This window comes from Lacerta agilis, chromosome 2 (genome assembly GCF_009819535.1).
Source record: "Lacerta agilis isolate rLacAgi1 chromosome 2, rLacAgi1.pri, whole genome shotgun sequence".
NCBI lineage: Eukaryota > Metazoa > Chordata > Lepidosauria > Squamata > Lacertidae > Lacerta > Lacerta agilis.
In genome coordinates this window covers 13,069,838-13,198,649 of record NC_046313.1, presented here as the reverse complement: position 1 = coordinate 13,198,649, position 128,812 = coordinate 13,069,838, and the positions used below count along the sequence as shown (strand labels likewise).

The window sequence follows — 128,812 nt, the reverse complement described above, 5'->3', positions numbered from 1 at the left end:
GATGTGTGCATGTGTGTGCATAAGAGGGGACAGCCCCCCAAAGTTGATGAGCACTGCCATTCAAATGGTGTGCGTGCACTGTGTCTTGTGATTATGTGGGGCACGGCTTACCTGTCGTCGTCCCCCCCAATATTTTATTCAAGCTGGCACCCGTGTGTGTGTTATCAAAGTATACACCTAAAAATGTGAAATGTGCAAACAAGTTTTGATAATTATGTCTATTGTGCAGATATGACCACCAAGGACTGATTAGCTGTAGGCTACTGTGCCCTGTGTGTCTTCTTCTTCTTTTCTTCTTCTCCTTCTCCTCCTTCTTTGGCAATTACTCGTAGCCAAGTAAGATTGTCTTCCATAAAGACGGTTTTAACAATGAGTCTGTAAGTGACTGTGGAGGTCAATTCTGGATCCACATGTCCTTCCACAGTGGGGACATTGGTTTCTGAGCGGGAGTTGATCACGATGTGGATTTGCCAAGCATGCCTTCCTCTTAGCACATTTCTCCCTTGCATCCTGAATTCGAGTGTCTTCAGAGCCCATGGCACCTTTGGTAAAGGCTGTTCTCCAATTGGAGCACTCACAGGCCAATGTTTCCCAGTTGTTGAGTGAGTGTGCCCTATGTAAAATGGCATTGACTCCTTAATCCTTATGCTTGGAATCTGCTGACGTGCTTCGATCCAGGTGTGAGTGAGGGCTCCAGTGCTCACTGAGATTTCTGCATCCGGTTCACATGCATAAAGAAAAGCAGGTTTGCTTTCTCCATAGAAATGAATGGGGCAACCTGTGAGCATGTAAACTGCAAGTGCAGCCTGGAACACAAGTGGGGCTCAAGACTGGGGGGACCTCCAAGCGTAACCAAATATTTAGAGGGTGGGAATAGTGTTGCTAAATTAAGGGGCTCGCTCCTGCAGGATGGCCACTAACTTTGATGGGTCCCAAAGAGGACTAGACAAATTCATGGGCGATAAGGCCATCAATGGCTACTAGCTATGATGGCTATGTTCTGCCTCTATGGTCAGTCAGTAATGCTTCTGAATACCCCAGCTGCCCAGTCCATCGGGGGACCCAACACTTGCCCCGTCCCGGGCACTGGCAACCCACGCTACGCCACTGGAAAAGAGCCTTGCCTGTCAAAAGTGGTACATTCAATCCACAGCATATCAGAAAGAGACCTGCCTACCACTCTGGAGAGCTGCTGCCAACTCCCATCAGCCCCAGCCAGCATGGTCAGAGATGATGGGAGTTGTAGTCCAGCAACATTTAGAGGGCAACACACCGTAGGGTAAAATACTGAACTCCGCAGTCTCTCATGCAGAGCACTGGCCTGACTCTGTATAAAACAGCTTCCTATGTTCCTAAGAGCTCAAAGAGCTACAAAAGTTTGCAATCAGCAATCCGTTAGCTATCAAGGCTGCATGTGCATCCAAAATATTATGGCTGGCTCCACAATTTATCTGCCTAAGAAGTTCTGAGTTCCCTGTGGTTCTGGCTGGATGCTTTTATCAAGTGGTGGGTGAACAAATATTTGCACATTAAGGCTCCTGCTCCTACTCCAGCTCCAAAAGTGGAGGTTAAGCTGAGCCGCAAGATAGTAAACTGATAAACCTAAGGAAATTTGGATGGTATGCCATGGTGCAGCTTCTTCTCCCAAGCGTTCATCCCATTCTAGTTGCTAGCAAAGAGATGCACCCCCCCCAGCAATACCCCATCAGTACAAGAGCTCTGCTGCATATTTATTTTAATCAGAAGCATGCAGATGCACATCAATAATGTGAGTGTAATAAAGCTGGTGGCGCTGTGGTCTAAACCACTAAGCCTCTTGAGCTTGCTGATCGGAAGGTTGGCGGTTCGAATCCCCGCAACAGGGTGAGCTCCCATTGCTCTGTCCCAGCTCCTGCCAACCTAGCAGTTCGAAAGCATGCCAGTGCAAGTAGATAAATAGGCACCACTGTGGCGGGAAGGTAAACGGCATTTCCGTGCACTCTGGCTTCCGTCAAGGTGTCCCGTTGCGCCAGAAACGGTTTAGTCATGCTGGCCACATGACCCGGAAAGCTGTCTGTGGACAAACGCCGGCTCCCTCAACCTGAAGTGAGATGAGCACCCCAACCCCATAGTCGCTTTTGACTGCACTCAAACTTCCAGGGGTCCTTTACCTTCCCCCCCCCTCACCTTTATCCAAAATTGTTCTGGTTGGGGGAAAGTAAATATAAATAAATCTATGTGCTGGAAAAGAGCCCTTCCGTGGAAACTGTAAATTCAGGGAGAAATCTGAGACTCAGCTATATGTGGATAGGAAACCTCTTGTATCCATATCTACTGGTGCCCATACCACCAGAAGGGTGCTAAATTGTGGCTTACATCAGATCAGCAAAAGCAGTAACAGTCCCTGCTGTCTTATTAGATCAGGGACTCAGCTATACAGCTGCAAATAAAATGTTTTAAGTGTGCCGTGAAGTGCATTATACAAATGTGACACTAGATGGTGGTGGTGAGCTATGGCAAATTCAATATATTTTTCACTTTTTTTTAAAGCATTTTCACAACGTTTTTAAATATATGTCTAGATTCCACCTGAGTTGCCCCAGCCGCTCTGGGTAGTTTCCAACATATGTATATTGAAAACATAATAAAACATTAAACATTTTTTAAAAAAAACTTCCCTATACAGGGCTGCCTTTAGATGTCTTCTAAAAGTTGTATAGTTAATTATCTCCTTGGCTCAGGGGTCATGTAACTTCATACCCTCCCAATATTTCTACAATGAAAATAGGGACACCCTAAGGAAAAGTAGGACGTTGTAGGATCAAATCAAGAAACTGTGATGGCTTCTGTAAATCCGATTCTAATGATTCCTGGACCCAAGTTGTTCAAAAATTTGTATATCATTGCAAGTGCCTTGAACCTAGCTTAGTAGCATATAGGCAGGCAGTGTAGATGTTTGAACAGAGAGACTGCATATTGTCAGCCATTGGTTCCCATAAACAGTATAGCTGCTGTGTTCTGTACTAGCTACAGTTTCCAAACCAAACTCAAGGGAAGCCCCATGCAGAGTGCATTGCAGCAATCCAGATTTGAGGTTACTAATGCATGGACTACAGTGGCCAAATTATCCTCATGCAGATTTCTGAGAATCTCAGCTTTTGTTTTTTTTAAAAAAATGAAGCAGAAACAGCCAGTTTTCTATGCCAACGGCTGCACAAATAAACTTGGAATCACCTACTGGTAAGTAATGACAAAGCCGCTTCTGGCGAACCAGAGCAGCGCACGGAAATGCCGTTTACCTTCCTGCCTGAGCGGTCCCTATTTATCTACTTGCACTTTGATGTGCTTTCGAACTGTTAGGTGGGCAGGAGCTGGGACCGAGCAACGGGAGCTCACCCCGTCACAGGGATTCGAACCGCCGACTTTCTGATCGGCAAGCCCTAGACTCTGTGGTTTAACCCGCAGCGCCACCTGGGTCCCTCCCTTTCCCCATACTACAGTCAGTTACCGTCACACCTGAGATCCAATGGAGACATGGCTGGACAGGTTGCATGTGCAGCCAATCTATGCAGACAGAAGGACTGAGCTCCTTGCTTATTAGCTGGTGGGCGGGGGGTTTAATCCTGCTTAGTCTCTGTGCATCCATTCCCCCCCCCCCCCTGCTCACAGCCATGCATAGCTGTCAAGTTTCGGATTTGAAAATAAGGGATCAGCAGTCTCACCTATCCCGGGGACAGTCACATGTCAGTGGTGGGCGGAGCCAGAAGCAAAAGTGGGCGGAGCAGCAATGTAAACTCCAAGCGGGCTCGGGCTCGGAGAGGAGCAAAGAGGAGGGCAGCCAGCAAAGAGGAAGGCAGCCATGTGCTCCGCGCGATGGAGCCCCATCGTCTTCTTGTCTGATCCCATCAAAACAGGACAGGAAGCAGCAGCTGCTCAAAGGCAGCCTGGCTCCGCCCACCAGCTAACCCTATTGGCTGGCTGAGGGGCTCGGCAGCAACGGATAGGGGCTGGTGCAGGGGGAGGAATACACCCCCCTGTAAGCATGGGAAACGGCTCCCACTTGCTTTGAGGGCTGAGGCTTTTCTCTCCAAGTAGGTGAGGTCTTCCCACCCAGTCCCTGGCCAGCAGGGGAGGAGCTGCTTCCATTAAAAACGGAAAATTTAAGGGAAATAAAAAATAAGGGAGAGCAGCGGGAAACTGCTTAAAATAAGGGAGAATCCCGGGGAAAACGGGATACTTGACAGCACTGGCCATGTGCAATTTTTGACAGGTGGGTGGGGAAACACACCTGTCCAACCCCTAACTTTTTTTAACATTCCCTCCCCCCCCCCCCCCCCGGTATAGAGCTTCAAATGTACGCTCATCACATTTGCAGCCACTGGAAATGCCAAGGCCATTGTTTGAATCAGAACAGCCCATGAACTCGTATGCCCTGCATCACCCTGGCGCTTATCAGCCAATTCACTTCTTCTAGAATCTAGGAGTTTCCGGCTGATAACAGAAGCAAACATAGCCAAAAGAAGAAAGGGGGGGGAGCAGATGGAGACGAAAGAATAAGTTAGGCCAAAAATTTTGTTGAAATGACTCCTTGGTTTGATTTTCTGATAAAAGTCCAGATGGTGCAATGACATTTCCTGGAATATGTGATTTCTTCCCCCCCCCCCCGTCACTGATTCCAGTAATGTTGCAAAACATTAAGAAGTACACAAAATGGAAGTGACCTATTAGGTATTCAAACCCTTCCCATAAGCCAAACTTTAAAAACAGAGTTGGAAAACATATTTTTTACCTTTATAAAAAAAATTTTTTGGAGGGGAGGAGTAAAACACAACTAAACCTACAGTTCCTTCTGGAATAGACTTGTATCTCCCCTCTCAACCTCAACACAGGTCTCCTAACTTGGAAAATCCAATATATATGATCCAATGAAAGCATGCAAAGGGTTTTGTTGTGTATTAAAAATTTGGGAGGGGCTGTCGTATCTTCTTTCAAGACAGCTTGTTACTTTGAGAGAAGGCAGCTATCTCACACAGAAAATGAGGACACTGAAAGGGAGCTGCTAGGCTAGGATAGAGGACTATGAAGTCTTACTAGCATGTTTGAGGTAACTCAGTGCCCATGGTGGGAAGGGCCCAGAGGCAAAAGTGAGTGGAATACAGGTGAAACTCGAAAAATTAGAATATCGTGGAAAAGTCCATTTATGTAAGCAACTGTTTTCATTAGCTACTGGAGTTTAATATATGAGATAGACTCATGACATGCAAAGCGAGATATGTCAAGCCTTTGTTTGTTATAATTGTGATGATTATGGGGCACAGCTGATGAAAACCCCAAAGTTGAAACTGTTAATTTGTGGTTCTCATCAGCTGTATGCCATAATCATCACGATTATAACAAATAAAGGCTTGGCATAGCTTGCTTTGCATGTCATGAGTCTATCTCATATATTAGTTTCACCTTTTAAGTTGAATTACTGAAAGAAACTAACCTTTCCACGATATTCTAATTTTTCGAGTTTCACCTGTAACAACTGCTATTTTTTATTTTTATCTCTGCTAGTTTCTACACACAATTGCACATCCGTCTCTCTACTCCATGCAGGCAAGTAAGAGCGTAGCTTCAAGGACACTCAGGGTGCAAAATAGGGCCAGTGAGGGGGTGTGGCCTGGGGGAACTTCCAAGGGCCAGGCAGAGTCCTGGAGGGCCACATTCAGCCCACTGGGCCGAGGTTCCCCCACCACCACTGTAAAGCAGCAGGGTGGCTGTACGGGAGTCTCCCCACTTAACACACGCTTGACTAGTGCACAACCGCACAGTGCCGAAAAATTATTAAATCAATCTATCTAAATGGCAAAAAGGCGCAAAACAGCAAAAAAGAAAAAACAGCCTGAAAAGAGCAGGAAAAGTGCAAAAATGGTGCAGAAAGAGCAGTAAAATGCCAGGAGCCTTTGCAACTGCAATCCCATCAGCCTTTGCACCAACCGTTGATGCCTGTGGAGAACTGGAGTTTGCGAACAGTGGTTTGGAGGGAGCGACTGCGGTGAATTTTTGTGGATTTGGGGTGGAGTTTTTGGTGTTCCCCACTATAGGTAGGTATATGTGCGGTACTCAGGAAAGTAACCCCCAAGTAAGCAAGGAGACGCCTGTAGTTCCATAGGCTTGTTAAGGAGAAGGGCCTGCATGAATGGAACATAAAGCAAAGAAGGTACACATTATGTTTCCCTAAACCCTGTTGATACCAGGGTCCTGTGCAGGAGCAATAATGCCTCCCATCAATGGTATTCCCCTCCTTGCGCCTGCTGCATGTACAACTGTCCCCCATCACTCCGGCTGCCTCAACATTTCATATCCCCTCCTCCATAAAATGTCCTAGTGGTCAAACTTCTAACATAGCATCTTCAGTGTGGTCATAATCAGCCTCCTGCTAGACTTATCTCCTCTTTGATTATATGCTGAGCCAGCAAAGCATTGTGGCTACGGACAATTGTGTGTGTGTGACAACAGTGGAGGGACAGGGAACAAATTCATTTCGATGAAGTATTGCCAACTTCGCTCTGAAACGCTTTCTCCTCTATTCATTCCAGGGAGATTTCTCATTTTCCAGCGATCCCTTATTTGCACTCTTTATGCATCTCTTGGCAAAGCTGCCGGACACAATCTCTGCTCCTTAAGCTCCGGAGAGGCCTGGTGTAACTCTTGTGCAGGAACACAGGCAGACGAGGAATTCCACAAGTGAATCATGAGCTGAGCCTTCAGAGAGAATTTAAGATGGGGATTTTCTTTTAAGTCTGGAATGCAACTGCCCCAATAGTACACACGCTCCCCAAGGGACCAGAAGCACAGTGTGTGCCTGTACCGTAACTGGAAAAAGGGAGGAATGGCGCTTTGACTTTCTGTTGCAACCAGACACATTTTAATTCGAATCCTATACTACCAGCATGAAGAAAATGGGCTTAGGATCCCACTCTTCTACTGTCCCTGCATTTAGCAGGATCTCATGACTGGTTTCAATGCTGGGGTCTGAAAATAGTACATTAACACTTAGGCTATCCAGTGTCATTATGCTTGCATTTCATACAGAGCTAAAAACACATATTGCTCTAGGATTAATAAAAAGATTCCTCCACATGTGTGAATACTCACCCCTCTGTACGTGGCCGCTTCCTTGAAATACAACCCTTTTCAAGGCAGCACAATCTAATGCTTAAAAAGCATATTTACACCCATTCTAAGATATAGACAATACAATTAAGATGTGCCATGGAGGAGGAGGAAGAAGAAGAAGAGTTTGGATTTGATATCCCGCTTTTCACTACCCGAAGGAGTCTCAAAGCGGCTAACATTCTCCTTCCCCTTCCTTCCCCACAACTGTCGGGGTTTGGGTGCTGGAGCTCCTCGTGCACGGCCTTGGACTGGTTATGCACGAGGTACCAGTTGCGGGGAAAGCGGCCAGCGTTCCGCGTGCTTTTGAGCACGGTCGCCGGCCAAGCCTCACAGTCTGAAGGATGATGAGTAAGCCAATTGAAGACTCTGGTGGTGTGTGAGTTCCTAATTGCCTTCTTTAATGAAAAGTTGCCTCGTGAAATAAAATATATACCCTGACTCTGAATAGGCGGACCAAATTAAAGAAATTAAAAATTTTACTTTACTCCCCCCTTTAACCCCAAAGGAAGACAGACACCGGTTGTATCTTTAGTGGCTTCGGCAGAACCCGCATAGGCTCGTCCCCTAAGCTAAGTTCCCCTAAGCTTAAAGACCCTGCGCGCCCAATCTTCCGCGAGGCTAACTAAATAAACTAAAACCGAAATATCTTCCGCGGGCCTAACCCTAGGCTAACCTAAAAGAAAACCTAACTAAAACTAAAACCGAATGATCTTCCGCGATCTAACTCTAACTAAAGAAAAACCCATCCAACCCATCCAGCCCGCTCCTAGTCCCTTAAACTAAACTTGACTTCAACTAAAACCCAACTAAAAGAACATGAACGAAATCCTCTGCCTAAGCGGGGTGCCTCTGCCTTTTATTAGGGAACAAACGTGACATCATCATTAGTACTTTAACCAATAAAATCACTGTTGCTGCCCTCCAAAAAGGCGGGAAGCAAGTTTAACGCTCATTAACAACTTTGAACATAACCGGATCTATAAAATAAAGGCGGATTAATCTCATAAGTGAACCACACTATTCATTCATGCTTTCACTTTCGCTTTTACACGCAATTATACCAAAAGTAGACCTTGAAAAACTTATAAAATAATCAAATAAATGTGAATCCATGGCGGATCCGTGAAACGTATTCCGACATATCATCTTTCTTTTTTTGTTTTAAATTAAATTAATTTTGATTTAGTTATATAAAAAAAGAATAGAGATATCATAAGCATTTATCTGACATAAACATTACCATTTGTTTTGATATAGAACTCGACATGAAAGGGCAGAGCATCAACAGTGCCAACAGTGTCCACATCAAAACTGTGATATAAACACTAGCAACACCATCAACATCCATCCCTTTCATCGGAGGAAATACTTGTACAATAATGTAGCAATAAAGTCATGAAAATAACAAACCACTAGCCGAACATAAAAAGTGATCGATCCGATACACTGTAAACCTTTTAGGCATATATAAATACTTCAATATGTAGTGTAATACAACAAATCACCTTATAAGCATGTATACTTTCGCGTGCAGCGTAAAACAACAAATTACTCCCCAAACACAAGAGAGGACCTGATGCAGGTCCAAAATTAAAAATAACGGATAACGACTGCTCAAACATAAGAGAGGTCCCGATCCGGGACCCAAAATTAAAATATAACTAGAGCTGGGGCTATATAGCCTACCCAGACCCCTCCCCCATTTTTTTTAATTTTTATTTGGAAACTAAGGAAAATGGATAAGGAAACATAAAAGGTGTGTGGCACTGAGGCTACAGAATCGAGGGAACTTTAGATTCTGGACTTACCACAGCGACCACAGGTAACGGGGATTTAAGCTACCTATATAAAGGTGTCCCAGCCAGGATGAGGATTTAAACCATCTACGCAAGGGTTTCCAGCGAAACGAGATGGGAATTAAACCAACTACATAAAGGTCTCCCATGAACAGCAGGAAACAAGGTGAAGGGAAAAGCTGGGAACCTGGTTTACTGCCAAAGGTAGCATATAGAGGGGAATTTTTTCAAAGAAAAGGGGTACCAAAAGGGTAGGATACCACCAGACTTGACATATATATCTTGAACAAATCCGAGAATGAACAATACTTTGACCAAAGGAAATCATTTCAAATAAAGTATATAAATGTTACCACATTTTGAATTACAACTTTTGCAAGCACAACGAGGAGATTTAGGATCATTGAAATAAAACATATATGCATGAATATGTCTATGACTAGAACTGCACAAAGACAATGTTTTTAACCTTACATAAACATTTCCATATCATCAAAATTGTGACGCTCTAAATGGAAACCATTTCAGAAAAGCTTTGCATATATAAACATCCATATCATTAATTATCAAGCTATAAGGAAAACACATGTAACATGCGAGGCGGATATTTCAAGAAGCATACAAAGGTAAATATGCAATTTTTACAAGTACAATATAAAGTACAAGACAGGTTTAGAACTGCAAAATGGTGTTGGAGAGGAGGATGAAGACGATGAATGAGTTGCCGGTCGTCTTCTTCTCCGACTACACACGACCATGTAGAAGAAATAGTCCTGGAACTCAGGAAAAGTTCGTGGAGCTCAGGAAAGTACTGAAACATTGAGTTCTGAAGAACCAACAATACCTGTAGAAGAAAGGAGGTTAAGCAAGCAAATCAAGGTGATCTGCTAGTGAATGCAGGTAAGAGAATAACTGGAACAAATCCAGGCAGCCAGGAACCAAAGGCCGCCCAGAGGCAAACAAAAGGCATAGGTTGAGGATTTTTGAAGAGTTGCTGCATTTGACAGGAAATTGAGAAGTTAGCGAGTAGCTAACAACCAGAGTTAGACATCACAGCTTGCAATGAAAAGGGAGCATCGGATTTCACGCAAAGTTTGTCCAGCGTGTCTTCTAGAGAGGAATGAATGTTGAACGCACAAACAGGCGTGAGAGGTAAGGGTTTTTTTTCCACAGAAGCAAGGACAGTCCTCCGCCGAGAGGATTAAGCAACAAGGGGCTGTCGTTGAAAATGCAGGCTGGCAAGTACCACGCAGGGCTACATGACTTGACTTTCAGGTGAAGAGTTCCTTGCGGAAGACCGTACTTCTGAGCACAAGGAGGAACCGTCTGAAGAGCCTGTAGTAGAGTTCTTGGTTGATGCAGGAAAAGATACTCCAAAAGAATACCTGGGGAGGTGCGGAGCATATTTGCAATCAGGTAGAGAGCAACAGAAAGCAGGTGAAAAGGGTTTGCGGTTTTGGTTGGAAACAGGTATGCTGCAAGAAGTGATGGCAGCGATCCGTAGACACGGTGAGTACCATTCAGAATCAGCCAACAGAATGCCCATGCGAAAGACAGCACGGAACATAGCAAGGAACGTCCCATGGTTGGCGATTGGATCACTAAGACAAGGGAAAGTTTCAGCGGCGTGAGAGTGCTTGAAGATGCTGCTGAACAGAACTTGTAGACAGGAGAATTCACCTTACCAAGCAGTGAAACTTTCCAGGAGAACTTTGCAATAGGCTTACTGCAAAGGACAGTGCTGAGACTATCAAGGGAACGCTCCAAGGTCAATGACTGTGGAGCTTTATCCATGAGGTACTGACGGAGAGTAAAGGGTTGCATGCGATTCTGGTGTAGCAGCTCTTTGATTAGGGCCTCTGCTGCAGCGAGCTTTTCTGACGTCAGCGCCCATTGGTCGACCCATACAGGGGGTCCTTCCTTCCATGTGAGTGGAAGAGCATGTACTGGCGCTGATGCAAAGGCCCACATCAAAAATGCGTATGGATAACAGTTCTTGCTTTAGACAATAAGTCTCTACCCCAAAGGGTGATAGGCACATCCATAACAAGTGGACGGAGCTGCACCATGGAGCCTGAGTCTGACTGGAAGGTAATCGGATGCACGCTCTGGTGGGCGGGTTCGAAACCTCCGACTCCGAAGACTTCCTGGGTGACAGTCGTTGCCCACTGGTCAGGCCAATCTTTTCTGGCGATCACTGTAACATCTGCGCCTGTATCAAGAAGACCCTTGATCTTTCGTCCACCCATTTCTAAGACGAGATGAGGGCGTTCTTCTGTAATCTTGATTAGCGCCATTGCTGCCTGAGGAGGCAAAGAGTCTACAGGAGCTGTAGGCGTAGAAGTAAGCAAATAAAGTCTGGCAATTTCTAAACCTTTTGTTAGGACACAAGGAACAGTTGAAAATCCTGGAATCAGCAATTGCGATGAATCTGTGATTCGAACTAGGCCTGCAGTCAGTGTGACTGTGGCAGGGAGGCGATCCATCCTAGGCAGGATAAGGCAAATTGAAGTGTCTGGGAATGGACCACGAATGGATGTTGGCAATTGCTGAGCAAACCATGGATTTGAAAAGTAACAGTCCTCTGTTAAGAAGAGTGGTATACCTGGGACAGAAGATTCTTCCTGTTCTTCGTTGGCAGTGTTTGAAGACATCTTTTTGGCTTCGGGTTTTTTGCACTGCTGAAGTTGGCAACTCTGAAGCTGCTTGGCGTTGAGTTGGCAAACCTGAGGTTCTTCCGTTGGTAAGAGTTGCTGATGTTGTTGAACCTGCTGGCATTCAGTCAGTTGTGCATCAAACTGGCAGGATGGAACTTCTTCTTTGACACAAGGCAATCGAAGTTGTTGTTCATGATAATTGTTTGATTGTGGCTGGCTGAGCTTAAAAGCTGGAGGTGACACAAAGGTGTGGACATTGTTAACTGGAGTGATGTTTAAGCTTCCACAAGAGGGAGCTGTCTCACTCACTTGCATTCTTTGGCCACATGGAAAGTGATCATCAGCTGGGCTGCTACCTGGATATTGCTGTTTCATCAAGGGCAAATGTCCTTCAATGACAGATTGACCTTGACTCAAAGGTGAGTAAAGCTCAGGTGCTGCGAGGTTGACCTCAGTAGGATGTTTTCTCAACGTTGAAGGCAATTCTGCGATCAAAGACTTGACTGTGATTGCTTGTTGTGAAGCAGGGGTTACATCAGCAGGAACTGAAGGGCGGTCAGCAGAAGGTGAACTGAATGCTGTGTTCTCTACTGGAACCCTTTGAATAGGTAAGGCAGATGATGAAACCTCTGGAACCTGAATGTTTGATGAGGTCACATCTTTTCTCTGGACATCTGAAGAGTAGATATCTCTCTGGATCACTCTTTTTTCCTGATGACCTGGATAAGGAGTAGCGTCGTTCACCTTTCTGGGACGATTGACCTTCATGATGTTCTTGAACTTGCACCCTATTGTTTTACCGGGGCCGGGGCGTGGCCCGCAGAACCGTTTCCCTGAACTGGAGATGAGGTAGGTGATGTATTTTGTGGATTCAAACGACAATCGTTCGCCCAATGAAATCCTTTCTGACAGATGGGACATCTCTCTGGCGGCTTGGCAGAAGGCCTTGGCGTTGTTGTGCACTGCGACCGGAAATGCCCATCGCCTCCACACCCATAGCACTTCTTGACTGGCGTAGAGCTGTCTTGACGTGGCATCTGTACCGCAGCTGCCAAGAGCTGTGCTTTGTAGGAGTGGGTACCGACATTCTGGCAGACGCGTAGCATCTCAGTCAATGTGGCATCTGGACGAGCTGCAACTGCTGTTAGGGCATTCTTGCAGTCATCATTGGCATTTTCAAAGGCAAGTTGTTTTGTCAGCATGTTTCTGGCATGACGATCTTCTATCTGGCGTTCCACTGCAACAATCAGGCGATCCACGAAGTCCCCATAAGGCTCTTTTGGACCTTGCCTAACTGCAGCGAATCCTGATACTGAGCTAGCATCTGTGCGATTGGGTAGTCTGCGCCAAGCTTTGACCACGATGTCTGCTATGGTGACGAGTGCAGCATCAGGTATGGCTAGCTGTTGATTGAGATTGGAGTAATGTCCTGATCCTGTGAGCATATCTTCTGTGGCAAGTGGCGTTGCACGTCTGGCTGCTACTTCTTTCCACTCTTGCAGGCACAGAAGAGCATCTGTAGGCGACAGGAAGGTGCGAAGTATCAACTTCCAATCAGATGGCAGAAGTCTACTAGTGGACAGTCCTTCAAGTAAACTTCTAGTATAAGGAGCTTGAAGTCCATTTTCGCGTATGGCTTTTCGCAGTTCACGTAGTGTTTCAAAAGGAATGGCTTGATATCTTGCAGGTTGTCCTCCATTAGCACGAATCACTGGAAAGATGTACATTGGATCAGCACTAAAGTCTATTTGTCCCAAAGCTGCTTCTAAAGCTTGAGTTCTGCAGATGGGTTGCATTGCTGTAGGATCTGTAGGTGGCATCAGTGAGTTTAAATCTTCTTGATGCTTTCCAAATGATGAGCCACTAGATGGCGCTAAAGAGTCTTTGACATCTGGATGCCTTGAAGATGGCTGACTATGAAGACAAGATGGCTGACTTGAAGTTGGATGAAGACAAGATGGCTGACTTGGAGTTGGATGAAGACAAGATGGCTGACTTGGAGTTGGATGAAGACAAGATGGCTGACTTGGAGTTGGAGCATAAGGTTGTTGGCTCTGTACTGCAAGTCCTGGCATCTGGATCATCATTGTTTGGCTTTGCTCTTGTCTTGGAATCTGCATTGGCATTGGAGGTGCTGAAGGGTTGGTAAATTGCTGTTGTGCTGCTTGCATTGAAGCTTGGATTGCTGTTGATTGGAAATCAGCTTGCTGCAAAACTGGAGCTGCTGGCTTGAGCGCGGCCTGCAGGGCAGCAGGGTTTGCTGGCAAAAAGGCTGCTTGCTGCTGCTGCTGCTGGATCGCTGGCAAAAGCGCGGCTTGCGATGGAGGAAGCGGGACCGTTGCTTGGAGCGAGGTCCGCGGCTGCTGCTGACTTGAAATCGCTGGCTGGTAAAAGGCCTGCGATGACTGCTGAGCGACTGGCGGTGGGGCAGTCCGCGGCGGGGCTTGAAAGGCCGACGGCGTCTGCTGCACCGGCACAGGCGGCAATGAATCTGGCAACGACAAATTGGACAAGGGCGAGTGCGTGTACGACAACGGGGCCTGAACTGGCTGCTGCGAGGGGGCCGAAAATGGCACAACCGCAAGCGGCAGCACAGGGGCACTATTAAAAGCAGTATTTCCCAAATTCACTGTTCCATTAAGCAAAACATTTCTTGGAGCGATTTGTTGAAAGCAGTTTCTTACTTTGCTCCATACTAATTGTACAGGAATTCCGATTTTCGGGTTGGCCATAAATTCTAACCCGATCCTTTCCCATGAGGCTAAATCTTTCGTTCCCTCCTTAGGGACCCAGGGACAAATTTCCCCAATGGTTTTAACTAAAAGCTCTACTTCTGATTCAGAGACAGGGTGACCATTTCTTTTCAAAAGGTACAATAAATCTTCACAAAATTTTACTTGAGCAGTTGAGAGTGAGGAGCCCATTTTTTAAACACTTTTCCAAAACTTTTCCTCCCCCACCCGTAGGCTTCTACTAGGGGACACCGGTTCTACCCGTAGGCTTTAACCGAAAAACCTGGCACCCGTAGGCTTTAGCCAGAAAACCTTCGCCCCCACCCGTGGGCTTCTACTAGGGGCTACCGGCCCTACCCGTAGGCTTTGACCGAAAAACCTGGCACCCGTAGGCTTTAGCCAGAAAACCTTTCCCTCCCACCCGTAGGCTTTTTCGGGAGACACCGGCCCTACCCGTAGGCTTTGACCGAAAACCCTGGCACCCGTAGGCTTTTGCCAGACCCTGGCACCCGTAGGCTTTTGCCAGAACCCTTCCCACCCGTAGGCTTTAGGGAAGACCTTATCCTGCCCGTAGGCTTACACTAAACTCCTTGCCGCTCTACCCGGGGACCCCTTGGGGCAAAAATACACGCGCGCAATTTCTATTTACAGTACTTTGGGCAAGCGGTGGATTCGCGCTACTGCAGCGAAATCCTGGATAAACCGGGCCGTTATACCTCACCTCTCAATGTCTGTTTCCGAGCCACTTCCGATATGTTGCCTTCAACCGGAGTCTTCGTGGAAGCGATTTTTGACTACGCTTTGCCTCACACGGGGCACCACTTGTCGGGGTTTGGGTGCTGGAGCTCCTCGTGCACGGCCTTGGACTGGTTATGCACGAGGTACCAGTTGCGGGGAAAGCGGCCAGCGTTCCGCGTGCTTTTGAGCACGGTCGCCAGCCAAGCCTCACAGTCTGAAGGATGATGAGTAAGCCAATTGAAGACTCTGGTGGTGTGTGAGTTCCTAATTGCCTTCTTTAATGAAAAGTTGCCTCGTGAAATAAAATATATACCCTGACTCTGAATAGGCGGACCAAATTAAAGAAATTAAAAATTTTACTTTACTCCCCCCTTTAACCCCAAAGGAAGACAGACACCGGTTGTATCTTTAGTGGCTTCGGCAGAACCCGCATAGGCTCGTCCCCTAAGCTAAGTTCCCCTAAGCTTAAAGACCCTGCGCGCCCAATCTTCCGCGAGGCTAACTAAATAAACTAAAACCGAAATATCTTCCGCGGGCCTAACCCTAGGCTAACCTAAAAGAAAACCTAACTAAAACTAAAACCGAATGATCTTCCGCGATCTAACTCTAACTAAAGAAAAACCCATCCAACCCATCCAGCCCGCTCCTAGTCCCTTAAACTAAACTTGACTTCAACTAAAACCCAACTAAAAGAACATGAACGAAATCCTCTGCCTAAGCGGGGTGCCTCTGCCTTTTATTAGGGAACAAACGTGACATCATCATTAGTACTTTAACCAATAAAATCACTGTTGCTGCCCTCCAAAAAGGCGGGAAGCAAGTTTAACGCTCATTAACAACTTTGAACATAACCGGATCTATAAAATAAAGGCGGATTAATCTCATAAGTGAACCACACTATTCATTCATGCTTTCACTTTCGCTTTTACGCGCAATTATACCAAAAGTAGACCTTGAAAAACTTATAAAATAATCAAATAAATGTGAATCCATGGCGGATCCGTGAAACGTATTCCGACACACAACAAACACTCTATGAGGTGAGTGGGGCTGAGAGACTTCAAAGAAGTGTGACTAGCCCAAGGTCACCCAGCAGCTGCATGTGGAGGAGTGGAGACGCGAACCCGGTTCCCCAGATTACGAGTCTGCCGCTCTTAACCACTACACCACACTGGCATGTGGGAAGTTGTCTCCTAAATGCAGAAGACATGCAACCTTATTGCACCTTAGCAACCTTGCGCATGATACAAATCTCACACTGTGCTTCTATAAGCAAACTTCTCATTCATCTGTTTTGCTCTGCTCAGCGTTCAGACACATGACAAAACAGCACTATCCAGCTGGTACAAGAAGAGAAATGTGTATGTACGCTGGGAAATAAGTGAAAACTGGCTTGCTAAACAGGAAGGCCAGGTTCACACGCATGCATGTGCATCACTTGATTTCCCTACACTTGACTGATGTCCACACTGGCCTTGTTCACACATGCACGCTCATCACCTGCTCACATATGATCATCACCGATGTACCAAGTGGGGGCTTGCAGGTATGAAATGCCACAGACAAATGCCACAGGCAAAGTTCCCATGCCACCTTGCACACCTTTTTTTAAAAAATGAAGGCAAGTTGCACATTCAAAAATAATCAAGTATAAAGACATCCAGCGATGTGTGAATCAAGCCTTGCGGATTGGAAATTGAATGTGGGAACCGAGGCCGTTAAGAAACTCTGTGCTCGAGGCAATATGAACATTATTCCTGCGGTGTTACATAGACGGCTAATTCCCACATGCGAGCAAGTACCGCAGGTATCCACCGCCTGCCTGCCACCTTCCGTGTGAGCAAATTCTCTCATTGCCCCCTGCACGTGCACATCCCTTGCACGGACCCTATGCCCATTTGCACGTAAGGGCACACTCATCAAGGCCATACTACCTTGATGATGCCCAATCTCGGACTCTAAATCAGGATCAGGCCTGGTCAGTACTTGGATGGGAGAACACCTGGGGAAGACCAGCCGCCTCTGCCTCCCCCCCCCCTCCCCACTTGCACCTTCAGACACACCAAAACCCTGCCTTTCTCGGTCCCCTCACACAAACACACATGCGCATAGGAGCCAACTCCTAGGAGCTGAGGTACCTTCAACCCCCCCCCCCAACAAAAAAACAGTATTTGAGGCAGTGCCTTCGCTATGGAGACTAGCTGGGTTTTTTGCCCTGGGTGAAGCCTCCAGAGGGGCACCACTGAAGCTCCCAGCCTCTGTGTGCAAATGCATTAGGGGGGGGGAATGCCAAACTGGATCTTTGTGTTACACACACACTTTTTTTATAAACTGATTTTCCAAATCATTGCCAATCAGTCCGAATTGTTTAAATGTAATACAATTTCTTCAAATAATCAGGTTTACATTATACTAATGTAAATATCTATACACAAAGCCTTAAAAAATGCATTAACACCCCCCCCCCTTTTTTAAAATTCACAGTCTCTTTCTTAAACTAGGCTTTATCTCAACCCAGGTCAAAATTTATGGGCATTGCCATTCAAATAGTGTGCGCGCACGGCAAAATCATGTGATCGATTATACGGGGTGGGGCTTACCTGGTCTGGCCCCCCCTCCCCAATATTTTATTCAAGCTGGCACTCCTGCACACAAACACATTCGCTCCCCTTTGTCTCCCTCCGCTTTTCCCGTCGGCGGACACTTTCCCTCCCCGACTTCCCTCTCCTTTAACAAGTGCCGCTTCCCCTTTAAGCCCCTCGCTGCCTCTCTCGCTCTCGCTCTCTCTCCACGCATGCGCACACCCCGCCCTCCCCTCGCTCCTGGAGGCGCCTCTGCTGCTGCTGCCGCTCTGGTTGTCTGCCTCGTCTCGCGCCGCCGCCGCCGCCGCCGCCTCTCTCGCCCCGCGCGAGTTGAGGGCGAAAGCGAGGCTGTCGCCGGTTGCGCCGCCGCCGCCTCAGCTCCTGTCGCGAGGCCGTCGCCATGGCGGGCGGTCCGTCTCGCCGCCCGCTCCCGCTGCCCGTGGGGCCCAAGGCGCTGCTGGTGCTGCTGCTGGTGCTCGGGGGCCACCGCGGGGCCCAAGGTGAGAAGGGGAGGAAGAAGAAGAAGAAGCAGCAGCAAGGGACCTCATCCAACATGGCGGCTGCTGCTTCAGCTCGGGGTGGGGCGTGTAAATATTGGGGAGAGGGGCGAAAGAGGGGAGACGGAAGGCGTCGCGGGGTTGGGGAGGAAGGGTCTCTTGTGTGAAGAGGCGGGGTCCCCATCCCTGAGGGGTGGGGGGATCTGTCTATGTGTGTCTGTGTGTGTGAAATCCACCGAGAAATCCACTCGAGCTGTCAGTGAGATTATAGGGAGGGAGTCGGCGGACCCTCCATAGAAACCCTGCCTTTGATCCTCCACTCCCAACAGCCGTGGGGCGCGAGGGTGGTGGGGCTGCTTGCTAAGGAGCTGCCGTGCCTTAGCAGAGGTGGTGTGTGTGTGTGTGTGTTTGGGTTGCGAGGTGCAGGCAGGGGATTGGGGGGTGGGTTGTGTGATGGGGTGGGAGGTCTGAAAGCGCTTTTTAAAAAATAATAATAATTGTGATACATCTAGGGCAGGGCTGTCCAACTTACAAGAGACTGCGATCTACAACCGCCATAAAAACACTGGCAGTGATCTACCCAGCCCTGATCTAGGGGAACGGGTGGCTGGCATCGAAATCTGGAGCCCGATTCGTCAAGAGAGACAATGGCCAACTGGAGGAGCACCTGATTTCCTCGAGGGGTGGAGGGAGGGTTGTGTTTCTCTTTAGGGGCCTTGCAGATCTGTGGTGCCTTTCGTGTGTGTGTGTGTGTGTGTGTGTGTGAGTGTTGGGGGGGGTGATGGAGGTCACATGAACCCAATGCCTGTTAAGGCTCCTTGCTTCTGCCAACCCCTCTGCAGATCGGACTTGGTGAGGAATGATTTTTTAAAGCATGTTTTTAATCAGTAGACTGGCATGATGGTCTTCAATTGTGTCAACAAGTATGTAAAACTCCAGAATTTTAACTTTTAAAAAAGGAGGCATGGTATGAGACTTAAAGCCCCACTATCAGCCCACAGTGGAGTTCCTGTTCACCCCAAATAGCCTGCCTCTGAGAATGTTTTGGTTTCACCATGAAGTGTCCTCAGGCCTGATGACTCGTGAGTCCCCCTTGCTGTCTTAACAAAGACATCATCAAATAAAGAGCCAGTCAAAAACCAGTTCCTTATTTGCAGACCTGTTTGTTAATGTACAGTATTGCAAAAGGAGGTATGGGGCATTAGCCTCGAGAAGGTCTTGTTCCTTAACAAAGCTTTTGATCAGGTAGGGCTAAGCATTGTGTGCCACTAGACAACTAGTCTGTTTATATATTGATGCATCTCAGGACAACCCAGAGTTTTGTTCAAGAATAATGGTTGATCAGCATTTGACCCTGAAAAACCAATTCTACTTTGAAACGTTGGAATGCGGTGTGAGTGATTTTTGCCAAATGGCTAACTAGTTAAAGGTGATGTGGCCACATGTAGAACCAATCAGCTTGTAATAAGTTGGCCAGTTCTCAATCATTTCTTGTTATGGATCTCTTTGGTGACCTGGATATCCCAGGTCATGAACTGAGGGTACCTGATGCAGGTCTGGGTCAGTGCCCGGATGGGAGAGCTTCTGGGAATCGTGTGTGTGCTGCTGTCTTGGATTCTGTGATGGGGGGAAAAAAACCAGGATATAAATGTACTAAATAAATCATCAAGCTACTCAGTCAATTTACTATATGGCAAAGTTAGCTTAGATATATTTGCCCTTCCCCTTGGGCTCTTCCAGAAAGTCTTCTGGGTACAAGAATTTTGTTGTGAATAAGGAACACATGTATCCAGATGGTTTCTTCTGCCAGGTAGTTGATGTGGCAAGATATTTTATAAAGGCTCTCCGTTTCTTGGAAGAGGGAGAATAGAGTCTGGCAATGCCTCATTCAGCTAATTGGAAATTTTGAATTTGGAGAACACTGGTAGCAAGATTATTCCCCAGGACATTTGCAGATCTGGGCTTATTCTGGTACAAAGATATACAGTGGTACCTCAGGTTACAACGCTTTGGGTTACAAATGCTTCAGGTTACAGACTCCGCTAACCCGGAAGTAGTACCTCGGGTTAAGAACTTTACTTCAGGATGAGAACAGAAATTGGGCGGCGGTGTGGCAGCAGCGGGAGGCCCCATTAGCTAAAGTGGTACCTTGGGTTAAGAACAGTTTCAGGTTAAGAACGGACCTCCGGAACAAATTAAGTTCTTAACCAGAGGCACCACTGTAAAATGGGTGCTCCAAAGGAGGATGTAAAAAAGATCAACATATAGGGATGGGTGGCAGCATGTTATCTCTGAAGTATGAGTTTACAGAGGCAGAAATATTATCTTACCATGTTCCTGAATGATGATGTCCAAGGCTGTGTGGCTTAATCTGGTTTTTTTTTTAAGGGGTGTATTGCCATGGTTTCTGAAGGTTGTTGTTTGCTGTTGGAAAGAACACAGCTTTAAAGGGATTCTGCTATCAGGTGTTCCCATCAGTTTTATCTAAAGCCCTGCTCCCTTTTCTGATTAATTAACATTTGCTTTTTAGCATTGAATTCTGTGAACTCGCTTTCCCTTAAAGTTTTTTGAAAAGTATATGCTACTAGGTTCACATTACAGCCCAGTGTAGAGGAGAGCCGCAATTCTATAACAATTCCATTATTAGAACTTAACAAACGAGCAATTTTTTGCTAACAAATAAGCCACTAACAATAAAAAAACAAAAATAGAAAATCCAAAAATGTCTGAACCAGACAGTAAGAACAGTAGAAAACGGCAGCATCAAAAATAACAACAACAGGAGATAATCAATCAATCAATCAATCAATAGCATGCTTAATTTCACCCTAATGCTGCTGTCCTATGCACAGCTAAGCAGATAGTAGCTTCACTTAGGCCAGTCCTAAGTAAACATGCCTAAGATGGGGCTGCAAATCACATTTGCTTCTTTCCAATAATTTTATTTAGCTAAGTTTTGTTTGTTGAGAAAAACTTAAAATTTATGAGAACATATAAAGTATGGGTGCTTGGATGTTCTGACTACATGATACAGGAACTAACAAATGAGAATCCAATGAAATTGACAGTACAGTGGTACCTCGGGTTAGGAACTTAATTAGTTCTGGAGGTCCGTTCTTAACCTGAAACTGTTCTTAACCTGAAGCACCACTTTAGCTAATGGGGCCTGCCGCCGCGTTGCCAGAGCACGATTTCTGTTCTTATCCTGAAGCAAAGTTCTTAACCTGAAGTGTTATTTCTGGGTTAGTGGAGTCTGTAACCTGAAGCGTATGTAACCTGAGGTACCACTGTAATAATATTGCTTCATAGCATTGTTGTGATATTTTGGCCTTTTTAATCCTCCATCTCTTAGTTTAGTTCTCAATTTATTTATTCCAGCTTTGGGTTGTTCAAACCAATTTTTAAAAATATCCAAATTGCCAGCATAAGGTGAAACTGGATTTCAGAAGAGCTAGCGGGTGCTTACCATATCTAACTGTTAAATGCGAAATCATTAGGGAGCAGATTAACTTTGTATGTGAAGCCCTTGAAGACTGAGCCTCTCCATTCATGTCACACTCCACTCTGCTCTGAAAAGTTCTTATTGATTTCCTTCAAATTCATGCCTGTTGAAAAAATAAACAGGAATGGGGAAATTGACTTCCTTAGTCTTTGATGCTTTGTTTTGGTTGACAGCAATTGTTTCCAGCAAGTGCTGCAATGTATGTTTTTACTAATAGTATTCCTCAAGTGTGGTGTGTATGCAGCATGGTTTTATGGGCAAGGAAAAAATGTGCAAATAAAAACTGATGTTTGTGAATAGGTGTGTGCAAGGAACCAATTTTGCCAAGTTGCAAGAGAAAGGTGTGGGTGGGTGAAAGCCAATTTTAAAGAGATAATAAGTAAACAGCATGAACTGCTTGAAGCTTAACTGTGGTAATTGGTGTCTCTTTAAGCAACCATAACATGCTTTCTGTGCCTTGCTAATAAGGTTCATTTCCAGTAGCTTTCACTTGTGCTGTATATGTATTTTTACATAAGAATAAAATAGCCTCCTAATTACTTTGTACGAAAACATAATTCAGCTTGCTGTTTCCGTAGCTTCTGAGCATGCGGTGTCCTGTACGATTAATAAAGCTGCATGTTTAGAAGCTTGGCTGTTACTTGAAAGTAAAAAGTTGTGGATTCCTTTGCTGATATTTCTCAGAACAAGGATTTATTTAGTTCAGAATAGAACATAATTTATATTTTATTTACTTTCCAAGAAAGATACCACTTAATTGGAAATTGGGTGCACTGTCCAAAAAAACCCGTCCTTGAACTCCTTTTCAGTCTTGGCCAGAATGCTGAGTTTTTCCTCTCACTTTTTGGCCATCTGGATTGATATCCCAATCTGCATGCTGTTGTGGAAACTGCACTTGTAAATGGCCTCAAGTAAAACTTTAGCCCTGTGGTCAAATAAGCAGTTTAAAGGGTGTCCACAAGTAAGATTATTTCCTCTTACACTATTATCCAGAGTGCTTCTCTGCAGCTGCATTCCAGAAGTGCAGACCATAAGGAGATAATTTCTCTTAAGGCGAGCTTTCACTTAATAGTGAGGGCATAACATAAACAAATTAAAGTGGAGATTTAGCAGCTCAAGGCCCCTCTGCTAAGCCTTTAAAGCAATATTGTATATATAATGTAAGTATTTGAATCAAAGCCTCAAAACCAATCTTAGTTGCTGGACGTGTTCTTACCGAATTGACCATTTATGAATAAACCCAGAGTACTATGGAGCCAATGTGAATTTGCTCAATACTCAAATTGAAATGAGGTTTTAAAAAGGTGTTTAATTCTTGAAGAAAGAATAGCTCATAAATCACTCTCTCTGTGTTAGTGTATTCCTATACAGTGGTACCTCTGGCTACGTACTTAATTCGTTCCGGAGGTCTGTTCTTAACCTGAAACTGTTCTTAACCTGAAGCACCACTTTAGCTAATGGGACCTCCCGCTGCCGCTGCGCCACCAGAACACGATTTCTGTTCTTATCCTGAAGCAAAGTTCTTAACCTGAAGCGTTATTTCTGGGTTAGCGGAGTATGTAACCTGAAGCGTATGTAACCCGAGGTACCACTGTAGTGTTATTTTAAACACAGTAAAGTGAAATAACTTGCCTGTTCATAAGCTACCGTACTGTCTTACCCAGTGCCAATTTCTGCTGCATTCATTGGATAGAATTTCCCCCGAATCCCTTTGACCTTTTACTCCATACAGATATTTGTTTGTCTAGGAAATATCTCCCTTAATGATTCCAATAATAACTACTTCTAAAAAAAAATGTTTGGGGCAGCTTAACATTATCTTAAGTGTGTACACATTTTAAAATTGTGTCATTTAGCAGGACTTAGGAAGCAGCAGCAAGAGATGCTGCAGATTTGTTGGTAGTTGAGATAAAGCATTGGGGCAACCTACATGTTGCATAATTTTCCTCTGCAATTGTAAGCAACAGAAAGATGGGTGGGAAAGAGAGGTTTAAGCCTTTCCACTCTTAAAAGACTGTTCTCCACTTGCTACTTCCTTCTCCCAACTGGGGGAGATATACAAAGACCTGCCTTCTCTATTCACCCTTTCTCATCTTCTGAACCAGTGGCTGTTTTCATTTAGAAAAATAAAGTGAAGAGAAAGTTACATTCATAAACTAGAATGCATTTGATTTCCAAAAGAAAAGAAAAGAAACATTTTAAAATTATGATGTTGATAAGGGGTGAATATGGTTTAAAGGTAAAGGTACCCCTGACAGTTAAGTCCAGTCGCGGACGACTGGGGTTTTGGCGCTCATCTCACTCTATAGGCCTGTGGGAGTGATGCTTAAAGCATGGGGCAAGTTTTAGTTGTGCACTGGACTCTGTCTTGTTTTTTTTGGGGGGGGGAGTGGCATAGTTTTGTTTCTTGCATTAATTACTTCACAGTAACAGGTCAAGCATTACCTAAATATTTCCAGACAAGTATATAGAAGTATTTGTCTGTAACACACTAACTACAAAAACATGAAACAAACTAATATTTCATTAACAGAAGTTGTATGAAACTATTAATAAAAATGTTATACTGTAGCAGTGGGGAGTTATAGCACATCATGAAGATCTGTGCTCCCCCCCAGTGTAGAAAATCTGGTCACTGAAGGCTTATTGGAAGAAGGAAGAACATTGAGGTTCTGTGGAGAGGGGGCAGACAGTGGTACCCAATCTTAAAATATGTGTCTGTTTCTCTGTGTAGTTTGACTCCTACAAGGCTCAGAGCAAAGAGTCCTAATTCTTTGGCTATCAGATGGCACACTGGTGCAATAAAAAATAGGCCACACATAAACAAGCATTCTTGGTCTGGGATGCTGAATGAGGAGTGGATTCTTAGCTTCTTGGGAAAATTGACCTTAGTTGATTGATGTGATAAACCAATCTTATAGGATCTATTCCGTCGGGGGGACGGGACACTAAGCATTGCAGTTATTGTAAATTCTCACAGTTTCTACCCTAAATTCCTATTTTTGTGATTGCTGCCAAGCAATCAAGAAATATTGCATTAGATCAGGTGTGTTAGTTACCAGTGAGTTCACAGACCCAGTTTGGAGTGTTGTTTACCTTTAAAGTCATAAATAGTTTGGGACCAAGTTACTTGAAGGACGGCTTTCAGTCATATCAGACCTCTCTCACATTGAGACCTGCTTTTGAGGCCCTGCTTGTAGGCCCACCTCTTGAGAGTAATCAAGTTGGCAAGCATGCGGGAGAAGGCTTTCTTGGTGGCCCTGCATTTGTGGAACTCTGTTCCAACCTGAAGATCAGATAAGTCCCATTCCTAGCAGTTTTAAAGCAGACTTTGAAAACATGCAGAAATTCATGGTGCTGATTTATTCTGATGATACTATATTTATGGTCTTACTGGACTGTTTGTGTTTCATTGTGCTGGCCACTTTATTATTAATAGTTGCATTAAAGTTTTAAATTCTGTTTTTAAGTTTATATATGTATGTTTGTGCATTGTGAAGAAAAGTTATCTTCACTCTTAGCAGTCCTGCCAACAAAAAGAAAGGAGCCACTGCTTCCTAAATTTGAAGATGCCCCAAGGTGAAATTCAGTGCAGTGCTAAGTGGGATATGTGTACTGTTGCGCTGGTGGACTTGGTTCCACGCACGCAAAAACTTGGTTGAATCCCACCTTTTATTTGTTCTACAGCTTGCCTTCTGTCCCTCACTGAACTTGTGTCTTCACAAGATACATGTTAGGTCTCTGATGAAATCAGTGTCAGCTAGTTCACTTCAGCAGAAATGCATACTCTATAGATCTCTTGAGCAAGAACAAAGCTTTTATTCGGAGGCTCTGAAGCTTAGCTAGACTTGTTTAAACAGCGTCTTTTGGGGCTGTGTCTTTCTTGGAGCAGAATGTCAGACACAGACATGCCAAACAGACAGAAATACAATTCCCAGCAAGCTTGTGTTACACCTTTCTTTCAGTGCATCTTTAGACATTTTATCACAGATGTAGATAAAGATCACATGAACCTTATTGTGTCCAACCCAGGAATTTTGTTTTAATTAAGTGGATTATATGTTCCACTTTATAAATGGTGTCTACCCTGCTTCCAAGTTAACTGCTAGAAAAAGTGTGGTCTGAATTTTGCTTTTGTTCAGTTATTTCTTTTATTGGGCTTGCCCAAACATTCCCAGCTGCACTCTCAATCATTCTGCGAAAAGACCTTGCCACTGGCCTCTTAAGTACATGTTGGATTCTGAGCATGCAACATTCTCCAAGGTGAAATAATTGTAATAATACCAACTTTTATTTTGCTTTTATTGACACGGGGAGACTTTTTCCCCTGTCGCTAGTCAAAACTTGAAGTGCCAGAACTGCACAAGTTGCTTTCTAATCTCTCTCTCTCTCCCCCCCCCATGTTTCCTTCTACCCCGGGGTGCTGAGGCTGACGTACCTGTTTCATGTGAAATCACCAACCTTTGCAAACAGGGCTGCATTATCAAGGTGTTGCAGACAAGCAAGGATTTCATAGTATTTTTTCCCATTAAAAATACGGTTTATAAAAAGAATGACAAAGTATCACAATTTAAAATAAAACAATACCGAAGCCCGATTAAGGTAACTTTAAACCCCAGAGTTTACCGCTCCAGCAGGAAGGTAAATTGCGTTTCTGTGCACTGCTCTGGTTCGCCAGAAGCGGCTTAGTCATGCTGGCCACATGACCCGGAAGCTGTACACCGGCTCCCTTGGCCAGTAAAGTGAGATAAGCGCCATAACCCCAGAGTCGTCCGCGACTGGACCTAACCGTCAGGGGTACCTTTACCTTTACCTTTAAACCCCAGAGTAGACTTATCCAAAATATGGACTGTTATGCAATCCCTTCTGCTAGTTGGTACCTCTTACTTGAGGTATATTCACTCCCCATCCCCCCCCACTTCTAAAATATTAAATCAGTTATAAGGTTAGCTGCTGGACACAACCTTAGAGCATATTGAAGAGGAATCACAGAAGGCCTTTAAGCCGTACCTAAACACCTGCAGTAAACATTGGCAAGTAAAACACTACTTCTGGCAATGAAGCTCTTGTAAATTGGAGGAGAGTCGGTTCAGTGCAGTTGATGGACAAGTGATTTAACACAGGTGTGCAGAGGCAAGCAAGTTGGTCTATAGTTTTGTTGGTTAGAAATATAAGGGACAGAGGAGCCCTTTTCCAACGAGGAAACTTTATCACGGTGAACAATTGGGCTGGAAAATAAGCTCAACCACTTATGTAAGAAAATTTTGACGTATTTTGAGTTAGAGGATATCCTGCCCAGTCCCAAGTGAAGAGTGGGAAAAAGCTTCACATTTTTGCATTTTGTACAAAAACATCTAAGTCCTGGCCTTTGGTGTATTTAAGACAAGGGTGGGGAACCTCTAGCTTATATGACAAATGAGGTCCTCCAGACCACCTAATTTGACTCACAAGACCATTTTTGGCCAACTATACCAACCCATCACTCTCCGGTTATCATATGATTCAGGTTGGAACGAAAATGATTAAGAACTTAGAAAAAAATCAAACAAGTTGAAGGGTTTTTTGTGACTGTGTATGTGTGTATTCATTCCAACATTATCAAACGAACAATAACATTTTGCGTCATATTGTTAAGATAAATAGGAATAACACATTCTTGAAAGCGAGAGAGAGAAAACCAAAGCACTAAAGGGGATTTATGGGTGCCATCTATGAACGAGTCTCCATTCTGATTTTGAAGAAGCATGAAATGAGATAAAATTCTAGAGATTTCCTAAGTTTATCATCTGTATTGTTTGGGTAACTTCTTTGTTTTGTAAATAGTGGCCACAGCCTTGAAAATTTGTATTTGCATTTTGTAGTTTTGATTTGCAGGACAGGTAAACCCACGACTGCCAAGGAACAATTGGGACTGGACTTCACAGCTTAGAGTGCACTCTCAATTATTTATTTGCAACAAGGCTTGGATTCAGTGCTATTAAAATTCAGCACCAAATGCAAGTACTGTTGTTTTCCAGTAGAATCAGATTGGCAAGTGGGGGACAAAAGTGTTTCCCCACCTTCATATAAGAATATATTCTCTTCTCTACCCAGTGTATCTGTTCCTCATTTTTATTCTTGCTTTCCTAAGTCTAACATCGTTTTAGTAGCCCTGGGAAAAGAAAGCACGTGTCTCGGGTTTGTTTATATTTCATTCTCCCAGATAATTTGTAAAACCTCCTGCGATATTACTAATAATCAGACGACTCAGTAATATATAGGAAAATTAGCTACCTATAGCACATGACTGGCTTTCAAAGAGAACAATTGCAGTTTTTAATTTGTGGTATTTCTGCTTGTACGGCTATTTTGTACAGCAATATGAAAAGCTAACGTTTCCTCTCCAAACTAGTGCAGTTTCTAATACGGGAGTGCTGTGCCCACACAGGTGCTGTTGTAGACAACACAAGTAAGATGCACACAAATACTGATTCAAAGCCTTTTTCATGTATAGTTAACAGTAAAGAAGAATTTGGACTTGATATTCCACTTTATCACTACCCTAAGGAGTCTCAAAGCCAGTTACTACAGACAAGGTGTCAACGATTACAATCAGCTGCTACCCAACGTTGACAGATGTTTCTGTACATTCATGCATATAACACAATAGACACAGTTAAAAACAAACATTCGGCAGAATCCAGCCAATGGGCATTCAGAGTGCTGTACATGCTTAGCATGGATGGTCTAGACGTTTTGTGTCAGAGAACAGGACATGTTTGTATCATCTATTTAGTATGCCAAGCAGAGCCAGGACTTTGAAAGGCATTAACCCATTAAGCAGAGACTCATCAGGAATTGCTACAAGTCTAGTAGTGCACTGATTACATGGCAGGAGTGTTGGACAAGTCACTGTCATAGCTTAAAGCTACTTCACAGGTTTATTGGATCTATAAAATGAGATGACAACATTTTTGTCATCTTGCACTCCTTTCAAGGGGAGAATGTAAGCAGGCTCCCAAAGGTTGTATTCTTAAAATAGAAAGCCCTGATATTGACAATCCAGAATTGTAGACTCTGGATTTCTTGTTTTCATGCATCTGCTGGTCTTTTAAAGCCTATGTTAGTCACTTTAAGGCATTTAAGTAACAACATGGGCTGAACTGCATATATTCTTCAAAAGCAGAAATAAACCAAATGGAATCGCTCTTAATGGTAGTTGTTTCGCCATTACAAAAAAATAAAAAAGATCCCTCCTTTCCTTCCACTCCCCACTGCTTGGAATTTAAAATTGTATTTGCACTTGCTGGATGCTCAGGAAGAGAGCTCTAGAAAATTGCCCCTTTATTTCTTATCTCTTCAATTTAATCTTGTCTCCAACCTGCATCATACCAACAATAATTTGTTAGACTTTCATTTGTTGTCAGAATCAAAGTCACTTAATGGCTCTGTAATAAAGGAAGTGTACTCAAAAACCCATTGTTTCTCTTAACTAAACTTAGGAGTGAAAGTTTCTACTGTTGCTGCATTCTCAGGGAGCTTTTGAGAAGGCAGCACAGCTGCCGCCAAAAACTGATTAACCTAAAGACCATCAACAGTCTCAACCTTAATTGAGTTGTTTGAATTTTCATATTAAAATGAGGTCTCCCCTTCAAAATAATTCAAATGCATAGTATCTCTCTCCATCTTGGAGCAGCAGAGTCTTTTTGTCTTCAATTTCCTTTTTCCAATCCCAAAATAGAAAGGATATCTGCCCGTGCCAGACAGCAGGGCTGAAGTACTGATCTATGTTTATCTCTGGTGAACTACTATTGAGACGAAAACTTTATTTTTAACTTCTGTTAGTTTGTAACTGATTCTTCTTAATAGCTTACCTTCCGTAACTCCTAGGTTAGCCCAGTCAAAATCCTACTCAAGTGGGATCTTCATTACCTTGTAATGCAGCCACTGTCTTGCAGCTTACTGGTCCTGTTTGAGAGGGAAACTCAGAAAGCCACATCCAGTTGAAACCACAAGGTGAAGATGTGAGACCTTCATGTAATTACAAGGTTGGTATTTAGCCAGTTTCCCCCCTGGGAGTCACAGAGTTCACCAAGACCGTAGATGTCTCTGTCTGTCAGGCAAGTGTGCTAGGCTAGAGCTTTCACTGTGGTGCTGATACAGAAGAGTGTCTGTGTACACATCATCGCTTCCTGCAACATCTTGGATATTTCCTTAGAACCTTCATTCCAGGGCTTGACCTGGGCCTGACCCTGCTTAGGTTGTCAGATGTATTCATTGCCTCTGAAGGGCTGACAATGTGATAACGTCTTCCTACGGATTGGAGGAGTTGGTTGTCACAGAGCTTTTTCTTTCTCCTTTTTAAAAGTTGCAACTAACTTTTTGCCTTGAACTCCGCACTGCAGGTACGTACATGCTCTTTATCCCCTCTGGGGAAACAGGATCTGATGACAGCTGTAGAAAGTATGGCATGCTCATTACGTGCACCCACCCTTCTCTTTGACATTATTATATTCATCCTTGCTGTTTGGGGATTTGGCTGCATTTTCTTTTCCAGCCACCTTGAGAGAAGAGCAGCTTTTGCTTGGAGGCTTGAGATACGAAAATTGGCAGCTGCCTTGCACTTGAATAAAGGGTAGAATGCAGTCTTTATCCCATAGCGTAGCAAGTGGCTGTTGCTTCATAGAAAACAAGTGGCATCATGTACCTGCGAGATTCAGGATGGAATTATGTGCATTCTTGGCAAATGTGTGTTCTCAAACTTGCTTTTTCGGATATATGAATGCAAGGTGAGAACATTTATAAGGGAGAAATGATGGGCGGGAGGATGTAATTCATTCTGTGTGTCCCTGTTCTTTGTAAATCCTCTACCCCCTGAAATCTGTAAGTCAGGGTTATTTCCTGTTTTTAGCCTTGTTAAGGGGATAACTGATCAAGAAGTCCTGGAGTGCATTTGCATAGGAGAACAGGGCAGGGGCCCTTCCAATTCCCACCTGGAAATTCCCATCCCCTTTTCTGTCTTTCCCTTGCAGCATGAGTCTGCTCTCACATGAGGTTTAACAATAGCATTTATTATATTCATCGCACACTTATATGGCGTAAGACCCATTGGACATAATGGGACTTACTTTGAGTAGCATTGCCCTGTAAAATTGTTCAGAGCTTTTTTCTCATTGTCACAGTTGAGAAATAGTTTGGAGTAGTAAGGAGGTAACATGAGGACATGCATTCCCTTTTCTTGCATGCCAGTTCCATCTTCAGTTTGATTTTCTTCCATCCACAGTTTGCTGTGACATTGAATCAGGTAAGCAGGGTAGCATTAACTTCTAAAATCATGATTTGAAGTGTATTTGAAGTAGTTTGGAAGTTAGCAGCTGTAGTTTGTCTAATTCCTATGTCACAGCTGGAGAAAACCTATAAATGGAGAAGGGGATTGGGATGTGAGGAGGAAGGAAGAGAGTGCAAGCCTGTGCCACATTGCCATCCTTCAAAACCATTGTTTGGAGGATGATCTAAATTCATCTGTGATCTCAGCAATCCTTAATACAACTCTGCAATGTGGGTCCCTACTGTACTGTACTTTGCTGAAGAGAGCTGAGTGTGTGTGTGACTTGCCCTAGGCCACCGGGTGAGTTTGTAGTGCAGTTTACATCGAAAGACTATATTCAGATGTCACCAGCAACTTACTTACTTACTTACTTACTTATTTATAAAATATATTTATATACAGCTGTGTTTAAAAAAAAATCGCAGCATTCTACAGCAATATAAAAACACATAAAACCAAACGAGAACATCGTAAAAGGTTAAAAACAAGTTAAAAGCAATTAAAAACAAACATCAGTAGACCATTGCGGGGGATGCACTCTTAATTATCCGGCAGAACAGAAAGGTTTTCAGCAGGCATTTAAAAGTTGGCACAGAAGGCGTCCTCTGAATCTCTAATGGGAGGGTATGGGACTGATGACACAAAAGGCTTGATTTCTCACTGTTGTCAAACAAGCCTCACCAGCTCAGGAGTGACCAAAGATACTCCTGCAGATGATCTCGCTGATCTCGCTGGAATATAAGGGTTCTGGAGATCCCTGAGGTATCCTGGAACCATATTGTTCAGGGTTTTGTAAATCAGTGCAAGAACCTCGAACCTGGCTCTGTAGCAGATGGGCAGTCAGTGCAGCTGTTTTAACAATGGTATCGCGTGTTCTTGATCAGAAACTCGCATCAGCAATCTGCCTACAGCATTCTGCAGCAGCTGAAGCTTCTGAACCAGGCCCAAGGGCAGCCCCACACAGAGCGCATTACACAGTAATCTAGCCACAAGGTTACAGTGGTCAGTCTATCCCTGTCCAGGAACGGCCATAGTTGGCAAACTGGATGAAACTGGTCAAAGCCACAGAATAAACTTGGCCCTCCAATGACAAAGGTGTATCCAAGCAGTGCACTTGCTCCTTCAGAGGGAGTGCAACCCCATCCAGAATGGGTAGATCGCCAGTTTCCCAAACATGGAAACCACCTGCCCAAAGAGCCTTTAAATTCCAGGATTTAAACACAGTTTATTGGCCCTCATCCTGTCCACCAAGACACTGTTCCAAAGCTTTCACAGCCTCTCCTAAGTCAGATGTTATGGAGAAGCAGAACTGCATGTCATCAGCATACTGGCAATACAGTGGTACCTCTGGTTGTGAACGGGATCCATTCGGGAGGCCCGTTCGCAACATGAAAAGACCGCAACCTGAAGTGCCGTATCTGCACATGTGCGCGGTGCAATTCGGCGCTTCTGCGCATGCGCAAAGCGTGATTTAGTCTTATGTGCATGCGCGCGCACCGAAACCCGGAAGTAACCCATTCCGGTACTTCTGGGTTTGGCACGTTCATAACCTGTAGCGGACGCAACCCGAGGTATGACTGTACCTCGCTCCAGAGCTCCTAATGACCACATCCCACGCCTTCATATAGATATTAAATACCACTGGGGAAAGAATTGTACCCTGCAGAACCCCATAGCACAAATGGCAAGGGGCTGAGGAACACTCATCCAGTGCTGCTCTCTGGGCACGACCTTGAATACAGTTGTACCTCGGCTCCCAAACGCCTTGGAAGTCAAATGTTCTGGCTCCCAAACGATCGAAAACCGGAAGTGGGTGTTCCGGTTTTTGAACATTTTTTTGGAAGCCGAATGTTCTACGCAGCTTCCGCTATTGTTTCTGGCACGCCTGCACAATCGGGAACCAATCGGAAGCTGCGCCATGGTTTTTGAACTTATCGGAAGTCAAATGGACTTCCGGAATGGATTCCGTTCGACTTCCAAGGTATGTCTGTATATGAATGGAACCACTGTGATATACTTTTTGGGGATCTCACACTTAATTGTTTGCAGTTACTGCCACAATCCTTTTTGAGTTGACTTAACCAAAAAGTGGTGCAGGCTGATGTTTTTGGTTTCTCTGCACTTCCCCACCCCAACTGCTTTGCAATGGTAAGGGGAAAATTGGAGTTATTTTTAAAAATTGTCATAGAGAATGAATTGCTGCTTCAGATCACCTCTTGGTACTGTACTAAAGCTTATTGATGGCTTTCAAGTTTCCCAATAACAGGCAGGATGCTGGGTCTTTCGCTGAAGATAGCAGTTTGAATCGTGGCTTTGTCATTGATATTCAAGCCAGCTGTTCAGTATCTTACAGGAAACAAACCTGTTACGAACCTGTCCTTTTCAGGTGTGGATAGTGGGGTGGTGGTGGTGTTTTGTTTAATGGAAGGTGTTTTGCATGGTAGTACATTGACTTAAATATATATATATATATATATATTCTAGTTGAAATTATCAACAAAGGACCTGTATCTCAGCAGATTTGCTTCTCTTGCACTTAAAGATAGTCTAGCAGAGCAGAAACAAATTAGCTGAAAAGAATGCCAATAGTCAGCATGGGATATTCTGAAGCACTGATATTTATTTAAAAATATATTTCTAAATGCTTTATTTTGCAGTTGGCTGATTGAGGTAGCTAAGCTCACATATATGTTCAATAGTTCATACATGTATTGGGAAAGTGCATCAGTTTGAGAGATTCTCCAAACTGAATTTACTGAAGAGCCCTTAAGTATGGGAGCGTTTTCTATAAAGAGTAGCTATGAGAGGCTTGTATTATTCCTGGTGGCAATATAGAATTATAGGAACTGGGAACTGAATGAGTCATTCTTTTATGGATTTTAGCAGATGGGAAATCTGAGAACATAACAGTAAATGTTGGACATGTAGTCTTGGCCTATTTGTGTTCAAAACGTTCTGTAATGTTACTGGTCCTGCTTGAAAGCTGGGTTCATCTTGGTGAAACTTTGGAGCAATCTGGAGTCCCATCTCAAGGCAGTGGGACCACAAGTTGTCCTTGGGCTGGGAGTTTGCTAACAAGAGCATTGTTTTTCTGTATCTCTTCAGCTTTATTGTGCGAGTGCAACGAATGCAACCAAGGCAACACTACATGCGAAACAGACGGAGCCTGCATGGTCTCAATAACAAATGTGAATGGGCTGATGCATCATGTCCGAACCTGTATCCCTAAAGCCAAGCTGATACCTGCTGGAAAACCCTTCTTCTGCCTGAGTTCAGAAGATGTGCGCAACACACACTGCTGCTATGAAGACTACTGTAACAAAATTGATCCTCTAGTACCCAGTGGTAAGTGAGCTGAAGGGAAGAGTGGAGTGTGGGTCTCTAAAATAACGTATTTTTCGCTCCATAGGACGCTCCGGACCATAGGGCGCACCTCGTTTTTAGAGGAGGAAACCAGGGAAAAAATATTTTTCTGGTTTTCCTCTTCTAAAACCCATGTGTTTTTTTTTTTGTTTTGTTTTTTTGAGAATCAGCTCAAAGTTTTGCAGCTTTTCTTGCAAAGGAAAAAGCCCTGCTTTTTGAGGATCAGTTCAGATTTGTGCAGCTTTTGTAAAGGGGGAAAAGCATTGCTTACAAACCAGTACAGATCAATAAGCACCAGCAGGTAATAGGAAGCAAGAGGAAAGCAAACCAGTACAAACCAGTAAGCACCAGTACAGACCAGTAAGCACCAGTAGAAACCAGTATGTACCAGCAAGTAATAGGAAGCAAGAGGAAAGCGAACCAGTACAAACCAGTACGCACCAGTACAGACCAGTAAGCACCAGCAGGTAATAGGAAGCAAGAGGAAAGCAAACCAGTACAGACCAGTAAGCACCAGTACAGACCAGTACGCACCAGTACGCACCAGCAAGTAATAGGAAGCAAGAGGAAAGCGAACCAGTACAAACCAGTACGCACCAGTACAGACCAGTAAGCACCAGCAGGTAATAGGAAGCAAGAGGAAAGCAAACCAGTACAAACCAGTAAGCACCAGTACAAACCAGTACGCACCAGTACAAACCAGTACGCACCAGCAAGTAATAGGAAGCAAGAGGAAAGCGAACCAGTACAAACCAGTAAGCACCAGTACAAACCAGTACGCACCAGTACAAACCAGTATAGACCAGTAAGCACCAGCAAGTAATAGAAAGCAAGAGGAAAGCAAACCAGTACAAACCAGTAAGCACCAGTAGGTAATAGGAAGCAAGAAGAAAGCAAACCAGTAAGCACCAGCAAGTAATAGAAATCAAGAGGAAAAGTAATAGAAAGTCCCAAATGGCTGAAAAACTCAATTTCCCAGGATCCTCAGCACTCCCAAAGTAACTACTCTGCAAGGGGCCTGGGCGGGGCAGGAAGGGAGCTAGCTCCCTTATCTCCCTCCCCGATCTCCTGCAATCAGCTGTTGAGCGGGTTCCTTTCAACACTCTCTTTCCCTCTTGTTAGCCTTTAGCTCTTTCTAAAACAGAAAAAGCAGGATCTGCCTTTCCCCCCTGGGCAATTTGGCTCCAGGGACCATGCATTCGCTCCATAAGACGCACAGACATCCCCCCTTACTTTTTAGGAGGAAAAAAGTGCCTCTTATGGAGCAAAAAATACGGTACTATTTTTGAAATGCCTGATTTTATTCTTGGTGCTGTGCTTGCTAAAACAAATCCAGCACCAGTATTTCTCTTTTTTGTTTTATATTGCCAACTTAAAGGATATGGGGGGTATTTTATTTTTTACTTATTTGGGTGCGTATTTTTTAATTGCTAATATTTATTGACCACTCTTCAGACATGGCTGTCAGAGCACGTAAGAGGATGAGAAAACCATTCTCTTGTTCGCAGCTGTCTTTTTTCCCCCTTTGGAAGTTGGGCTGGATAGATGAGCAATACTGCATTCTTAAATAGTAGGGTACAGGCGGTTTTCATATCCATCCTCTTTTTATGAGTTTGGTAGGAGAGCACACAACCGTGGAATACATTTTTGAAAATTATGTAGTAAAAGTTCACAAAATGGGGTGGGCTAGTGGTTTTGCTGCTACTAATGGCATTGCAAATACATGCCCACGACTCTTGTACAACCACATTCCATTTTTAGAAAAGCCAAAAGCAACAGATGCACTATTTGGAAAGCCAGCACTGCATTCTTAGTGACACAGTTTTGGAGCTTGAGTAGAGGGGAAATGCGATTAGCCCCACAACAGAATCCAGTCTCAAGGGAAATTATTTAAGCTGTGTATCAGAGGGGCAACAGCCATATGAAGAAGCTGATTGGTTAGGTTTATTAAATTTATATGCCACTTCCTGCTCCAAAATGTCCTGAAATGATTTACTAGCGGAATGAAAATGCAATAATAAAAATACATAAGCATATTAAAAACATAATTATAATACAGATATCCAGTCATTTGTTCTACCCAAATGTCTAGGAAAATACAAGTTTCTTTGCCTGGCACCAAAACAATGAAAAAGTTTGTGCCAGGCAGGTCTCCTTGGGGAGAGCATTCCATAGATAGGTGGCTGCTACACAAAGGGTCATTCTCTTGTCGCCACCCTCTGGACCTCCTTCAGAGGTGACACACACAAAAAGGCATCTGATGTTGATATGGGGAAAGAGTCCTTTTGGTATACAGATCCTGAGCTGTGTAAGGCTTTAAATGTCAAAATTGCCACCCTCTTGAGATTGGGCAATGCCAAAACTAGAGTAGAACCTGTTTTTCATCTGGAACTTTAATATCAGGATTATGATAAACGTTCTTGGAACACTGCTATTAAGCTTTATGATAATGGCTTGAAAAGGTTAATTCAAACTTTGACAGAAATCAAGCCTTGATGGTTCACCTACCTAGTTTTTACCTGATTTTCACCAAAAATACATAGGGAATGAAGACTTCATTTCCTAAGTGTTTCTGGTGAAAGTCAGATAAAAACTTCTGATTTATTCATTTTTTTGCTTTTCAGTTGCAGTACAGAGTGATTAACCAAAGGTGCGGATTTTCTTTTTAAATTTAGTAATTTAAATAAAAATTAAGGTTTATGTGCACACTTACAGTACAGTCATACCTCGAGTTGCGCACGTTCCATGTTGCGTACATTCGACTTACGGACCTCCGCGACCCCGATGTCCTCCCAGGAGTGTGCACAATGTGTGGGTGCACAGAAGCATTATGCGCACTTCGCGCATGCACAGAAGCGCAAAAACGCACAAACCTCCGGGTTTTTTGTCCCCCCCCCCCGGGGCGTTCGTGTTAAGCACGTCCGTGTTATGTAGCGCAATCCGGAACGGATCGCGTGCGTAACATGGGGTACCACTGTAGCTATTTTATTTTTACAGCTGTAGGCGCCTGATACAGTTTCTTAATTGGGATATTTTTGAATTCTTTACTTGGTTTCATATTAGTGACATTGTATTTAATATGTTTAGATATTTTTTTCCTGATACCAGAGTTTGATTGGAATTTTATTTTGCTCTTTTGATATGCATCTGTGATTATATCCTGGCTGTGCTTTTATTGTGGTGTTCTTTTGACAGAAGATAATCAAATATAAACTGGGTGTGTGTGTGGATAAGAACAGTCAGGGCCGTCTTAGGGGGATCGGCCGCCGTGGCGTGGCGATCCCTCCGCCGCCTCCCTCCCGCGCTTGCCACCCCTTGGGAGGGGGGTGGGCGAGTGGGGGATGAGGGGCGTGGTGCTGGAGTGGCGCGGGGCTCTGTGCGCCCTTCCAGTGCTCCCAGGACAGGAGGCGAGGGCGGCCGGCTTGCAGCCAAAGCCCGGGACCGGCATGGGCGACAGCGGCTGTGCCGCTGGCGCGTGGGCACCCGGCCGACAGCCCGCCCATGGGGTTGGGGGCGGGTTGGGGAGGGGGTGCCCGGTATGCCGGCGGGCTCGCGGGGGCGCCCCTGGGGGGTGGCGCCCTGGCACGGTGTGCCACTAGCCCCTATGGATGAGACGGCCCTGAGAACAGTTAGCATTATAAACACAGATATTATGTGGAACAGCCAAACAGGTTTGAGCACATATATCCTGCTTGATTTTCATTTAAATACCTTATCCGCCCTTTGGCATATTCACAGCCTGTTTAGGACCCAGACAGGAGTTAAATTATGCATGAAATTCCATGATTGTATATTAGACCCTCTCCCTTGAATGCTGCCTCACAGGCTTTTGATCAAGGGTCTGGAACAGCTGTCATATGTTGAAAGCTTACATTGCTTAGGGATTTTAGCTTAGACTAAAAGTAAGGGGTTACAGGATAAGAGGTTTATAAAGTTGTGCATGGTGTAGAGCAGTGTTTCCCAAACTTTGGTCTCCAACTGTTTTTGGACTACAACTCCCATCATCCCTAGCTAGCAAGATCAGTGGTCAGGGATGATGGGAAATGTAGTACAAAAACAACTGGAGACCCAAGTTTGGGAAGCCCTGGTGTAGAGTAAGTAGGTGGAAAAGGTTTTTTCCCCTCTTTCTTTAAATCTAGACTGCAGGATCATCCAATGATGCTTAATGGTGGGAAATTTGGGACAAACAAAAAGTGCACACAGCACATGGTTAAATTATGGAATTCACTACCATAAAATGTTGTGGTGGCCACCAACTTGGATGGCTTTAAAAAGGAATTAGCCTTGTCATCCATGAATTTACCTGTCGGTGTTTAGTAGTCATGAGGGCTCTATACTGTTTCCAAGGTCAAAGGTAGCTTGCCTGCGAGGGCCAGTTCAGACCATAGTTGTCTGGTTTGCTACTTTGGGAAACAGGATGAGAGGCCTCCAGGACTGCTCTTCTGTTATTATTTGCAGAGGGTGAAAGTACGCATGAGAATCCCTTTGGCTCCCCCTCGTGACATCAAGGGCCATTGCAACTCATTGTTCCTGTCAGATCATGGAGAGCCTGTCTGCATGGCAGGTTTCACAGAAAAGCAATGTGTTTGTAAAACTTTGGGATTAAGGTTAATGCATATTTACAGTGCATTAAATTCTAATGCTAAACCACACCATGGCTTAGCACAAATGCATGAGCGTGAGGGTTCCTCTGTGAGCTAAAGCATGGTTTGGCTTAGTGTGTCTGCTGAACCTGGACTCATGGCTTGTCTCACTCCAGCCAAACCATGAATTGTCTCCCGTCCCCCGAAGTTTATTTTGTAATTAGAAAGCATATGTAAATTTACACACAAACCACAAGGTTTGTTCTTGAGCTTATAGCTTATGGAGGAGACAAACCACAAGCCCAGGTTTGGACAACACATTTGGCCAAACCATGGCTTAGGTCTGGGTAGTGCAGCAACAGGAAGGGAAGAACACACAGGCTGCAATCTTTTCTCCAGGAAACCACACACTTGTGTGTTTCCACTAAGCTATGGTTTGGCTTAGATTGTATACACCCCATACATTTAAAGCACATTACTTGCCCTGGAGAATCCTGGAAATTGTAGCGCTGTGAGGGGTAAACTCATTTCCCAGGATTGCTGGGGAAAGTCAGATGCTTTAAATATATGGTGTGTATGCAGTCTAAGACTTAATGTGTGAATTAACTTAAAGCAAAACATTTGGGTTACATAATTAGGAAAGATAAAGAGGGACTATTTTCTCAGCTATGGAAGTTATGCTTAATACGCTTAGCCTGCATATCTACTATGGACTCAACAGCTTTATGTTCTGTTAAGTAGACAATTGCTGCATGTTGGAGTGAAGTTTCTGCTTATGCAAGTAGTTTCTGCCTTTCAAAAAACATCATAACAGCAAAAGCCATACCTGAGAAGCACCTTCCTGCCATATAGTTACTTGAGGCCTAAGAGAGCTTGCTTTCAATAGAAGTGAGCAAATTTTCATGATTCTGGGATTTTAAAAAGGGAGTCAATTTGAGTAATCAGCAGTAAACTCTTGAGAGGGGATAAAGGAGATGCTGGATAAGTCCATGGAAGTAGCTTATGTTACTTTGAAGCAATGCTTGTCTTCTTATTTTGCATCAACATTCCATTTGTTGTCTCTATCAGTGTGAGCAGAGACGTCTGAAAACCTAGAGACTGAAAACAAAAATCCCATTTTAGACCAGGGGTAGGCAACCTAAGGCCCATGGGCTAGATGCAACCCAATCACCTTCTAAATCCGGCCAGCGGATGGTCCGGGAATCAGTGTGTTTTTATATGAGTAGAATGTGTCCTTTTATTTAAAATGCATCTCTGGGTTATTAATAGGGCATAGGAATTCGTTCATTCCCCCCCCCTCCCCCCAAAAATCCAGCTCACCACATGCTCTGAGGGACGGTGGACTGGCCCATGGCTGAAAAAGGTTGCTGACCCCTGATTTAGACTTTCTTTCAATATTACAATGGCCTGGTTCAGATATACAGTGGTACCTCAGGTTACAGAAGCTTCAGGTTACAAGCTCCGCTAACCCAGAAATAATGCTTCAGGTTAAGAACTTTGCTTCAGGATAAGAACAGAAATTGTGCTCTGGAGGCACAGCGGCAGCGGGAGGCCCCATTAGCTAAAGTGGTGCTTCAGGTTAAGAACAGTTTCAGGTTAAGAACGGACCTCCAGAACGAATTAAGTTCTTAACCCGAGGTACCACTGTAATGCTGAACCCTGATTTTTATGAGCAAAAGCCTCCTCCTACCTTCCATTTTCTCCTAACTGCAGTTTGTTTTAGTTCAGATGAAATGACAAACTGCAGTTGGTTGAAAACAAGAAGGGGGTGCTCATGATCTCTGCGATGGAGGAAGGGTGCACATCCTCAGTGTAACCAGTGTAAATCCCTGCCAATATCTTTCATCTCTCTTTGCTCCATACCTTTGGTTTTTGTCGTCACAGACCTTTCTGTGCACTTTTAAAATACAATCTAAAATTATTGCATGCATTTTGAATTTGAAGGTGAAACGTTTGTTCTTTGTCTCTTACTCAAGGGCATCGGAAAGATGACGAAACACCTTCTGGCTGGGGACCTGTGGAGCTTGTGGCTGTGATTGCAGGCCCGGTCTTCCTTGTGTTTGTCATTATGATCATAGTGGTTTTTGTCTTTCACCACCACCAGCGAGTATATCACAATCGTCAACGGCTGGACATGGAAGATCCATCTTGCGAGATGTGTCTATCCAAGGACAAAACCCTTCAAGATCTAGTGTATGATCTGTCTACCTCCGGCTCTGGCTCAGGTACAAATGCCTTCCTTTTTATGCAACATTTTGTTTTTTAAAAAATGTTGCTAAGCTATGTTATATGGCTCTAATTTTAGTAAAAATGCAGTATATTCACCTTACTATGTTTTTATACATGCTGTAAGCCACCCAGAGTGACTGGGGGAACCCAGCCACAGGAGCGAGGTATAAATAATAAAATTACTAGTATTATTAAATCATTTTCTTTAATGTGATGGAATTCTGAAACCATTCTCCCTCTTAGTGTTGCAGTTTAAACAATAGGCGCCTAAAGCAATTGGCAAGCCGCCCTAAATTGGCTGCAGTTCTCCCCTTGAGTAGGCATTTGTTGTGAAGTTAAAGAAGAGAGCGCTTTCTTCCTCAAAGTCAAGTTCTCAGTTATTTTCCTTTCCCTTCTGTTTTTTCCTTTCCCTCGGTTATTTTCCTTTCCCTTCTGTTGCATAGCAGGGGTAAAAATGGGCAGGGAAGGAAGGATGTGCCTTTGCCCCACTTCCTTATGTGCTGCAATAGGCGCCCATGTGACTTACCACCTTTCCAGTGTAGATTATAGTTCAAATCAGGCCTGGCATAGCTGCATTCACATCTGCTGCATAGCTTTGGCCCACCAGCTGTTTTGGGACTACAACTCCCATCATCCCTAGCTAACAGACCAGTGGTCAGGGATGATGGGAATTGTAGTCCCAAAACAGCTGGAGGGCCAAGTTTGGCCATCACTGATTTAGAGTATTCAAAATGCTTCTCAATATCTTAAGTAATTGCCAACGACATACAGGATAGTCAGTGTCCCCATTTTGCAGACATAGGACTGAGGTTGAGCGATGGGCAAGCCACAAATATGGTCTAGTTGTACCCATTGCTAAAATGGAATCTGAATTGAGGATGTGCCAGTTTTTTACTCATGGCCACCACACGGGCCAGCAGCACACTCAAAGAGGTAGCTGATTTCCAAAGAGACTGAAGTTATAAATGGATTTCCTATAGCATGGTCAGATGCAAAAGAGACAGGGTTCCTGCACAACAAGTGACAGTTGCTGAAATTCCCTCTTCACATCTGTTATAAAGCTGAAGGAACCTGCTCTCTTTTGCACATGGCTGCCTTAAGGGGCTCTTGAGTACTTAAATCCAAGCTACCTTGGCTTCCTGTCCTATGGGACCCTCTTCAACACTTCCCTTGCTTACTGCATGGGTATTCTGCTAACAAACCCTGTAAGTGGAAGCCCTGTGGAAGGACTTTCACTTGTGCAACAGGTTTTTCCCATATGTGTGACCCCCAAATTGGCGTGGGGGTCAGGAGATCCCCAGAATGGCATGCGGATGGAGAGTAGGGGGGTTGTTTTGCCTGGCAAAAACAGAACATTCAGCATAGCACAATGTTGAATTCAACCCTTTCTTTCTGCATATTGAGCATTGTCAGCCAGCCACAATAGAAAAGGCCAGTTGTGCACATAGGACTGCAGACTCTCAAGCTCCTGTTTCAGTGACGTGGCTGCTCTGCTTTTGTCGAGGAGATCCACACTTTGGATCTTTAGAAGATAATTGCTACAAAAGGCCCCAATAAGAGTAGGAAATCTTTGATTTGGACTCTTGAATATGTCGTAATCCAACTTTCTTCTTTATACTGGCCTTGTCTTGTCTTCCCTATCTCTAATTTAACCTTTTGCCGGCAGGTTTGCCACTCTTTGTCCAGCGCACTGTGGCTCGGACAATTGTCCTGCAGGAAATAATCGGCAAAGGTCGTTTTGGGGAAGTGTGGCGTGGCCGGTGGCGTGGCGGCGATGTAGCTGTGAAAATATTTTCTTCGCGGGAAGAGAGATCCTGGTTCAGAGAAGCCGAGATCTACCAAACGGTCATGCTGCGCCATGAGAATATTTTGGGGTTTATCGCTGCAGACAACAAAGGTATCGTGCTGCTTCTGCATTCCAGTAAACAAACCAGAGTTACAGATTGTATTTTAAAATATTGCTTTGTGCTATCTGCGGCCTATATTATAGTTTCATGGCGATGTTGAAGCCTCTGTGTCTGTTGACTGTGCTGACGTGTCATCCTGAAATGTTCGTGAATGCCTTAAGTGCCGAGAGACAAAGCAGCAACACAGCACAATTATTTTTTTTATTGTTTTTGGTGAGAGGCCAGTTTCAATAGGGCTAAAACCTCACACTGACTCTGGCGGAGGAAGAAAGGCAAAGAAACTAGAAAGCTAAAGGATTATGGGCAAGGGAGGCATAGTCTTTCTGTACCTTAAGGCTTCCATAAGAGAAAATTCAGCTAGGACAATTCCCTCCTCCCCCCCCCCCCCAATATCACAATGATAAAATAATAGACATTCCACCTGGTTTAATCTTCCTTTCTGCTAAACGATAAGAGGCACAGGGCCACTCTCAGGGTTTTCACCTGGAAAATTCAAGAGAGTCGTCATGAAGCACTCAAAGAGATGAATGTGAAAAATCTATTTGATCTAACCAGATAACACAATGGGAGGAGAGAGAGCTCGACTCGGGTGAGTTAACTCTAGACCCAGGTGTGGGGAACCTCTGGCCCTCCAGATGTTTCTGGACTACAACTTGCATCGACCCTGACCAATGGCCATGGCAACTGAGGCTGATGGGAGTTTGAGTCTGACTGCAGCCGGAGGGCCGCAGTTTTCTTACCCTAGCTCTAAGTTGAGCACCGGAAACGGCAGCAGTGGCTAGCAGAGCAGCTCTGAGTATCACTTTGCCTATGTCTCTCCATGACAGGGGCAGCTTTGCATTTGGCTGGTGGTAGGTGAAGCATGGAGCAACCAGAACCACCCCTCTCCCTCTTGCAGATGGGCAACAGTCACAGCCATTGACTTCTGACCGCTAACTGTAGTAGCAAAGCGGAACTGGTCACATTGACGTGGTTTGAATATGTGCAGAGTTCAGATGTATTACACTGGCACACTTCCCAAGCAGCATGTCACATTCCCCCTTCAAAATGTTACTCGAATTCAGCTAGTTCAAATAACTCCCTTCTCAAAACTGATTTTATTGCAGACCCAGTGTACAAGTTACTTTTCCCGGGCCTTCAGAAACGATTAACCTCTCACGCTGTGAGGGCTCCTGCCTTTTGACTTTCACCAGCTTCTAGTTTTGTGACTGGCTCATTTATTAGTTTTTCTGTGAGAGTGTTCAAGCAAAACTTCCCTTGGGGTGGCTTGGGGCTAAGTAAGTCCTAGGACTTCATTCACGTCAAAGTCATCTGACTTCCTCCGTTTCTGTCCAAGCTGTTAAATTTCTCAACCTGGACAACATACCCAGCCCATCACAGATGCTTCTGCTGCTATAGAAATCACTTAAGCTTAGTGCGCTTTTTAAAATTCATGTCTCTGTACCAGCTTGGATATTGCCAGTTTTGAGAAACAGCTCTTGCATTATAGACCTGATCTTGTGCCTCTCATGCAAAATTTATAATCTTAACAGGAAACGAAGGTTAACAGTTGCTCTTATTAGTAGCTATTAAAGAGTATTCATTGTCTGATGATGCCAAGGAGGACTGGTATAAAATGAGTTGCTTTCAAGTGTATGCAGTGTTGTGTGTGCGTATGTGTGCTTGGCCGTTGGGGACACCAGTTGTTTGCTCCTGTAATGCCACAACAATGTGCTTCACTTTGGAGCTGTTGATACTGCAGGAGTAAAAGAATGTTGTAGGTGATTTCTCACACACTGCCTTCTCTTGACAGCCAAGTCAGGCAGCTTCAGGGATCTGTCCCTTTCCTAGGGCTGGGTGATACCTGGTTTTCAACATTGTTATAAACATCGCGATATACCTATATATCACAATGTCTGAAATATGAATGGCACTATGTAGAGGCATTGGCTGGCTTCACGGGTTTTCCCACATTGTGATTTTTGCATAACACACACACACACACACACACACACACACACAGTGATTCATGATATATTGCCAGGTCAAAAATTAGGAAACCAATATCACAATATAGATCCCATAGTAAATGTCTGCAAACATATGCACGCCGGATATAGAGTGTGGTGCTGGTAACACCAAGGTTGCAGGTTTGAACTGCATATTCCTGCATTGCAGGGGGTTGGACTAGATTATCCCTTCCAACTCTACAATTCTATTATTCTATACAGTAAACAGATGTTTCTCAACTGTTCCGCCTTTTGTTGTATATGCTACCTGCTGCTCTTCAATGAATTCTAGCGCAAAAGTATGGCTGCCGTTTTCTTCACCCTTTTAATGTGCCCTGCTCCCGTTTGCCTTGCCAACAGATAATGGCACTTGGACTCAGTTGTGGTTGGTCTCCGATTACCACGAGCATGGCTCTCTGTTTGATTACCTCAACCGATACACTGTAACCATCGAGGGGATGATTAAATTGGCTCTGTCCGCTGCCAGTGGACTAGCACACCTGCACATGGAAATTGTGGGAACCCAAGGTAAGAAACAGGTTTGACAGATGCAAATTTTACAGAGGTAGTTTAGGAAACGACAGGGCTGCTCTTAAGACCAGCATAAACTGAGGAAGACAAAGTAGCTCATTCTTCAGATGAAAGCAGGAAGGAAGTTTAAATCGGATGGTAATGAGACTAGTAGAATTTAGGGCAAAACTGATTGGTTGAGTGCCCTTTGAAAGCTACAAAGAGGAATCTGCTTCACCCACTGGCCCAGTTTGGATGTACATTTCCTGGCTTCCTAAGCTATACTTCAGCAGCCAGGACTGAATGTCAGGGCCACATGTGGTGTTAAGCTCTGGTTAGTAAACCTGCAGACTATTAGCTCCATTGGTTAGAGTGTGGTGCCCATACGGGACAGCTGCAAATCAAATCAAATCTTATTATGGTCAATGACCAGCACACATATTAAAACATAGAATCTATCAGAAATACAATTTAAAATATATTTTAAAAATTTCAGTCTGACAAGATTTATCATCGTTAATTTGTTATGTGAAATATAATTGGATAATAGAGACAGCTGCATATTCCTGCACTGCAGGGTTTCGGACTAGATGATCCTCAGGGTCCCTGCAAACTCTATAATTCTGTGGTTCAATGAAACCACAGATTGCATGAGGAACCACAGTTACAAGTAAGCAACCTGTATAAACCACAATTCCCTGCATTAGGAATCATGAGGAATTGTAGTTTGAGATGATCGGGATTGGTTTCCCAAGGAGGTACAGTTCCAGTGCTTGTTCATATCTGCTAAACTATCGTTTTAACAATGTATATCTGCACAAGGCCCCTATCCTATCTAGGAGCAGTTGGCTGGCTCTTGCACCGAGTCTGATAAGAGATCTTGTTTATTCCCTTCATAGTTAACACATTGTAGTTTGTAGTTTAACGTTGACTGACCTTTGTGGCTTTTGTGGTGCTGTCTGCTCCTTTTTAGACTTTATTATTGGCAAATAATTTTATCATTACACCGAAGGACAATTGTAGGATTCTCTTTCATTACGTTTTGCTAGGAAAACCTGGGATTGCTCACCGGGACTTGAAATCCAAGAATATACTGGTGAAGAGGAATGGAACTTGTGCCATTGCCGACTTGGGTCTGGCTGTCCGCCATGACGCTGTTACTGATACAATTGACATAGCCCCCAATCAGAGGGTTGGAACAAAGCGGTAAGAAAATGGTGGCTCACTTGATCATGGGTTCAGTGTTGACGGCTTTGGTCGAAGGGCCAAAAATATGACCGAAAGTTGTTGCAGTTGCCTCGTCTATAGCAGGGCTGCCCGACCATTTTTGGCCAATTGGCCTTGTCCAACTGCCGAGGTGCGGGGATTCTTTGCTGGAGCTTCCCGCGCGTAGGTCTAAGCCACCTACACACGGGATTCCAGTTGCCGGGGATCTGCGGCCAGCGTTGCACGGGCGCCGGCCATTCCCACACCGAGGGGCAGCATACCAATGGTGAATGTGGTCACCCCATGCTCTCTCACACACAAATCAGGCATGCAGAATTCACACACATGAGACACACAGAGATACGGAGGTAAGGGACACATAGCCCCTAGCTGATCAATGTAGATGAGCTGCGGAGTGGGGTTATCACTTCCTCCCTGCTCATTGAATGATTGATGGTGGAGACCAGGGAGAAATTTAAACTTCTCTGCCCATCCCAGTTCTGTTCTACTTGAGTCCCTTCCCCCACTGCTGCCCAAATTTGTGTCTTTCACCAGAAAATTTTACTTGTGGTTGGGGAGAGAGGATTGGCTCAGGCTAGGGCTGACCGATAGCTGGTTTTCAACTTTGTGATATCACCAAGTAAGCATTGCGATATACTGATATGTCACAATGTCTGAAATAAGGATGGAGCTATGTAGAGACATTGGCTGGCTTCACGGTTTTGCCCACATTGTGATTTTTGCATAGTGCACGAGCACGCACACACATGCATACATACACCATGATTCGTGATATATTGCCAGGTCAAAAATTAGGAAACAGATAATGGGGGTTCAAGCCAGTTTTGGACGATTTAGTGATGTATCACCCAGCCCTAGCCCAGGCTAGCTGTTGACAAACCCTGGTTTTTATTCTCTCCGTTTTCCCCCCAGATCAGACACTTGCCAAGTGCTAAGTCTGGTTTGTTTTGCCTACATGCAACATTAGGCTTAGACATTTGACTAGTTGAAAGCATTTTTAAAGCATTAACTTCATTAGAACCCCCCCTTTTTAAGTCACTAACATATTTGTTATTAATGTTAATGATAAAAACAAATTAGTTAACTGCTTGTTTGACTGCAGTAATCTGACTTTAACAATAGCTGGACACCTAGCGCAAGAATTCAACAACTGCTTCTCTATACTGTTTGCATGAATCACATACTCAGAAGAGGAGAATTTGCACTGCACTTTTATCTGTGATTACCCCCCCCCCCCACGCACACACACACAAAATACTCTCAAGCAATTGGGGATGAATTACAGTAGTGTTTCATGCATTTTACTTCAACTATTATTCTCAGTTGTTTCAACACCTTTTTTAATTTTTTTAGACATGAGTAATCTCAAGAGCATTTTGGGGATGTGGCAGAAACAATGGGCATCATTTTGAAATTGTTGGAAAGTGCTGGGCATGACTGCTCACATTCATATATACAGTACACACACACACACACACCTCAATATGACATGAGCATATATATATATATAGAGAGAGAGAGAGAGAGAGAGAGAGAGATTGATTTACAACAAAACATGAACTGAACATTAAGTTCCACCCCCTGCTGCTCATGTCATCTTGAGGGTTTTTTTTTAACGTAAGGCAATAATTACTTATTTAAAAAATAATAATTTCTGTCAGAATGTGCAGTTAAGTTGAATGGGCTTTCAAACAAGGGGCCCTGCCATGAAAATTGTGATTCTTGAGCCATAGTTACAGCAAAAGATACTTCTATATTACTCTCAGATACAGTACCATAATAGTATTAGTTTTTACCCACAATAGATGCCATAGTAATTAATGTGATTTGTTCTTATTTTGATTCAGCTACATGGCTCCCGAGGTTCTTGATGAAACAATTAACATGAAGCATTTTGATTCATTTAAATGTGCTGATATCTATGCCCTGGGACTAGTTTATTGGGAAATTGCTCGGAGATGCAACTCAGGAGGTAATGGCTTTCTTTTTCTTTTCTTTGCATAGAAATAAAGAGGGTTTCTGTCTGCTCCAAATGTTGCAATAAAACAGTGCCATCCAAATGCACAGAAATTTTTAAAAGGATGTAGACTAGAGATGTAATTAGGAGGAGCATGGGAGCTCTGCCCGTCTTGTTTGGAGAAGGAAGTAGTCTTGCTGATTCAGAAGATCACATTGTTCCCATTGACTCAGCATTTTAATCAGACTCTCACTAATGGGTTTGGTGGGGATTATTGACATGTCTTTGGTGGGCGGAGTCTCTGTTCTAGATGACTTTTAAATGGTTGTTCCTGTTTTCTTGGATACACTAAGTCATTAACATGAAGTATTAATCAACATCACCTGACCTAATCTGAGTTCACATGTGCATGTTTGGTAATTCACATATTGGCATATTTGTTTTAGAAATGTTTCAAGAATATGCTGGTCACTGTGTGTTATTTTGATGGTCAAATAGTGGGTATTATATTTAGATTCCCCCCCCCCCTGTTGTATTCTTTGTCATGGACTGAGGAAAGCTGATTGCTTCTCCAATTACTGGGTGTCTAATAGGAGATGAGAAAGAACAGGGAAAGCCTGGGACTTGAGCTGAGTGAAAACAATATGCAAAAGCAGCCCATGTGAGTGAGGGGTGGAGTAATTTAATACCCCACTCTGGGCTGCAGGGCAGGTATGTTGGTTGTGACAGAGGTATCCCTCTGCTCAGCTCCCCCAGCTGTGCTGTCCAGCCACCAACAAAGTGACACATGTCATTCCGCTGGTACAGCAGTTCCCCTTCCAAATGGCAGGCAGGTGCGAGTGCCGTCAGCAGCATTGCCTGTGGAAGGCTCCAAAATGGGGAATTCCAGGGACTGGGGGAATCAAGCTAGTCTCACTGTCATTGCATGGTAGCCTTGTCCTCAACTCTGTCCTGATTGCAGGAAACTTACTGCCCGTCACCTGCCATGAGCGCTAGGACTGTAGATGCGGTGGTTGCCCTGCAAAGCCCCGCCAGCAGTGTTTGGATTGTGTCCTAAAAATATTTCAGATTTGTGCTGGGAATATAGAAATGGTGTGGGAGGTAGAGGCTGCTGCTGCTGCTGCTGCTGTCAAAACCCTGGCCAACTTGTGGAACATCCGCACGGCTCGGGCCATTGACACAATCGAAACAAGCTGGGAGACAGATTGAACATGAATGGAGGAAAACTGTTTGAATGCAATGTAAAATAGGATACAGTTGTGGGTATAGCGGTGCTTTTTCAATTCATTGTGTAGGAATTTTAAAGTATGTAATGTCATTAAATTTTCTCTAATTTCTGTTTCAGTTTGTTGAAGATTACACACACACACACTTTTTCTTGGATACAACAGTGTATTAAATATAGTTCTGTTTTGCATCGTTTCTTGTTTGTGACTAGCTTTTCTCTCTCTCCCCACCCTCAAATCTTTTAGGTATTCATGAAGAATATCAGCTGCCATACTATGACCTTGTACCGTCTGACCCCTCCATAGAAGAAATGCGGAAGGTTGTATGTGACCAGAAGCTACGGCCTAACGTTCCCAACTGGTGGCAGAGTTACGAGGTACAGTTTGACTGTCACAAAGGCTATAACAACTTGCCGCTTCTTGAACAAGAGGTACCGACAAAAATATTAATACTAATAACATTTGCCACATTAGCTAGGGCAGTAAGGGAAACGCTAGCCCTCTGTTGGCGTAACTCTTGTGAGGCAAGGCCTGTGCAAGCTTTTTATGGCAGCCTGGATGGTTTTGTAATGGAGAACCAAAACTACCTATAGAAGGCAGGATTTTCAGTGTGCTAAAAGGAGGTGGCTAACTATTTGAGACCAGTATCTTCTTTTGGGATTCTGAAAGTGCAACTTTTGCTTCCTCTGAGAGACAAAGGAGTTGATTTGCAGTCAGTGGCCTGGTTCGCAACGTCACATTAAACCATTAGAAACCACAAGCGGACGACACGACAAGCCAGACCATGCCTTGTGGAAGCGCCTGCTATTTCACGTTATACCACAATTTATGTTCACTATGGTTAAAAACAACGTGTGAAACAGGTCAGTGATTTATGGTCCAGGCGGTGGAGCGAACACGGTATGATAGTTCTCTTAATGTTCGACAAAGCACCCTGTTTTTAGCATGCAATTTCAAATGGTTGTTTTGAAATGGTCCGGTGCCACACTAAGCTGAGATATGGGTGTGTGTTAGAACACTTGAATTACCGCGCTCCCATTTGATCTAGGCCGATTGACTCAGTTTGAAAACACACTTAGAAAATTGTTCTCCGTGTTGGCCGTGTGTGTTGTTTTTATTGATATTGATAATAATTATTAGAATTAAATCTAATAGGAATTTGGTTTATCACTGACTGTTTAATGTGTGTGGGAGTAAACTTACTCTTATTCTTGGCCATTTCAGCCAAGCCATGCCCTCCTGCCCTATACCTGAGATCAGATGCGGACAGGTAAAAATCTGACCAAGCCAAAAAAAAAAAATAGTTTTGAAGACACTTGTGCAGTGCTTTGTCTGGTCTTGCTGTGCACCTTGCAATCAGATGGTTGTCCGGTCTTGAGAACCCCTTTGCAAGATCTAGCTCCTCTCCTTAATCTAGTGGATAGTGTCAGTAAACAGAAGCCTGTTTATGCAGGTGGTACTACTTATTTGATGGCCACATGGTGACTGGAGAACCCTGCTCTCAGGGATAGAGAAATCCTCCACTTGAAGGGAATTAGCAGGCCATGTCTGTGCATGGATCGATCCCTGTATGCTATGCTGTCTGTAGAGAAATAAAACAGCATATGCAACGAGCCCTATGTAGACTGAAAGAGACGTTGCGTTGAATATGCCATTGAGAGATCCCTGATGTCCCCCCTCTCTCTCTTTTCTCTCCCCCCCCCTGTGTTTTTAGGCTTTGCGAGTTATGGGGAAAATGATGCGAGAGTGCTGGTATGCCAATGGAGCAGCACGACTAACAGCCTTGCGCATCAAGAAAACACTTTCTCATCTCAGTATCCACGAGGATGTGAAAGTTTAGTCTGCAAGCCCCTTTCCCGAGGAAACTGCGCAAAAGCTGCCATGCTAGAATTGATGAGTGGTGGAGAAGGCCTACCTCGTATTTCTACACAGCCTGCTCCTATCAGCTGGACAACTTGGCGTGCAGGTTAGGTGAGGAAAGTGGAAACCCACAGACTCGGCTCCCTTCCTGATTGACGAGTGAAATTCATCTGTTTTTCTAATCCTCTCCTGAGAGCGTGAGGATGGGCTTCTTGTATAGAGAGAGAAGTTGACCGCAACTGTATCTTGTTTCTCTGATGGAAATCCCTGTAAATTCTAGCGACACGCATGTCGGGGACAGCCCTGTGGCTTAGGGGAAGTGCTTGAGGACCAACGTATGCACACAACAGATTTGTGTGCTCCCTTGTCTGGCCATGTGAAGCTCTTGGTCCTTTACTAGTTTGACAGATCCTAAGCCACTGCAGCCATTAGTGTCCAGCAGCGTGAGCATGTGCAAAGGTACGTGTCCCTGTGCCCCTTTGGTATTATCGTGTCCGCTTGTGCCCCTGTGCATGTGCAAATGTAGAGTGTCCTCATGTGAAAGTGCAGGTGCTCGTGCTCTCTTTGTCCCACACGTTGAGCATCATTATCCCTTTTTCCTCTCACTAGGGAAGGGTGCGGGGGAATCTTCCCTGCCATTTCTAGACCCATCGGGGCACTACACAAACTATCTCACTGCCATCCCTCCCTTCTTTTCAAAGCAGGGAATAGGTTTAGTGTGTGTGTGTGTGTGTGTGTGTGTGTGTGGTGTGTGTGTGTTTTAGTTTCATGGTCCTCCTGTGTTGTCAGGGCTGGGTGGCAACAGTTGCTTAGCAGGCAGTCCAATCTGTATAAGGAATATATGTCGGGTGAAACCGGTGCTGGTCCTCCTGGTTAAAGGAAGCAAGGCAAAATTAGGGCTGTGGGAAGCAGTTGACCTTTCAGGATCGTTGCCGTTCTATTTCTCAAGAAACAACTCTAGCATTTTAAACATTTCTCTAATGAAGCATCTGTGGCAAAATAGTGTATTCAGAGGCTTCCTGTGAAGATTTATCCCTTAAGGAATGATGACTGCAAAACTAAACTTTTTTATTATTAAAAGTGTGTGTGCGTGTATGTGTGTATATATATATGTTTGTTTGTTTGTGTGTGTGTGTATACACATATATGTATGTATGTATGTGGTCTCCCGTATTCTGGAAGTGATTATGTGTCACTTGGAATGGGGTTGGGGGGGGGGAGAGTTTGGAATGGATTATCTTGCATGCATTTTGTTTCAGTTAAATGATCAGGGTGTAATAAGACTGATTTGGCTGTTGTGTTTGCTTTGGGAACAGCCCAAGACTGTATTATGATACAAATAATGCGCTGAAAAACTCCATAGTATGTGGGTTGGGTGTTTGTGGTAGATAACTCCTGAAGCCATAACTTTTAAACTGGAATGGTTTGATTATTGTTTGTTAATTCTATTTAATTGGGAGGGTCTGGATTTTAACTTTTTTACTATTCTTTATAAGAGAAGTAAAGTTGATAATTACCTCTCGTTCTCCTTTTTAAAGAAATCACTGCAAAAAAAAAACTGAAAAAAATGCACACAGCTCAATTTTACACTGAACTGTTTCTACTCAAATTGTGGCCCTGACTTCTGAGAGGAGACATTATGTTCACTCTGAGACAGGGCATTTTTTAAGTACAGTATATAAAACATTGTGTGTTTTTGCTGTCTGTGGGTGTAGGTGTTCGTCTCTGTCCTCTGTCTCTTCCCTCCTTCAGCCCCTTCTCTTGTTCTCAACTGTGTCAGTGTGTAAGTTGAAGCATTGTCGTGTTGTGTATTGGAGTCAGTTTTACACGCTCCTTTTGGTTTGAAGCAAACTGTAGCTTCCTCCAGGGCTGTGTTTTGAAAATCTCAGGCGCTCTTATTCACAGAGGGACAAGTGGAGTTTGCCCTTTCGTAAAACCTGCTGCCTTCTGTGATTCTGTTTCTGATTGCTTTTGAGCCAGAGGCTACCACACCTCTCCAGCAAATGGACACAGCTTACCAAATCACCTCTGCAACTTGGTTCTAAGTAAAAGCACCTCGACATTTGTCTAGATCATGTATTCCCATCAATGAAAAATTGACTACTTGGTTGCTGACATTGGAAGCTGAAGATAGTACATCATGGAGGCTTAAATTTGGAAGATGCACATGTCCACCTCGCAGCGGTAACAGTTCTCCTTAGTTGGTTGGGTGTTTTTTTTAAGTAACAAGGGAGCCATTGTCCTTTGAAACTGCTTGGCCTTGGTGGCTGGAAGAGTTGAGGAAGCTCAACTAGTGTGGCTATGAAATTAACATGGTGCCTAAGCACATTCTGAGTGTTTGCCCAGAAGCAAGTTGTACACTCTAACTTTATGGCATTGCAGTGTTAAGCTCGCCACTTGGAAGTGTGATGAGAACATACTTCTATGTAAAGCAGAGGCAGGCACATGGTGCCCTTCTGTCATCCCTAGCAAGCATGGCCAAAGCCAAGGAACAATGGGAGTGGTAGGCCAACATATCTGGAGGGCATGTTATTGACTGTCCCTGATGTAAAAGCAGCTTGAATTAGAGTACAACTCACCTAATTAATATCTTACAACGGGGGTCAGCAACCTTTTTCATCCGTGGGCCGGTCCACCGTCCCTCAGACCATGTGGTGGGCTGGAGTATATGGGGGGGGGTGAACGAATTCCTATGCCCCACAAATAACCGAGGATGCATTTTAAATAAAAGGACACATTCTACTCATGTAAAAACACGCGGCCAGTTCCCTCAATCCGCCCACGGACGGTCCGGGAGTCAGCGTGTTTTTACATGAGTAGAATGTGTCCTTTTATTGAACATGCATCTCTGGTTATTTGTGGGGCCTTAGGTTGCCTACCCCTGTCTTACAATAACTTACCACCGCTACACAGACACACCTCTGTTGTGTAGCTGTAGTGCTGCACCTTGAAAGGTAAAAGGGATTGGCTGTATCACAACGAGTGGCTTCTAGAGTCATAATATGCATTTGTCAAAGAGGCTACGGCGGTAGCCTCTTGCAGCAGAAACACATTTTTGCTCAGTGCTGCTCCAGAGTCCTATCAGAAGAGGAGCAAAGCAGCTAACTAAAGAGCATTAAAAGCAATGTGCCATTACATGGCTAGATGCTCGTTTAGCACATTTCTCTCTTCTGACCAGTGACAGTAGGCATTGGCTGTGGTTGCAATTTACAGCACTGCAAATTGCAGCAGTCTGAAGGACAGGTTTTCCTGCTCCCACTTCACCTGCTACAAAGATAAATAGGGATAGAAATCCTAATGTCACATTCAAAGGACTATTGTTCCTGTCCCACTCCCCACAGATCAGAAAGAAGTGGGCAAGTCAGAGGACCACTGGTTTCTTCTTAAAATTCAAACAGACACAGTTGCACTCCGTTGTGCATGTTTTCTTCTTAATAATGTGAAAAATTCAAATAGAAGACATACCCAACAGTGCAGCTAATTGCTGAGATCCTTTTTTTAGACGGCATAAACTAAGGGCACCTGAGAGAATGAAGAAAACCAATAACTGTAACCAGACATCCATGAAGTTTTTAGTCCACTGCTCTGAAGTTCAGGTAAGTCAGGATGGAATTTAAGCTCTTAATTCCATTTGGGAACGAGCGACTAGCTTCATCTTGGCATCAAGGCAGACATGAAAGATCTGGTGATGTCAAACCTCCAAATGGAAAAGAGTTCATTCACTGCTTTTTTTTCCAAATCTAGAAGATGGAAGGTGTGGGTTCCTGGCTGGTACTATTAGATTTTGTCAGGTGGCACACTGGCTTCAGAATAGATCATTCTGGTACTGTTGTCTGTCTCTTCCCTGCCCCCTCCCCCTTTTCCCACTTTCTCGTCCACCTACCCCTGATTGCTACTTGATCTTTATATTTCGTTCAGGTTTTGTATGTTTTATTAGAAAAAGACTGTAAAATAGCCACTTAGACACTTTACCCCTCAGTATGCAAATGTAAATACATGTAATATAGTAAAGAAATCTTTTGTTTTAATATAAGAATGAGGCTGTCCAATTTTCTGTTGTACATTATTAAAAGTTTGTTTTTATTCACTTAAGCTCTGCGATCTTTTCTTTTCTGGTTAATTCTAGCTAACAGTACTCTAATAACCATAGACTTACGAGTGGCCACAGGTGACATTGACACAGACTGGAAATGGACCAAGCCACCCGTCACTCTTTGGGAACATGTCCTTCGGAAGAGGTGGACTCTCCTTCGTTGGAGGTTATTAAACTGAGGTTGGATCGCCATCTTTAGCAGTGATTCCTGCATTCCAGGGTTGGACTAGATGACCCTTGGGGACCCTTCCAACTCTACAGTTGTATGATCCTGAAAACAATCAGACTTAATTCTGAGTAACCATGTATTGGATCATACTCCACATTATGCTTTATGCAAGGCGGAGCCGGGGGAAAGCCAGAGCGCCTTCACCTGAGACTTGGGGGAAAGTTACTCCTAAACCAGTGTCAACCTGTCATTCCTTATCCCTTACTGCCAGACAAATATGTTTGCCCCATATTTCCACTCCATTTATGGTATTTGACTAATAACTGTTGGCAGTAGACAGATGTGAAGCATAAGGAGGAATAAAAAGCTAAATCTTTTACTCATGTTAAAGTGTCATCTTGGATTTCGCTTGAGGGTTTCCAGTGGCAGTAACAAGCTCATCCAGCCTTAAGCCCTGGAGTGTGTTTAACAGAAATTAAGAATCCCCCCCCACACACACACCCCTTCCATTAGTCTGGTAGCATAAATTTTGCTTATTTTAAGCTGCTTTTATAGCAGAAGTGTGGGTACCTGCTCATCCAATTTTCTGTTAGAAACCTCACCACATTGCTAGCCCCCGTGAACGGAGCATGTTGTAAGAGAGGATTGCCTCCCTTCATCCCTTAACAGTATTATGGTGCCTCATCCACCCTTAAGAATCAACCCAATGAAATTAGGGGGTCAGTTTCAATGGGAGATCGCCATCTGGGCCTCAGTTTTTGCATTCTAATCAGCTTTCCCCAAATGCTCTATACTGTAATTCTGTTTTCCTATACTTTTAACATGCAGTTGGAGGCTGCAAGATGCTGATGAAGCTCAACAACAAGGTATTACTTTTAAAAGCCAGGGATACTTGTGCACGGATGTGCGCTATACATTCCACCTGATTTCTGTTTCTAATTTTACTGCTGTGAAGTTAGAATGCTACGGAAGCACACCTTGCTGGACAGCGATGTGAGCAGGATTTCTAAGAGCATGCAGTGCCCTGTGAATCCCCTCCTTCATCCTCAGAATGACTAGAGGTGGATAGCTCATTGGTTAGTGTTGTGTTGACAATGCCAAGGTTGCAGGTTCGATCCCCATAAGGGACAACTGCACATTCCGGCGTTGCAGAGGGGGTTGGACTAGATGATCCTCAGTGTCCCTTCCAACTCTGTGATTGTGAGAAGTAGAACAAATTGCCGTATTTACTTGAATCTAATGCTCACCCCTTTTTTGCCAAATTACGTTGCAGAAATTAAGGCGCGCATTAGATTTGATGTCATATTTACATTCGCCAGCAAATACTTTTGGGGGGGTTCAAGGTTCAGAAAATCGAGGTGCGCATCAGATTCAATGGTGCGTTAGGCTCAAGTAAATACAGTATGCACTCTTTTGATGATGGCCGGGGAAAGGGAATCCTGTAAGGTGCCACAAAAGAAAAAGGGCAGTTGTAGGGAGTGAAAGACAAGAGAAGATGAAGTTTTAAATACGATACTATTTCTATCCTGCCCTTCCATCAGGGAATGTGGGACAATCTACATGTGTGTGTCCCCCTTTATCACCACAACAACCTGTAAAGTACGTTAGATTGATTGTGGTTACCCGGTGTGCTCTTCGTTGCTGAGAGGATTGCGCCCTTGAGGGTTGAGGGGCTGTTCCTAATCTGATCCTGTAATCGCAACATAATAGTTCCATTTTTGCTTTATTTGCACATACAGCTAAATATCCACTGTCCCACGCTTCTAATGCCTATGTACTGCTCCTTTTTTATACTTCACACTTTAAAAAAGTTTCCAGAGTCTGCCAAATCCTGAACTCCCAAGCAGAAATTAATTATGCTCTGAAGAAGGGCAGGTGTAGCAACAGTGGCTATTTAGGTAAAAACCTGGGTTGAAGGTGTTTATCTGGCACCGTGTACCAACAAACCCCACAGAAGTGTATCAAGAATCTTACCCTTTTTTAAAGGACATGAAAGTTTTGGCCTTGTGAGATGCTGTTTGACTCCAGTTCCCTCAGCCCCAACCAACCTGGCCAATGGCCAGGGAAGATGGACGTTGCCCTCTGGCAATCTGGAGGGTTCTCTCCCACCTAATAGGCAGGTAGCAATGTTCACCTCCACAAGCAAAAAAGGTATTTTGTGGAGCTTTATTTTATTTTATTTTTTCATTTTTTTAAAGAATACTTTATTAAGAAATCATTCACCAACTTATTACATAGGCTACATTAATTAAAACTGACCACACAGGTATTTTCATATATTGCACGTTGAGAACTGCAGGCCAGCCACTGCTGTAAAAGCAGGCTTCAGGTTCATCACCGAAAAATTATATGTGCATCCCAAGAGGATGAACAAGTCCTCGTTTAAAGGTGATCAAATGTGTGTTGCTAGAGAAATTATTTCTGCAAAGGAGAAAGAAAGAAAGCAAAAAAGCTACATAGAAACCAAGTCCAGAGGGGGAAAGAAAAGTGGGTTCTGAAGCCACTGAAATCCTCCCCACATGAAACGTGATGGAAATCAGTCCAGAAATCCAAAGTCATGGTTTCTCTTCAGCATGATGTGCAGAATCCATGATCTAGCTATTTTGTGGAGCTTTAAAGACTTACATATCTTATGGCAGCCTTGTATTTAAGTGTTCACCTACCCCAGGATGGGAAAGCAGTGACCCTCCAGATGTTGATGGTCTCCAACTCCCATCAGTCCCAACCAGCACAGTCAGGGGTCGGGGAACTATGGTCCAACAACATTGGAAGGCTACACGTTCCCAGGGCCATTAGGAGTTCTATGCAGCTATATGAGTGGGCTGGTAAAGGAGGGGTGGAGAGGCTTGCCCGTGTCCCTCTATGCCCACCATCAAAACCAAGATGGCTGGAGGGAGTGGGGGGCAAGCTCTCTCCTCTAGACCCAGCATAAAAATCAACAGGTTCCTCATCCCTCTCCTGACAGCCCTGAGTTCTCTTATTTACAAGGCTGTATTCTGGCATCGTTGTGGGGGGATATTATTATTATTGTTACTATTACATAGCTGTCAACTTTTCCCTTTTCTTGCGAGGAATCCTATTCGGAATAAGGAATTTCCCTTAAAAAAGGGAAAAGTTGACAGCTATGTTAACTATTATAATTATCATTTTCAGTCATACCTCTAGATACCGATCGCTGCGGGTTACGAATGGCGCGGGTTACAACGCACCGAGCCCGGAAGTACCGGAACGGGTTACCTCCGGGTTTGGTGGTTCGCGTATGCGCAACGGGTCAAATGACATCACGCGCCTGCGCAGAAGCGGCACTGTGGGTTGCGTTCTGCTCAGGATGCGAACGGGCCTCCGGAACGGATCCCGTTGGCATCCAGAGGTACCACTGTATCATTTATACCCCACTCATCTGGCTCAGTTTCTCACCAGTTGCCATGTAGCCATCTGGGGCCAGCTGGGCTTCCAATCGTCTCTAATGAGTCAGATTCTCTGATGCGGCAATAAGCAAGGCTTCCGAGTGCCATCTGCCCGTGTCAGAGCTGCCGCCTCCTCCAAGCCTTGGGCAAGGCGAGCGGCAAAGATTGCGTAGTTGACCCAAGGTCTTCCAGGTAATGCTGGCTCTCCCCTGCACCCATCAAAGAGATTGCAGATGCAGTGATAACTCTAACAAGACCAATCTCCACTTGCCCCCAACCGTTGCATCCCCTGAGCAAGGCCACCAGAGGTGCCTGTAAGTGCCTATCTCTCCATCTCAGTTCCGCCGACATCGGATGTTACCTGCGTTACATTTCCTGGATTCATGCTGATCTACTGGCATGTACAATATAATAATAATAATAATAATAATAATAATAATAATAATATATTTCTACCCTGCCCATCGAGGGGGCTCCCGATAGAATATTATAAAAACTCAATAAAACATCAAACATTAAAACTTCCCTAAACAGGGCTGCCTTCAGATGTCTTCTAAAAGTCAGATAGTTGTTTATTTCCTTGACATCTGATGGGAGGGTGTGGCACAGGGTAGGCACCACTACCGAGAAGGCCCTCTGCCTGGTTCCCTGTAACCTCACTTCTCGCAGTGAGGGAACCGCCAGAAGGCCCTCAGAGCTGGATCTCAGTGTCCGGGCTGAACGATGGGGGTGGAGACGCTCCTTCAGGTATACTGGGCCGAGGCCATTTAGGGCTTTGTTGATTTGTGTTGCAATCCAATAGATGCATCTTATTCCTTTATAGCTAAAAAAAATGTTGCTTGGGGTTCGTGATTCTAGCTCAGGAGGCTTTCGCTATTCGGGAGGCTGATGCATTTCTACCCTAGAACCCTTTTGAGCATGTGTGCCAGCTGTTTGAACAACTGCAGAAGTCCTTTTCGTTCATTTAGATCAGGGTTTCCCTGTGTACTGGAGCACATAACTGCATGCCCCAAGAGGGACTGAAGTTTGCCTTGAAAAAAACAGGTGACCGGGTTGGAGGCACCCGCCACATATGTCCCCCCTCCTGGAGGGAGGGGGCTGCTTGCCAAATCAATCCTGTTCCTTTCTGCTCTTACATGGACAGCAATGCCACCCCCCAAGGGAAATAGCAAGGATATGCAAGGGATTCCCTGGCTCTGCATGATATCTGACAGGTGTGGGCATTGGGGAACATCAACATGCTTCAACAGTACAAAGCAGAGGCCAGAGCAACTACCGTATTGGCCTGAATATAAGCCTCACTTATTTTCCAAATTCTTTCTGTGCGGCTCCCCCCACCCCAAAGCAGCCTGGGAGCGCGGGGCCCGCCCACCACTCTCAAGCCTCCCCTACGCCGGCTGGGGGAAGGCCGCTGGCTCCGGGAGTGCGGGGCAACAGCACACTGCCCACCTGCTGTTCCCAAGACTCCCCTGGGCCGCCTAAGGAAGGGGGAAGGAGGGGAGGCCACAGGCAAAGTTGTGTAGCTCCCCCCCCCCCGGAAGCAGCCAGGGTATCGTCTCCCCCTCCCTTCAGTTTTAAAGGTGCAGCTTATATTCGGGCCAATACGATAAGTGGAAGCCATATGCCACAACAGCAAGGAGCATACATCAAAATTTTGGGCTTCACAGATTTCCTCTTTCTGTATGCACACATGCTACAGTGCATGACCAGCAGTAGCTTCTGCTTTTTCAAGCTGTTGTCACTATTCTACACAACTATGCCCAGCATTCAGAGTTGTGCCAGCAAGTTCCTGTTGATTATCCCAGCCCTGAGATAAGATGCAAACCTCTCTTCGGATTTTTTTTGGTCTTCAGCTCTCATCAGACCCGATCAGCACAGCCAATGGTCAGTGATGGCATATGAATTCAAGGAGGAATCAACTTTTAAAACTTGTCCGAGTAAGAATTTGGAGATTCTAGTTCCTCCCCACCCACCCCAAAAAAGGCATGAGAATTACTTCCAAGGCTTCTCTTCCTGCTCTCCGAAACATTCTGGGCTCAAAGAAGAGAGTTTTCTGGCTCAGATGACTGTGCATCATATTAACGTAAATGACTCTGCTCAAGGAATCCTTGCTATTTTTTTCTAGTGCTGGATGCGATAGCAAGGGGATCCCTGAGACCGTCCTCCAAAGGGTGGACATTCCAAAGAACAACCCCAAAAGAGAAAAGCATGCGAGACTCGCGTCATTCTGGGAGATACTTCCGAAACGCAAAATTACCCAACTCTTGGCGCAATCTCCCTACAGCTGCTTGCCATCTGTCCCCAGACGCCCAGCTCTTGTGTTTGTTCTTAACTAAGAAATGTTTGGCTGCTGGGGATGAGTTCATTCCTTGCTAAAAATTAAGACCAGCTGCTGTGCACCCAAGCTAAGCATCAGGAGGAGGACAGAAGAAGAAGAAGTTTGGATTTGATATCCCGCTTTTCACTACCCAAGGAGTCTCAAAGCGGCTCACATTCTCCTTTCCCTTCCTCCCCCACAACAAACACTATGTGAGGTGAGTGGGGCTGAGAGACTTCAGAGAAGTGTGACTAGCCCAAGGTCACCCAGCTGCATGTGGAGGAGCGGAGACACGAACCCGGTTCACCAGATTACGAGTGTACCACTCTTAACCACTACACCACACTGGCTCTTTGACAGGCCTTGTGGCATTGTCAAAAGGGATCGCAAGGCCTTGTACAGTACAGGCCAAACGCAGACGCCGCAGAGGCATAGATAGGTGCAAGCTGGTTTTATCTGTGTCTCCTGGCTGCTTCCTCTTTGCCAAGCCCACCCCCAAAAATACAACCACAAGAAATATAATGGGTCAGAAACCTTTTTCAGCTGTAGGCCGGTTCACCGTCCCTCAGACCATGTGGCAGGCTGGACTATATTTTGAAAAATAATAATTATAATGAACAAATTCCTATGCTCCACAAATAACCCAGAGATGAGTTTTAAAAAAAGGACACATTCTACTCATGTAAAAATATGCTGATTCCCGGACCATCCGCGGGCCGGATTGAGAAGACAATTGGGCTGCATCTGGGCCCTGGGCCTTAGGTTGCCTACCCCTGAAATATAAGGTTTTAGCAGTGTTGGGGAACCTCCAGTCTCCTCAGCCCCTCTGCCCTGCAACCCAATTTCCCGCTGATCACTTGTGATCTTCCCTGGTTTCACTGCTATGCCGGTTCTGAGGGAAAGAGCTGAGAAGCAGAAGTGACAAAGGGACTTGGGTGCTGGGTTCTTGCTGAACGGCCAATTTATGAAGAAAACTCACTTTCCAGAACAGTTGCGTTGGTCTGAAAAAGAATTAAAATCTCACCACATCTTATTGGGGGCTGACTTCTGAGTAGACCTTTATAGCAACAAAGGAGAGAGGTGGTCATAGTGAAAGTTAAAGCAGGATGGAGCTTGCTTCTGGATTGCTTGCCCCCCAAACACTTGGTTCTGACTCCACCTTTTTGGGCATCAGCCCCGCCCACCAGTGGCAGGTGGCCCCCAGAAGCTTCTGCATGAGGGAATGTGGCCCCTTTGCCTGAAGCAGGTTCCCTATTCCTGCTTTAACACTTTGTTGCGATTTTGTATTTTTAATTGGATTGTTTTTAAGCAGAGGTTGGATGGCCATCTGTCATGGATACAAGGAATTGGGCTAGATGATCCTTGGGATCCCTACAATCTACAACAGGCATAGGCAAACTCGGCCCTCCAGATGTTTTGGGACTACAATTCCCATCATCCCTGACCACTGGTCCTTGGCTAGGGATCATGGGAGTTGTAGTCCCAAAACATCTGGAGGCTGAGTTTGCCTATGCCTGATCTACAGCTTTATGATTCTATGGTTCTATATTCATATTCCTTTTGTCAGCCATCAATAACGAAATGTGGGGTGTAAATGTGAGAAATAAAGAAATGTTTTAAATAAACCCAGTACAAATACACCAGCACTGATCACATTTATTGTTACGTTTTACACGCAGAATATTGGATGCTCAGTGTTGCCTTCAGAACTAATGCCACTAAGCCAGTGCTTCCCAAACTTTGATCTCCTGTGGTTTTTGGACTACAACTCCCATCATCCCTTGCTAGCAGGACCAGTGGTTCAGGGATGATGGGAATTGTAGTCCAAACACAGCTGGAGACCCAAATATGGAGAAGCCTCCACTAAACCATAGAACAGGGGGGTGGAACCCATGCCCTTGCCCTGGTGGTTTTGGACTGACTCCAACTCCCATCAGCCCCAGCCAGCATGACCTGTTGATCAGGGATGATGGGAAGTGCTGAAGGGCCACAGGTTGTTCATCCCTGCCTTAGAGAAAAGTGGTCCTTTGTTTTCTCCATGTTTTTCTATCCGCATGATCCAAACATTGACAAAGATATCCCAGACACATTGGGACGAAGGAAGCAGAAAGGTAATGCAATGAGCAAACAGGGAAGCAGAAACACAACTATTTTATAGCCAGGTTAATGGAACCAGGAATGGGTCCTCACGGATATTGGGGCCACTTCCCCTTTTATTGAATCATGGAGTAGATTAAGAGCACTGAGAGTTTCCACGCATTTCAATCACTTGCTGGCGGCAGCTTCAAATGACAGTAGGTGTGAATGAGCTTGTCTCCCAGATAGAAAACTGTCCTACCTTAAAAATGTAGTACCTTTCATTTAGCTTCCGCATTCGCATTCAGCTACCACTTGTTAAGGAACTGGGTGCGGATGGACTTTCTGGCACTGGTTAGAATGCTTTGGCACCTTTTAAGACCCCTTGAGCTCGCCAAAACTAGGACAGTTCTAAATACACCACAAAAAAAACAAAGTCCAGTGCAGACACACTTGCCGTTTTAACATTTCTGACTGCTTGTAGGAAAAAGAAGCTGGAAATAGACATTGTTATCCCAACCAGTGTGTTGGTATTTCCATCTAGACTCCTGAAAGATTTGAAAACGCCTTTCTTTTTAAACCTGAGCATGTATTCCTTCCTTGTGGAGATGCTTCAGGGTTTAAAAAAATCATTCTGAAAATAAGCGTCCCCACTCAACTTTTTGAAAGTTAACTAGAAACAAACATTTGCCAATAACACCAAGGGAGACCTGCATGCAAATCACGTATGTGCAGTCAATTTGGAACTCACCCTGAAGAGGATGAACAGCGTATTTAGCTTATTTCAAATGACAACAGTGGCTAATCGTTGAAAAATGCATACAGTACTCTCCAAGCCCTGCTGCAAGCCACAGAGGCCAGAGAACTCAGGCTACAGACAGCAGATGTCACCTGAATAGAACCTCAGCAAAGTTTGGGGCAATAGAGGTGTGGGGCGGAATAGACTGAAAGATTATATTTTTAAAAGCATTAACAGTGGACAGCAAGAATACATTCTCTCCCGATACTAGAATTAGAGGGCACCCAAGTGTGATTGGCAGTAGGTTCATAGCTATCGAAAGGAAATTTTTCTACATGTGTAACACAATTAGCCTATGGAACTCATTGCAAAAGGATAATATGATGACTGTGAAGATAAGGGTTATTTTTCTTCAGAAAGACACAGTGCAATCCTACAACTTGCTCCCAGGTAGGTGGCACAGCATCACACTGTTCTATCCTTAAATGCGATTTCTGTGAAATTGTATACCGAATGTTTTCCATGGCACTTTCCTTATCTGTTGAGTTTGGCAAAATCGGTAAATGATCTGGCATTTCTAATGTGTGATTTGTAACTAATACAACCAAGTCATATCATTTTCTGTTAGGGAGTACATAGGCACTTAAAGGCTTTTGTTATGGGCTTTCCTGGCTATTTATGAACATTTCCCATAAAACAGACGTTTGGTCAGCAGAGGGCACTACATTACCATATATCGCACGCGAAAGCAGCACGAGCGAGAATTTAAAAATACATACATACAGAAATACGGGTTTATATTTACCGGTATACAGTCCCGGGGCATATTTCAACCGCATCTGTCTACAGGAGAGAGTTGGTCTGCGTGCAATAAATAAACCAAGTCATTTTTCTCTTCCTTTATTTATTTCAAGCAACGTCCAACCCTTCCCATATGCACACACGCCGCCCCCCAGGAACAAAATTTTCAGACGATGAAGGGGGAAGTGAGCTATCTTATAATTTGCAAATAAATAAATTCTATTGAGGATTGTCCCTTTGCCTTGCCACAAACGAATATTGGGGCGGGGTAGGCAATAATATTCGTTGCAGAGAGCAAAAGCACAATCCTCGTTTGTTCGGAAAACAATTCCTTGCAGGCATTTCGGATTTGTATGCAAAAGCAAAGAGAGAGAGAGAGAGCTTTTTGTTTATTGTCAAAACAAGGATCGCTTTCATGGCTTCAGAAACGGGGGCCAAGATCCGGTTCCCCAGCCTAAGGCTAAGGCAAGACGCGCAGCGGAAGCCCCGCTACCTGGGCCGCATAAAAAAAGGAGCATTGTCTCGTCGTCGCACCGGAGACAATTGAAACAATCCGGCCTCTCGGGGAAGGGCTTCTTCCACGCAATCCGCGATCCCGAATGCCGGAGACCCCCGGCCCCACACTGAATCTAGCGCCTTGGAAGTTGAAGAGGCAGGCGGGGGGGGGGGCGCCCTCTTGTCCCCAATCCAGCTCCTTTACGAAGGTAGGGGAAACCTTTTTTTTCCTGGAAACGGGGCGGAGATTCTTCGAGGTCGTGACTAACAAGAAGACGGGGGCGGTGGGATTCCTCTGGAAAGCGTCAAAAGGGTTGGAGAGCGCCAGAGCGCCCCCCACTTTAGAACTGAAGGGACTCTGAGGATCATCTAGTCCACCCCACGCCCCCCCAATGCAGAAATGTGCATCTGACCCATACGGGATCGCACCTACAACCTCGGCATTATCAACACCACGTTCTAACCAACGGAGCTATTCTCCTCCTCCTCCCCTCCTCGAATCTCTGTGGCCGCGCAATGGGTCCCTGGCGCAATGGCGGTTCCCAGAAAGTTGGTGGTTCGAGCCCAGCCCGAGTCCGACTGGCTCGGGCAGGATTCTTGCATTGTAGGGGGTTTGGCCTAGATGACCACTTGGGGACCCTTCCCAATCTACGATGGTCTCTCTCCCGACTCCGAGAAGGCGGGGATGTTCCCGGCTATGAGCGGGGCGCAACAACTCGCGGGGCGGGGCCTAACTGGAAAAGGGCGTGGCTCCCCCTGGCCTAAGGGCGGTAGGCCCGCTTGCGAGAGAAGCCATGGGGAGGGCGTGGCCTGGCCGGGAGGAGGCGTGGTTTCCGCGACGCCCCGCCCTCCGGCGCTCCTCCAAGAGCCCATATAGCTCCGTGCAGCGCCGCCGCCCCCTTTTCCTTTCTGCCCCCCCGCGGCCCGGCTATGACCCTGCGGAAGCTCCGGAGGCTCCGGCCGGGCAGCCCGACCAAGGGCGGCGCCGGCGGCGGCGAGTGTGGCGGGCGCCGGTGTTCTCGGCAGCCGAGCGTCGGAGCTGGAGCTGGAAAGGGCGCTGGCGGCCTCGGGGGGCACCTTGCCCCGAGCCCGAGGGTGAGTGAGAGCCGGGCTGCTGCCCTATCTGTACGGACGGCGCGGGCTGGACCCGAGACCCGTGTAGCGCGAACACGCGCCGCGTCCCCACGACACGCGCTCCCCGCCGCCCTAAGCCAACAGACCCCAGTCCTAGGCGGGTCCCATTCCGGACCCTAATAATGCGCCTCTCCCTACTTCCCCCGTCCCGTCCCCATCACTTTCCCGCCGCCGAGTATAGGGCAGGAATGAATGGCACCCGCCCGGGATTTCCCCCTTCAACTCCACGGGAGAGGGAAAAGCACGAGGGGACGTCGCCCCCCTCCTGCGCCTCTTCCCGGCTGCCTTTCTTGGAGACATTTCCTTCCTTCCACCGCCTCCCAGCCACGCTTTTCCTTCGCGACCCCCCCCCCCGGATGCGCGTCCCCGAGATCAAAGTCCCGCTTAAGTCCTCCCCCGCAGCCTCGGAGCACCTGTGAGGCGCGCTTCCAGTCCGTGATGAAGGCAAAGTGGGAATCTGGGTTCTGCTGTGTCGGACTCCCTGGTGCGGAGGGAGAGACGAGGTCTCTTGACACGGATTTCCCCCTGGTTGCCTCCTTCTGCTTGTGCGACGCAAGGGACAAAAGGAGTGCTGCTGGCGCTGCTTTGGTTGCCCCCGTGGCTCACCTGCGATCCTAGAGTCGGAAAGGGACCCCGAGGGTCATCTAGCCCAGCCCCCCCTGCAATGCAGGAATCTTCTTCTCCTAAGTTGCCATTTGTGGGGGGAACTCGAACTCCCCCTGGGCTTGGCGCATTATTGCCGGAAAGGATAGCCCTACTGTTTGTTGTTGTTTGTTCTCACTCTTGTGGAATACTGTACTTCAGTGTTTTTCAACACACTAGTGTGCCACGAGATGTTGTCTGGTGTGCCGTGGGAAAAATTGTGTTTATTTGATTCCTATTCAAGAGAATTACTTTATATAGTCAATATAGGCACAGAGTTAAATTTTTAACATTTTCTAATGGTGGTGTGCCTCGTGATTTTTTTCATGAAACAAGTGTGCCTTTGCCCAAAAAGGTTGAAAAACACTGCTGTACTTAATTAGTTTAGGTCGTTTTATTGCCGGTCCTTTATAAATGAATGGTTGTTGTGAGTACAAGTAAAATGCAAAAACAAGTCGTGGCTTTTGGAGCTTTGCAGACAGAATTAGTGGCTGCTATCTGGAGCTGGTGATACAGCTGTTGTGCCCCCCATCATGTCTTTACCAGCAGAGAGAGAGAGAAAGACGTCTCCTTTACAGGGGTTCTTTTGATGTGTTTGCATGTGTGTGTCAATCTATGACCAACTGGGTTCTTCAGATATTTATTGGACTCCACCTCCCATCATCCTTGGCTGGTTGGGGCTGATGGGACTTGGAGTGCAGCTGCATTTGGAGACTACCACATTCACTATCCCTGGTATATTGGGTGCTTTTTTGTTGTTGTTCCAGACAACACTTCTTTGCATTGGGCTTGTTGGGATGCAACCCAGAGCCGCTCCTGGCTGCAATGTCCATTCGCCTTTAAAAACGGCACCTACTTTCTGTCCCACGGATGTTCCCAAGAGACTCCATGCAAAAATGCACCACAAATTTAAGCCTACCGCACATGCACACCTAGAAAGCAATATTACTGAGCTCACTGGTATTTTTATTTGTGTGTTTAACGTGGGTTAGACAGTTGTGGTGTTTGGGCATTGCATGGGATGTTTCCTTATCTGAAGGAACCTATTGAGGAGTGGCAGTAGGGCAGGAAATGATGCAGTATTCATTTGGCAATTTCTCCCTTTCAAACTTTGTGGTCCTGGTTCCGTTTCTCGCTTCTAGAGGTACATGATTGGGTTCCTTGGAAAGCTACATCAACTTGAGAGTGGGAAAACTGATGCAACTATGACCATGCAGGTGTACCATGGTCTGTGTAGAGTGTGCAAGGCTTAGCAGTTCTGGGAAATATGATCAGAATCTCTGGCCAAGGAGCCATATAAGCTTGAGGTGCCCACTATCTATTCACAGGCAGATTGAACCCTGTTGATCACCGGTCACTTGACACCCCCCCCCCCCAGCATCTTGGGGTGATTACTTGAACAGTATTCTCATTCGAGGGTTATCCATTAACTAATGAGAAGTGTGATGATTTGTGAACCGCTCTGAGATCCATGGATGAAGAGGGCATGCAAATTTAATAATTAAATAAAGATAATAATATTTGGTTACGTTGTTTTTCCAACCACAGAGTAAAGACGCCCTGTAACAAGGACTTGCTTCTCTCTCATCTGTATATGCACTTATCCCTTGTTTTCCTGCATTTCAACGACCGTCATCTGCTTTCGTAGTCTATGTGTGGCTACATCTGCTCCAATTTTCTTTTGTACTCCATTTCCACCCTATGTGAATACGCCTTAGATCAGTCTCCCCCAATGTGCTGCTCTCCAGATGTGTTTAGACTACAACTCTCACCAGCCCTGGGCAGCATAGCCAGGATTATGGCAGCTGCAATCCAACAACATCTGGAGGTTGGGTTAGAGAGGGTTGGAAGAGACCCGATTTCACATCTCCATTCTGCCACAAAACACTCGGCGATCTCGAGTCGGGCAACATCTGTCTCCAACCTAACTCACAAGGTTGTTGTGAAAATAAAACTAGTCAGAGAGCTTCAAGAGGTCACATACGTTCCAAATATTGATGCCACTTTTTACAGTCATGGCTTCCCCAAAGAATCCTGTCTACAGTAGCTTACCCCTCGCAGAGCCATAATTCCCAGCACCCATCTCAAACTGCAGTTCCCAGGATTCTTAGATTTGTGGTTCTAATGGTGGTGTAAAAGTGCTTTAAATGCGTGGGCAAAAAAATGTGACCGTAGGCTGCCCTGAGATACCTGGAGGAAGGCTGTTTTTTAAAACACTTCATTTCACACACCCCTGGAATATTTGTTCCTCCTGCTTGATCTTCCAGAAAGCAATTAAATCAACCGGTAAACTGAAAACTCGATGGTGACTTTTCTCATAGGTTTTCTGCTGCGTTATCGAAGCAGCTCCTGAACTTTGCAGCAGAAACTAAATCTGAACTGAAGCAGGTCATGTTGGCAAAATGCGAAGCTATACATCTGGTACTAGCGCCACGAGCTCCGCAGTCGCATGCAATATGGTTTTCAGCCGCATATGTTGCTTCAGGCAAGTCGTCGGGCTCCTGTGGTAAACTGTCTGGCGGGGTTGCAGTGAAAAGTGGCTTAACACCAGACTCTCGTCCCCCCCCCCCCAAGCTGCTGAGCAGCTTAGCTTGTTGACCAGGGCAATTTGCAGATTCAGTGCTTTTTCGGCGTCAGAAAAGTTGGCAACTGGCGAATGCCCAGGCCAGAGGTTTGCCAAAACTGATGTAGGGGTAATCATGACGTTAAATCCAATGAAAAAGTTAAGTTAACACATCCCAGCCGATCTACAAAATATGTCCAGGTCTCCCGTCACCTTTTCTTTGCTGCGACAAGGAGGGATCGGTGGTCCGAGTGAAGGGAAATGCGGAGAACCTCAAATGCTGTTCGCGTCCGGCGTATTTGGCTTATCCTCCTACCCTCATCGTGCACACAAATAATAATCCTTTTTCTGAAAAAGCACAAAAGTTGTTCCAGTTCTTAAGCTACATAACCACTTGGATCACCAGCTTATGGAAGGGAACAATTGCAACAATATTAGTAGCCTAAATTCCTGGAACCTTAGTTTGGTCAAGATCTCCAGATAAAATATGAGTACTTGATATTTTTGAGATGCATCATTACAATGATTCACTGATCAAAAGAACCCTAGCAGTATAATGAGGCTCTAATAGGGCAAAACAGGACCAGGAAAAGGATTGTGTGTGTGTGTGTGTGTGTGTGTGTGTCCAGGACCTCTGTCTTCCCCATCTGCATTTGGAAACTGAAGGCCAAGGAGAAGCAATGTTGGAAGAGTGCAATTTGTGATCATGGAGCAGCGTCGTTACTGATCACAGGGCAGGTCTGTTAAGGCACCCGACTTAGCTTTTAATATTTGGTTTTTTTGAGCTGTACCAACAGGAGAGAACCTTAGCCAGTCTTAAAAGGCAGGGTGTTTTAAAAAAAATGAATGCGAGTTATTATTATTTAATGAATTCTTCTGGTTTTTGAGAAGGAGAGTTATTAAATTAGCAGGTTCTATTAACGGGTGGCGCTGTGGTCTAAACCACAGTGCCTAGGGCTTGCCGATCAGAAGGTTGGCAGTTCGAATCCCCACGACGGGGTGAGCTCCCGTTGCTCGGTCCCAGCTCCTGCCAACCTAGCAGTTCGAAGGCACGTCAAAGTGCAAGTAGATAAATAGGTACCGCTCCGGCGGGAAGGTAAACGGCGTTTCCGTGGCTGCTCTGGTTTCCAAAGCGCTTGTCATGCTGGCCACATGACCCGGAAGCTGTACGCCGGCTCCCTCGGCCTGTAACGCAAGATGAGCGACGCAACCCCAGTCGGACACAACTGGACCCAATGGTTAGGGGTCCCTTTACCTATGTGTGCAAGGTTGCCAGGTGGGGTAGGCATTTAGGGTTGCAGGCTGTGCCGCGTGGGGTGTTTGTGACGGTGTGTATGAAATGCAATGGAGCGGGGGTTGCAGTCACCGTGCGGCCAGGTGTGTTTTTCAGGTATCAAGTGTGAGGCAGATAGGGTTCAGAAGGAGAATAGGGTATACAGGTGGCAGTGTTCGAAATTAACCAGGAGCCAGGCGCATTTTGCACCTGGCGATCGGCCACTTGGGACCAAATGAAGATATCTGGGCACCAAGATGGTGCCTGATATCTCCAACATCTGGGGATCATTGGATCCTGACTGTTTCCACACGCTAATACCACATCCTGCAGAATTCCATCAGTTCTATTTTATCTGTACAATCAGGATGAATTTCAGGAACCGAAATGCTTTTTCTGTGCAGCCTGAGCAGGAGCTGTGAACAACATTTATAGTTAAATGTTGTAGGTTGTCTTACCCCACACCACAGCCCTGCTGATTAGATCATCTGTCTGGAAACTGTAGAAATGGCTGTAGGACTAGAAGCTGCAGAACTGTGAGTTGGACCCCATAAAAACGGGGCTTTTCCTCTTTGCAAAAAAAGCTGCACCACTTTGAGCTGATCCTCAAAAAAGCAGGGCTTTTCGCTTTGCAAAAAAAGCTGCACCACTTTCAGCTGATCCTCAAGAAAACAGGGCTTTCCCCTTTCCTCCTCTAAAAACTAGGTGCGTCTTATGTTCAGGTGCGTCTTATGGAGCGAAAAATACGGTGGATGATATGGCTATTTTTAAAATGGGAGGTGGAAGCTCAGTTTCAGACCTTCTTTATATTGCTGGACCTCTGCCAATTTTTATTGGATCGGTTTGAAACTTTTGTGCTTCTGCAGACCCCACCGGGTTCATCAACGGTGCCAAGTTTCAACCTATTAGTTCAACAGGTGCCATTTTTAAATAAAGTATAAGAGTTTTGGGTCTTAGGGTGGCAAAGCATCCTTTTCGCAAAATTTTCTCCAAGCCTTCTCCCCTCCCCCTGTAAAACCTTTGATGCCTTCATTGCTGGATCCCAAACCCTGCTTTGGCGTGGCTCCTTCAGGGTTGAATTACTAAAGCACAAAGTATGCATGTACCACATCAGTTGCAAAAAGGGACGCATGCCTGTTTCCTTTTCCTCTTTAAAGTTCACAGGCACAAGGCCCTTTTCATGCTTTGCTCGCTGCTCCTGTGTGTTTTTTAAAAGGTTAAAAGTCGCCTGAAGCATTCTGTTGTATTGGGGGGAAACCTCGCATTGCTGCTTTAACTTGTGTCCCATACCACATTCTGGTCCGTTCCCTGATTTAAATTAAAATTTAAAAGTCCCTTAAAGTTTTTCTGCTTTTTGTGAGGTGTTTGTTGTCCAAAACTCCTTCATTTAACCTCCACCTCTGTGGAGTTTTCCCTTCTTCTCTCAGTTCCACTAACACAGGATTGTGGTCCGAAAGTGACCTAGGCTGTTTCTTCATCCTCAATGATAAATCACTGGATGTCCATATCGATCGATTCTTCTGGCAGACTGATTGGGCCTCTGAGAAAAAAGTGAATTCTCTGTCCAGTGGGTGTTTAAACCTCCATATGTCAATCAATTAAATTTTTCCACTAATTTAAAAAAGGTTACCGGTAGTCTCCCGTCCTTATTTTCAGTTTTCTTATTGTCCTATCCATTTCTAGGGAGACTACCCCATTAGTATCTCCAAGTAAATTACTTCTGGTCCATGAATTCAGACATTCTTTCGTCTAATGTTTTATAAAATTCCGACTTTCATTTGGTGCATAAATTCCAACTACAGTGGATGCTCGGGTTGCGAACGTGATCCGTGCAGGATGCGCGTCCGCAACCCACAGTGCCACGGCTGTGCATGCGCAGGTTGATTCAGCGCTTCTGCGCATGCGCAAAGTGTGATTTAGTGTGTGTGCATGCGCGAGTGCCAAAACCTGGAATTAACCCATTCTGGTACTTCTGGGTTTGGCGCGGAGCGCATCCCGAAAATGCATAACCTGCAGCGTTCACAACATGAGGTGCGATTTCTCACTTTGTGTGATACCTGAGGGATGTTTCCATTGATATTCTGGCGCATGTGCGCCTGCATGGGTATCCATGCTCAAGTTCAACATGAAAAGCATCTTCTAGAGCACCTGGAAACCCCCTTTGCCAACAACCCCTTTTCCCCTCTAAGGAAAGTTATGTGATGTGTCTTTTACTGCGAATTCTTTAAAAAGAAAGGCTAGCTGATGTTCATCTGGACTTGCTGTTTAAGAACCCACAGATCCTCACCAAACATCAAGATCATCCTAGAGTTGGAAGGGACCCAAGGGTCATCCAGTCCAACCCCACAATGCAGGAATCTCGGCTAAAGCATCCATGACAGATGGCCATCTAACCTCTGCTTAAAAACCTCCAAGGAAGGAGAGTCCACCACCTCTTGGGGGCGTCTGCCAACAGCTCTTACTGTCACACATTTTCTGAATGTTTATTCGGAATCTCCTTTCCTGCAACTTGAAGCCATTGGTTCGAGTCCTACCCTCCAGAGCAGGAGAAAACAAGCATGCTCCCTCTTCCATGTGACAGCTCTTAAGATATTTGAAGATGGCTGTCATATCTCCTCTCAGTCTCCTCTTTTCCAGGCTAAACACACCCAGCGCCTTCAAGTGCTCCTCATAAGACTTAGTTTCCAGATTATTGTTATTATTATTATTATTATATTATTATTATTGATAGAATAATATATATAATTTATTGGCCAAGTACATTTTTCAATATACTTGGAATTTGCTTTGGCTACATTACAATGTAAAACATTATACAAACATAGTAATTTACAGAGCAAGAGCCGAGGCTGCCCTTCTCGGCGCCTCTTAAACTGTGGCTTAAGTGTTCCGGAGGCTTCTCTGGAGCCTCTTAAGCTGTGGCGATTGAGTGTAGGCCCACCTCCTAGGCCCGATGGAGTTGGCCGGAGGAGGGAGTGGTCTTCCCAGACACTCACAGCAGCAGCAGCAGCTTTATAATAAATAAAATAATTTTTATACCCCGCCCATCTGTCTGGGTTTCCTCAGCCACTCTGGGCAGCTCCCAGCAGGATATTATTATATAAATAAGTGATAAAACTAATAATAATTATACCCCATCAGTCTGGCTGGGTTTCCAGGACATATAAAACATGATAAGGCGTCAGACATAAAAAAAACTTCCGTGTGGTTATTTATCTCCTTGATATCTGATGAGAGGCTGTTGGGTGCCACTACTGAGAAGGCCGTCTGTGATGGACAATTGGACCACTTTAACTGTCCAAAGAATCCTGAGAACTGTAGTTTAAGGGCGCTGGGAAGTGTAGCTCTGTGGTGAACTATAATTCCCAGGATTTATTTATTTTTTGCAAGCAGGGAGCCATGACTGTTAAAGTCATGTAAATGTGCTTTCAGTGCATGGTGCGGGGGTAGCCTCTAAGCCAGGGGTCTCCAACCTGTGGCCCATGGGCCACAAGCGGCTTATGGAGGCCATTTATGCGCATGTCCACGGTGCCGTAAATCGCTTCTGCGCATGCCCAGATGCCAAAAACCGCATCTGCGCAGCGCCGTGGACATGTGCAGACCTAATTTCCGGTGTCGCACTGCGCCAGTCCAGCTGACCCCTGCTCTAGGCTGTAGCATAAATAGCCCTGCAGAGGCAATTTGGCCACCAAGCACTCCGTCTCTGAGCCGAAGTTTGTGTTGGTTGCGGCAACAGTTGGGGAAATAAGGACTCATTTCCTGTGCAGCTCTGCACATCCCATAATAGTATCCTGTGGCTATGGCAGCCTGTTACTGCACGCAGAGATAACAGCTGTTGAAAGGAACTTTGAATGCTGCGAGCTATTGTACAAATGGGCTTGAGCGCCAGAGAAAATGTCTAGAAATTAGTTCCGTTAACCAGGTTATACAATTTGTTGCTTTTAATGGGGGGCGGGAGATGGAGCGGGGGCCCAACTGCTGCGGGGGAATGACGTCCGTGTCCCCCAAAAAAAGCCCCCCTCCCAACACCTTGACATCACTGTTTTTCAGAACAGGAATGACATAAGTGTAAAGAAGCAGAACAATTGTGTCAGGGACTTGTGTGGTGGCGGCTAATTTACGAAGTTGTTTCAAACAAGCCTTCCTTGCTAGCTTCAGAAACTGTTTTGAGGTTGGGAGCAGAACTGTGGAATTTTTTTTTTTCAATTGCTCCTGAAAAAAGCTGCATTTTTTTAAAGTAATGAATCCCCAAAGCAGAAATTTATGTACTTTCCTTCTTTTTTCTTTTTCATTTTGTGCAATTTCTGTATCAAGCTGTACGGGTGCTCTTTTAAAACCCACCTGGCTTGTTGCCGGTTCTGCCCCTGGGGCGAATCCGGAGGCAAATGATTGTTCGTATTTTGCTGCATCCCATGTACTCCTGCGTCCTTCAGACGTCCGATAGCTGAACTCTGCTTCCTTGAAAATTAAAATGGGAGAGGTGTGCTTCACTACTGCACCCAAAACAGCCAGATTCAAGGGTGTCGAATTCTTATTATCTCTCCTCAAAGGAGTGCAACACCTGCATTTTTACAGTTCTCAACACACCTCCTGATTAGGAGGAAACTTCAGAGCAGCCATTCCTGCTGATATCTCATTCATCATCATCATCACATCATCATCATCATTATTTATACTCCGTCCATCTGGCTGGGTTTCCCCAGCCACTCTGGGTGGTTCCCAACCGAATAATAAAAACACAATATAGCATTAAACATTAAAAAAAACTTCCCTAAAGGGCTGCCTTCAGATGTCTATCATTCATTCAATCCAGGGGTTGTCAACCTGGTCCCTACCGCCCAGTAGTGGGCGTTTCAGGATTTGAGTGTTATGCTGAGATCTCTCTATTTTTGCCGTTTATTTTGCGTTTTTGTTTCTGCGGCTCTTTTTTGTTTTGTTTTTGTGGCTGTGTGGAGCCCAGTTCAGCTACTGACTGATTGACTGAGTGACCGCAGCACATAGTTTACTGCTTTCATTTTATGGCTCAATGGCATTAGTGAAATTCATGTTAAATTGCTGTTTTAGGGGTTGATGTTAAAAGTCTGGAACGGGTTAATCCGTTTTGCATTACTTTCTATGAGAAAGCGCGCCTTGGTTTTGGAACGCTTTGGTTTTGGAACGGACTTCCGGAACGGATTAAGTTTGAGAACCAAGGTACCGCTGCACCTATATATCGCCCAGCCCTACTGGGGAGCATGTGCGCCAAATTTTAACGTTGGGGCTGAATTTTGAGAGCCTGAACTCTGCTACTGCTGACTTATAGCTCTTTCCCAGAGTGAAGTCCCCTGGTTCAGGTGTCTCCCCGGGTTGTCCCAGCAGGCGTGGGGTGCCATCTGGCTCCCCCCTTCTGTTTGGCTGGCACCATCTCTTTTCTCCATGTTTGCGCAGCCTCCGATCTGCCTGTCGCCTGTGATCTCTTTAAATCTGTGACCCTGGAAAAGGCAAAATAAGAATTAAAACACCCTACGCCGCACGGCAGGAAACAGCCGCTCTCTCGGCCGGGAGATGAAAAGCCCTGTTTGTTTATGGAGCCCATTGATGGGGAGGAGTCTGAGCACAAAGATAATGTGCAGCGAGAAGCTCATTTCACTTTCAAGACTGCTGCGTGGAATTATTTGCATGCCTTTTGACTGATGGGCCTTGCGTTCTGGATCCCATCCGAGGGAGCTTGGTGGCAGGGAAGCGGACCTTCGACCTCCCCGCACCGCACCCCATATCTAAAGGGTGATTTCTCCTTGCACCCAGCTCCGACTCCGGCAGCCACGCACCCTCCTCGCCCCAAATGATGTGTCCCCTTTTTTGCGCCGCGGCCTCCGCCTCCAGCTGGATATTGGAAGCACATGTTTCCATCGGGGTCTGTGTTTAATTACTGGTGGAGACAGCAGTCTCTGCAGGTCCAAGACGGTTTATTCTTTCTTGCATCTTTGGGCTCCCGGGGACCAGAGTGGAGGGATGGCTTGCCGCGTTGGAGGCAGGCTTGAAAGGGAATAATTGGGCTTTAACTACATCCTCTTTCTCTCAGCTGGTTGCCATTTGGAGCAGCTTCTGTCAATGCTGCTGTCGTTCTTCTTCTTCTTCTTCTTCTTCTTTTTCTTCTTCTTCTTCTTCTTCTTCTTCTTCTTCTTCTTCTTCTTCTTCGGAAGACCCCCCTTGGCAGAGGACGGTTTGCTTATTCTCCCAGGTTTTCTTTCTCCCAAGAGCATCTCCCAGGTTTTTTTTCCCTTTCTCCCCTTCGCCACAACTATCTGGTCAGTTGGCTCCAGTTGCTGAGCAGCAAAACTGGCTTGCTCTCTGCTCGGCTAGAGCGGTACGTGGCAGCGGCCCACACCCAGAAACCAAACCACGCGATTTTCAGTCAGGACTCGAGTGAGCTGGACTCCCCTCGCAAAGCGTGCGAGCAGCTAACTCGACAGGCTGTGCAAAGAGAGGGGTGTGAGAGGAGGCATTCAGGCAGGCCCTTGCAGAGGCCCGGGCCAGATAGATAATGTGCCCCCCCTTTTTTTAACCTGGGTATTTCAAGGCTTGAACCGTATCTGCACATAAAGACAAAATGGAAAATATAGATATACAATAGTGCTTTTTAAAAATACATAATAAGACAGCTACTTTGAGATCTTGTATAGAATGTCCTGGGAGACTGAAATGTTCTCCTACTGGTTTCTCTGTCTTGTGATTCCTGATATCAGATTTATGTCCATTTGTCCTTTGGCGTAGGGTTTGGCGTAGATCTCAAAGTAGCTGTCTTAATACAAGGAATTTCAGAAATAGACTGGAAAGAGAAGTGGCTGAATTGCAACTAATCACCAAACTTAAAACCATGGAGAGACCTGGTCTGAACAAAGACATTGGATTCTTATCTCATTATACGTGACAAAGCTATCTTTAGCCATCTCACCCCCTTGCTTTTTCCTTTAAGACTAATTGCAGTCGTTTACAGTCATCAACAGGTCTTCCACACCCATCATCCAATTACCCATTCCCACAACCCTTCTGACTAATACCCCTCCTCAATCTCTCACTATATATAAAGGTCTGGTGACTTCTGTTTCAGTGTATCTGAAGAAGTGTGCATGCAGACAAAAGCTCATACCCAGATTCCCGGACTGTCCGCAGGCCGCATTTAGAAGGCGATTGGGCCACATCCGGCCCCCGGGCCTTAGTTTGGGGACCCCGGACTTAGGCCATGGGTAGGCAAACTAAGGCCCAGGGGCTGGATCCGGCCCAATCACTTTCTCAGTCCAGCCCGTGGACGGTCCAGGAATCAGTGTGTTTTTACATGAGTAGAATGTGTCCTTTTATTTCAGTGTATCTCTGGGTTATTTGTTGAGCCTGCCTGGTTTTTTTTTTTTACATGAGTAGAATAGTGCTTTTTTTAAAATGCATCTCTGGGTTATTTGTGGGGCCTGCCTGGTTTTTTTTTTTTACATGAGTAGAATATGTGCTTTTATTTAAAATGCATCTCTGGGTTATTTGTGGGGCCCGCCTGGTTTTTTTACATGAGTAGAATATGTGCTTTTATTTAAAATGCATCTCTGGGTTATTTGTGGGGCCTGTCCCGGTTTTTTTTTTTTTTTTACACGAGTAGAATATGTGCTTTTATTTAAAATGCATCTCTGGGTTATTTGTGGGCATAGGAATTTATTGATCTCCCCCCCCAAAAAAATATAGTCTGGCCCCCCACAAGGTCTGAGGGACAGTGCTGAAAAAGTTTGCTGACCCCTGCCTTAGGCTATAAGTGTCCAGTTCTGGCACCTCTGCCTCCTTTGATTTGGGGCCTTCGGTTATCCCACTTCATTAATGGGCTCGTATCCAAACTCAGAGCAGCTTTTTCTGGCCCAATAAGTGGGCCTAGACTTTTTCTGGAACAGAGAGCTAAATCCTCATCTCTGCTGCGAAACAGCGGCACGCTCTTCCCAAACCCCGATGCAGCTCCAACGAGCTCACGGTGGGAAGGGCTTGCGAAACCATTGCAGGGATCTTTGAGCCAACAGGCCGTGATCTAAGCCTTGGGGTCATTTTCGGCTGGTGTAAAACAGCGGTTGGGGGCTGTGGGGGGGGTTTAGAGAGAGACGTTGTGTGCTTTACACGCAGGCTCTGGCTGCCGTGTGGAAATGTTTGCATCCCATGCGAGCGCAGATGTTTCCTTCAAAGCACCGATCCCCAATTGCATGTGCGGCTCTTTAATAGAAACCTGCTGCCATCGCCTCTTGGCTGCTCCCAGCAACGATGTGGAGTTCAGCCGGGGGGGGGGGGGGAACGCCCAAAGACGCATATATTTGCATGCTCGCGCAACTTGGAAAACTTCACAAGAGAGAGGCGCATTGTCGCTCACCAACCGCTTTGCCAAGAAGTCTTACGTTCCGAATGCTAAATGGGAACCGGAATGTGGATCTGCCGCCCACTACCTCTGAGAGGGTAGTGGGATCTATTTATGCAAATAGATGTGCTGTCCTTGGCACCTCTCCCCCAGCTCCCATCATGCACTGGGTGTGCCGCTCCGCTCAAACACCCAACAATGAGAGGGTCTGTTAGGATGGGCCGGACAATTGATTTCATTTTTCCAAAAAATGGGGCTTTTGCATAAAACAGGCTTTCTCTCTCACCGAGACTTCTCTCGTTTCCTCCCATGGCGTCGAGCCATATGGCTTTAAAAGCCTGCAATGTTCAGGACCGTGACTCGGAGCTCTTGCATGCTTGACATCGGAATTGGTGGCGGGTGTCAAGGCCCTCTCCTTGCGGTTGCAGTCCCGGGCCAAGTATCTGAAACATTTGATCGCGAGGGCTTTCCAAGAAAAGCCCCATTAAATAATCTGCTTTATACTAAAGCTCTATGATGGGCACCAACTCCATCAGTCCCAGCCGCATGGCTGATGATCGGGGCTGATGGGAGTTGTAGTCCAACAACATCTGAGTGGGGTAGATTCCTTTTTACAAGGTTATGTAGGGCACTTCAGAGCCGTAGAAAGGGGTGGCGACTAGATCTGCAACTAGGGGAGTTTTTAATATTTGATGTTTTATTTTTTATTTTTTAAAAAACAAACGTTTATTCCTCTTAAAAAACTGCACAATTACACACAAAATAAAAACAACAAATGCAAAGAAAGAAAGAAAATGAAATATCGACATTTCATATTCCGAGCAAAAAGGTAATAATAAAAAAAGTATTAAGAAAAGAAAATTAACATGTATATTAGTTTACAATGTCAAGAATCTAAAAAGTTAATTCTGTAAATATGTTAACCACATTATTCAATTTAGCTACAGTTCTTTACATTATTGCTTACATGTTTCCTTATTTTTGCTTTAAGTCGTACATCAAGATACAGTGGTGCCCTGCTAGACAAATGCCCTCGCTGGACGAAAAACTCGCTAGACGAACGGCATTCGTCTAGCGGAAGCTGCCCCCGCAAGACGAAAAATCAATGGGGCTGCTTCGCAAGACGGGAAAAAAAATTCTTTTTTTAGCGCGAAAACCTCCGTGCTCCATTGCCACTTCGCTAGACGAAAAATCGCTCTACGAAAAAACTCATAGAACGAATTATTTTCGTCTAGCGGGGCACCACTGTAAAAAGAAAGAAAATAGGAAATTCTTTCCAGTAGCACCTTAGAGACCAACTGAGTTTGTTCTTGGTATGAGCTGCATGCACACGAAAGCTCATACCAAGAACAAACTCAGTTGGTCTCTAAGGTGCTACTGGAAAGAATTTCCTATTTTGTTTCGACTATGGCAGACCAACACGGCTACCACCTGTAAAGAAAGAAAGTAAGTTTAAAATACCATATTACTTGAGTATAAGCCTAGTTTTTCAGCACATTTTTTGTGCTGAAAAAGCTAGCCCTCGGCTTATACCTGAGTGAGGCGGGCGGTGGGGGCAGCTGAGAAGAAGCCCTATCTCTCCGCTCGTGCCGCCACCCACTTCCCCGTCAACCATTCCTTAAGAAGCGTACAAGAACGGCGGTTCTTTACTCTCCCCAGGCAGCTTGTTCCATTCCTGAACTGCTCGCATAAATGCAAACTGGCAAAGGAGGAAGAGGATGAGGAGCAGCCCAAAGGGCTGCTTTCGGGCTGCTCGTTCCTCCTCCTCCTCCACAGCGGCAAAGGTGAACCGGCTTATACTCGAGTCAATAAGCTTTCCCAGGTTTTTGTAGGAAAATTAGGTGCCTCGAGTTTATATTCGGGTCGGCTTATACTCGGGTATATACGGTAGAAGAAATAAAGACTTCCACCTACCAAGCCACACTCACTTTTAAACCTCTACCTTGATCCTAATTGCCTTCAATATTCCATTAAATCTTCTTGATTTCCTTGAAATCCTTTCCAATCTACTTCATTCTAAACTCAACCAGATATTTAGTTTTTTGCCTTTGTTTCCTGAACTATTCATTCAGGCATTCCCATTAATATTTGATGTTTTATTATGTTTATTGTTTATATGCTGGAAGCTGCCCAGAGTGGCTGGGTACAACCCAGTCAGACGGTCAGAGTACAAATAATAAAATCGTGATCATGTGCAAACAGATGTCATTCAGCACCTGTTCCTCTGTGGCTTTTCCATGGCTTCAAAACATTGAAATAGTTCTCCTGGTCCAGCCTTATCCAATCCTTGGGTGTTGTAGCGTGTGTTTGTGTGTATGATAGAGAGAGAGAGAGAACGCACTTTGAGGCATGCCTTGACTAATTGCGGTCTTTGTTTTCCTCTTGCCATCCCTTCCTCAGGGCTCCGGATTCCAAATGGCGATCTCTCAGCCAGTCACCCGAGCAGCACAGGTAAGTTCCTTTGTTCCTTTCCGCTAGGAGAATTTAAGCGGAATCAGCAAATCATGTTTTGGCTGCTAAAGCAGGCTTGCTGCTTACTATCTCTCTGTGTGTGTGTCTCTTAAGTCAGACTAAGCATGTAGCCTTGCGGTATTTGTGATTGCTCCGTGGACTCAACAGAAAGCACATACCAGCACAATGGTCCGTCCCAGAATCTGCGCTGTCTGGTTCATTTCTTCCGCTGCTGCGGCTCCTTAATCCCAGATCACAGCTGCGACGACACGTGCTGCCACCCTCTAGGGTATTCCCAGCTCAGCCGCACGGTCTCTGGGGGTGGAATGGCCTTTGGGGAGGGGCTTTAATGACGGGGGGGCCTTCATCCCTGCCTCTGAATGAGCTGCTCCTTCAATAGCGACAATGGCTTGACTGATTTCTAAAAGGAGGCGATCATCTGGGGGGTGGTTTTGACATTCCCCCCACCCCTGGGGTGTGCTTGAGACCTTGGCCTTTCGGCACAGGGGTTAATTCCCAAAGCATAGGGCAAGGTGTTTGGCTTTCCCTGCAGGGTAGTCTTGAGAGTGACATCTGCTTTAATCTGTGGGCGCCTGGTTCCTCTGAGGTCCTCTGCGGGCGCCTGGGGTCGCTCTCAGCGTAGGGCTCTGGGTGGAATTCAGTTTCCTCTGCCCGTCCCTCTCAGTCCCAAGGTAAACTATCTATAATAAGTAGACTCCTGTGTCATAATCTTTAACAGACTCCTGCTTCATCTGAACAAACTCCCCAACAGCTCAGTTGGTAGAGCAGGAGACTCTTAATCTCAGGGTCGTGCGGTCCGGGCCCGCTTTGGGGTAAAAAGATTGCGGCCTGGGGGGGTTGGACTAGAGTGACCCGCCGTGGTCCCTTCCAGCTCTAAAATTCTGGGTTCTGAATGCACTCCAAACTGCTAGTGGCTGTGTTACTGTAGAGCTGACCCTGTGTCCCCCCCACCTTCCCGTCAAAAGTTTTTGTGGCTCCCAAGATCCCCCCCCTCCATTTGTGATTTTAACAAAAATGAAATCACTTGTTGTTGTTGTTGTTTAAAAAAAAAAAAACCAGCTCCTGTGCATCCCCTAATGCAGGGGTCCCCAAACTGGGGCCCGGATGCGGCCCAATCGCCTTCTAGATTCCGGCCTGCCGACGGTCCAGGAATCAGCGTGTTTTTACGAGTAGAAATGTTCCTTTTATTTAAAATGCATCTCTGAGTTATTTGTGGGGCCTGCCTGGTGTTTTTACATGAGTAGAATGTCTGCTTTATTTAAAATGCATCTCTGGATGATTTGTGGGGGCATAGGAATTCGTTCATATTTCTTTTCAAAATATAGTCCGGCCCCCCACAAGGTCTGAGGGACCAGTGGACCGGCCCCCTGCTGAAAAAGTTTGCTGAGCCCTGCCCTAATGTGATGCCCAAAGGTTGTCCCTCTAGGCCAGGCACCTCCAAACTCAGCCATCCAGATGTTTTTTGGGACTACAACTCCCATCATCCCCTACCACTGGTCCTGTTAGCTAAGGGTGATGGGAGTTGTAGTCCCAAAAACATCTGGAGCGGCAAGTTTGGGGGGTGCCTGCTCTAGGTCCTTCCATTCCCCCCCCCCAATTCTCTAAAATGTAAAACAAATATCTTTTAAACAGTTTTACTAACAGGTTCCCATTTGGAAGGCAGCCTGAGAGCTGCAGTAATTGGCAGGCCCACTTTGACATTTTAGCCCTTGGGAAGAAGTCCCCCTCTCAAAAGCATTTTCAGCTCTTAGCGATGGTTTGTTCCCAGTCTTCGCTCCACAGCCTATGACCCAGGCCACAGAAAAAATACAAAACCGTGTATATTCTATATCATCAAAGTGCTAGTACAAAGTGCAAAATACAAAGTGCCATATAATGTCATATAATGATGAAGATGGTATAGCAAATGTCTATCAGACGCGTAGGTCCATCCTCACAATTGTTGGGGAACAACAATACCAAAGAAAAGTCCAGACCTTGAAGAAACCGTTGGTGAAACGGGAAGTTTGAAGCTAGCCACCCGTCGGGAGAACACACCCACATGTTGGAGGGATTCTGAATAACCTTCCCCAACATTGTGAGGATGGACCTACGCGTCTGATAGACATTTGCTATAACATCTTCATCATTATATTATATGGCACTTTGTATTTTTGCACTTTGTATTGCACTTTGTACTAGCACTTGATGATTTAAAGCATATATAGGTTTGCCTTTGATGAAATATTTAAAATGCCCCTTTGCATTATGATATTGTCAGTTTAGTTTCATATTTATGCAATTCTTCCAGTGATATAGATATCACGGTTTTGTATTTTCTGAGGTACAGATACCATGACTGTCTGTTGTTGTTTCTACTATGACCCAGGCCAGTCTTCAGTTCGCGCGCAACCACAAAATTGTTTATTCTTAGCTGTCCTGGAGCAGATTTTGGATGGGGCCGACCAAAAGTTGTGAACTACGGTTCCATCATCCCTGATCGTGGTCCACGCTGGCTGGGACTCATGGGAGTTGGAGTCCAGACATCTGGAGGGCACCAGGATAGTGAAATATGAGCAGAAAGCTTACCTTTGTTGGTGGTATTTTCCTCTTTCCGAAACAGAGCTTGGAGCGCTGTAGCTGGATCCCAGTTCAAAAAATGTAGGGTTGGGCACACCAAAACTACTACTTGGCAAGAGACCACACACACACACACACACACACACACACACACTTGGTATCCCCTTCCTTTTATTTAGTTCAGTGTTTCCCAAACTTGGGTCTCCAGCTGCTTTGGACTACAATTCCCATCATCCCTGACCACTTGTCTTGCTAGCTAAGGATGATGGGAGCTGTAGTCGAAAAAACGGCTGGAGACCCTAGTTGTCTTCTGGCTGGCTTGGTTCCCCGATGAGAGTTACAGCCTAAGAATCTTTTTGTGTGTGGTACTTTGTGGTCTGGGGTGCATAGTCTGATCTAGCTCGGTTTGGCAATCTGCTCATTAGACGCCTCTCGGGATGAGAGCGTGGTTTGGAAGGCTTCCTTTTCTGTTAACGATTTAGTTTGAGTTTTGTTGCCTCGAGGCAGAAGGCTCAAAAGTAATGAGGAATGTTACACATCAACAAAAGCACCACTTCCTGTTCAAGTTTCGGGGCTGGTGGAGCCAGTGTGGGCATGTGGCAAGTGTAATCGCTACCCAAACTCCTTTGCGATCGTGACCATTGGCCATTTTGCCTGATGATGCTGATGGGGGACACAAGGTTGTGGAAGGCTACTTTTAAAGTGTAGAGGTGAGGATATGAAACTGACGAGAGTGCTCCCCCCCCCATTAACAAAATTTATTCACTTGCCATTTTCAAAATGCTTTGTGTCAACTTTTAAGTTCTCATGGAACCAGTGGCAACGTGAGGAGGGGACGGTGTGCCCCGGGTGCCATGCCGGGGGGGGGGGGGGTTGACAAGAACGTACCCCGCGGGGTGCTCACCCCGCCACCCCTGGGCGCGGCGGCGCAAGCAGCCATTGTGTCGCCACAGCCGCATGTGGAGGATCCTCCGTTCAGGCTGCAGCCGTGAGCAGAGGATCCCGCCACCGTCCGTACGACGCTCCAGTGGCAAACCGCTATGTACAGAGCATGTGCAGCGTCACTACGCACAGCGCATGCATGTGACACCGTGCTTGCATTGTACATAGCAGTTTGTCACCGGCGCTGTATGGATGGCGGTGGATCCTTCCACCGCTGGAAGGAGCCGTTCACAGCGACCGGGGGGGGGGGGGCCTCCCAGCCTTCCTCCCTCCCTGGTTCGCTGTAAGTGGCTCCCATTTTGCCGCTTTACAGCGAGCCAGGGAGGGAGGGGGGACGGACGGGAGCCGTGGCTCCCGAGAGGACGAGCTGCACAGCTTTGCCAGCGCCCCCGGCAAAGCGGCAAGCTCCCCCCTTCCCCGTGACGGCTCAGGGTACTTGGTAGTTGCGGGGGTGCACAGAGGCGTAGGAAGGGGGCGGACCACCCCAGGTTTCATCGCTGAGGGTGTGACATTCGGCGCCCGCCCAAGACTCCCAAGCCTACCCCGAGCTGTCGATGTTTGTGGGGGTGACAAAAAAAAAAATCTGTACCAGGTACCACCTGCGCTTGCTAAGCCTCTGCATGGAACAGCGGCTTCACACAAGAGAGAGAATGTTGGTTCACAGAAGGTAACTTGCTCAGGCACATGCAGAAGTGTAAAGAAATACCATCCAGCGTGCTTATTTCTGGGGCTGGATGGGTGCTGATTTAATTTGTTAATGAGGGGGAAAGAAAATTCGAGTAATCAGGTATAGGCTGGCTGGGTCCAGCTGCCTTGGAATAGGTTGATACTTCTCATTAAACCATCTTGTCAGGAGGAGGAAGACTCTTTTATCTGTTGCACACCTGAGCAAGGAAGATGCTTCAGGGCAAGTCAACAAGGAGGCACATTGTGTGAAACGAGTGCGTGCAACAAATATGTTGCCTTTCTGCGTCTGCACATCGTTCAGGAATCCAGGAGCAGCCCAAAGGCTCCATCTTCCTTCCCTTTAAGCCACAGCTAAAATTGTTTTCAAGTTGAGGACATCTGGTAATTGTCAACCCCTTTCACTTGATCCACAGATCATGGAAGTCAAATACCCTTCTTGGCAGCGTTTTCCAAACTTGGGTCTACAGCTGTTTTTGGACTATCATTCCCATCATCCTGACCACTGGGATGATGGGAGTTGTAGTCCAAAAACAGCTGAAGACCCGAGATTGGGAAACGCTGCTTCTTGGTATCACTTGTGAAAGCGTCCTAGCCCCTTCATCCAAACATCACAGGGCAGTTTACAATATAAATGTGAATAATTTTCTCAATTTGGCTTAGCAATGGGAAGTCAGCCCAAATGTTGTTATTTAATTAGTATTTGTATCGTTCCTAGTTTTGGCAACTTCTCCGCTGGACCTTGAAAAGGATTGCACAACCTTGACATCTTTTTAAGTCTTTATTCGTGCAATTTAATAATATCACCAGTGACTCTCACTCAGAACGTATTCTGTTAATAGATGTACAGTCATACGTTGGTTCACGAACGGAATCTGTTCTGGAAGTCCGTTCGACTTCCGAAAATGTTCGAAACCCAAGGTGTGGCTTCCGATGGGTTGCAGGAGCTTCCTGCAGCCAATCAGAACCCGTGCCAGACATTCGGATTCCAAAGAACATTTGCAAACCGGAACACTCACTTCCGGGTTTGCGGCATTCGGGAACCAAAACATTCGACTCGCAAGGTGTTCGTCAGCCAAGGTACGACTGTATTCTCCTGTTATTCTGCTCTTGTATTGGACCTCTGTAAACCAAGAATACCCGTGATTTGAAATATCAAGTTACTGTTTGTTTTTGTTTTTGTAAAATCATGACCAAATAGTAAAGGTCCCCTTTCCAAATGAGAAATTCCCAGATGGGCACAAAAATCCCGAACGGCCACGGCTTTGGGAACTAACAATCCTGCTGGGGACTCGGAAGTGTGGCTTCTGCAAAAGCTCGTACGGCACCATTTTTCAATGAGTTGCATGGAATTAAGACTCAGTAAGCAGTTCAAGCAAACTCTGGAAAGCCACACGTTCTCCACCCCTGGTTACCTGTTCAGTAAAAAAGGTAAAGGGACCCCTGAACCATTAGGTCCAGTCGTGTCCGACTCTGGGGTTGCGGCGCTCATCTCGCTTTACTGGCCGAGGGAGCTGGTGTAGAGCTTCCGGGTCATGTGGCCAGCATGACTAAGCCGCTTCTGGCGAAACCAGAGCAGAGCACGGAAACGCCGTTTACCTTCCCGCCGGAGCAGTACCTATTTATCTACTTGCACTGTGACGTGCTTTCGAACTGCTAGGTGGGCAGGAGCAGGGACCGAGCAACGGGAGCTCACCCCGTTGTGGGGATTCGAACCACCGACCTTCTGATCAGCAAGCCCTAGGCTCTGTGGTTTAACGCACAGCGCCACCCCCCAATTTGCCATTACTGTTCACCTGCCACTTCTGTAATTAGGTTTGATTCCTGTGTTTACATCCACCCACAGTCACTTTGCCCACTCTGAGCCCCTGTCTGGATTTGTCAAAGCTGGATTATACAGAAGCCCACTCCCCTCCCCTCGTTTGTTTTGTTGGCTTAAACCGGGGGAGTGCAAGGCATCAGAAGATGTGACTTGCAAAAGGAAGGCCTAGTGCACAAGGCAAACACTTGAACCAGCCGCTTGACCATAGATCAGGGTTTCCCAAACTTGGTTCTCTAGCTGCTGCTGGACTACAACTCCTATCATCCCTAGCCAGCAGGATCAGAGGTCAAGGATGATGGGATTTGTAGTCTAGAAACAGCTGGAGAACCAAGTTTGGTAAACCGTGCTGTATAGCAGTGTTTTTCAACCACTGTTCCGCACACTAGTGTGCCGCGAGATGTTGCCTGGTGTGCCGTGGGAAAAATTGAAAAATTACTTTATATATAGTCAATATAGGCAGAGAGTTATTTTTTTTAACATTTTCTAATGGTGGTGTGCCTCGTGATTTTTTTCATGAAACAAGTGTGCCTTTTGCCCAAAAAAGGTTGAAAAACACTGCTGTAGAGTATTGGGGGGGGGGGTTCCCCCCCCTCCTACCGGCCCCTATTTTGAAGGCTCTCGAAAGAGTCTCTTTGGAGAGTAATTGGTGAGACTGCAAGCAAAGGAAGCTTCTGTAACTTAGACATTGGCGGGGGGTGTTGTTTGGGGAGGGAGTGTGCTCAGCGCACGCAGCCAAGCAAATGAAGACAAATCGCACACCGCCATGGAAAATATGGTCTCTTAGCGTCTCCTGGGAAACGTCAGCAATTGACCCCTTTCCTCTTGTTCATTCCAGGAAGGTGATCACACTGGAGAAGGAAGAGGCTCAGGCCTTTGGCTTTGAGATTCAGGTGAGGGAATCCCTTCCATTCTGGCTCTCAACCCAGTGAGTCCAAAATTCAACAATGGTTCAGGTGTGTTGTGGGTTGAAATCCATGAGCATCGAGTACCTTTAAAAATATATATATATTTCTGGATCTAAAGTTTTTTAAGCTGTTGCATATCAAGTAGCAAAAGGGCAATTTCCATCTTTAAACTCAGTAATTAGGGTGGGGGGGGCAGTCTTTGAATCGGGCAACTCGGCATTTCATCATGCTCTCCCATTTCCAAAATCCATCTCTTCCTACTTTGGAAATAGTAGCACCAATTTTGGGGAGGGGTGGGAGCAGTGTTCGAAATTCACCAGGTGCCAGGCTATCGGTCACTTGCGACCAAGTGAAGATGCCTGGGTGCCAGGATGGTGCCTGATGTCTCCAACATCTGGAGAAGCATGCCTGATGAGGATCCTTGGAAATGGACTGTTTACACACACTAGTAACAACACATCCTGTAGAATTCTGATTTATTATTTATTTGCACAATCAGAACGAATTTAAGGAACCCAAAAGGTAACTGAAAACACGCTGGCTTAAGAAAACATTTAGTGCCTAGCTTATATGTCTTATATTGGTTGCCGTGTGTTCGTATATCCTTGAGCTGCTAGGAGGCGATTGTCCTTGAGCTGCTAGGAGGCGATTGTTCTTTGATTCAGTTTATCTACTTTGCCAGCTAGCTCTCAAGCTACAGTGGAACTTGCACATTATTTGGGTGACTGCGGTCTGACCTCATTTTAAAAAAACCAAACAACCCTGTTTCCTCTGCTCCTTTCAGACCTACGGGCTGCATCACCAGGACACAAAACGGGTGGAGATGTTCACCTTGTATGCCGTGTGCATGATGATAGCCCGGCCCAGGTAGCTGGCCTGAAACCAGGTAAGAGATATCATGCTTTAGCGCAGGGGTAGGCAACCTAAGGCCCGTGGGCCGGATGCAGCCCAATTGCCTTCTCAATCAGCCCTGCGGACAGTCTGGGAATCAGCATGTTTTTACACGAGTAGAATGTGTCCTTTTATTTAAAATGCATCTCTGGGTTATTTGTGGGGCATAGGAATTCATTCATCCCCCCACTCCCACCCAAATATAGTCCGGCCCACCACATGGTCTGAGGGACAGTGGACCGGCCCACGGCTGAAAAAGGTTGCTGACCCCTGCTTTAGCGTCTTCAACCTAATGGACTACTTATGAGTTTTCACCCTTGTAACATAGCTTGCTTTCGAAGAAGCAAAGCAAATACTGATCAAAACCCTTATCTGCGTGGTGTTTGATCAAAGGTAAATGTGTCTAGGTAGCTTCTTGAGAAGGAAATAGAAGGCAAGAAACGTGGTGTCCACAGGAAATCTCAATGCACACTTCCATAGCTCTTTTTGGGGGGTGGGGCAGGGATGTGTTTTTTCCCCCTCCCGCAAAATCTTAGAAGTTTTCGCAGTTCTAGATACGCTGCAGAAGTCCTAATGCAGGGTTTCCCAAACTTGGCCCTCCAACTGTTTTGGGACCACAATTCCCATCATCTCTGACCACTGCTCCTGCTAGCTAGGGATGGTGGGAGTTGTAGTCTAAAAACAGCCGGGAGACCCAAGTTTGGAAAACCCTGGCTGGTGGGTCAAGGGCTGTGCTTGGTTTCAGGTTCTGGAGGGCCCTTGTGATTTGCCTTTTCTCCCCCATGCACTGCTTTGCACACACTTCTGTCCAAGGCATGCCGATTCACTTCTTGCAGGGGCAGGTTCAAAGCCGCCAGGAGGCTGGGGGAAGGCACAGTCGAGGGCAACGCATGTGACTTTCCCCGCTACAATGAGCCCAGCTGCTCTGCTCCCAGGAGAGCTGATGTTGTGTTCGCAGGGTCACGTTGGCAGCAGGTGGAGTGGCAAGCTCAGGTGTTTCGCAGGGCTGAGCTGTGCTAGCATTGCTGCCTCTCCTTCCTTCCAGTTACTCCAGGGATGTCTTTTACCCTTCTCTCTGCACTGCAGATGACTTTCAAAGGGCACATACGTAGATCCAGGGGTCTGCGTGTGTACGACCTTCTCCAAAAGTGCTGCTGAATGCGATAGCAGCTACCGAATCAAGAATCTGTCCTCCGATTATTATTTTAAGGAGGTAGAATTTTTGTAGTCCTGAAGATGGCATCAAGATGCTTGAAAGTACCATATTTTTCAGTGTAAAAGACGAGGGTTTTTAAAATTAAAATATCATATTAAAATTTGGGGCTCGTCTTATACACGGATAGGGCATCTGGGGGATGTGTTATATGTTGCTTCTGGGACCCGGACACCCTCCGTGGCGATTGGGTGTGTTATTGGTGGCTGCGGCAAGGGCTGGGCTTGATTGGCTGTCGTCGGTGCGGCAACTGGGCGGGCGAGGTGACAGTGGATTGGTGGCATTTGCAACAACGCGTGCAAGTGGTAGCGTAGGCCAAGCGGGTGAGCGATTTTCAGCAACCCCCACCCTGAAAAAAAAATCCCAACAACTCTGGGCATTTCCCCCCATTTTCTATTTTTTTTGTCCCCCAAAATAGGGGGCGTCTTATACACAGAAAAATACGGTATGTGGGCAGTGCCTGGTGAAATCTGAAGCTGCAGAAATTGCAGCATCTCCCCCATTGTCTTGGCTTAGGTGTCTCTGCTCTTTAACAGAGCTCCTTGGCCCATGACTTAGTAGAGCAGAACAAATTAAGCAAGAGAAGCAATGGTGCCCAATTTGCATAACTTCTACAGGTCACAAGCTTCTGTTTACATCACCGAGTTCCCTACCTTGGCGCACAAGCACAGCAGTAACCAACGGGGTGCTCGCTAGATGCTATCGGACTGCAGCTCCCATCATCTTTGATTGTTGGCCACGCAGGCCGGGGCTGATGGGATTCGTAATCACAGAGTTCCAAGGGACTCCCGTGGGTCGTCCGTCCCCCTGCAATGCAGGAATCTCAACATGTGGTCCCCCATCCAGTTTGTAACCAGACCAGACCCCTGCTCAGCTTTGCAAAAAGCGCTAGCAGTCAGCATGTACAGCCCAGCGCAGATACTATAATACCAAGGGGAGCCAGGCGTGCTTGTCCTTCGCTTTGCAGGCTTTGAAAATGACAGCAGCCTCTCTGGCTTTTTGTTAATGCAGGGGATACGATCACAGGCGTGAATGGGCTCAATGTGGAGGGGATCCGACATCGTGAGATTGTGGAGATCATCAAAGCGTCTGGGAACGTGCTCAGGTGAGTGTGTGGGAGATTATTTGGGGGGGGGGGAGTGTCAGCCTACCCAGAAGGCATTGCTTGTCCACAGGGGTGGCGAAACTGTCTCTAACCAGCCACCACTAATCAGATTCTCGTCCTATCCAGGTTAGAGACCTTGTACGGCACTTCCATCCGCAGGGCAGAGCTGGAAGCCCGTTTGCAGTACCTCAAGGTGAGTGGCGTTTCCGCAAAGAACACTAAGCAAAACGAAAAAAGCAATGCACGACAAGCTTGTTTTTATTTAAATAAGTTCATCGATGGAAACACCTGGCTTGTACAACACAATACAAAACAAAATAGTGAAAATACAGGGAGTGCATGCAGCTGAATGGTTGGACTAGGGTGAAGTTTGCAACTTTTTAGAAAAACTTAGTACAGTGGTACCTTGGTACTCACACTTAATCCGTTCCAAAACCAAGGCGTGCTTTCCCATAGAAAGTAATGAACAATGTACAGCAGTCACACAATCAATCAGTAGCTGAACTGGGTTCCACACAGTCACAAAAACAAAACAAAAAGCCGCAAAAATGCAAAATAAATAGCAACAACAGACAGACCTCAGTGTAACACTCAAAACGGCGCACGTTTGGCTTCTGAAAAAAGTGTTTGCAAACTGGAACACTTACCGTATTTTTCGCTCCATAAGACACACTTTTTTCCTCCTAAAAAGTAAGGGGAAATATCTTTGCGTCTTATGGAGCGAATGGTGGTCCCTGGAGCTGAATTGCCCAGGGGCCAAAACCAGATGGTGCTTTTTATTTTACAGAGAGAAAAGGGGAGAGAGATAAGAGTCCCGGCTCCCTTTCAGCCCCGCCCTCCTTTGTTGAATGTGCTGCAGAGGGAGGTTGTTTGTTTCCCCAGCAACATGTGACTGGCTGATTAGATTATCTGTCTGGAAACAGTAGAAATGGCTCCCTTTCCTTAAGATTTTTCAGAAATGTGAGTTGAACCCCATAAAAACAGGGCGTTTCCTCTTTGCTTTTCCCCCTTTGCAAAAAAAAGCTGCAAAACTTTTAGCGGATCCTCAAAAAAACAGGGCTTTTAGAGGAGGAAAACCAGAGAAATATTTTTTTCTTGTTTCCTCCTCTAAAAACGAGGCGCGCCCTATGAAGCGAAAAATACGGTAGTTCCAGGTTTGCAGTGTTTGGGTTCCAAGTTGTTTGAGTACCAAGGCGTGTACTCATCTTAGTCTCTTTTAAGGCTACAGGGGGGGGGGGGACTGTTCCCTTGTTGGCTTACATTCTTGTTTCCTAGTAAGGGCTTGGCTGCTGTCACCTGGCAAGGTGGGCTACGTCGTTCACCCCAGAAGCAAAGACAGAGCCCACCCTCCGGCTGAAGGCAACCGAGCGGTGCAGGGGGTGGGCTGCGTCTTTCCTTCAGATGAACGACCACCCCACGAGGAAAGGGGCAGTGTGCCCACTTGGGCAAGGGCAGTCAAACGCATGGAGCATGACCCAGGCTCTGTGTGTTTAGCTATTGCTGTCCCCAACAGAGCAAGTCTAAGGGAGCCCCCCCGTCTCGCGCAAGCAGGAGGCGATGTGGGGGCTCAGCTAGACTTCTTCAGCTGGGAGGCACAAAGCCAGCAGGAACAGTTTGATGGAGCCCCCACCCCGCCACTGGTGGCTCCGTAAAACAGCTCGGCTGCGGCAAGGGCAGCCAAGCAGTGGAGGGAGGAACAAGCTGTATTGTGCCTTGTTTCTCCCTCTGCACTGGTATGAGGGGCAGACTGCGATGGCGGTTTCACTCAGTATAGCGCTGGCAAAACCGCTGCCACTCCTGTGTCCCTCTAGCTTATTTCTCCCTCAGCATGCTGGAGGAAATCGGCAACACTGGTGGTTTTACTAGCGATATACTGCCTAGAGAAACCGCCATCGCGGTCTGCCCCTCATACCAGTCCCGGGCGATATATCACCCGGGCCTAACATAGCAGGGAGCTGTAGTTTGGTACTGAGAGGCACCCTGGTGGCTTTTCCTTTTAACAGCAGCCAACTGGACCTCTTACATACAGTGCAGGGCCAGCGTGGTCCGTTTCAAACTCTACGGCAGTGTTTTTCAACCACTGTTCCGTGGCACACTAGTGTGCCGTGAGATGTTGCCTGGTGTGCCGTGGGAAAAATTGAAAAATTACTTTATATATAGTCAATATAGGCACAGAGTTAAATTTTTAAACATTTTTTAACATTTTCTAATGGTGGTGTGCCTCGTGATTTTTTTCATGAAACAAGTGTGCCTTTGCCCAAAAAAGGTTGAAAAACACTGCTCTACGGTACCTGGCTGCGAATTAGTATTTCCCAGAATCTTTTGTTGTGCCTTTCTTCTCGAAAAAGGGTTGCTGGGCCTTTGTGGCTGGATAGATGGATCCAGCCATGCCTTCCTCGTCCTCAAAGTGGAGGTGAAGCTCTACAGCCTATGTATACCTGCAAATTAAATGTGCAAGAATCAGACCCGAAGAACCACTTTTAGACAAGATTAATCAAGCAGATTTTGAAACACAAATGAATACCGACCTCTTTCTCTCTCTCTCAATTGCAGCAAACGCTCTATGAAAAATGGGGGGAGTATCGGTCGCTGATGGTGCAGGAGCAGCGCTTGGTTCGTGGTGAGTGACAAATATACATTTGTGTAAACAGCACCTGGGCCAGTCTCCTCTGTTCTGGTACCCTCCAGGTGTTGTGCTACAACTCCCATAACCCCGGACCGTCGGTGATGCTGGCTGTGGCTGAGGGGAGTCCCAACAGCACCTGAAAGGTGCCAGGTCAGGCTTATCTAAACCAGTGTTTCCCAAACTTGGGTCTCTAGCTGTTTTTGGACTACAACTCCCATCATCCCTAGCTAGCAGGGCCAGTGGTCAGGGATGATGGGAACGGTAGTCCAAAAACAGCTGGAGACCCAAGATTGGGAAACCCTGAGCTAAACCATTTCACACAACTGCAAGGACAGGAAATGGCTGTTGTGAGTGCACAAAAAATGTCTTTTGACTTATAACCTTGGAAGTTATCTTTGACAGGCCCACCTCCAAGTGATATGGGGCAGGGTGATGTATCACCAGTCAAACATCGTGGTTTGGCGACAAACTGCAATGTTGAAACAAGCCGCATTGGCCCCAGTCAGTCAGTAAGAAACTGCTTCAGCTCTCACCGCAATACAGCCGGCCCCAGTCTGCTGCTCAGTTGTGGGGCGGAAAGACTCCTCCCACAGCAGAGCCAGCCCCGATATCCCTGCCATTGATGCACCAGCAGCAGGGACCTTGGGGCTCCTTTGCAAGGCTCCCTCCGCCTTCTGCAGCATGGGGTGAGGAAACTACCTCACCCGCTCGCTCCCCCCCCCCCACTCCCTGAAGTGAACCAGGCGGCGGCAGCCTGTCAGGCTCTGTGCATTTGACTGCCTTCACCAGTCCGGGCGCGTTGCCTCTTTCGTCCTGGGGAGATGGTTCACCCCAGGAGGAAAGACTCAGCCCACCCTCACGGGTGAAGTCTGCAAAGCGACCCTATTCGCGCCTTGCAGAGCGGGGCTGCTGCCCGAGTGCCAGGTCTGACGCACGTGCAGGCTCGCTCGAGCCAAGGTGAGAGTTCCTTTAAACTTCTCCATGGAGGGGCACGCCCTCAACGGACAAGTGTCACGAAGCCCACAGCTCCCTACCTGAAAGCAGGATCAGGGCTCTCTCTCAGATGGGGAAGGGGAGCACTTTAACAGAGCCCCCACCCCAACGCTGGCTCGTGTGAGTCGGGAGCTCCGTAAAACTGCTTGGCTGAGGCGAGTGCAGTGCCGCAGTCCTCAGTCAAGCATAGGGAGGAATTAGCTGTATGTGGCCTTGCCAATGCAGCTTGTCTTCCTTCTAGCCCCACAAACCAAAGTTTAGTTCTTTCTCCCATGCTCTCTCTTTAGTGGCTTTTGAATGGACCGGGCTTGGAAAAAGTTATTTGACTGCGATGCACATCTGTCATGGACGCTTTAGCTGAGACTCCTGCATTGCCGTGGTCCCTTCCAACTCTATGATTCTGTGGTCTATGTCCTCGCCCTAACTGTGTCTGGAGGCAGTTGGAGGATGGATGGCGGCTAACACATTGAGATTGAATCCTGACAAGACAGAAGTACTGTTTTTGAGGGGCAGGTGAATGGGGGAACTGCGCCCCTGAAGGACCAGGTGCGCAGCCTGGGAGTCATTTTGGACTCGCAGCTGTCCATGGAGGCGCAGGTCCATTCTGTGTCCAGGACAGCTGTTTACCAGCTCCATCTGGTATGCAGGCTGAGACCGTACCTGCCCACAGACTGTCTCGCCAGAGTGGTACATGCTCTAGTTAGCTCTCGCTTGGACTACTGCCACGCGCTCTATGTGGGGCTACCTTTGAAGGTGACCCGGAAACTACAACTAATCCAGAATGCGGCAGCTAGACTGGTGACTGGGAGCGGCCGCCAAGACCACATAACACCGGTCTTGAAAGACCTACATTGGCTCCCAGTACGTTTCCGAGCACAATTCAAAGTGTTGGTACTGACCTTTAAAGCCCTAAACGGCCTCAGCCCAGTATACCTGAAGGAGTGTCTCCACCCCCATCATTCTGCCCGGACACTGAGGTCCAGCTCCGAGGGCCTTCTGGCGGTTCCCTCACTGCGAGAAGCCAAGTTACAGGGAACCAGACAGAGTGCTTTCTTGATAGTGGCGCCCACCCTGTGGAACACCCTCCCACCAGATGTCAAAGAGAAAAACAACTACCTGACTTTTAGAAGACATCTGAAGGCAGCCCTGTTTCGGGAAACTTTTAATGTTGGAAGCCGCCCAGAGTGGCTGGGGAAACCCAGCCAGATGGACGGGGTATAAATAATAAATTATTAACTGGAACCTTTCTTCCCTGCTAGGGATCGTGGTTAAAGACCCCAGCATCTACGACACCCTGGAATCTGTGCGTTCCTGCCTGTACGGAACTAGGCTGGCCGGAGGCCCTGCTGCCCCCTTTGGGGTGCTGTTGCCAGGATCGGGGAGCACCTACAGCAGCGTGGGCTGTGTCAGCACCGCCACGGATGAGAGCGAGGACTCCGTCTACCAGACCTGCTTCTTTGACTCGGCCAACTCCCTGGACATTGCCCCCGCAGCTGCCCAGCGCCCGCGCCCAACGCTCACCCGCAGCGCCAGCGTCAAATGCACAGGCAGCAGCCACAGCAATGGTGGAGTCGCGCGGTTCTGGGACAGATCGTGCGACCAAAAGAACTCCGCAGCCGCGCCAAGGCCCAGGAAGAGCAAACCGGGGAGCTTCCGCAAGAGACTGCTCAAATTCATCCCCGGGCTGAACCGTTCCCTGGAGGAAGAAGAGAGCCAGCTGTAAAAGGAGACAGCGGCGCGCAAGGGCAATTTTTTTGTGGGGCGGCCGGCAGTCTCAGCTTTTATAAAGTTGGCTAATTTATTTATTTATTTATTCAACCAGCAAAGTGGATTCAAGCACCCCACCGGGTTGGTTCTCAGTGGACTCAAGGCTTCCGATAGGATCCCGAGCGTCAGCAGGTGTTAGGCTGCGCATCTCGGGATCCAGATCGGACAGATCTGGCCACGAACCTCGAGGAGAGAAGCAATGGGGGGGGTGGATTAGCTCGAAAGGAAACGCGACAAATTGTAAAACCAAAGAAGCACGAGTGATTTGGTATTCTTTGTTTCGTGGAAGGATTGTGGGGGTTTTTTAGAGTAAGATTCTTCCACGGAACAGGGCCAACCTAACCTGCGAATGCTACTCAGTTTGTTCCTTGCTATATTGAAAGGATTAGGTCAGGGTTTCCCCGAACTGGGGTCTCTTTGGGACTACAAATCCCATCGTCCTGCTAGCTACGGATTATGGGAACTGTAGTCCAAAAACAGCAGGAGGCACAAACCCGTGATTCCTGGAAGGGGGGGGGGGGTTAGAACTGGGAAATGGAGCGCTTCATCCATCTCCAAACCAGTTAAGGATTAAAGGGGGGGAGAGAGAGAGAGAGAGAGACAACACAACAACTTACTGAGAGTTTGGGGTGGCCTGCAGACTGTGGGCTTTCATTTAGGACCTGGAAAATGTATTAGCAGAAATGGCATGTTGACCCTAGGGCATGAAGTAGCATTTGAGGTATATATAAAAGTTAGAGTTAGAGGAGAGCCCAGATCTGGGATAAAAATGACTTTTGGTGGGGAAGGGCTTAAAAAAAAAAAAAAGCTGCAGTATGTGGTGTTGGTGGCAGACAAGGGGAGAACTCGGGCCCAGGCCTCAGCATTAAGTCTCCACATCCCTGTGAAATCTGTCAAAGGCCTACCAAAATAAATTAGGCCTGCTCCCCCCACCCAGAGATAAAACTGCTCTTGCACTGGGCGTGACTATCCCTGGTAGGCCCCAAACCATCCGTGGCAGCAAACATCTTGTCACGTACTGCAATGGCTTTTCTAATATCAAAAGTCTGTCAGCAACGTATGGGAATCCCTCTTTCCACCCCGGGCTTCTGTGCAATTGTGGTTTTTCTTTTGAGCTGCTGGTCTCTATAATCTCAGAGGCGGCCTCTTCAACCAAGCCACATCCTGCCTGTCTCGTCACCTCCAGAGGCCGGATTCCTCCTCCAGTACTTTTAAAAAAAGAAGAAGTTGTTGATGCTTTTATACTTTTTGTCCCGATATTTATACAGTGGCTTTTTAAAGGAGGCAAAGGGCTACGAGGTTTGTTGTTTTGTGTTCTCCCTGTCAGCCACGTTAAACGGCTTTCTCTAGCTATCAGGAAATAAGAGCGAAACGTCCGCTAAGGAATATGTCTACCCAACAAACCCAGTTTGGGTTTTTTTCGGTTTTAGGCTCCATCTCCTCAGAGCCTTTAACAGGATCCCTGTCGCTTGCCCTTCTGAGCTACAACTTGCTGGGTCCCCGAGAAATGGATGCCAGGCCGTGTCAAGTGTGCCAGTGATGTCTTAACAGGGTGGCATTATTCCTGTAAAAGCTGTACTTCTCCTCGTTCAAAGCAATGTTCTGGTTATAAAAGCAATCAAAAAGGGAACTTTCTTCTTTTTTGCAACTCTAGCTCAACCTTATCTGAGGAAGTAGCTGCAGGAAGGGGGAGGCGGGTGAGTGACACAGCGCAAAGAGCAGCAGGAAAAGTTGCATATTTGTATCTCAAAAAGAGATGCCAAACCCTTAAGCTAGGACAGGAGGTTGCTGTTACTAAAGTACACCCAATACATGCGAAAAAACCCAAAACAAAACTGTGACCCAAGTAAAGGGAAGTGGGCTCTTTTTGTACAAACATGCACCCATGGTTTCAGGTGTTACTTGTTCTCTTTTGATAAAACATAGTAAAGACTTTTTGCAATCAAGTCGTGGCGGCGAGTCTCATTTTGCACCGGCCGCAAGTTCTCTGTGGTCTGAACCCTTCGGAGATCTGCTAGCTTCCCTGAGAAACTTACGTTTTCCAGACACAAATAGGTAGCCCTGTTGGTCTGCCATAGTCAAAACAAAATTTAAAAAAATTCCTTCCAGCAGCACCTTAGAGACCAACTAAGTTTGTTCTTGGTATGAGCTTTCGTGTGCATACCAAGAACAAACTTAGTTGGTCTCTTAAGGTGCTACTGGAAGGAATTTTTATTATTTTGTTTTCCAGACAGATCTTCTAACTTCATGGATGGCCAAAGCAGCAAACAGTTGTTGCTCCTCAAACCTGAGCAGTGGTTGTCAAACTTTTGACAACAGCCAAGTGCAGTTGGGCGTCAAGGGGCGGTTGAAGCTCGGAGAGCAGGTGGATCTTTTCTCCTGCTGTCCCGAGCTTTTGAGCCATCCCAGCTGGGTGCTGGAGGCCCACCCAAGCCAGAAATTCAGCATTTCCTCAGTACTGCTGAGTCCAAGCTTTTGCTTCCCTGCGGGGTTTGGTTTGTTCCGTGTTCTGAGGCAGGGAGTGCCCCAGCTGCCTTGTTCCGTTCCTGTCCCTTGCGGTCCCTTAATTGCATAGGGAGCTGCCCTGCCCTGCCCTGCCTGGCCCAAAATAAACCCAGATCAGAGGCGACTCTGTTTAACTTTGGAAGAAGCAGGTGCTATGTGGCCTCTCTATGGAAGCATTAATCACTGTATCCCCTTCCCCTTTGGCTAGCTTCTACAGAATCACAAGGCTGCAGCCAGTTTCTCAACAATGCTCAGCAGGTAGCGCAACACATAGGAAGGTAATGGTCTTCAACATACCATATTTTTCTGTGTATAAGACTAGGGTTTTTTCCCCAATGTCAAAAATTTGGGGGGGGGGCGTCTTATACACGGATACATCTCCCCCATTTTCTTAAAAATTGGGGGTGTCTTATGGTATGTCCTAAGCTGTTTTAGAGCTTTAGACAAGTACCGTATTTTTCCGTGTATAAGACAAGCTTCTTTGACCCAAAAATGAGGTTCAAAATTTAGGCTTGTCTTATACACAAGTAGTGCCGGGGGGGGGGGGACACACGTGTGAATGGTTTTTTGGCACGAGCACGGATTGTAAGCAGAAATCGGCTGCTTGATTTGGGGGGGGGGAGAGATGCATTGGGGGGGAATGCTAAAAATCGCTCACCCGCCAGAACGCAGCACACAACCGCTCACGTCGCTTACAATCGTCACTTACAATCTCGGGCTCGCACTTCGTTCTGGTGGGTGAGCGATTTTTAGCATTCCCCCCCAAATAATCCTCCCCAAAAGCTCAATCCCCCCTATTTCCTAGAGGGCGTCTTATAGATGGAAAAATACGGTACTCTGAAATGTGCTCAAGCCCAGGACTAGAGGACATGTGTCTAGGTGCTGTTGGATTACAACTCCCAGCAGCCTAGTCAGTGTCAGGGATGATGGGAATTGCAGTTTAGCGACATCAGGAGGACCAAAGGCTCTCCACCTCTGGTGCAAGCCTTGGGTAGATCAGTATGAGCCTTCACCAAACATGGTTCCTGCCAGATGATTTTGACCACAACCTCCATCGGCTCCAGACAGTGGAGCTGATGGGAGTTACAGTCCCAGGTACCTGCAGGGCACTGGTTGGCGAAGGCTGCTAAGGAGCCACAATTTCTTGGCCTACGCAGCATTTGTATGGCCTGAAAGCAACTGAGGCTGGAACCATTCACACGATACATTTAAAGCACTATGATGCCACTTGTGGCTCCCCCCCCCCAAAAAAAAAATATTTCTGGGAATTATAGTTTGAGGGTGCTGAGAATTGTTAGGAGACTCCTATTGCCCTCACAGCGCTACCATTTCAAGAGTTCCCAGTGAAGAGGGATTGGTGGTTAAACCATTATGAGAACTGTAGCTCTGAGGGGAATATGGGTCTCCAAGAACTCTCGGCACCCTTAAAACTATAGCTCCCAGGATTCTTTGGGGGAAAGCTAGGACGAAAGTGGTGCAGTGCTTTAAATGTGTGGTGCGAAAGAGGCCACCGTTAAACAGGATTGGGTCCAATCACTGCCTAGCCACTTGGCCAAATGTACACTCTTAAGTTCCATAACAAATATGGGGTGTCAGTGTAGTCAATTAAATACCCTGCCTAAGGGTTATAAGAAAGTGATATAATCCAACTTGGGCCACATAGGATACAAATGTGATAAAATTGCTCTAGATGGAAAAAAGAGAGTCTGTGATTATAAGATTGCTTCTCCAATACTTCCAGAGCACCAATGGCAAAGTGATTATTTGTGTGTGTTTATATAATCTCAGAAGTGCTTATTACCAGCTTTTTTGGCCCTGTCCATCCATCTGCTCAAGACAGCATGCAGAAAAGGGCAAAAACCGCATAAAACACGAATTTAGGAGCTCGTGACAAAAAAAAAATGCAGAGAGTCAAAGAGGGGAAGGAAAGTCTCCACATCAGCTACACTAATGCTGCTAAATGACAGCAATAAATCTTTATTTAGAAATGCTTAGAGTTCATTTTAGGGTGAATTTGCCTTAGCCAAAGAATTTCATGCAGATTGTACCAAGTTCCACAGTGGCCCTTTTAAACGGATTAGCAAATGCAACTCCTGTGTGCCTATGGGAAAACACTCCCAATTGTGTCCAAGGAGGCTACTCTCTAGTTAGTGCAATTAGGATTACAGACCCAAACGATAGCACAAAGCCATTTTCAAATAGTGTCCCCCAGCAGACCAAAAAAAAAACCCCAATCTCTCCCGAGAGGGCCATTCCCAGAGGTAGAGAAGGGACTGGAGCTATCAGCAGTGCTTGGGTGTAATTCTTAAGATTCTATAGCCTTGGGCTAGAACGGCAGAATATCTTGGCAAATGTGATTCCGAGCTTTCATTTGCTAATAATATGGTTGCTATTCGTGACCTATAGGCAGGGCTGTGGCTCAGCAGCCGAGCATCTGTTCTGCATACCAATGGCCCCAAGTTCAGCTGCATGGTAGCTCCTGGTAAGGCTGTCTGAAACCCTGGAGGTCCACCGGAGAGCCAGGCAGCACAGGCCAGGGATGGGGAACCTGTGGCCTTCCCAGTGTTCAGCCCTCAACTAGCATGGGCCATGCTCCGGGATGAGCAACAACTGGAAGACCAACAGGTTCTGCGCTCCTAACATTGACAACCCTGACCTAGATTGACCCAGTGGCCTGACTCTGAATTAAGACATTGTCTAGTATTCCAAATGCGAAGGCTACTTCTTGCTGTTGTTAGCCGCCCATCTGACTGAGTGGCTGCCACTCTGGGCGGCTCCCCAAAAAATATTACAATATTAAAAGCACAATAAAACATCAACCATTAAAGACTTCCCTGGACAAGACTGGCCAGTCAAATACAGTGGTACCTCAGGTTACGTACCTCAGGTTACGTACATAACCCAAGCGTCCATTTTGCACATGAGCAAAGCATGATAGCGCGCTTCTGCGCATGCGCAAACTGCACAGAACGCTTCAGCACATGCACAGAAGTGTCCGCACAGCGAAATTCACTTCCGGGTTACCAGACTACGTAACCCAAAAATATGTAAGCCATAGCGGACGTAACCCGAGGTACGACTGTAGTTGTTTCTCTGTTTGACAACTGATGGGGAGGGCGTTCCACGGGGTTACCGAGAAGGCCCTCTGCCTTGACTAACCCCACCCAAGCTTGCTAATCCCCCTGGCAATGCCTTCTAGGTCATTCTCCATCGCATACTTCATTCCAGTTTGGGATCCATGGTGGGTGGGTGGCTAAAACTGCACCTGGAAGGTGTTTCTGGAGTCTAGGTGGAGGAGGAGAACTTCCAGCCTTCCTTGTGCAACAGTAAGTAACATGGGGTTGGGAATATTGCAGACCCTCCAAGTGTCCCTATTTTCCAGGGACAGTCCTGGATTGACAGAAGTCACCGTGGATGCTGATTTGATCCCAGAATGTCCCGCATTTCTTTAGGATGTCCCTATTTCCATTGGGAAAATATCGGAGGGTATGGAGCTGTCCAACCCCCGAGCCATCTGAAGACAGCCCTGTATAGGGAAGTTTTTTAAAAAGTTTTATTATGTTTTTATGTATGTTGGAAGCCACACAGAATGGCTAGGACAATCCAGTCAGATGGGCGGGGTATAAACAGCAAAATTATCATCATCATCATCACTGAATAGGACGTCCCTATTTTCATCGGAGAAAAGTTGGAGGGTGTGATATTGTTGGCCTCTTAACATCCTGATTTGCCCACTTTTAAAAGGGACGTGGGTGGTGCTGTGGTCTAAACCACTAAGCCTAGGGCTTGCTGATCAAAAGGTTGGCGGTTCGAATCCCCGCGATGGGGTGAGCTCCCATTGCTCAGTCCCTACTCCTGCCCACCTAGCAGTTTAAAAGCACGTCAAAGTGCAAGTAGATAAATAGGTACCGCTCCAGTGGGAAGGTAAACGGCATTTCCGTGTGCTGCTCTGGTTCGCCAGAAGTGGCTTAGTCATGCTGGCCACATGACCCGGAAGCTGTACGCCGGCTCCCTCGGCCAATAAAGCGAGATGAGCACCGCAACGCCAGAGTCATCTGCAACTGAACCTAATGGTCAGGGGTCCCTTTACCTTTACCTTGCCCCCTTTAAAGCTGCAAATAGGCAGGTATTTGGACATTTTATTTCCTCCCAGTGCCCTCCCACCCCAATATTCATCCTTCTGCCAAGGGCACCCAGCGAACTAACTAATTAGCTATGTTTCGGAGGGCTGAGGCTTATGCTTGATCCCGGGCCTGGCTTACTTGAATGAAAGCACACACATACACTCCCCATCTGTCACCTAGCAGGTTAAGACCAACTGTTCCACTTGTTCAGAGAAAAACACACACACACAAACTTGGGTGGGTCGGGAGCTCTCGGCAAAAACCGTTGCCGCTAACAACACTATAGATCTGGGAATAAGCACCCAGAAGCCCAGGTTTCCATGCCCCCTACTGCAAATCCTTTTCAGTGCAGGTGGGAAAATCTGAAACTTAACCCTTCTATCTCAATTACAGTGGTACCTTGGTTCTCAAACTTAATCCGTTCCAGAAGTCCGCTCCAAAACCAAAGCGTCCCAAAACCAAGGTGCGCTCTCCCATAGAAAGTAATGCTAAATGCATTAATCCATTCCAGACTTTTAAAAAAAACCTAAAACAGCAATTTAACGTGATTTTTTGCTATCTAACAAGACCATTAATCCATAAAATGAAAGCAATAAACAATGTACTGCAGTCACACAATTGAACTGGGCTCCACACAGTCACGAAAACAAAACAAAACAGAGCCGCAAAAACAAAAACGCAAAACAAATGGCAAAAACAGAAAGACTTCAGCGTAACACTCAAATTGTCAGCGTAACACTCAAAACGGAAGTGTGGCACTCAAAACGGGGCACGTTCGGCTTCCGAAAAAAGTTCGCAAACTGGAACACTTACTTCCAAGTTTGGGTTCCAAGCTGTTTGAGTACCAAGGCGTTTGAGAACCAAGGTACCACTGTAGTGGCTGCCAACATTTCTGCAGGCCCTTGTTGCTCTGCCTTTAGTGACCAGCTGAAGATAGGTAGAAATCAGCAGGTGAATTTTTTTTCTTTAATGTCAAAGACCTTGTTGTTGTTTAGTCATCTTAGTCACGTTCGACTCTCTGTGACCCCATGAACCAGAGCATGCCTTGGAAACTCTCGCTTTCTTCTCAAAGCTTCTCCTTTTGTATGTCCATGGAGTTTCCTTGGCAAAATACTGGAGTGGATTGCCAGTTCCTTCTCCAGTCAAAGACCTTAGCAGGTGCTAATTATTGCTGCTTCTGCTGTGGAAAAACATCAAGGGCTGATTTCTGCACTTCAAGCTTTATTAAAGGTACAAGGAGCAGCCTTTGGTTTTTTCCTGATCATCTGGGAAACCTAACTCCAATTAGTCTCTAGCTTCAAAATACAGCTACAGAAATACTCCTCCCCCCTCAAAATAAATAAGGGTGCCTAAGGGTGCCTCCCAGATGGTAGTTTGCAAAGGTACCATCTGGGAGGCACCCTTAGGCAAAAATCTTGCACATCTAGAAATAATTAGCATTACAAATAAGTATTGTAAGTAAAAATGCAATATTTCTCACCATATTGGGAAAGACTGCAATCCAGGGCGTTGATGGGGAACATCAAGGATCCTGCTCTGAATTCGTCTGCCATCTTCATCTTTAAACCAGAAACTTGTACAGTACCAGCGAGTGCTTTGAACCAAGGATTGTCCTTTAGAAATTGGATGCATGCCTAAGGACAGCGAATCCTCCTCCTTTGTGGATGAGCCCTGTTGTTAAATGGCAGCAACGGAAGCCCAGTAAAAGCAGTTCTGCTTGGAAGCCACTGTTTGAATTTCCCACAATGCCTCTGACATAGCATTGCTCTGGGGCATTGTGGGGAATTTAAAGAGCCCTTTCCAACCCGGGGTGGGGAATTGAAGAGCAGTCACCACCAGTGGACTCTACACCAATTCTGTGGGTCCTAACTAATACCCTTCTGGGATGCTGCATAAAAAGACCAGGGCTATTTCTAAATAGCATTGAATTGCAAACTTCAGCATTTAAAGCCTGGTTTAAACACATACAGCTGTATGTGTATTCTCTGATTACTTGGTCATTGGTCACAGCTGAATGGAGAATGAGCTACATTGGAAAGAAACCTGCTTAAAGTCAAAGAAGAAGAAGAAGAGTTTGGATTTGATATCCCACTTTATCACTACCCAAAGGAGTCTCAAAGCGGCTAACATGCTCCTTTCCCTTCCTCCCCCACAACAAGCACTCTGTGAGGTGAGTGGGGCTGAGAGACTTCAGAGAAGCGTGACTAGCCCAAGGTCACCCAGCAGCTGCATGTGGAGGAGCGGAGACGCGAAACCTGAGCACACAGAAACACCGTTTACCTTCCCGCTGCAGCGGTACCAATTTATCTACTTGCACTGGCGTGCTTTTGAATTGCTAGGTTGTTTGTTTGTTTGTTTGTTTTTTATCTTTTGTGGTTGTTGTTATTCCTTTGTATTTGTACCTACGAAAGGTTTTTAAATTTGTTGTGAAATTGTTAAATCTAAATAAAGTTTATATATTTAAAAAAAAAGAATATTAAAGAAATTAAAAGAATTGCTAGGTTGGCAGGAGCAGGGACAGAGCAACGGGAGCTCACTCCATCGCGGGGATTCGAACCGCTGACCTTCTGATCGCCAAGCCCAAGAGGCTCAGTGGTTTAGACCACAGCGCCGCCCGCATCCCTAGCCTTAAAAGACCTCTGCCTGAACCCCTGGAGAGCTACTGTCAGTCATTGCAGACACTACTGAGCTAGGGCCTGACGTGATATAAGACATCTTCCTTGGCATCTGTATGACAAGAAACTGCCTGCCTTTAGAGTAGGCAGCACTCGAGTCTTTTGGCCACCTGTCGCAGCCACGGGTAGTGTTATTGCCCGAGGCTAGGGCTGGTTCTCAGTTGATGAGCTTACACAGCGGGTGGGTTGTTGCGAGGGTGAAGAGCAGGTCAGGATGCGGGCCTCAATTGTTGCTGGGTAATCACACGATCTGCCGCTGGCGGCGTTTGGAGAGGCAAGGGGCTGGCTCTATAAATAGGAGTCACGCCATTGGGAACAAGCAGGTGTTGCTGTTATCTCAATGCTCACCTGGCCCTGGTTGTCATAGTACCTGGACCCTGGCGGTTCAACGCTATTCCTGCAGCACGGCTCCTGTAACCTAAGCAAAGAGGAAATAACGTGAGCGGCAAAAAGGGTGGCCACGTAAGGACCAAGGCACAAGGAGCGCCAATTTTGTTTCCTCTGGCAAAGCATCTCTTCCTCTAACAGCAGCCCAACAGGCTGGAATTCTGCGGGTGAAACCTCGGGGCCATCTCTATGCCAGAGGAGGTTTTACCTGCTAGATTTCTGCAGTTGGGGCATGTGTGTTATTTATTTACTTATTGAATTTATATACACTGCCGCCCTAGAACCGGGGGTCTCAGGGCGGTTCGCAGAATAAAATCAAAGATATAAAACCACAAAACACATGATAAAAATATAAACAACCCAATAACCCCCCCACACACACACACAACAAAAAACACATTTTAAAAGGGCTTTACATTGATTGCACTTGGAAGCAAAATGCATTGACAAAGATATATAAATAACATTCAATAAATCTTTACAATGTAGGACACATCATAAAAACCCGATCCATTGCAAAATAAACATCATGTAAATAAAATATATCAATATTTTCTTAAATTGTTCCCAGTAAAGTATAACATCCTACCCTTCAGAATTCAAACATAAACCTTTCTGGCTAGCCTTTCCTTCTTTTGCCTTAACCTTATACAAATATTTTTAGTTTAATCAATTACCGTATACCACACATCCAAAACAGCCAATCTGCTATTGATAGCCATTATTAATTTTTCATTCATTATGTAAAAATCATTACTACTTTCACATCCTGCCTTTCCTTCATCATGGGACTCAAACTGACATCCAAGGGATTCCTTGCACCTGTTGGACTTCTGCCTGGAGGCTGCAGCACCTACATTTAGGCCACATCTTGAGACTCTGTAGTTTATTTCACCAGGAAAGTGTGCCATTTCTGCACTTCCTGCACTGCAAGTTCCTGCAAGGTATTCCCAGCCTGAGACGAAAAGTCGCTACTATCCCATAAGTGGAGGGTTCTGTGCTGGAAACAGATTGGAGTGCATTGCTAAATTTTAGAATCTCATAAAAGCTCTTATTGTTTTGTTATCCTAGCTGTCCTTGGCGCAACCTGAAATCTGTTCCGCACCTTGCCGAGGCTCATCTAACAGGTTCTATTAATTGTGCGAAAGCAATTAACATGCTTATTTTTAAATTTTCAAAGAGCTGCCTCGTTGGTCTCCTGATTGGGGCCGCAGCGTGTGGGGAGGGGGCTCTAACCCGTTCATCCTTTGCTGTGGCCCTACAGAAAATCACCACCACAAGGAGGGAGCCAGTGTGGTGTAGTGGTTAAGAGCGGTAGTCTCGTAATCTGGTGAACCGGGTTCGCTTCCCTGCTCCTCCACATGCAGCTGCTGGGTGACCTTGGGCTAGTCACGCTTCTCTGAAGTTTCTCAGCCCCACTCACCTCACAGAGTGTTTGTTGTGGGGGAAGAAGGGAAAGGAGAATGTTAGCCGCTTTGAGACTCCTTCGGGTAGCGATAAAGCGGGATATCAAATCCAAACTCCTCCTCTTCTTCTTCTTCATCAGCTCTCTGCATTCCTCCTATTTCTTTTGCCGAGCAGGTTCTCGCATTTGCTTTATGGTTCTCGCCATGCTACAGTTGCCCCCTCCAATGTTCTCTAACGAAGAGGTGGAAAGAACCTGTAGCTCTCTTGGAATACGGTGTTGCCTTGGTTCTCAAACAACTTGGAACCCAGTTTGCAAACGTTTTTTCGGAAGCCAAACATGGTCCGTTTGGAGTGTTACACTGACGATTTGAGTGCCACACTTCCATTTTGAGCATTACGCTGAGGTCTCTCTGTTTTTGCTATTTATTTTGCGTTTTCGTTTTTGCGGCTCTTTTTGGTTTTGTTTTTGTGACTGTGTGGAACCCAGTTCAGCTACTGATCGATTGATTGATTGATTGATTATTTACTGCTTTCATTTTATGGATCAATGGTCTTGTTAGATAGTAAAATTAATGTTAAATTGCTGTTTTGAGGGTTGTTTTTAAAAGTCTGGAACGGATTAATCCGTTTTGCATTACTTTCTATGGGAAAGCACGTCTTGGTTTTGGAACGCTTTGGTTTTGGAACGGACTTCCGGAACGGATTCAGTTTGAGAACCAAGGTACCACTGTAGTTGAAATACGGCTCCCATCAACCTTGCCCATTGGCCAGGCAAAAGTTGGGATCCAGAGAGACCCACAGGTTCCCCACCCCCTGCTCTAATGGTTCAAGGGCTTGTGGGGTGTGACTTTTGGAGTGTGTGCCCTTTCGCAGATGTCCTCACGAACGTTCCCACCACAGAAAACAACTGGGCTTGGTAGAGTCGTCAGACTGACCACACAAAAAACCTCCTTTGCTTCACTTCTCATTTCTCTTCTTGCTTCGCAACAGGAGTTATATAGAATTGCTGAGGGTATGAGGAAACATCTTCCTTGACCTTTTGTTTTGGGAACCAAGTAGCAGACAGGGGGTCTGCTTTCCTTAACCTTTGTCTCTGTTTCCAAAAGCAGGTGCAAGAGAAGTCTGGTTTGGGTCTGTAAACTGGGAGGACCAGACCCATCGGATGTCAAGGAGATAAAGAACGACACAACTTTTAGAAGACATCTGAAGACAGCCCTGTATTGGGAAGTTTTTAACATTTGATGTTTTATTATGCTTTTATATGTGTTGGACGCCACACAGATGCAGGGTATAAATATTATTATTGCTGTTGTTCCTCTTGTTGTTGTTAATAATAATAGTAATAATAATAATAATAATAATAATAATAATAATAATAATAATAATATTTCAAGGACTATTTCTCCACCAGCTGGTGGAAACTGCAAGAGGGGTAGAGCTCCCTGGGTAGAGCATGAGATTCTTAATCTCTGGGTCCTGGGTTCGAACCCTGCCCTGGGCAAAATATTCCTGCATTGCAGGGGGTTGGACTGGATGACCCTGTGCCAGGTCACTTCTCACTTTATGAAGGGGACGTGGGTGGTGCTGTGGTCCAAACCACTGAGCATATTGGGCTTGCCAATCAGAAGGTTGGCGGTACGAATCCCCACGACAGGGTGAGCTCCCGTTGCTCTGTCCCAGCTCCTGCCACCCTAGCAGTTCGAAAGCATACTGGTGCAAGTAGATAAATAGGTACCGCTCCGGCGGGAAGGTAAACGGCGTTTCCAAGCGCTCTGGTTTCCATCATGGTGTTCCATTGCGCCAGAAGCAGTTTAGTCATGCTGGCCACATGACCCAGAAAGCTGTCTGTGGACAAACTGCGGCTCCCTCAGCCTGAAAAGCAAGGTGAGTGCAGGGGCGGAGCAAGGGGCGGAGCAAGGGGCGGGGGGCGTGCTGCCCCGGGTAGTGCCCTGGGGGGGGTGACACTCGGGGCGGAGCCCCGCCCCCTGCGATCGGTGCCTCCACCCTTTTCAGCGGCTTTTTTCGCTGCTGGGCTCCCTGGGTGGAGCCAGGCGGGCCAGCGAGGCAGGGCGTCACGCCAGCCACAAGTGTGACGCCCCTCCTCACTGGCCCAGGCGGAGGCGTCACTCCTTGAGCATGCGTCATGACATCATGGGCACGGAGCGACGCCCTGCCCCTGGGGGTGCCGCTTGGCGTGCCGCCGCCCCCGGCAGCCAAGCAGCTTGCTACGCCCCTGGGTGAGTGCTGCAACCCCATGGTCGCCTTTGACTGAAGCTGGGGCAGAGCAACAGGAGCTCACCTGTCATGTGGGTTTGAACCACCGACCTCCTGATCAGCCAGCCCAAGAGGCTCAGAGGTTTAGACCACAGCGCCACCCGCATCCTCAGTATTGTCTAAAAACCGATTGGCAGAGGTGCTGCAGGATTTCAGACCTGGGTCTCGCCTGCCCCTACCTAGAGATGCTGGGGATTATTGAACCCCAGACGTTCTGCATGCAAAGCAGATTCTCTGCCACTGAGCTGAAGCCCTTCCCCTTCAATTACCATACCCAGAAAGCACAAGCCTTCTAGCATCGCTGCTGCTGCTTGTTTGCAAGGAGGGTGGGGAAAGGAGGGAAGAAACCTCCTTTCACTCCATCTAAGTCGTCATCGTCCCCCCCTTTGCCTAGGGTGCAAGTGAACTGGAAGTGGAGAAACGTCGAGAACATGCCTACCAGCAGAGCTGTGCAGGTTTATTTGTGGCTGTTCCGGTGCGCTAAATATTAAAACCTCCGTCATTTGGCTTTTTGAGAAGCGTTGCCAAGTGTAGGTGGGCAACACCAAATGACTAATGCGAACCACGCGATATAGTTAGAAAATGTGTGAGGACAAAACGCCGCCTGACCGAGGGAATGAGGAAAGACGCATCTGCGTGCATCTGCTCCTGACAGACCTTCTGCCGTTCTTTTGGCCTGCGTGTTGTCATTCCATATTTGGGTTACAAGCACTGCATCCGGGCAAGGCCCCCTCCCTTTCCCAATCCTCTTTTCTTAAGCAGTCGTAAAAAGCTATTCGCCAAACCAATAAACAAAGCGAGGGTTTGGCATTAGCCAGCCAAGATACATATCATAAATTGGGGTGTGGAGCCGACAAAGGAAATCAGTTGAACGGTAAAATCCAGAGCAAAAACGAGGGTGAGAAGAAAGCGTCTCCACGGAAGTCATAAAGGGCAAGTGACAATGCCTGTCAGTGTGCTGTCTTTTAAAAAGTTGGGTGGGAAAAGGGGGTTTTCTGTCAGAGTCAGCCTTTCCTGGCGTAGTTGCTGCAGCAGCAGCGCAAACTGTACCTGGTGTTGTAACGTGGGGATCGTGATTCAGCAAGTGATTTCAGCTCTGACATAGCAGGCTGGAGACAGCTTCTTCATGTACGGTAACACTCTTTATTCAAACAAATAACACTGGGGAACTGAGGAGAGGGATGCTACATTTATAGGGACAGAAGACTGGCTAGAAAGGATACATTTTGGAGGGAACAATCTCAAGCAATCACAAAGCTGCCTTTTGGTGGAAACCAATAAGACTGAGGATCCAAATGCAGGAACTTGAATGAACCAATAGTAGCTGTTCCTTCTGGAACAGGAAGGCAGTTACTTTCCCCTAATGTGAATACAGACAATAGTAATACAGATATTATGACCCTTGAATCAATACACAACACCTGGCACACACACACACACACACACACACACACACAATTTCCCGCAAGAAGGTAGCTGCAACTTCCTGTATTCCAAGGGTTTGGGACCTCAGGCATCTAGGGGCCAGAGACAGCCCTCCAGGCCTATCTATCTGGCCCTCAGGAAACTTCCCGGGCTGCACTCCCTCTCCTTAGGCAACCACACCGCCACACCCTCCAAGTGTCCTTATTTTCCAGGGACAGTCCCGGGTTTACAGAAACCGATCCCAGAATGTCCCGCTTCTCCTTAGGGCGTCCCTATATTCAAAGTGTTGGTGCTGACCTTTAAAGCCCTAAACGGCCTCGGCCCAGTATACCTGAAGGAGCGTCTCCACCCCCATCGTTCAGCCCGGACACTGAGGCCCAGCTCCAAGGGTCTTCTGGTGGTTCCCTCACTGCAAAAAGTGAAGTTACAAGGAACCAGGCAGAGGGCCTTCTCGGTAGTGGCGCCCGCACTATGGAACGCCCTCCCATCAGATGTCAAGGAAATAAACTACTATCTGGCAGCCCTGTTTAGGGAAGTTTTTAATGTTTGGTATTTTATTGCATTATTATTATTATTATTATTATTATTATTATTATTATTATTATTATTGACGGGGTATAAATAAATAAAATAAAATATTAGGGAAACACTGGAGGGTATGGAGTTATGTGACCCCCAAGCCAAGGAGATGAGTAATTCTTCAACCTTTAGAAGACGTCTGAAGGCAGTCTTGTATAGGGAAGTTTTTAATGTTTTATTATGTTTTTATATATATTGGAAGCCACCCAGTCCGATGGGCAGGGTATAAATAATAAAAGTGTTGTTGTTGTTGTTGTTGTTAAGTAGCGCACCCCTATTTTCATCAGAGAAATGTTGGAGGGTATGTACTCCTCACCAGCCCAGCTCCATACCCATCCCCACCCCAAGTGTCTTTGCCTACCTGGAATATGTCATTGAACTCTGATTATGTGTCTTCGCTCGCCTAGAATAGGACAGGACAGGACAGAGGGGGTGTCCTCAGGTCCTGCCCAGCACTGGGATATGACACCCCCTCCTCAGGTTGTCCCAAAGGGAGTTCCCCCCATGCCCAAGCCCCCCCCCCCCGCCACCACTCAAAAATATACAATCTTTCAATGCTTAACCGCCTCATCACATTTCCGGGAGGCAAACACCTACTCGTTTTAACAAACCGCGTCTGTGAGGAAAGAGACTTCCCTCAACGCAAGCCACAAGAGGCAGTCCTGAGGAGAAAAGCAACATATATGGGCAGTCGAGGAAGTAGAGGCAGAGATGGGAAACCACGATGACGCCAAAGAAAATGGCGGTCGGCGTGGAGGGGAAGTTGTCGTGACCTCGGCTGCCATCTCGAGAAGCCGTTGGAGGGGGAAGCAAACCGAGGGACGTCTCCAGTATCTTTCCGCTGCCTTCATTTCCCCAACCCCTCGCAGCACGTTTATCACAACTGAGTCGTCTTTTCGTTGGCATAACGGGAAAGTAAAAGGGAGGATGGCACAGGTGGCATAAGGCCTGCCAAGGAGGCCCCCAATTCAAAGGAACGGTGTTACTCTTTCCTGACTTATACCTGAGCAGATTCGCGTACAAAGCACAACCGAAGAAGGCAAAAGAAAGAAGGCATGAGGTGTGGGGACTTCCCTTTTGGGAAAATGTAGGTTTTTCATTGCATTTTCAAATAAGAAACCAACGTAAGAACGAATAATCCTCTCACAGCAAAGAGCGGAGATGCAAGGGTAACAAAGAAATACAGAAAGCAGAGCATGTTAAGAGAAAATTATATGAAAATGATATATCTATTGATGGTATCTAACACCAAGTAAATTGGCAAAAATGTAGAAATCTAAATCAAATAAGTGTTGGAAATGTAAAGAGAAAGAAGGTTCTTTTTGCCATATGTGGTGGTCTTGTAGTAAGGTTAAAGCTTACTGGGAGATGATATATAATGAATTGAAAAATAACTTTTGTAAAAAAAAAAACCAAAAAAAAACCCCAGAAGCTTTTCTTTTGGGAATTATAGGGACAGAGCTACCTAAACTGTATAGAAACTTATTCATGTAAGCTACTACAGCTGCAAGAATGTTACTCGCCCCAAAATGGAAAGAACCAGAAGTCCCAGCAAAGGAAGAATGGATACAAAAACTTATGGAATATGCAGAAATGGTGGAATTTACCGGAAGAATAAGAAATCAGGATGAAATGGTAGTTTAATGGAAATGATTTATTGAATATTTACAGATAAATTGTAAACAGATAAGAACATTGGCAGGATTGTTGTAACAACCTGCAGTTTTATAAGAGTACATATTTAAAGCAGCTGAATAAAATGAGCAAATTAAATTAAGTTGAATATGCGGAAGATATTAAAGAATAAATTTAAGGAACCGCAGAAAGAGGAGGAAGGAAGTCAAGCTTTGAAATGTTAAAAGGATTGTAGAATTAGTAAATGTATAAACCTGAAAAGCATAAATTATTTGTTTGTTTGTTTTAAATGCAGAAAGCGAAATGGTCAATCGCTGCATGTTTATTGCTGCCAAATGCCTTGGTGCAACTGGAGGGAAGGGCTGGTTTTGTTCTGTTTCATTCGTGTAAGAAATAAAGCCGGCCCAAATCACAAAGAAGTTAGCACGCTGCGCTTTGTTCCTTGGCTACCTTTAGGTTATGTGATCGATCACACACCAAGGCTATCTGCCATTCTTTACCAGAACTCAAGATTGCTCAGGTTGAAGGTTTTCCAAAAATCTGGTTACAGGTAGGTAGCTGTGTTGGTCTGCCATAGTCAAAACAAAATAAAAAATAATTCCTTCCAGTAGCACCTTAGAGACCAACTAAGTTTGTTCTTGGTATGCACACGAAAGCTCATACCAAGAACAAACTTAGTTGGTCTCTAAGGTGCTACTGGAAGGAATTATTCTATTCCAAAATCTGGGCAGGAATTATTCTATTCCAAAATCTGGGCTTCCTTGAGATGCTGCCACCCTCTTCTTCCAAAGACCCCTTCTCTTAATACTTTGTCGGCATGCCTTTTAATGCAACTCCAATGATTTTAAATATAAAATGGGCATGTGGAATGCACAGCGCATTCCTGCTTGTCTGGGCAACCCCTTGGCTTGTGCACCAAGAGCGCCCCCTTCTGTCACAGCCAGGCAACATCTCCTATTGGAGAGGAAGCCCAGGCAGGTTCTGAAAACAGTAGCTGACCTTCATATAAACCTTGCGCTGTGAGGGCCCAGGTGCCTTTATAGAAAGAGCAAGCAAGAAAGCTCACACACCCTTTCTGTTCAGATACCGCTTAATTAAAAAAAATAAAAATCTCGATTTTATGCATCAACGCTCTCATTAGATAGTGAAATTCATGTTAAATTGCTGTTTTAGGGGTTGTTTTTAAAAGTCTGGAACGGGTTAATCCATTTTACATTACTTTCCATGGGAAAGCATGCCTTGGTTTTGGAACGCTTTGGTTTTGGAACAGACTTCCGGAACGGATTAAGTTTGAGAACCAAGGTACCACGGTATTCCGATGTTTGGCAGTCATCGATGCAAAGACAACTCCAGTGTGGTTATAGGTGCTTCTCCTCTGAATGCGATTCTGCCTGCTTCTGACTGGCAGTGCCTCTGCGCATGTCTGTGGACATGTGCAGAGATCCGTGCGCATCAGTGCCTCTCTGTGTGCATTTCCCACCTGGCGTTCCGACAGCCAGCCAAGGCAGAAACAACAGTTGCATTCCAGAGGCTCTGAGCTTTGCCAACACAGGCGCAGCGGTCCTGAGACGCAAACCCATCGTGACAGGCCGGTGGGCCCCAGGCAGCCAAGCACCTTCTGCTTGGTTTGCAATGGCATGCGAGGCATGGAGGCAACCGGATTTAGCACCGGGGAGTATACCACGCCCAGTACCCTGGGCGGGCCTGGAGGTTTAACTGGAGGGCAGCAATGAAGCTCTTCCTTCAAGGCCTTCCACTCAAACTCAGGAGACCAAAATGCTGATCTAGAAATCAAGGCTCCCTGACTCCTGAGATCAGTCTCCTATGTCCCTTTAACAGCTACACAACAAGTAGAAACGCAACATCCAGCTTTATCCAGCATAAAAACACGGCAATGAAGCATGCTGAATTTTTGCATGCCCTGGAAACACCGGAGGAAACAGGAAGCTGCCCTGCTTGTCAATATTATAGGAAATATTGGGGTCGGCTTTTACAGCCCAACTGTCCGTCAAGGGATTCAGTGTCCCCCTAAGTCCATTATCGGTCAGAGAAACTTGAGGGGAGGCAGGGCCAGTGAAAGAAAGAAAGGTCTTAATTTTTCTGTTGCGACAGAGTTCCCACCCATCCCTTGCAAGGAGGTGAGGACCCAGGGCAAAGGCGTGCAAGAACCTTTAAGGACTTTTGAAACTGCCCTGTCCCTTAATCAAAGAAATCGTATACCCGGAAATTTGAGAGTGTGGCTTGTCCCCTGTCTGACAAGATACCTGATAATGGTCACTGATTGCATTACCTGGCCAGTGTGGCCCTTCTTTTGAGATGGTAAATACCTTAGTTCTTGAATCCAGGTCACAGGCATGCTCTATTCGTGCACAAAACATGCGCTTAAGACAGGTTTTGTAGGATTTGTAATTGAAAGTTACCGGGAAAGGTTTCTGCATGGTATTTCCTTCTGCAGAGGAAATGTTTGGAGTCCTTAAAAGTCAAGATGGCTTCAGGATTGGTCTCCTTTGCTATTTCAGACATGTGCTTAAACATGCATGTATGTGTGTTTATCTTGTGCACTCATGAACATTAATTTTGCATTTGAGACCTTAGAATTCTTATAACATCAACTTCATGTATTGCTGATGGTTCCCCTTAAGCAGAGAGAACAGGAAAACACACACAAACTGAGGGTCTCTCTTGAGAACCTTTAATAGCACACTGACTTGTAGAAATCAGCAGGTAAAGCTTTTTCTGGCCCTGAGATAAGTCACCTACTAATGTCTGCTGATCAAGACACACATATTTAAGGAATAACTGATTGCCACAAAGTTAGACAGGTTTTAAACATTCCATGATGTCATAGCTTCCCGGCCAATAGCCACAGAGCAGTCTACAAACAACAGTCAATGTGGACCTGCCCGTATTTTCTCGAGCTAGGCACCATCAAATCTAATGTACACATCAAATTTTCGGTATTTTTAATGATTCATAACTGCCCATAAGTACAGCAGAATACTTTGTATAAATGGGTCCTTTTAATTGAAGGAAGCCAGAGAAGGCAAATAATGTGCAGAATCTGGTAGGTTATTGTTGGCGGGGTGGAGGGAGGGAGTTGTTGTTTTGTTTGTTGCTATGTTATGTATTTTGGGGGGGGGGTTGTCTTGTAAACTGCCCTGTGATCCTTGGTTGAAGGGCTGTGTAGAAATCTAATAAATTAATAAGATGAAGTAAGATGAAGCAGGCGTGATAACACAGCACAGAAGCTTCAGATCCATGCTGAACAGCAACGAGCAATTACTATTTAACTGCATCAATGTGTTCTCACAAGCTCTTCCTCATAAGGATGACGCCTAGAAACTTGATTTTTTTTAAAGTGGGGGTGGGGTGGGGAAACCCAGCAGATTTGGCGGTGTAAATTTCCCCCACTTCAAAGTGCAGCTGCAGTTAAATGAGCTATGTTAACTCAAAACAAAATAAAATTAAAAAATTCCTTCCAGTAGCACCTTAGAGACCAACTAAGTTTGTTCTTGGTATGAGCTTTCGTGTGAATGCACACTTCTTCAGATACTTCTAAGTGTGCATGCACACGAAAGCTCATACCAATAACAAACTTTTTTAAAATTTTATTAAACAGCAAAATCACAACACATCATATACATGACTCAATAAAACACAACAAAACAATTTCACAACACAAAAACTCACAAACTTCTACATACAGCCCATTAACCTAACATGATGCTTATTACACAATTTAACAAGACTAGAGAAAAGAAAAATCATGGGGAAAGGCCTAAAGAAAAGAAAAGATAAAAAAGAGAATAGAGGGAGGGGAAAAGGAAGAAAGAAAGGGGAGAGGACAAAAGAAAAAGAGAAATATACATTGAAGTAACAACTTGTTGTTGTTGTTGTTGTTGTTCAGTCGTTCAGTCGTGTCCGATTCTTCGTGACCCCATGGACCAGAGCACGCCAGGCACGCCTATCCTTCACATTTACAACTTACAACATTAATATACAAATAAATAAGTTTGACTTCCGTTTGTACCAATAACAAACTTAGTTGGTCTCTAAGGTGCTACTGGAAGGATTTTTTTTTAAAAAAAAAAATATTATGTTAACTCAGTTTTGGCCATGGACTCTGAGTAACCTCCTAGACTGCTGTCCCTTCCATGCTAGCGCGAGGCTTGGAGATTCTGTTTCCTGGGCAGCGCCTTGAAATATCTGAGCCGGACTCAAGTTTTCTGCTTGTGACTGACTCCTGTGCCTTGTCCCCAGCTAGTTATGGAGCACCTTTGGCATGAGATTCAGCAATGGAGCAAATGTAACAGGGCAGACTTGAGCGGGGAACAAAGCCTCATCCTGAGCCTATTATTCTAAATGCTGCAGAAGGACGCATGTCTGGGACTTTCTTTCTTTTTCTTCTTCTTTTTTTTTGGCGCACTCTAGGTTCATCCAGCTTCTTTTCCTGCCTGTTTTCCTGTGGGATCTTGTGGAATTCCTGCTTGGAAACTCCCTCCCCAGCTTTTCCGGTGGCAGTGAGTGAGGGCCCATTCTAGGCTGTGTTTAAAGAACATCTTGGGCTGAATGTGAGCCATTTCTCTTCCCTTCCCTGCCTCTGTGTCTGGGGAACACATGCTCTCTTTTTTTCCATGGTGGTAGCATTGCAAATAAAGAAGAAGAAGAAGAAGAAGAAGAAGAAGAAGAAGAAGAAGAAGAAGAAGAAGAAGAAGAGAGCTGGACCATAAAGAAGGCTGATCGTCGAATAATTGATGCTTTTGAATTATGGTGCTGGAGGAGACTCTTGAGAGTCCCATGGACTGCAAGAAGATCAAACCTATCCATTCTCAAGGAAATCGGCCCTGAGTGCTCACTAGAAGGACAGATCCTGAAGTTGAGGCTCCAGTACTTTGGCCACCTCATGAGAAGAGAAGACTCCCTAGAAAAGACCCTGATGTTGGGAAAGATGGAGGGCACAAGGAGAAGGGGACGACAGAGGATGAGATGGTTGGACAGTGTTCTCGAAGCTACTAACATGAGTCTGACCAAACTGCGAGAGGCAGTGAAGGATAGGCGTGCCTGGCGTGCTCTGGTCCATGGGGTCACGAAGAGTCGGACACGACTGAACACACACACACAATTATTATTATTATTATTATTATTATTATTATTATTATTATTATTATTATGTCCTTCCAGTCTGTCACGGCTTTCAGGTGGAACCCAATCCCACACCAGCACATTCGTGACATGCAGTGTGGTGTAGTGGTTAAGAGTGGTAGACTTGTAATCTGGTGAACCGGGTTCGTGTCTCCACTCCTCCACATGCAGCTGCTGGGTGACCTTGGGCTAGTCACACTTCTCTGAAGTCTCTCAGCCCCACTCACCTCACAGAGTGTTTGTTGTGGGGGAGGAAGGGAAAAGGAGAATGTTAGCCGCTTTGAGACTCCTTCGGGTAGTGATAAAGCGGGATATCAAATCCAAACTCTTCTTCTTCTTCTGCAGTTATTATGGTATATTTGGGAGGTTTAGCGCAACAAAGCTCACTTCCCTGCCAAAGATCGGACTTTTTCCGATAAAGGAAAGCGACGCAGAAACACACTGGGAAATGTGGGGCCGCGCTTGCTTGGAAGCAAAGTCACATCTCCCCGCGAACAAATTAGAACGAATGTTCGTTGGGGGGTGGGAAAGTATTACAAATTAAGAAAAGGTATTTTACTGTAAGCAGCACAGGAGGGAGGGGAAAGAAACACCTTGAAATTGGGGGGAGATGAAAAGTCAGTTTTTAAATCTGCATTAAATTTGTTGTTAACTTGTTAAAAATTTGGAAAACTAATAAAAATTAATTGGCAAAAGAAAACCCAACAACCCCAGAACAAATGTTCATTAAATAACAAACATCGTCCAATCACCCTGCGGACAAATGAGGTTGGGTGATTGAGCAACAGGTCATCTGGAAGAACCCGGGTCACCTGGAAGCTTCAAAACAGGATTAGACAATTTCATGGAGGAAGAGGCTACCAGCCAGGATGGCTCGGTTCTGCCTGATCTGTCGTCTTCCTTGGTGATAGGGATAGGGCAATTGCCCCCTTTCCCTTTGCAACGCCAGCTACTACTCCGTGCTGCAAAGGCCTCAAAGTGCAAGGGGGGTGTTAAGCCTCTGTCTGGCTCCTTCTGCCATCAAAAGCCCGGAAAGATATGATGGGATGGGGAAAGGGGAGCATCAAATGGCAGGTGCCAACTTCGAAAAGGGGAGGAGGGAAGAAGGGGGCGACTGCCACTTTTAGAACGATGCCTGGTCAATCAAAGGCGTTATTAACATGTTTAATCATTTGGAAAGACTTTAATCAACGAATCGTTAAATGTTGCAACCATGGTGTGGGGGTTGTTTTGGAGGGGGTGTTGCTATTCATTTTCAAATAATCTAAACATTGCTGGGAAGGCCTGCATGAGTGTAGCCAGGGGCGTAGCAAAGGGGGGGGGCGGGGCGGGCCGCCCCGGTTTCCATAATGGAGGGGGTGACAAATTATGAAGGAAATTTTTTTTTTGAATTTTTTTTTAAATGCCTGCTCCGAAGGTCTTATCTTACTATACTAGGGATTATATAGCTATATATGAAATTTCACGCATATCGGTTATTATCTTGACCCTCCTCCACCAAAATAGCTGTTCACTTGTTTGTTTTCCTATGTCATAAAGGCTGAAATTTCACTTTACTGTTCCCAACCCTAACCCTGTGGAAAGCCATCTAATTAGACTTTAATTTGATTTTGAGATGTTTTTAGGAGGTAATTTAATTATTGTTTGATTTTATACCAATGTTATGTATCTGATGTTAGCCACCCTGAGCCCGACTTCGGCCGGGGAAGGCGTGATATAAATAAAAGTTTTATTATTATTATTACTTGTTATTATTCCTTTGTAAGAAAATATGAAATAATGTAAAACCATTTTTTGCGGGGGGGAGAATCAATGGGGGGGTTGACAAGAAATTTTCTGCACCGGGTACCACCTGACCTTCCCATGCCTGGGGGGGGGGGGGTTGACCAAAAAAAATTGCCACACCCCTGAGTGTAGCCAGGATTTTTGTTACAGGAGGCAGGCTTTGGGGGGGGGAGAAAATCAGATTTGTAGTGATTTGTATTGATTTTGATTGATTTAGAGTGAGCGGACAGAAAGAAATTAAGTGGAAGGGAGGAAGAAAGCAAGCAAAAAGATTGGACTAGTGAATGAGAAATTGACCAGGAACTGTAAAGATTGAACACGGAAACCCCAGATACGATACATACTGTTACCCCTCTCTGGATTCCTTCACACTACCTCCTTATTTCTCTGCAACCATGAGGGATAGCCACTTGTTTTGTTTTCATCTCATGAAAGTTCTGGTTCTCAGCATGCATAATGCTATGGCTGTGAGTGTGGATGGCACACTGTCTAGATAGCTCAACTGGTTGTGGGGGGCAGGAGGTAAAGGTAAAGGACCCCTGGATGGTTAAGTCCAGCCAAAGGCAACTATAGGGTTGCGGCGCTCATCTCGCTTTCAGGCCGAGGGAGCCGGCGTTTGTCCGCAGACAGCTTTCCGGGTCATGTAGCCAGCATGACTTAACCGCTTCTGGTGCAACGGGACACCATGACAGAAATCAGAGCTCACAGAAATGCCGTTTACCTTCCCGCCGCAGTGGTACCTATTTATCTAGTTGCACTGGCGTGCTTTCGAACTGCTAGGTTGGCAGGAGCTGGGACAGAGCAACGGGAGCTCACTCCGTCGCGGGGATTCGAACTGCCAACCTTCTGATCGGCAAGCCCAAGAGGCTCAGTGGTTTAGACCACAGCGCCACCCGTGTTAGTGTGGTGCTAATAATGCCAAGATTGCAGATTCAATCCCCATATGGGACAGCTGCATATTGCGGGGGGTTGGACTAGAATGACCCTCAGGGTCTCTTTCAAATATACCATTCTATGATCCCATATGCAAGATGCATAGCGCAGGGCTGTTGCCAATGCTGATCCTACTCAGAGTAGACCAGTGGAAGATAATGGGCATGATTAACTTAGGTTCATTCATTGGGGGGGGGGGTTCAGCTCTGAGTAGGACTCAGTTGGCGGTAACCCACATTTTTCATCTAAGAAGGGCAGACAAATCGTTGCCCCATTCTCAACATCAATATTTGCGTGTTTTTGTGCTGGCTTCATCGTTCAAATGTTAATCGTGCCGACAGACAGGACACTCTTCTTTCGCTGGCATGAAGTGGTACAACACACACACACACACACACACACACACAAAACATGCCAAATGTTCAAACTGTTGCAGTCTTTGGAACCATACTCAAGTCAACAGTTATCCAATACACACAAAGCAGTAAAAAGTGCCTTAGACAATATAACAAACAGTTCATCTCTGGCACCATCTGCTGGTCAAAGTGACAAACGCAGCATTGATGCTAGGAAGAGAATTACAGTCGGACCTTGGATCCCAAATGCCTTGTGAGCAGGGGCGGAGCAAGGGGGCATAGGGGGCGGTCTGCACCAGGTTCCAGAAGAGCGGGGGTGGCACGTGGGCCGGCACCGCCCCACCCCACCCCACCAGTGGGCACTGGGCGGGCCACGGGGCGGAGTGGCCTCGCCCCGCAGCCTGCTCGCAAACCTGCTTGGCGGTCTGCTCACAAGCCGCGGAGCGAGGCCACTCCATCCCGCAGTTTATCCAGGTCCCGCCCAGCGGCGGCACTATGGCGCGGCACGCATGCACAGTGCATTGTACACACCGCGCATGCGCCGCTGCGTATGACGCACGACGCACGGTGTGTGCGTCGGACACAGCAACGCTGAGCACACACACACACACACCGTCACTGGGTTTGCTGCCCCGGGTGACAGAGCGGCTTACTCCGCCACTGCCTGCGAGTCCAACGTTTTGGATCCAAAATGCCGCAAACCCGGAAGTGAGTGTTCTGGTTTGCAAACGTTCTTTGGAACCCAAACGTCCAACACGGCTTCTGTGGCTTCTGAACGTTTTGGAAGTCAAACGGACTTCCGGAACGGATTCTGTTCAACTTCCGACATACCACTGTACTGATTTTTTGCATAGACCAAAAAACAAAAACAAAAACCCCAGAGAGGTGGGTTAAGAGTTATCCTGTTTGGAAGGAAGGATGGGCTGATCTACAAGGATATTTTGCTTCTGCACAAACCCCACAACTTTCTTATTGACGCAAGATTACAGAAAATATTCAACAACAGAAAGAACAAAATCATGTTTTTCCACAACTGAACATCGCTGCCTGAAGACCTGCCAGAGCAGGAGTCAGCAACCTTTTTCAGCTGTGGGCCGGTCCACCGTCTCTCAGACCATGTGGTGGGCTGGACTATATTTTTTTTGGGGGGGGGGGGGGAAATGAACGAATTCCTATGCCCCACAAATAACCCAGAGATGCATTTTAAATAAAAACACACATTCTACTCATGTAAAAACACCAGGCAGGCCCCACCAATAACCCAGAGATGCATTTTAAATAAAAGCACACACATTCTATTCTTATAAAAACACGCTGATTCCTGGACCGTCTGTGGGCCGGATTGAGAAGGCGAATGGACCGCATCTGGCCCACGGGCCTTAGGTTGCCTACCCCTGTGCCAGAGCCAAGAAGATTATGCCATTCAAAGGGACTCGGTCTCAGACTGAACGAAAGTATTTAAAGTGCTGCAAGGTAAACTCCCACTTAGAAGGATCAAGAGCTGGAAAAGTTTGCTAGATCATCCACAACATGGATTCTCACGTGGTCATCTGGGGCCAGCTGGGCTTCCATGAGTCAGATTCTCCAATGCGGCAATAAATAAGGCTTCTGAGTGCCATCTGCCTGGTGTCAGAGCTGCCGCCTCCTCCAAGCCTTGGGCAAGCCGAGTGGCAAAGATTGCGTAGTTGACCCAAGGTCTTCCAGGTAATGCTGTCTCTCCCCTGCACCCATCAAAGAGATTGCAGATGCAGTGATAACACTTTCCTTGGTAACAAGACCAATCTCCACTTGCCCCCAACCGTTGCATTCCCTGAGCAAGGCCACCAGAGGTGCCTGTAAGTGCCTATCTCTCCATCTCAGTTCTGCCGACATCGGATGTTACCTGCGTGAGTACATTTCCTGGATTCATGCTGATCTGCTGGCATGTACAATATAATAATAATAATTGATAATTTCTACCCCAGCCACTCGGGGCGGATGCCAACAGAATATTAAAACCACGATAAAACAGCAAACATTAAAAACTTCCCTAAACAGGGCTGCCTTCAGGTGTCTTCTAAAAGTCAGGGACAGTGGTACCTCTGGATGCAAAAGGGATCCGTTCCAGAGCCCCCTTTGCATCATGAGCAGAACGCATCATGAAGCGTCGAGTCTGCGCATGCTCGTGATGTCATTTTGCACTTCTGCGCATGCGCGTACAGCTAAACCCGGAAGTAACCCGTTCCGGTACTTCCGGGTTCGGCGCATTCGTAACCTGCGCCGAACGCAACCCGCAGCGGCCGTAACACAAGGTATGACTGTAGTTGTTTATTTCGTTGACGTTCTCACAGCGCACTCAGGGCTGATTTCTTTAAGAATGGATAGGTTTGATCTTTTTGCAGTCCACGGGACTCTCAAGAGTCTCCTCCAGCACCATAATTCAAAAGCATCAATTCTTCGGTGATCAGCCTTCTTGATGGTCCAGCTCTCACTTTCATACATTACTGCTGGGAAAACCATAGCTTTAACTATACGGACCTTTGTCGGCAAGGTGATGTCTCTGCGTTTTAAGATGCTGCCTAGGTTTGTCATTGCTTTCCTCCCAAGAAGCAGGCATCTTTTAATTTCGTGGCTGCTGGCACCATCTGCAGTGATCATGGAGCCCAAGAAAGTAAAATCTCTCACTAGAAAACCTACTCAAGTTTAATTAAAGCTCTCACCACACGAGGGCAGTGCAACACAGGCTTGCTGAAGCTAGAGAAATATAATCCTTGTCCAATATTACATATGCAGTACCTATCCCTGAAAAAACACCGTGATCATTTATTTTCTTCCTGCTTCTTCACCCTTATAACTTCACAGCATTTCAACTAAAGCCTGGCCCCCCAAACCCTGCAACAAAATGACTTCAGGCCAGGGTCGATTTGATTTAAATCAAATCAATTAAAATCACGATTAAAATCACTAGTCAGCAAGACTTGATTTAAATCACTAGTAAGTAAGACTTGATTTTGATCATTTTTTTAATTTATTTTTTACAGAAAGACTCATTCTTGCTGGTATAATCTTAATATTTACAACCAGATGCAGGTTTCATTTTTGGAATATTCAATTTTCAGAGTAGTTTTTACAGTGAGATAAAAAAATACTGATTTGGTTATACTATTAGAAATACATAGATAATTATGAAATTATTTGAGGTTTAATAAGTTAAGTGTTTATATTTGGACAACTTTTCTGCTGTACTTTATCGGAAGAAGGAAAATAATCATTTCCTTAGTAACAATTTAAACAACTTATTTAACTAAAGCAATTAACATTATAGCATATGTATCCATGTTTGTTAACTGATGCGGTTAAACGTTTTTTAAAAAAACACCAAAAACTTAGACTGAGTTTTGGCACACATGAAAAACTTAAAACAAATCCTTATTTCCTGACGAATAGCCTTTGGACTATAATGTAACCTAAGTAGAAAACTATCTTTAGAAAGATTTTTCCTCCAAAAGCATTTTATTTTAAAAATCCAATTTAAATTAAAAAAAAACTGATTTAAATCAATTTTTAAAATCCAATTTTTTTGTTTTTTTAAAAAACACATTGATTTTTATCCACCTTGCTTCAGGCCCAAGGGACATAATTCCTTTGTAAGAAATTGATGAGACCACCGTACGGCTGTGGGAATTCCTTTCCCTTAGTCCTAGGCAGGTGGCGGCAACAGAGAGAAAGAACAAGGACAGGTTGACAGGTTCCCTGGGACTAGTAGCCTATCCTACAGGGTTGAATACCCTCCAACATTTCTCCGATGAAAATAGGGATGCCCAGTGCTTTTTTTCTTGAAAAAGAGGTGTCAGGACTCACCAGGAACACCTCCCTCTTAGAAAGGCAATGGAGCCCACCTGAGAGGTGCCAGAACTGAGTTCCGTCAAGTCCCAGCTGGGGAAAAAGCCCTGGGGACGCCCTATTCAATACCCTCCAACATTTCTCTGATAAAACTAGGGACATGCACCTGTATGCACCTGAATCCTCTCTTGCAAAAAGAGTCACAGTCTGGAGGTACTCTTAAGTGATGGAGAAATGCATTTAGAGGTGTGGAATGAACTAATTATTATGGAAAGCGTATAACCGTCCTGCTGCAAGCAGATCAAATGGATGCTCATGGTTGTATAACCAGTGGTATTTTTTTTATAGAAAAAGAGGTGCCAGAACTCACCATGAATGCCTCCCTTGTCCACTTATAACATACCCTCCAACATTTCTCTGATGAAAATAGGGACATCCTATTCCGTACCCTCCAACATTTCTCTGATGAAAATAGAGATGTCCCCTCCAACATTTCTCTGGTGAAAATAGGGACATCCTATTCCATCCCCTCCAACATTTCTCTAATGAAAATAGAGGCATCCCCTCCAACATTTCTCTGATGAAAATAGAGATGTCCCCTCCAACATTTCTCTGATGAAAATAGGGACATCCTATTCCGTACCCTCCAACATTTCTCTGATGAAAATAGAGATGTCCCCTCCAACATTTCTCTGGTGAAAATAGAGGTGTCCCCTCCAACATTTCTCTGGTGAAAATAGGGACATCCTATTCCATCCCCTCCAACATTTCTCTAATTAAAATAGAGGCATCCCCTCCAACATTTCTCTGATGAAAATAGGGACATCCTACTGTACCCTCCAACATTTCTCCGGAGAAAATAGGGGTGCCCTAAGGAAAAGTGGCACATTCCGGAATCAAATCAGAAAAGGAGACAGTTTCTGCAAACCCGGGACTGTCCCAGGAAAATAGGGACATTTGGAGAGTCTGGGGTTAGCACACTGGAGCGGAGAACCGCCCCAAATGAGCATTAGCACCTGGACATTTTGATAAGCTGTTTCTTGAATCACATTGGGATTTCTGCTAGATGGGGGGCCCTGGTTGCTGCAGCTCCTCCGCTCCTGGCATACTACAGTGGCTATTTTCTTGCCTTCAGTGCTGGAGACGGAAGACATGCCTCCGAAGACCAGTTGCTAGGATTCACAAGAGTGCTGCTGTGCTCATGTCCTCCGTACGGGTTTCCCATGGGCTTCTGGTCGGCCTCTGTGAGAACAGAACACAGGACAAGACAGGCTTCCTTTAGCCTGATCAACAACAGCTCTTCATTACCTGGAGAGCCAGTGTGGTGTAGTGGTTAAGAGCGGTAGACTCATAATCTGGTGAACCGGGTTCGGGTCTCCACTCCTCCACATGCAGCTGCTGGGTGACCTTGGGCTAGTCACACTTCTTTGAAGCCTCTCAGCCCCACTCACCTCACAGAGTGTTTGTTGTCGGGGAGGAAGGGAAAGGAGAACGTTAGCCGCTTTGAGACTCCTTGGGGTAGTGAAAAGCACGATATCAAATCCAAACTGCTGCTGCTGCTCCTCTTCTTCTTCTTCTTTTAATGTGCAATCAAGCTTTATTGGGCTGCAGGAATAATATACCGTCCGATACCCACAGGTCTCATTCTGCTGCCCTTCCAATCCCCAATCTGCTCTGGAGGGTCCCCCAATCCCCCGGAGCAGATTTTGAGGATGCACAGGGTGGAGCTACAGGAAAAGGAGAAATCTGTGTCACAAGAGGAATAGCAAGGCTGGACACAGGCCAAAAACCTGGGGTAGGCAACCTCAGGCCCGTGAGCCGGATGCGGCCCAATCGCCTTCTCAATCCGGCCCACGGACGGTCCAGGAAGCAGCGTGTTTTTACATGAGTAGAATGTGTCATTTTCATTTAAAAT

At 45.9% G+C, this 128,812-nt stretch overlaps 2 protein-coding genes across 3 annotated transcripts; both read left to right on the top strand.

Moving 5' to 3' along the window:
* Positions 1-18,009: 18,009 nt before the first annotated feature.
* ACVR1B (activin A receptor type 1B) lies at positions 18,010-52,520 on the top strand. Of its 2 annotated transcripts, none has more exons than XM_033138664.1 (9): positions 18,010-18,148; positions 34,060-34,299; positions 40,877-41,125; positions 42,796-43,026; positions 45,385-45,552; positions 46,584-46,740; positions 48,609-48,733; positions 50,191-50,375; positions 51,659-52,520. In XM_033138664.1, the coding sequence occupies exons 1-9, from the start codon at positions 18,049-18,051 to the stop codon at positions 51,782-51,784; spliced, it is 1,581 nt and encodes a 526-aa protein (XP_032994555.1). In that variant the 5' UTR covers positions 18,010-18,048; the 3' UTR covers positions 51,785-52,520. The 2 variants fall into 2 exon arrangements, with proteins under 2 accessions (XP_032994555.1, XP_032994556.1); XM_033138665.1 differs by having other exon boundaries at positions 18,011-18,148; positions 50,191-50,321; positions 51,659-52,518.
* A 14,318-nt stretch (positions 52,521-66,838) lies between these two features.
* On the top strand, positions 66,839-97,840 carry TAMALIN (trafficking regulator and scaffold protein tamalin; the record flags this gene model as incomplete). Its single annotated transcript, XM_033138663.1, is given in 9 exon segments — positions 66,839-66,996; positions 82,270-82,320; positions 89,184-89,238; positions 90,038-90,083; positions 90,086-90,139; positions 92,369-92,462; positions 92,589-92,655; positions 95,016-95,082; positions 97,341-97,840. Coding segments are annotated over 9 exon segments (1,056 nt in total), but the record flags the coding sequence as incomplete, so codon positions are not given.
* Positions 97,841-128,812: the final 30,972 nt, after the last annotated feature.

Excerpts from the sequence above, each read along its gene's own strand:
- ACVR1B (XM_033138664.1), top strand. The coding sequence starts at position 18,049 with ATGGCGGGCGGTCCGTCTCGCCGCCCGCTCCCGCTGCCCGTGGGGCCC. Across the intron at positions 41,126-42,795 it reads TACCTCCGGCTCTGGCTCAG|GTTTGCCACTCTTTGTCCAG; the intron begins GTACAAATGCCT and ends TTTTGCCGGCAG. Across the intron at positions 43,027-45,384 it reads TATCGCTGCAGACAACAAAG|ATAATGGCACTTGGACTCAG; the intron begins GTATCGTGCTGC and ends CCTTGCCAACAG.